Source organism: Quercus lobata, chromosome 9, assembly GCF_001633185.2.
Source record: "Quercus lobata isolate SW786 chromosome 9, ValleyOak3.0 Primary Assembly, whole genome shotgun sequence".
Classification (NCBI taxonomy): domain Eukaryota; kingdom Viridiplantae; phylum Streptophyta; class Magnoliopsida; order Fagales; family Fagaceae; genus Quercus; species Quercus lobata.
The window spans coordinates 53,450,715-53,594,893 of NC_044912.1; the positions used below are offsets into that span (position 1 = coordinate 53,450,715).

At 34.0% G+C, this 144,179-nt stretch overlaps 3 protein-coding genes, 5 long non-coding RNA genes and 2 pseudogenes across 15 annotated transcripts; 4 read left to right on the top strand and 6 right to left on the bottom strand.

The window, feature by feature from the left end:
• Window positions 1–1,481: 1,481 nt before the first annotated feature.
• Window positions 1,482–3,887, top strand: LOC115960399. The gene is made up of 4 exons (XR_004085179.1): window positions 1,482–1,708; window positions 2,445–2,579; window positions 2,937–3,032; window positions 3,476–3,887. It is a non-coding gene; the product is annotated as an uncharacterized LOC115960399 (long non-coding RNA).
• A 1,901-nt stretch (window positions 3,888–5,788) lies between these two features.
• LOC115960397 lies at window positions 5,789–6,202 on the bottom strand. Its single transcript, XR_004085177.1, has 2 exons — window positions 6,049–6,202; window positions 5,789–5,951 (listed from the first exon to the last, which is right to left on the bottom strand). It is a non-coding gene; the product is annotated as an uncharacterized LOC115960397 (long non-coding RNA).
• A 3,091-nt stretch (window positions 6,203–9,293) lies between these two features.
• Window positions 9,294–11,614, top strand: LOC115960398. The gene is made up of 3 exons (XR_004085178.1): window positions 9,294–9,332; window positions 9,477–9,533; window positions 10,876–11,614. It is a non-coding gene; the product is annotated as an uncharacterized LOC115960398 (long non-coding RNA).
• Window positions 11,615–12,450: 836 nt separating this feature from the next.
• LOC115962020 lies at window positions 12,451–13,644 on the bottom strand (annotated as a pseudogene).
• Window positions 13,645–17,503: 3,859 nt separating this feature from the next.
• LOC115960396 (xyloglucan endotransglucosylase/hydrolase protein 2-like) lies at window positions 17,504–20,733 on the bottom strand. 3 transcript variants are annotated; one of them, XM_031079280.1, is made up of 4 exons: window positions 20,636–20,732; window positions 19,153–19,253; window positions 18,589–18,782; window positions 17,504–18,131 (listed from the first exon to the last, which is right to left on the bottom strand). In XM_031079280.1, exons 2-4 carry the CDS (start codon window positions 19,198–19,200, stop codon window positions 17,882–17,884), a joined length of 492 nt encoding a protein of 163 aa, XP_030935140.1. In that variant the 5' UTR covers window positions 19,201–19,253; window positions 20,636–20,732; the 3' UTR covers window positions 17,504–17,881. The 3 variants fall into 3 exon arrangements, with proteins under 3 accessions (XP_030935140.1, XP_030935141.1, XP_030935138.1); XM_031079281.1 differs by lacking the exon at window positions 18,589–18,782 and having other exon boundaries at window positions 19,125–19,253; window positions 20,636–20,733; XM_031079278.1 differs by having other exon boundaries at window positions 19,153–20,699.
• Window positions 20,734–31,780: 11,047 nt separating this feature from the next.
• LOC115960400 lies at window positions 31,781–36,939 on the bottom strand. The gene is made up of 4 exons (XR_004085180.1): window positions 36,523–36,939; window positions 33,937–36,134; window positions 32,707–33,548; window positions 31,781–31,867 (listed from the first exon to the last, which is right to left on the bottom strand). It is a non-coding gene; the product is annotated as an uncharacterized LOC115960400 (long non-coding RNA).
• A 9,419-nt stretch (window positions 36,940–46,358) lies between these two features.
• On the bottom strand, window positions 46,359–51,972 carry LOC115962194. Of its 5 annotated transcripts, none has more exons than XR_004085364.1 (4): window positions 51,827–51,972; window positions 51,232–51,416; window positions 50,960–51,125; window positions 46,359–46,543 (listed from the first exon to the last, which is right to left on the bottom strand). It is a non-coding gene; the product is annotated as an uncharacterized LOC115962194 (long non-coding RNA). The 5 variants fall into 5 exon arrangements; XR_004085366.1 differs by lacking the exon at window positions 51,827–51,972 and adding an exon at window positions 48,259–48,603 and having other exon boundaries at window positions 51,232–51,748; XR_004085363.1 differs by lacking the exon at window positions 51,827–51,972 and having other exon boundaries at window positions 51,232–51,748.
• Window positions 51,973–53,727: 1,755 nt separating this feature from the next.
• Window positions 53,728–57,136, bottom strand: LOC115962193 (annotated as a pseudogene). Its single transcript, XR_004085362.1, has one exon. The product of XR_004085362.1 is annotated as a receptor-like protein EIX2 (transcript).
• Window positions 57,137–73,444: 16,308 nt separating this feature from the next.
• LOC115960886 (non-specific lipid-transfer protein 3-like) lies at window positions 73,445–74,170 on the top strand. The gene has a single exon (XM_031079886.1). It carries the CDS (start codon window positions 73,504–73,506, stop codon window positions 73,867–73,869), a length of 366 nt encoding a protein of 121 aa, XP_030935746.1. The 5' UTR covers window positions 73,445–73,503; the 3' UTR covers window positions 73,870–74,170.
• A 10,143-nt stretch (window positions 74,171–84,313) lies between these two features.
• LOC115962021 (actin-depolymerizing factor 7-like) lies at window positions 84,314–87,127 on the top strand. Its single transcript, XM_031080891.1, has 3 exons — window positions 84,314–84,564; window positions 84,896–85,048; window positions 86,917–87,127. Exons 1-3 carry the CDS (start codon window positions 84,323–84,325, stop codon window positions 87,125–87,127), a joined length of 606 nt encoding a protein of 201 aa, XP_030936751.1. The 5' UTR covers window positions 84,314–84,322.
• Window positions 87,128–144,179: the final 57,052 nt, after the last annotated feature.

Here is a 144,179-nt window from a genome sequence, read left to right on the forward strand (position 1 = left end):
AAATTTTTTGTAAAATTTAAGGATCAAAATAAAAGGTTCTTTTTTCATCTCTAAACTATTGAAATTTTTTTTTTTACAAAGTTTAGGGATGAAAAAAGAACTTTTTAAAATTTAGGGACTAAAAATAAATTTTTTGTAAAATTTAAGGATCAAAATAGTATTTATCCTTTTTTTTTTTTATTTGATATTTCCAACATATATCAGAAGAATGTGAAAGGTCCTCCTAACTCTGTCACCATCATTCTATATGAAGAAAAAGAAAAAGGGAATTAGGTTGCTAACAAAGTAACATGTATAATATAAAAGTTAATGGACAGTTTTAGCTAACAAAAATAAACTTCATTCAAGACTTTTCTTTCAGCGGTAACACCTAGGTTCGTACGTCAAAAAAATGAGTAAAATCTATGGTGGTCTCCCTAGAAATTTCCTCTACATATGATTTATATGCTACAATGGGTGCATTTAGCTTCACCTTAGATTAATTACAACACGTGATAGGGAGCTACGTGACCAAGGGTTTTCAAGCATTTAATTTCTATTTCAGGTTAAATTTTCATATGCATTGCATGAATTAATCATTAGTCTAAATATAATTATAAAAGTTTTTACCAAGGTTATGCATTTGATAACTTTGGATAATCCACAACATGACACGTGGCATTAGTATGGACAAACTATGCCACATGGCAGACTATCATTTGTACATGAAATTAAATTTGCCATGTGTTAATTATACATTATGTATGCCTAATAAATATACATTTTTTTATTCTATGAGAGTTTCAACCTATAACATATGCTTATAAATATTACTTTTTATCAATAGGTCAAGACACAAGTATTAACTAGTTTAATACCAAATTGCTACAACTAAATTTAATGTAGAAATACCAAAAATTCTATTAAATAAGACATTTAATTTGTTTCTTAATTTCGACATTCACTATACATCTAAAATGGTGAAATGCTCTAAATACTTTTATTTATATTTTTTGAGAATTTAATGAAGAATTTAACTATAGAATCAAATTTAAAAATATGTATTAAAATAATAATGCATAAAATTGTGAAGTTTTAAAAACTTATATGACAAAATATTATATCTTAGATTATAAATTGTAAATAATATAAATTAAAATGCTAAAATTAGTTTTGCTTTTAACCTTCCTAATAAAACTCTGATTCCGCCTAGTTATTTTGTTTTTGTTTTTGTTTGTTTGTTTTTTTGTTTTTAATAAAAAATTAATAATAATAATAATATAAGATAGTTCTGGAGAGTAGAGAACCATAGTTCTGGAGAGTAGAGAGAGACAATTCCAGAAGCCATTAGAACCATAGCACAGTAAACACTGTCACCCGATATCGTCAGACAAGACAGCTGCCGCAGAGTCTCGACAGAGAGAGAGAGAGAGAGAGAGAGGAATGAGCAATAAACAGAGAAGCGTCAAGCTGTTCTGTACCTTAGTATCAAAGGCGGTGTGGGAAGAGCAGAGACTCGACCTGGGCTCCATAACTCGGACCTTTGGGCTCGACCCATCAACTCTCAAGCTCAATGGTCACTTCATTAGTATAGGGGTTGATTTCATAGCCTCCTCAGTCACCTGGAACTCCCTTATTTCTTTCTTCTCTGTCAGAGGCTTCTCCACTGGGAAAAATCACCAAGACGCTCTTATTGTTGATGGCAAGCTTACCAAACTTGGCTCTAAGAGTAAGTTGTTCTTTTCTTTTCTCTTTACTTTTAAAGGGTTTCTCAGAGTTTATGGGAGAATGAAAGAAAAATTGGTATTTATTATATTTTGCTTGGCTTTTCTTTTAACCTGTAGGCTGGACTTGGAATATATAGTTAATGTTATATGTTTATTTAAATTTTATTGGAAATAAAGGTAATGGTTGCATTATGCTCTGTTGGGTTTCTTCAAAAAATCTGAAAAAGTGAAATAAACCTCTGTTATTTATTTTTTTTGATAGGAAAACCTCTGTTATTTGTTTTGATTTTGAGATTTTTTTTCTCTCCAAAATATATTGTTGGTCCTAAAATTTAAAACGTTTTCTTTTAGTCCCTTATATGACTTGACCAAACTAAAAACTGACCCATCATTGCCCCATTAGACACATAGGGGACTAAAAAGTTTGTCAGAAGACTAAAATCAATTCCTTTTAAATTTTTAGGGAGCAAAAGCAGTCACTTCAAACTTTCATGGTGAGACTATCTGGGAAGGGTTGAGTTGTTTGTGATATTAACTTGTAATATAATGTTGTAGCACTATTGCAAGAAGGATTGGGTCACATCACAAATGGTTTCAGAAATTTATCCAAAAAATTGAATGATGCTGTCCAATGGTGTGCACAATGCTATACAATATATAGAATGTTGTACACAGTCTTTCCCTAGTGTGATTTGATCACTCGGTTCTTTCATTAAGATATGCTTATGGTTTTTCCAGGGGTGTGTGACCCTCAAGATGCTGTTAATGGAAGTTACTATGTAGCAGCAGATGAAGTTGATGGTGATAGTACAAGGCCACAAGCTGAAGATTTCAACTTGGTGAAGAATAAAAGGTTGAAGGAAAGGGACACAGGTAAACATTTGGATGTCATTGTGATAAATTGATAATGTTTTGGAAAATTATAATTTCCTAAGCTGCTTTCATTCCATGATCATTTTTTAACTCTAGCCATACTATACCATATTTGGAATTGATGTTGCAATTTTGGGAATTTTAGTCATGTGTAGTGAAGAAACGTATATTTAAAGAAAACAATAAAAAGAATTTGTGTGCTTGTTTAACAGGTTGTGATAATTAAGGACGATTATAAGAAATGTCTTCAAGTCGTATGTCAATTTGGAATGCTCTTGATAATGAAAGATTGGCATAACATTATGGCTTAGAAAATATGCTTTCTGAAACTAACAAACCTGTGGTTGGCTCTTTCAGGAGGCGAAGCTCTCCATGGCCTGAGCTCCAAGAGAAAGCAGTTGTTGGAAGATGTAAGCCTACTCAAGAAGTTAAAGATAAATGAAACTGAGTCAGGTACATTGACTAGACATGTGACTTAAAATTCATCTGTATATATTAGTTTTATACCATTTGTTACTCTTGCTTGAAGTCATCAACTATATGTAATATTTCTCCTTTCCTCCAAAGACATGGAAGCCAGGTGGTCCCTGTTGGATTTGGGTTGAATATTTCTGCTTAGATGAAAGCATTATCTCTCCCTTGTATCTCAATGGCTACCCACATGATCTCACCTTTGCTTAATTTGGCTCATGTTGGAATTTCTTGTTTTTTGGAATAGAGCTTGGGTTTAACTAAATGGCCTATCCTCATAATACTGACCTGACTAACAATTTAATGACCAGTATCTTTCTAAATGTCCAACCAATTGTCCCCTTCCCCAGATACAAAAGATTTGTTTTGTGTTTTGTTTACCGTGCAAACTAATTGTAAATGATACTATTTGGGCCTTTTTGCAGATATTCAAGGAAGAGGAAATGACCTCCCAAAAACCTTTGTACACACCCAATTTACATGCAGTTTATATGAGTAAGAATTTGATGCGGATGCAAGGAGATGAGACAATTGAAGCTTCTCCTTGCAAGAGGATGACATGAGGCTTCTTTTTGTTTCTTTCTCTTTCGTTCTCTTCCATGGTTTCACCCCCTTATAAGTTTCTTTTTTCTTTACTTCTAGTCTCCTGATAGATTGTCAACTTGTAAATGGTTTTAGATGAGGATATAAGCGTAGTAAGTTTGTAAAATCTTGTAATTTAATTGCCTTTGATACAAATATAAGGCTTTTGCTACATATATATTGCTTGAAAGGTCTTGTAATTTAATGGCCATTGTTACAAATAAATGTTTGTGATCTACTAACAATTGATTTTCAGCAATTTAGAACATGATTTGATTTTCATTCTCTTTGCACACATGAAATCATCTTGGGATTCTAGTTTATGGGTTATTTCCTTTGGTCACTAGCAATAAATAAATTCCTATACTGGGTTGAGTTTCTCTGTGTAGTATATTTTCTTTTTTTTCTTTTTGCACATTACACAAACAGAAACATCTTTGGTATGACTCTACTTATGAAAATAATATTCATATTTTAATGTCTTTTCTGCTTGAGACTCCATGAGTTCAGCCGGGGATGTTGAAATCAGTTCAATTAGGTAAAAATTGTTTGGACAACTTGATCTTGGTGATTACCATTTGTACTGTATATGAAATTATTTGGCAATAAATAACCATACCTAAACTTGGCTTTATAAGTTGGTTAGTAATTCAGAACAAACTCGATTGAAATAAGACAGGCAGCTTGAAGAGTCATTACAACTTGTCGTGTATAAATAATCTGTGTTCCCTCAGCACTACAAATAACCAGGGGAAGTTATGCATCATCCCTTCATGGCATGAGTCACATACGATTGTGGGACTAAAACTATGAGAGTAAGGATTCATGTCGGATGTATAAGATAATTGTAAGATAAACATACATGTGAAGGCAAAATCTGTGTTTTAGTGCAAAACTTGGTAGAGTCACACATTAATGAGTATGGATGGAGAAGCGTATCAAGTAGTAGGGTAATCAATTATTCAATTTCACACTGAACCAAGTTGTGCAGCTTATAAAACGTTCAAGCCAAAGTAACCACTTGGCCGGATATTTCTGATACCTCACGCAATAGACTTGTAAGTTTTCTGGGGCTTAAAGGAATCTAAAGCATGGTTCCGATTTTAGTTGTAGTTTGTGGCGGGCTGAGACTGCCTTCTGTTTTCAAAAAGAACACTGGTATGTCCAAAGAGGGAAGAATAAGGGAAAGACAAAAAGAAAGGGAATTTCTGTATAATAAATTTTGAATCTGATAGTGCAAATAAGAATGCAGGAAAGAAGAAAAGTACACCATAGGCAAGTTTGATTGGCCTCGCCTAGTTTCCAGTTGCAAACTCAAAACTGTTGAATAGTGATTAACAGGGAAATGAAGGATGAAGGTAATTAATATTTAAAGAAGTCAGTAAATAAGTCAATTCATTTAAGATGATTCTTAGCAAAGGGTGTACCCTACACATAAAACTAGGATGTTAGTTTTGGGTTAGAGGCTCATATTGTACATACTCATTGGCACATAGTGTACATTGAAATATCTAGTTGGCTTGCTAATGTCATTCAGAGTAGTATTGCCAAAAAACAGCCACACCAGCCACTATTAAGACTTTTAGTATAAGTTTTGAACTGATGAAGGATGATGAAGTTGAGGGAGACTGAGGGGGTTCCCATTCCTTTCCTCTAAGCTTGGTAGACAACCGGGATAGCAGCTGAGGAAGCCGACCAGCTTTCTTGGAAGCTGCAAGCAGGATAATAAAAGGCAAACGTTAGAAGCAGGGAAACAGCAAGCCAGCTAAATTGCAGGATATATATCAAAGACACATGGATAGCTGTTATTATGATTGGTACTGTGTTGCTCCCTCTTTTTTTATTTATTTATTTTTTTTTTTGATGATGAGGAATCCCCCTGAAGGTATGGGCCAGTAGGACCACCCTTGAGGGGCAAACCCCGGATGCCTACACACCCCAGTAAGCAGGCATCGGGTAAATCATGAAATGCCTCAACTAGGAATCGAACCAAGTTTACACTCTCCCTTACTGTCGAGGCACCCTAGGTGAGGGTAGTACTGTGTTGCTTACTAATTATTCTACAAACTTGTTTGATCACAAATGAGTCAATGATTTAAACTGATAGACCCTTTAATAATAAACCAAGAGAGACTTAACTCTGTTTTTCAGAATTCTTTCCTCTTCGCCAACACGTCTTCGAAGTACATTGAGCAAAGATCCAAAATATAATGCAAACACCGTGCATGTAATTGTGATGACATTGTAAGGCATACTAAAATCAGGAGTTGTCAATGGTACAAGTAATACTTCTGTGTAAGACAGAACTGGGCTCTTTTCCTGCACCGCAGACTCAGATAATAGATCAGATGAATAGGCAAAATTTAAAGCATAAATACAACTAATGAACTGATGGCATGCAAGGAGTAGATAGTACCTGAAATTTAGACAACATGGGTGACTTGTTTGAAGAGTTATCTTCAAGATAATGCATGTTTGTCTGGAAATTTGGAAAGATTATTACAGCTGATGGAATGTCAAAACCCTGATTAGCATCTGGAGGATATTCATCGATGTGCAAAAATCCCTATTCAGACATAATAAAGAAGTAAGCAAGAATATCAACAAATTATAATGAGGAGCTAAATGCACACTCAAGTTTGGCATAGAGTAATCTCTCTCTTTCTCTCTCCTTCCTCTTTTTTTTTTTGTGGCCTTTTGGACCCAACCCTGGGGAGTAAACTACATATACACAACCCCACCTGCCAAGACTATGTATCAGGTAATTCAAGGGAACTCCTAGTAGGGATTGAACTCAAGATATTTGGGTTTACTGCTCATCCCAAGCCTCCAACCACTAGGCTGCACCTTGATAGATAACTTTGGCATAGAGTAATCTCAAAGTAAGAATTATAGTAAGGTAGCTCCAATAACAATGCACTAAGGTCTCGTCTAATAAATAGGCTCAAAGTAACATTGAGGCAATAAGGTTCCCCAATCTAAGTGGCCCAAATTGCAAAAGAAAGCAATGCTTCATGAAGAAAGGAACATTTCTAAAAATAAATAGAACTTAAGAAAAGAAGGTGCATTCAAAGTGAACTACATGGGTTTCCTTTTCAATTTTGTTGAAAGGCCAGCATAGTGTTCCTAAATATTATCATCTTCACCTTCATCAAAACCAGCATATGCTTGCCTTTTTATATCTATAATATACTTTTCTATATATACATAATTAATGTATGATCATTACTTTGACAAGTTAAATATTATTTAGGCCCCTCAAATTTGGAAAAATTGTTAAGTCCATATACAGTGCCAAACTTAGAACTTCTAAGACAAGATGATGCAAATTTTCATCAAGTTTCAAGTAAATAAGCACAAATTCTAGTTAAACTAATTGAAGCATTAAAAAAGGACCAAGTATGGAAGATTAGTCCTAGTCATTATAACACATGAAATGAGAGACTGCTTTTGTATGGCAATGAGATTGAATGAGTAAAAAAAATATTACCTGTTAAATTTCAATGATTGATTTCTTTAAACAGAGCCCTCTCAAGTATACTAAACAGATATTGCAGTTTGAATGCACTGTTGATATCGGTCCAATATTCAAATGAGTTGAGTAAAATTTACAGTCAGATATGTTTGAATATTGTTAATGATGTCAGATATCCACAATAGAATATTTAATTTACTTTTTGGGGAGCTGAGAGTGTAAACGAGCTGAGCAAAGAATTTAAAATTTCAGGATTGTTCATTTAGTTTTACTTCAAACATGAGCTAACTTTGAGCTAATCACCAAACTATATTATATGTTCAAGCTTGGTTCATTTAATTGTTGAACAAGCTCAAGCTTGTTTAGGAGCTACTTGATTAACTCAATTTTTTTCATATTGAGTAAACACTACAACTATAATTATTTTACCCATTCACAAATCTATGATAATAATTAATAACTAAATTATAGTGGAAATTATTTTATACATGTATTCATTATAAAGGTTGTACACAATGCACAAAACTCCCACTTATACACGTATAAATATAAATATATATCATTTATACTTAAATCCTATGATGCATTGACATGGACACGGATACGGCGATACGACAATTTTTGAAAAATAAGGACACAACACTGCGTGGACACGGCAATTAAATAATTAATTAAATTTTATTTTTAGGCATATTTTTAAATATTTTTAGACATAAAATATGTTTATGTCTAGATATAAAATATTTTTTCACAATAGTTACATCTGAAAGTAACATTCCCACCACCAACAGTTGCTTTTTCTAACTTAGTAACATATTTCCATAGAGAAGCAGCTGACTCAGTTGATTTTTCACTTTCAGTATTCATTTTAGTAAAATCACCTACAATATTTAACTTTAATAAATAAATAAAACTATAGCAGGACACACAAAAACTATAGCAATAACAACATTATATATGACAGTAACATCTAACAACATTATAATTTTTAAAAGTAACCCATTCACCCAAATGGCCAAATATCTGGAAAAAAAAATAAAAAATAAAAAAATAAAAAAAATAAAAAGAAGAAGAAGAAGAAGACAGAGAGAAGCTTAGAGTCAAAAGAGGTCGTCCTTGACCTATTGTCCACGCCGAGAGAGAGAGAGAGATCGGAAGGGACAGAGAGAAGCGTTGACGTCTATGGAGCTCGCCGATCGGCCCGATCTAGCTCCAGCGAGGGACAGAGGGCAGCGGCAAAGGTCAAAGACTCAGAGGGAGTGTGGGTTGAGAAGTGAGAATGAGATGTGGGTTTCAGTCTAATGACTTCTTAGACTCTAATGTTTTAGGGTATATCACAAAATCAATGGTATTGGTATGTCCATTTGTCAAAATCTGTGATCTTTTTTTTTTTTTTTTCCACTGCTGGCGTGTCGAACTCGTCGGAGCCGCGTCGGCACCGTGTTGGAGAAACGAAAAAAAAAGAGACACTGCTTGGACACCGAAGTCCGGCAACTCGTACCGATTTCGGTGTCCGACACATCGCCAAAAATGCCGTGTCGGTGCAACCTAGCTTAAATCAAGACTCAAACTCACAAGCTTTTAATAAAGTAACATTTTTTTCGATAGATAAAAAAAAAATAATAATAAATAAATAAAAAAATTTCAAGCTGAGCCAGAGCTGTTAGTAAATAGGTCAGTTCATTTACAGCCCTAGGTGGTTGATGAAAGTTCAAACCAGTGAATTTGACAACCTATATTTATAAATAACATTATCAACTTTGTCCATTTTTAAGCTACGAAGTCATTTCAATGAATTAGCAGGATTCACTATTAGAGTCACTATATTGACATCCTATGCAAGACATGACATAATTGGCAGTGTTTCACTCTAAGATACAAAGTTATTCATTTATGAAACCTTAGAAAATGGTGTTGTGCATCTGATCAAAGAAGATCAGTGATTCAATCAGACAATACCAGAGCTTAGATTCAGAAGAAGTTTTTTATCAAATAAATGAAATCCCAAAAAAAAAAAAAAAAAAAAAGTGAAGAATAGGTGTAGCAACTGGTATGATTTTGTCTCTTCGTGATAGGTATCATAAGATCTAGAATGATTTTTATTGTCTTTACATGCTATCAGTTGTTAGATTGCATCAAATTATGTTTAAGCCTAATATTTATTTTTCATTGGAATTTTCTTTTGCAGTCTTCAGACCTTTAAGGATAACCTTGCAACACGTCAAGTATGTATTTATATCTATCAGTAGTACTTTTGACAAAAATGTAGATTGCTTTTTATTTTTTATGACTGGGAATTCCTTTCCACAGAGTTGGCTTGCAATTGTTATTTTATTGTATAAGTAAACTAAAGAATCTTTTAAATGCAGTATTTGGAATGGAGGGAATGTGAATATGATCAAAAGACACTTGTAAACTTCTACAAGGTAAGATTTTGATGTGATTTACAACCGTTGTCTCTTGGCTAGAGTTGTCATTGTCATCTTTTCTTGTTTTCCATGCCTGTATGTTTTGTTCATTCTTGTTTTTTATTTATTTCTTATTTCCTATATGTGTGCTGTCTACACTCCAAGAAGAAGATTCCTTGCAGGCTACTTTAACAGGAGTTATAGTGTAAGTTGTCTTGTTATGTGCTTTAATTGTCATATCTTTCTTTTGTGGGAAAAAATATTAATGTATGGAATCTGCAATGGTATAATGACATCATATTTGACATCATATTTGATATAATGACATCAAATATTTATTTATTACGGTGTTAAAATGATATTAACTATTTTCATTATCATATTTGGTTATAAGTTTTTTGGTTAATTTTTTTTCTTTCTTTTTGTATCTATTGGTGTTCGAAAAAGTACCTTTTTATTTTTATTTTTTATGAACAAGAAGGGGGCAGGAGTGACCATTGTGACTCACTCCCTAGGTGTGACCATAGGGGCATCCTCCACTATAGAATATTAGATTGAGTTGTAATTACTATGGTTGGGGTGACCATAGACCTCACCCTAACCCAACGAGAGAGCTAGTAAATTAGAGGTTTGCTACAAGAGGCAACCCCACTCCCCGCTAAGGTTCGAATGTGGGACCTCAAGATAGCGATCACACACCTTGACCACTAAGTTACCCCTCTCGGTGATACCAAAAATACCTTTTTGAAATCTTGGAGAGGAATATAGTCTTATACATCATGGGTTGACATATAAATTTAAGCTTTGAGCATCTTTTGTTTTCAATATTCTCAACGTTATTTATCAAAAATAAAATATTTTTTTACATTCGTTTATATCGATTATTTTACACGAATATATAATTGATATTGAAATGTTTATATATCAGAAGTGAATGAAAAAATATATGTGAGAGAATAAATGCCTCTATATAGAACTCTCCCATTGTTGAAAGAAAAAAGTCCAACTTGATTAAAAAATAGTAATAATATATATAAACTTTCAACTTTGCTTGCCTTGTGGTTGGCTTATTGCTGCCAATGGCAAAGTAACGCACCCACTACACTAGTAGACCAGCATGAGATTGTGGCCAATTGGCCATGCATGAGATTGCTTGCCTTGTGGTTGGCTTATTACTACATTCTTTATTTGATTCTTTCTTTTTTCTTCATTTTATAATTCGAATTTCTGAAAAAGAACTTTTATTTTTGGAAAAAAAAAATTTAACATATACAAACAGTTCGTATTTTATCTTGAAGAACTAACTTAACTTATTCTTTGTTCTTTTTTTTTTTTTTTTTTTTTTGGTTGGCTTTGGAAGGGATGCAACAATCCCCCGAATTTGCTAATGAGCTATTAAGGGCACTAAGAGGAACAAAGGACTGGAGATTTTATATCACAAAATGTGAGCTTCACTATTTCTGGTGTCGCATGTACCTCAATTCTACAGACTATTTTGTTAAGTGCTTCCACCAATAAGTTGTCTTTGACTCAGGAGGAAGTAGAATGCTATGCCACTTTGATCATGGAAGTGCTTGACACTGAAAACCTCGGCTACATTGAGGTACCATTTTAACCTCACTCTTTAACTTAATAATCTAAGAGACCCTCTTAATTGATATGTTGAGCTATTCTAATAGTTGGGATAAAGATAGAATAAACAAAACACATGATATATAATTTTTGGACCCCCATGATCTGATTTCTCCTTTGTCTTGCTTTTTGTTACACCAACTCTATAACCATGCTAATTTATCATTATGGCATCTCATTGTGTCAAATAAAGGGTTGGAATGTGCTTAAATTACATTCATACATACATGTAAAACTCAAATGGCACTGTCCTCCTACAGAATGGGGTGGAGGGCATTGTGTTGGGTTTAAAACCCATAGAATGCACATGTAACTTACTAATCTCTATGCGTGCATGTGTGTGTATGAAGTTGAGTCACCATGTATTAATTTTATAATTTTATCATGTAAAAGGCACTGATACAATAATGTCCCTTGTTCCTATTACTTTTGGACAAGATGAATCCCATTTTCTTTTAACTTGTTCACAAATATGTGTCCCAAAAGTTCTCTTTTTTCATAGTTGTAATGGAACTTCCTAGTTATCAAAACTAAGACAATTACTTAGGGAAGATTCTCCTTCATGAGCTTAAAGGAGATGGCAAAAAAAATTAACCAAGATTGAGTCTTCATTGTATTGATCACATAACAATATTTTGCTTTTGCAAGTTGCAATAACCATGATCCATTTATGAGGAATATGTGGTTTTTCAAAAGATGACATAATTATACTAGGCAAGGCAAAAAACTGATAGTGTAGGTTGAGAGAACCACAAATTTTATCTAAAGTGCACTTTGAGTTAATTGCCCTCCTCTCTTGCATTTTATCTTTGCAAGATCAAAACTGTATAATGAGGGCTTGGTTTATGGTGATTGTACTCAGGTGTGGAGGTCCTTTTTAAGCCATCTGGGCTAGGAAAAAAAAGAAGAAAAATGGGCTATAGCCGCGTTTTTAAACGCGGCTATAGCTTTCACCTATAGTTGTCAACAAGGGTCCTATGGCCACACTTTTTAAACGCGGCCTAAGGTTGTGGTCTTGGGCTGCGTTTAAAACGCAGCCCAAGACCACAACCTTAGGCCGCGTTTAAAACGGGGCTATAGGACCTGGTCTTGGGCCGCGGTTAAAAAGTGTGGCCATAGGACCGTCAGTCCTATAGTCACAGGTTTTAGGCCACATAAGAAAGCGCGGCCTAAAAAAACGCGACTATAGGCTATAGCCACGTTTTTTTGACATATAGCCGCGTTTTAAAAACGTGGCCATAGAACCTTTTTTTTGTAGTGAACTCTAAAGTTAAAGCTGCTGATTTCACAGCACAAGGAAATTTTAGGACCAGGCCATCACCCCAGGCGATACCTTGTCTTCAGAAGGTGAAATATGCATCTTTTCTACAACATTAGTGATAGCCTCAGGTTGTCCATCAACAAAAACCTGTAGAGTATGATAATAGACCTTAATATACCAAGGCACAACTTGAAAAATGTCGGCTTGCAACTTACAACTTTCTTCACCAATATTAACACTCAGGAACCCTTCCTCCAAATCTGTGGATATAAAAGATATTGCAATAGTGCCCCTTTGATTCCCACTACCCATTAAGAACCCACTAGAGTGTAATGGTGCTCGTGGACATGACCAAACTACAGGAAACTTCCATGTAAGGCCTAAATCAAATGGCTCAAAGACACTGTACCTCTCAATTGAATATTCATAAAGAACAGATGAGCTCTTCCTATGCAAGCTATTTACTTCTTTAAACATCTTGTCTGGCCTAACAGACAATTCAAAACTAGGGTTATCCTCCAACCCTCCAGAGCCTACATTAACATGATCAGGCCCAGTTATCGTGTTGTCCTTCTGCAGATTCTCAAGCTCAGTGACTAAGCCTCTCTCAAGTTGAAGGTAAACATTACTAGTCTTTGCGAGAACGCATCTTCCTGTGACTTTCCTCCCAAAAATTGAACTCAAAGACCAGCTTGGTTGCAATTTTGTCTCACTCAAAAAAGTTTTACTCGTTTTGTGACTGTTAGGCTGAAGAACAACTATAAGAGCTTGTTCAAGTGCAACCGTTGAGAATGATAAAATCCTCTATATATGGAAGGTGTCCAATAAGGCAGAAAGCCCAGCTTTGTCTCGACATGGAAGTAGCTTCAACCAGGGAGTTAGGTTCTAGGTGCAAACAGCCTCACAGGGTAATGTACCATACCTCAGACCGCCTGAAGATGGGTGAAAGCCCCATTCGTGAACAGAATAAGTTGTAGAAGACACTAGGAAGTTTATGGAAGCACAAAAAAGACCTGAAAGAGTATGGGTTAAATTCTTCCAGAAAGCATCAACCTGATCCTTAGGGACATCAAAGACAGCCCACAACTCTACTCCAGGAGGCTTTGCATTGCTACTTGAGATGGGGTCAAATCCACCCCAGCGATCATAGTTCCATCGGCCTTGTGTGAAAGATAATTCCATTTCCTTAACGTGAAATTTCTGAACCTGCCCAAGCAATACTATTTCAGGAGTTATTTAGAATATTCAGCGTATTACAAAAATTCACCTTGATTTTAGGTTGAGACTTTTCTTTGGGGGCAAAGAAAAACAAAAGAGAAACCTAAGGCAGCAATTAGTATTGAGTAATCTTAGGAACACAAAATTTTCTCACAACTTTTATGGCTTGGCCTGTTGTGATTAAAGCAACATCACTCCCACTGGAGTACACCAATCAGAACATGCCATATAAGTAGTTTTGAAAAATATTGTGTCCCTAGACTTATTGATTAGTATTACCTTGTCTTTGTTTGCCAATCAAAGGCACCAGAAAGGGAAGGGGTGTGTTTTCATAAAAAAAGACAAGAACATAATGAATTCCAACCCCATTGCATTGAAGGTCTTCACTAGAGAATAAGTTAAAAATGTAAAGATGAATTTCAAAACAGCAAATGGTCACAATAATAAAGGAAAGTAGCATTTCAAGTTTTAGAAACTTGAGATCCATAATAGAACTTGAGTCCGAAAGACTCTAAAATGCCACATAGATCTCGAGTCTTTAAGACTCGAGTTTCATGTAAAAAAAATTTCACCTACAGTGATGTTTTAAAGTCCTATAGCGGCGTTTTTAAGTCTTACAGTGACGTTTTAAAGTCCTATAACGGTGTTTTCTTGCAAAAAATTTTTTAGCACCAGGTTTAGGGAGCCCTATAGTGGCGTTTTTATGCCATATAGTGACGTTTTAAACCCCTATAGCGGCATTTTTCTAATTCATGGAAATCAAGTCTTTAAAACTCGATTTTCACGTCGATTTTTTTCCACATTAGACCCATCCTCTTACAAATCGAGACTTAAAAACTCGAGTTTTATCTTAGAACTCGAGTTTTAGACACTCGAGATGCTAGTTTTCAACATTGTTTTAAAACGTAACAACTAACTAAATTTTTTTTATATTTATTGTTATTTGAAAAGGGTGTTCAAGAAAAATGTTGGCAGAATCAAAATTCAAATTACGCCGTTTTAAGTTTTGGCCTTTTGGGTGAATTGTCAATTTTTATTATTATTTAAAGTTTAACTTTTATCATTTTAATTCTTAAACAATTAAAGTTAAAATTTTATCAAATTGGTTTTTCTGACCATTTTCATCTGTAATGTTTTGTTAAGTAATAATAGAAAATTAATAAATATTTTTTTTTGTGAAAAATACTATTTTGGTCCTTACATGTTGGGGTCATTTTTAATTTGGTCATTTACGATTTGATAGCCATCAATTTAGTTCTTTTTATTTTTAATTTACAGTTAATTTGGTTTTTACAATCAACTCATTAAAGGAAATTGATTGCAAGTAGAAAATAATAAGTACCAAGATATCAAAATGTTCGAAACAAATTGACAGTGATCCTAAAATGATATTTTTCACAAAACTTTTTAAACATGATGAAACAATGTTAATTATATAAACAATAATAGATAGAATAACTAACTTGATTGAGAAATTTAAAGCTTAAGAACTAAAATGATAAATGAAAAGTATTAGGAACAAAAAAAGATAATTCATCCAAACTTAGAGCGTATAATTTGGATTTTAGCCTAAAATTGATTATTTAGGCTTCATATTAATGATTTTTTGATGTTTTATCCCATTCCTGAGAAGATCCAAGAATATTTTTATGTGTTTAGCTCGTACATAAGATGAAAAATTTTCCTCCAGCAAGATTGACAATTTTACCATATGAATGATACTAGGAATTTTGAATTTTACTTCATTTCTATGTAAGTTTGTTAAGTTATTGTAATAAAATTAATAGGCCTTTTAGCGTTTTCCTTTTCGTTTACCTATAAAAAAAGGAAAATAAAGCTCAAAAGGCAAGTACATGTATTACAATGAATCCGAGTACTGTATATATAAGGGTTATAGGAGTTAGGGTAAGTCCTACATGGGCTTATCATTAGATTTGGAGTGTCTAAAATACCAAAATTGCAATTCTAGAACACCTAATGCAAAATCCTAGCTATATCCGGTTTCTTATACTTGGAAAATTTTAGCATCATGCTACAGTAAACTCTTAGAATTTACAAAACTTTGTTTTTTTTTTTTTACTCTCTCTCTCTCTCTCTCTTTGACTCACTCTCTCCCTTTTTCGTCCCTCTCTCTCTCTCAGATCATGCGGTGGTGTGACGGTGGTGGCATGGGTTGTGCGATGGAGGCATTGTGGGTTGTGGGTTGTGGGTTGTTGGTGGGTCATGGGCTGGTAGGTTGGTGGTGGTGTGGGTTGTGTATTTTGGTGGGTCTTTCAATGGTGGTGTGGGCCTTTAAGATTGGTTTATGTGCATTTGTGGGTGGCGATGGTAGCAATTGCTAGTTTTTGTGGGTTTTTGGGTGGTTGGTTTATATTTTTTTAATGGGTGTTTATATTATTTTAATTAATAGGTTGTATGTTAAGATAGAAGATGGAATGTAGGGTGAATTGTGAAATTGAACTTTAAATATACTCTAATATTAATACACATAAACTTAATATAAAAAATATATATATTTTAACTCTCCTTGTTAAACTCAAAGTAGAAGTTTGATGATTCTTTGTGTTTGGAATATAAAGCTTGTGACATGGACCGGTTGACTAGGTTCATCCTTCAAAGATGACTTGAAGGTGACCAAATTTGATGGATGATAGATTGGGCATAATGTAGAGTGAATTTGTGAGAAAGGTGGCAAATTTCATGTATATGTTGAACCAATAAGGAGAGATGGGTAAACGTGGGTTTTTTATTTTATTTTATTAAGGGAGGCTCTTTAAATCAGCCTAAAATATAGTTTTGACATCTAGTGGAACATCCATCTAGACTAATAATTAGGGAAACAAAATTGCTGGTCTTGCAAGTGAATAACCAATAGAGTTACAATGCCTATGCTAGAGTTACATGAAAAAGTTAAAAGTTGAGTAAAAAAAGGCAAGGTATTGCACATCACCAATAGAGTTACAAGGGCCCGTTTGGTAAGAGATTTTTAGTAACGTTGTTTAAGTGTTGTGGAAATACGTGTGAGTTAAAAAGTATAGTGAAAATACGTGTTGTGGTGTTTTTTTTTTTTTTTTTTTTTTTTTGAGAATACTAAATATTTTAACACACACAAGGGAAGATAAGAGAATGTCTTAAAGAATCTAACAATGATGTATATCCAAAAGGACCTAACTCTTGGATATACAATACAAGTTTTAAACCTCTTTAACTCATACTCATTTTTCAATATGGGATTAACCCACTATTTTTTCTTTTGAGAATACTAAATATTTTAACACACAAACGGGGGTGTGTTGTGGTGTTTAAACACTGAAAACCGTTGTTTAAACAATAGTACCAAACAGGCCAACAATGTTTATGTATACTAAAAATATTAAAAGCTGAGTAAAAAGAGGCAAGGTATTGCACGTCCTTCCTAATATGACCAAACTGTGCCAGGGAGTTGCAGGTACTCCGAAGGGTAGTGGTGAGTATCTCAGTCTCCCTCCAAAAACTCCTAGTACAAGAGCAAATTTTATCATCTTTGGTTAAAAAAAAAAAGAAAAAAGAAAAAAAGCAAATTGCAAAGCTCGTCTCGCTACTGGCGCTTCAACTTCAAAAAAAAGCACCATTGAAGTTTATGGTGGCATGTGGGAACACATTTGACATTGACAAGATATTAGACTTCTTGTTGGGTTTTGGTTATGGAATTCTGTATAAACATTTGGTATGCTGGTTTGTGGAAGATAATTGATTGAGAGAGATCTTAAGATAAGGAGGTTTTTTTTTTTTGGTTTATAGATTAGTGTTATTTCTGCCATTGCAGCGTGTTTTTTGGATTTTGTGTTTGCTACATGAACTCGGCCAAGATCAAACTTTTCTCTAATACTATTTTGAATATTATAAAAAAAAAATACACATAATATTATTGGGCATCTAGAACCATTACACCTTAATACACATAAAACCAATATCGCACATATTTTTAACAACTTGTAAATGTTGGAATGTATTCTTAAAGAACAAAGTGAGGAATTGATCCAAGTTTCTCATAATTTTGGTGTCAGTGTCATTGGATCCCCTTAAAGCTCACCCTGTATTTTATTAACTTCGTTATCTATCATTCTTGTGCTCCTTATCAATTAAAGCACTCTGGTGGTGGTGTAGGGTACCTAGGCCTATCAGAACAATAGTCATAGTTCATGTACTTCTTTCTCACATTCTCATACTCTCTTTGTTGTCTATGATCCAATTTCCAATACTTTTCCAAATTCCACTAGTACTTGGAAGAATAACATTGTTGAATGTCTAATGAGTTTTGAACTGGGCAACCAGCAATGCCAAATCCTTGGTAGTGTGCATTGAATGGTGCATGAGTCCAGTTAATTTTTGTTTGGCCTCCATCAGTTGCCCAACTATCTCCATCCCACAAGCTGGCTTCTATGTGCATTGGCTGTGATGGGTAGTTAACTCCAATGTTTTTGTTGTTCTTAAACACTCTGATGGGGACATTGTCCACATAAAATCTGTAATTATACACAAGGTTGAAAAGCATCATATTAGGTATGGTAGAGAGAAGAAGAGAGAGAGAGAGATTAGGATATGGATCCACAACAAATATCTTTTTTTTTTTTTTTTTGACAGTTGAGGTGGCAAATTGTGATTAGTGAATAATGAAAAGTTTTATGTGTGAAAGTTGCATGGTTTTAAAAACTAGACCAAACCGGTCGGTTCGATCAGTTTAATTGGGAATCGAGCACCAGTCCAATCCTGTAAAAAGCAAAAACCTTCAAAATCGGTGAAAACTGGAAAAAAATTTGCCAAAACCAGTTAAAAGCCGGGTTGAACAAGAAATTGGAGGCAAAAACGGTTTTTGCCCCCATCCGATTTTTAAAACCGTGGAAAGTTGCATTAATTACAATCTAACACCTCAAATGTTGCCAAAAAAATTTGTAATTTATTATTTTATTCATTTGTTCCTTCACGATGTGATGTTCGTTCCAAAGAATTTTGTAAGTGTGAAAATCTGCTGTGGGGTCAAACCAAAGAAGAATCCTTTGCTCCCTATTTCCAAGACCATTTGCAAAGACATTTGTTTGTAATGTATATGGCTTCCCTTCCCTATTGCCCAAGAACTCAAAATCCAACTCATCATGATTATTACCATGTGAACTTAGCTGCATATATGCATATCATCACCTTGAATCAGCCTCTTCCATCTTGTGGATATTAAGGAAATAAAAATTAACTATATATAGACAAATGCACATGAATGTTACATAACAAATAAAAGTTTTTTGTGCTAATTTTAGTGTTCCATTCCAACATTGTGCTGTAATATCTTAAGCATGTGTGTATATATATAAATATATAAAAATATATATATATATATATATATATATATATAAGTTTGATAAGGAAAAAAAAGAAAAAGAGAAAAGAGGAACATGTGATATAATGCGATTGATGGGATATAAAGTGGAACACTAAAAGTGAAACATAAAATCTCTATACGTAACAATGAAAAAGAAGGGGCTTGGAATTCACATAGAATGTAGTAACTACTCCAGCAGAATCCTTGTCTGGTAGCTTCATCCTCAAATGAAAAAACCCAGAAGCATAGCCTAGCTTTGATGCAAAACCAGCCCCTACAAGATATAAAAGATTATAACATAAAGAGAATTAAAGCCACCATTTTTGCATCAATGATGTAAAAACTTTGCAAGTCTCATGAAAACTTCGTTTAGTAAATAAATTTGATTGAATATCAGATAGAGTTTTCCCAGAAAGATGTATGATTCCATGTGGAATAGCTAGTTTGTGCTTGACGTGGAAACCTTCATGACTTTGAAAACTCGGCTCATACTTAAAAACTTTTCCTTTATTACATGTTTTAGTATCTATATGTTATTTATGATATAGTAAAAATTTATTAGTAATATTATTTTTCACTTTCACAATAATTTTAAACCTTTGATGATGAATACTCTAAAAATGTGAAAGCAATCAAAAAATCTTCAGCAATTATATTTTATATTGTATAACTCTTTAAGCATGTAAGTATGTAACGCATTTGAAAGTTCTAGAAATATGTTTTACATCCATATATGGACTTGGAGAATCCAAAGGGAGGACTACCAAAACCAATTAAAACAATAGATTTTAGTTTTGTGGCTCTATCAACTCTTAATTTTAAGTAATCCATATTGTAATTGAAACCTATAATAATTTATTTGAATGGTAGGCTCTAAATCTATGACATCCGGTCTATGATAATTACTTTTTTATTAGACCAACACACCAAATAGTTTTTAGTGTAAACAATATTAGAATCCATTTCTTTATTCGATAACAGGATACTATATGAGATGAGCTAAATAGAACCCACACCTTACTCTTTAAAACCTAACGTAGAAAGAAAAACCATTATTGATATCAAAAGTACCAGTTGAGTTGCATGACTAGGGATAAAAAGGACCAATTGTCCATAAATATCCTTGACAAAACAAAAACTATAAGAGGAGATCTAACTAAATTTTGAACGTCCTAAAAATCAACTTTTTGCAAAGCTTTTGGATTTCCATCTTAATCTAGTTGACTTAAGTTTATTCATATTGAAAATTTGAATGTTAATGAATAATGATACATAGCATATAAGTAAAAAAAAAGAATTGGGAACTACAACATACAAAATATAAGATGGGCAAAATGTAATAAGACTTTTTTACAGAATGAAAATATAATAATATATAGAGGAATGAAAAAGTAAAAGAAGTATATCATAAATTGAGGGGGATATATAATCCTTTGATCTTTTAAAATGAAAGGGGGAAATTAAGAAACAAGAGGGAGAGAATAACCAGAAGAAATATCCAAAAAGAGCTGAATATCATGTCTTTGATTTAAAGAAAAGACATGATCAAAACCCTATGTAACATTATAGTTTTCATAAAAACTAATATTGACACTGCCTTCACTTGCAAACACCCAACAAAGTAGGAATAACAATAAAAAATCAAGTAGTGAAAACCTCATTTTAAGGCACTGCCTTCACTGCCCTAGTTAGTTTTTGAGCTTAGCTTTGTCTTGGTTTTGGACCTTTTGGTGAAGCTAATATATAAGGATGTCAACCCCCAAAGATTATTGGCTAAGAACCAAGAAAAAAGCATGAAGGGTGTGAGCCATCATTTCCTCTAACTTACTCACACGCTATATTGTCTTCTCCATACCATCCTTCATAACTATTACATCATTTTAGCAGTCTTTACTCTTTAGAAGCAATTGTAGGAAAATTAGTATAAAATTAGAAAGAAAATCTTGTTTCTTGAAGAGAGCACTCAATCACGACACCTACAACTTGTGTTAGCCCATAGCAGGTGCAACTACGTTTTTAAAATTTTGAAAAGATAACAAACTTCTTATTTAAACTTTTCAAAAGTCAAGTTTCAAATATTTATTTGAATCACCACTTCCTCCTTTCAAATTTGAGTCTTTTTGATTTTGTTGTACCCTTAGTTTTATTAAAAGTAGAATATCCGTCATTCGGCACAATTGCCCAAATAAACAACTAACAACAAACCTATATATGTAGCACCTTAAAAAATCTTTTATTAAAAAAAAACATTTTTTTTCTTTCTAATAGAAATTAGCTTATAATTTCATGCATATAAATGAGATATATTAACAAATAAAGATAACTAATTATGTATTAAAATTTTACCACATTTATATATATTCATTTAAATCGTTATCCATGTAATTCTCAATTTTAGTTTGTTTGACTACTGTTTGTATAATAATAATAATAATATATGAAAAATGAATCAATGGTGGTGATTTTTTAAATGTTTATTAATTTTGATTTTATGTTTTTCTCACTTAATAGCTCATTTAGCACAAGAAATTAAGAAAATTAAATTGGATTCTTTGATTTTTAGTGTAATAAATAGATGCATCAAAATTAAGAAAATAGAATAAGAAATATGATATAAAATTAGACTCCAATTTGAGATTTAATTAGATTTTTTCTCAGTTTTGACTTATATATATATACACACACACACATACTAGCTTCATCACACGCACTTTGTGCATGCAATGAGACTTTTTTGTTTTTGGTCTAGTATCATAATTTTCTTTTTCTTTTTCTTTTTCTTTTTTTAAATTTTGGATAAGTTTGTTTTGAAGATATGAATTAGTAAAAGAGTGTCCTATTTTGTAGGCATTTTAAGTAGAGTTTGAGATAGATCTTTACTGGGTTATTCCCACGTGGAGGGTTGGTGGTGGGTCCGTGTGGGGACACTCCTCCACCAACTACAACTCGCCACATGGGCAAGTTATGGCATTTGTTGTGCCACTTTACGTGGCACAAGACTTATTCTTAGATAAATGATGGTGTTGGTTGATGATACTTTGCTTTGTAGAGAGAATATGTGCAAGTTGGTGGTACAATTGCACTTCTACTTTGATCTTGTGCAATGATCTAGGCTTGCCTATTCCACTCGCCTACATCTCTCTTTCCAACAACCACCTACTAATAATATCTTTTGGTTGCTGAAATTTTTTTTTTTTTGGGAATATATTTGTATATTTTGGATTTGGATTTGGATTTGGATGGATTCACTATAAAAATAGGGATATACAATAGTATAAAAATCCAAAAATCTCAGTTACACCATTACACTCTTTCTAAGAAAATACAAGACTAGAAGCAACTATCTCTCTTTTCTATTTTCTTTGATGCCGTTGCACTGCTAGGTTTTGGAATTCTCTTGACTTTGCCGCATAGTAGAGTATATATATTATGTTAATATTAGGTTAGTTGGGGAAATCCTTCTCCACGCTATATCTGGTTAATTGACTACCATGGGCTAGGTAATTCATAGCCACACGAGCCCACATCAACATATTTGGATTTGGATCTAGTGCACCATGTAGTAACCTTAACTATTGCGTCATAATTTAATCCGAATGGTTGGGATGATGAAATGAGATGGAAGAGAGTGAGGTGGATCTTCAAGTGTATTTGTGTGAAGCAATATTTGGAGACAAAATTTAGTTAGATGCTAGAATTTGAAGAAGAAATTTACTAATTCCTTTGCTTGGTGACCTTAATTAGAGGAAATTGCATTTTTTTCACATGAAATTTTAGTTGAGATTTAAGGTCACGAATTTCATTTTCAAATTTAGTTAGATCAGGCGTTATTTTCCACATTCCTCTCTCAGGCCATCTTTCGATTTTTCCCCTTCCCCATTCCTTCTATTGCTTCCTTCAAATCTTTTTCCCCTTCCCCATTCTTTCCATTCCTTCCTTCAAAAAAAGCTTGGTGATAAAATCTTCACCAAACTTTTTTTTTGAGAATCATATTTTCACCAAGCTTAAGAAATTAAATAAACACTTGTCAAAAAATTATAGCTTAATTTAAAATCCAATTTATAAATCTAATTGAATTTTCTCTTAACTTTGACTTTAGATAATATAACAACAATAATAATAATAATAAACAATAATAACATTTGATTTTCACCGATGTACCAATCATTAATTTTACTTTGAGCATGTGTTTGATTTATGGACATGTTATAATGACTATTTTGACCCCTAGCCCAACAAACCCAAACTGAACATAAATTGTATGCATGACAGCTATGGCCCAACACAATCAAACTTGTTGGTAGGCTTCACCCCCCTTTTTTATTATTATTAGGCGAAAACACTATTTTGGTCCCTACATTTTGGTAGCAATCAATTTGGTCTCTGTTATTTTCAATCTACAGTCAATTTGGTCCCTACCATTAACTTTCTGACGGAAAATGTCTATGTGGCAAACAGATTTCCTAGTTGGCACATTAAAGCTTATGTGGCCAATAAAATATTAATAAAAAAAATTAAATTAACATTTAAAAATGCCACATAAGCATTTGTTTGATAAAAAACTTCATCGCTGACAACCACTCCACCACGAGTCAACCGAGCTACAAGTAAACCCATCAAGCCACAGTTCTCAACTCGGCCAGCAATGCCCAGATCAGTCAACCCGAGATTCAAACAGCTGTGTCACTGCCATCCACGTCTTAGCCAACCTCATCTGTCATGGTCGAGATTGCCGATCTGCCATGGACGAGTGACTCCAAGCTCCATTTCCTCTGCCCAGATCTGGGTTATCATTTCCCTTTCACCTGTTGCGATTTTCTAAATTTGCTAAGAATTCTAAGATGAATGTTTAAGGAATCAGGGGAGTAAGATGCGGGTTATCGCAAATGTTGGCTTTTTTTCTTCTTTTCTCTATTTGAATATGTATAGGCTGTACAAGTTTGAATATGTATTTAGTTGAATCATATTTGTGTGAAAGAGAAATTTTTGGTTTAACTTGATTTTATTTTTGGAATAATTTGTATAGACATTTTGTATTGAGATAGAAAATTTTGATGAAAGGGTTCAAGATTACAAATTTTGTTCTTCCTATTTGAATTTTTATATTTCGTGTTCTTCTTGTTTGAAGATTAAAGATTAAGTTAATTCATTTTAATTTTATGGTTCTTTTTTTGGCCCTTTGATGATCATGATTTTTTATTTATTTAATTTTTGTGTTTTTAAGATTTTTTTTCTTTTAGCTTTTTTTATGACGTGGAATTTTTTATCATTCAAATGCTTAAGTGGCATTTTTAAATGTTAATTTAAAAAATTTTTATTAATATTTTATTGGCCACATAAGCTTTGATGCGTCAACTATACAATCTATTTGCCACATAAACATTTTCCGTCAGTAAGTTAACGATAGGAACCAAATTGATTATGACCCTAAAATGCAGGGACCAAATTAATGTTTTCACCTTATTATTATTTATAATTATGAATAATGATATATTAAGAGGAAAGAGGGGATGGCCCAGCCCACCTCAATCTTTGGATGATTGGAACCAATCAAAGAAGAGAGGAGATGGGGATGGGACTGTTCACAAACATAACACAGCTCAACAGGCAATATTATGGAAAAGAATATTTACATCTCTAGGAACAAAATTCAAATCCCAGCAAGAGAGTGAGCTTAAGGTTAAGGCCAATTTAATATCAGATAGGAAAGGAGCAAGGAAGCATAGAAAGTTGATTGCTTGGAAAGTTGCTTGGGCTTCACCTTGAGACAAATTAGTAGATGGTGAAGAGGGCAGATTGGGCAAAAACAGCATGTCCATATTCATTTTAGCGTTTTGCGGCAGTGATGGAAGCATGGGGTCTTATGGCAACATCAAAATTAATCTTCACCCATCCCGATTATATTGCGAGGGAATCCATCTTGAACAAATAGGAGATTATAATGATGACCAAGCTGAGCAGTGAAAAAAAAATATGACTCGAAAATATTTCCAGCATCTCCCTGTGGTTTTGGAGTGTGTCCTGCAAAAATAATCTGATTTCTAATCCACCAAATTGGTAGGCTTTACCTGCTACCGATTTCAATCAGTCCCTTGACATATATAGTAACCAAAGAACACATGACATGAAAAAGGTGGCACTTTTCGCTTGTATAATGTATGTGCAACTAGGGAATATAATTATTACTTCCCAACTCAATGAAGCTTGCTTGCTGGTAGGCTTTACCTTCACCCTTGACACTGCCAAGTTCAGTCACTTGCATTCTCACAGCCTGGTGCACATACAATGTGTGTCTATCAAATGGAGCCAAGACATGAATTTCCTAAGAATTGACCAACCTTTTAATTAAGGGGAATGTTAGCTTTATACAATGGTAAGCTTTACACCCTTTCAAACCTTATGCCGGGGCTTTACTAGGTGGCCCTGCCAAATATATTTTTTTGGGGGTGGAGATGACAAAATTAAACTTCCTAGTTCTATGTAATGGTGAAGTATGACCAGGTAGTATTATGAACAACTAAAAACATGTTCACAAGAACAAAAACAATGGGCCAGTTTTCCATTAGCTTATAGTAGTTAGAGCCTCCCCTTAACCTGCCCTCTCCCAGCTGCTGCATGTAGGATAGTTGAGCCCTGAATATCTCTATAAGCCAAAATCTCAGAGCAATCAGCAAGAAGCTACTTTAAAACATTCAAATTTCCTCCTCCCAAGCCTTGTTCATCATCTCCCACTTGTAAACTGGAGGTATATCCCCAATGTGCTCCACCATATTCTCCTTCCCCCAAGACAAGTAAAACCTCAGAACTCTTACTCCTGGCTGCTGCATAAAGCATATCAGTAACACCATGTTCTCTTTTCCCCAAAGACAAGTAAAGGGTTCCTGTCAAGAAGTTCTAGAACAAAACCCATGTCTCCATTGAGGCAGCACTATACATAAGCCATCCTCCATATCCAGCTCTAATGAGAGAATTTTTCCCTCTTGGATTCACACTCAACAAGAAGTCTTCTTGCAACCTTAGATATATATTTAAATTTCCATGAAAGAACATATAATTTAATATATATATATATATATTTCTTTTTTTTTTAAAAAAATCAGTTCAAAGTAAACAATCCTGGTCAGCCACCCTCCTGACAGCAAGCCTATACAAGGTTTGACTAGAGATCAAGACCAATCATAAGGTGTCAATACTTAAATCTATAAACTAAACTAGAAATAGTTGGTATTGTTGGTTCTGCTTTTGTGCCTTCAAATGCTATCGAAAACAAAGTAAACTCTTCTTTTTTAGTGCGGCATCCAAGTGCTGCCTTACCCAATGACCAGTGGGTTCGGTCAAATAATTTACTTTACCTCAAGGACAATCACTCATCATAGAAGCAAAAAACTTTAACAACTAGAATGGTTAAAAATGATTTAAGAAATAGCAGTTTGAAAATCCATTTATGCTTAGAAAAGCATTATTTACAAGCTAGAATGGTTAAAAATGTTGTAGATGAAGGGTGCAAACAGTTCACATATCCCTGACAAGGCACTTGCTAATGCCCATGTCAGAAAGCTTTGCAAATAAAGATCTTTCCTTGATTATCAACACATTTTGGGGCTTTAAGTCCCAATGAATGATTCCCAATTTTCACAAGCCCAAAAACCACAACCCTGTTACAAATATAAGCTAGAGGGTTAGAAGGATGCTGATCAAATATAGATAATATTACATGAAAAATGCCTACTGAACAAGGGCATTTAGCCTACACTTTTGTTCACATGGTCTAGACGGGCACATAGAGCCATATTAAAGCATTGAAATTTAAATATACATATGAAGTTCATCCACTTACTCACTGAACTTATGGGCAGTTCAAAAGACTTTTTTTAACTCCAAAGAAAATTTCCAAGGTTCTATTAAAACAATCCCTGGAATAGATCTTCTATAAAATACCACTGTTACAAATATAAAAGTAAACAATTGGAACTATAGAATGCTACAATCATATCTTCCACTTCCATCCCACTTTGATAACTTACACAAGTATAGGCATTCTACTGAAACTTACAAGATTCACAACAAGCCAACAAGGGCACATTTGTGGAAAGTTCCAGCAAATCGATTCTTCAGTAACATATGATTCAAAGTTTTAATTCTCATATTATATTTGTTCCTTTTTAATTTTCCTTGAATTTTCTAGACTAAAATTGTCACTCTTTTAGAATTGCTTGGCGTTTGGGTGCTAAGAAAATGTGGGAAAATATGGTTTTTCTTTTCTTTGATCTGTTTACTTGATAAGAAATTAGAAGAAACTGAAAGCCGACTGAATTGAACCAATTGAAATGCAGTCACTTCGGTTTGGTGTTCCTTCCCTATGGTTTGGTGTCAGTGCCAAATATGGCAAAAACTGAAAACATCAATTTGATAGAAAAATTCCCTTCGTTCTGACTGAAACTGACCAATTTCACCCCCTAGTCATTAGTATTTCTAAAATTAAAAAAAAAATTCCTGTGTGCTCTTTAATCAATAAACCAATTGAAAAGAAAAGCTTTCATTTAATAACACAGAGATCACATATGCAACCATGTACAATGCCATACTAACAAAGATGTACACATATCCAAATGCAACAAATTTGAATTCTAAAATGATCAATATGGTCGCTTAAACAACTAAGTACAAAGGATTCAAAAAATCAAATCGAATCTAAACAGAAAATATACAAAAATATATTGAGAGTGCAACATCAGCATGCAGATCATCGGTGATACTTGGACTTCTTGGCGAAATTAATGTCAAAAAAGGACTTGGGGCAGTACCCCAAGTTTACACCCTCTAATACTACTATGCCATATTAGCATTTTATAAATTGATTAATGAATATAACTTGTCACACACAATAAGTCCTCCCTGATACCCAATTCCAAAAAGGTTGAAATTTGGAACCTATCTTACTAAAATCCCCCATCCTCTTTTCTACCACCACTGAACCTCTAACCCACCAGACATATTGTCGAATCTGCCTCAGAAATTTTCATACCAAGATCTCTCTTAATTACTAATATTGAATCTCAAAAATTTTGAAAAAGTACATTTTAAATTTAAAACATGATATCAAAAGCTCAATGAATATTATTTAATTAAAATTTAAATATATAAAAATGTTGCACTTAAAATTGTACCCTTAGACCGCCAAATACATTGAGCTGCCCCACCCCTCCCCTGCTGAAGAAAGCCGCACTAAGCCCATATAAAATTGTAATTTAGAACTAAAATTATCATAATTTTAAATTAATCAACAATTAACTTAATTCTTAATCTACACTATCTATAAGAGAATTCTCCTCTTTGGACTGAATTTTTATGTGATTCAAAAGTACCCCTAGACCTTACATTTAATAGGAATAAAACTTGAGGAACCTGATAAAAATACATCTCAAACTCCACGTAAAATACCTACAAAATAGGACACTCTCCTATTAATCCATATCTTCAAAAAAAATTTATCCAAAATTTAAAAAAGAAAAATTCTCAACCCACTTTGAAATTTTCCTCATGACCATGTGCACTAGACAAAAAAAAAAAAAAAAAAAAAAAGTCTATGCAAAACATGTGTGACGAGACTAGTTTAATATAATTTATTTATAGAAAGAAACACCATTTTGGAGTTATGGTTAATTTAGTCCTTATATTTTGGTAGCAGTCAATTTAGTCCTTATTATTTTCAAATTGTAGTTAAATTGGTCTCTATTGTTAACTCACAAACAGAAATGTTTATGTGACTAAGAGATTGCACAATTGGCATAATTAAACCTTATGTGGCTTATAAAATAATTCGTATTTGAAAAAGCTACTCAGCATTTTAACAAATAAAAAAAGCCACGTAAAAAAAAAACACAAACAAGTATCAAACAGATGATTTTCTAACCGGAAAAAATAAAATAAATAAATAAATAAAAACTCATTTCCCTGTTACTAGAAACCAAACCAAACCCAGAATGGTAGAATCTCATATTTGGAACCCCTTCCTTTATCACCGAAATCACAGAAGACTGAACAAAACAAAAATGACTAAACCCATTACCGAAAACACAAATCAAAATTTCTATTAAAAAAAAAAAAAAATCACTAATCCATTATTAAAAACACAAAACAAAACACAAAACACAAAACACAAAACCCATTACCGAAAACACAAATAAAAAATTTCTATAAAATAAGATCTTGCCCCATGTATGGCGATGACGACTACCTTGCTGTCTGACGTGGGCGTTATCATCGCCGACGGCGACGAGGATCTGCTTGCTGGAGAACTACTAGGAATCTCACTGAGTCTTCCACAGATCTTCAATTCAAAAGAAAATAAGATTTTTTTTTTTAATTCATTTCATTTTAGTGCTGGATTGTGTGGGTATTGCATGTATAGAAGTATTGTTGAGATTTTAATTCATTTCATTTTTAATGCGATCTTGGCAAGCCTATTTCTCTTTGTTTGTGTGCGTTTGGATAGCAAGAAAATGATAGGAAATTTTGAGTTTTTCTCTTTTGTTCATTTTATTTTTTCAACCAGATTTTTGAGTTTTTTGTGCTTTTTTTTTTTTTTTTTTTTTTTTTCCTGACTTGGTTTTTTTATTTATTAAAATGCTGAGGTGGCTTCTTAAATATCATTGTGTCAGCCATGTAAGTTTCAAGTATCAGCCATGTAAGTTTCAAGTATGTCAATTGTACAATCACTTAGCCACGTTAGCATTTTTTTTTTTTTAATGAGTTAATGGTAAGGACCAAATTAATTGTAAATTGAAAATAATAAGGATCAAATTAATTGCTACCAAAATATAGGGATCAAATTAATTGTGATCTTAAAATGTAAAGACCAAAATGGTGTTTTTACCCTATCTATATTCTTATATTTTAATCTTCTATTGAACATTAATTAGTTTTGAAAAACAGCAACCACTTTCAATAGTAGTCAAAAAGCACAATGGTCTTGAACTAGTATAATTTAGTAACCGCCTTGACGCTTACTCATTTAAGAGATGTCTCATGCAAACTCTAGCTCCTATAAATAGCCATTCTAGTTTTGTTCAAGACATTTCCGAAGTAATTTTTTCTTCCCACATCTTATACAATTCTTTTATATTGACCGCAGTTCCATTGTGTTGTGCACCAGAGCCAAAAGAAGCACCCGCAGGGGTGGCTCTAATAGAATGGAGAATATGAAGTTACTTGAGAAAGTTGTAATTGCACCCGAAAAACCTACAGAACGTAGACAAATTTTCTTATCTAAGATAGACCTTTCCCTTGTTGTGTACCAAGAATCTGTGTCCTTTTTTGACCCTCCAACAAATGAAATGACATTCTTTGAAGCTTATCATAGCTTATGCACTGCCCTTTCCAAAATGCTAGTCCCATATGATTTTTTAGCTGGTAGGCTAGTGCCATGTTTGGAAGAAGATAATTGCTTTGAAATTGATAGTAATGGTGCTGGTGTTGTGGTTGTTGCAGCGAGAACCGACACAAAGTTGAGTGAATTAGGTGACCTCTCGTCTCCCAAGCTGAAGTTCAGGCAGTTGGTTGCATTATTGGATGAAGAGGGTGATGAAGAAAGGGACTTGAAGGACAATCCCCTTTTGTCTATACAGGTTATTTTCCCTTTGGTTATTAGTATTTGGTACTATACAGTTAATTTAGTAAGTAAATTTTTTAGGACTATAAGATAAATCAGGTTGAAAGACTATAATACGGATTTTGTATAACTTATTTTTCATATGAATCAGAATATCAGATTTTTCAAAATGAAGTTATAGAGATTGAGAAAGATGTATCTTAAAAAAAATGAACTTTATAAAAAGTTGTATTTTAAAAAAGTTCTTTTGATAACCCGTTACAAAATTGGCACATACCTCTCATTACATGTGAATTAAGTAATCAATTGTTATTCTACCATATGTGTGTGTGTAAATATATATATTTATAAATATAAATGGTTTGTATAGATCATAAGGCAGAAATCATAATCCTTAGAAAATTATTTATGTACAGCTTATAACAAGTTCAGGGGCTAATGAGACCTACTACAATTCCAAACTAATCTTTGTGGCCTCTTGAAAAGCATGAACCAGAGCTACCTTCTGAAGCATGCACAACAAGGACCTGCAATCATCAATAGTATTGCCATAGGGTAAGCTTTTAGAGTGTTACATGTGCATCATAGTATAAAATTTTTTTATTTTTTTATTTTTTATTTTTTATTTTTTTGAGAATGCATCATAGTATAAAATTGAACGATACAAATGTGTGAGAAATAACTTGTTTTAGCGCTAACTCTGTTTCCTTCTAGAGCATTGTGTTATCAAATCATTTTAAATTAAATTTGCATCTGAAAACAAAACATATTTTATATGGAAACAGTCAACAAAACTAGACTAAAAATTGAAAATGTTGGCTCCATTTTAGTAGCAGCATATTTCTGAAATAAAATCCCGCTGGGTAGGAGGTTAGATATGAATCAAATCACATTTACAGTGCAGTGCCTAAAACATTAACAAGACCAAACAATTGTTAAGGACATAATATTTGCAGTATATCTCATAGAAAATGATGCCTTTTACTTACATACCAACGTGAAAAAGAACAAAGATGATGTCTTTCATAATTTGAAGTAACCAGTTCAATTTTAACATTTTAGTCACATTGATCTTTCATGTCATCGATAAACCTGAAATCATCATGCCTTGAAGTCCCTTTGAAGAAGAGAACTCCACAGATTCCCCAAGAACCAACAGAATATCCAACTCTCATATCTATTCATAGCAGGGGTTTTCAGAGTCGTCCTCATTTTTGCCAATTGCTTTAGAGAACTTTTGGGAAAGAGCTCCATTGAGTTCAAGATTGGCACTGTAGCTAAATGCATAAAAAATGTTAGGCTGGGTGCATGATGGAATTGTTCTCAAAAAATAGTTGTATGAAAGTTCATATAACCAAGAAAAGACAAATTAAATACGCCCTTGACAATTTTGCCAAAAAGATTGTTTATTGAGATATCAAAGATTTCCAACAATATCATATTCCTAGCTTTCACTGCTATCTTTCTCATCAAATAACTTTGACACAAGTTCAAGAAACGAAATCCTGTAAGACTTCAGTAGAAACTGATACAGATGAGTTACTTGAAAGGTCTATGCTCCTATCAAATGTGGAATAATAAAAGACTCTTAAAAAGTGCTAGAAAAAAGAAGAAACTGTAAGGTTCAGGTTCATTTGAACACCTTGGTAGATGTCCATTGGCAAAAATCCAATACCAAAGAAGAAGCAAGTTGCCATAATATTGGAGTACCATTTCACCCATCCAGCTTGGTACAAATCCTTGTGAATCTATTCCAAGCAAGATCAAGGAGACCACAGTGTGTGTACTTAATGAAAAGGTACAATTATGAACAAGCTATTGATGTTCAAGCACAAGGGTTCAAGCTTATATAATGGAGCCAATGAATTGTGACTTGCCTCTGAAGGGTTATTGTTCCCAGTTGAATACAGGTCAAAGATAGCTAATGCATCTGTCAATGATGAAATTCTCCTGATGGAGATTTTTTTTTTTTTTTTTTTAAACAATAAAACTTCACTGAAAGAAAATGATGAACTACAAAAAGCCAAAGCACACAGGAAGTGTGCTGAGGTAAACTAAGATGCATGAAAAGTACAACTATCAAGCAAAGTAGGTAAGAAATTAAAAGTGGAAACACCTGAAGCCGTTGTCCACCCAAGCAAAGTATGGAAAAAAGCTAGTTTCAGGTCTTGAATTGAACTTTCAGTTCCTTCAAAAATACGAGCATTCCTCTCCCGCTAGGAATAATGTTCCAAACAACCCCATTTCTATGTTTGCTGAACTTACCCGGTCAGCTAGATAAAAGCTCCATTACACCATTGGGCATAACCAAATGTACCCCAAAAAGAGTGAAAACCATGCACACAACTCTCTAGCTGCCGGGCAACATAAAAGTAAGTGATTGGTAGTCTCCCCAGCCCTCTTACACATACAGCACCAGTTAATAACAACAAGCCAACGTTTTTGCAAATTTTCATTTGTTAAAATAAGACCCAATGCCGCCGTCCAAATGAAGAAACTAATCTTTGTTGACAAGTTTGGTTTACACACCGTCTTCCAAGGAAAAGACATATGAGAAGGGGGTTGTAAGACTTTGTAGTAAGATCACACATCATAAACTCCTACAGAAGACAGTTTCCAGCATAACTTATCCACCCCGTCCCCTTTCCACACTCTAGAATAAAGTAAATCCATAAAGGAAGCAATAGACTCTAACTCCCAGTCTTGACCCAACCGAGTAAAGCTAATGTTCCAATGATAGCTATCCAAAGAGAAGGAAATTAACTCTGCCACTGACGCCTCTTTATTATGTGCCATGCCATACAACTTAGGGAAATTCCCCTTTAATCAAGCTAGAATCTGATAGAAGATCTATCCCCCACCTTCAAGCTAACAAAACGGTGAAAAGTATCCCAACCTTCCTTATACTCTTCCAAAGGCATACCCCTCAAGGCCTCTGCACAATATTCAGTATTTTTCCTGCAAACAAATCACAGCCAATAAAAGGTCAATGACATTATAGATGCTATATGAACAAAGCTTTACAATGAACTGCATACTGTGTTTATACATGGTTAAAATTCAGGGTAGGAAGACAACAGCTTGGCAATTTTGCCGATGTCTGCTTATAGATTTCTTCGGGAGACTTGACTGGACTAAATTTTTTAAAAAGGGTTATGATTTTACATAATTGCTTTCAATCCTCAATATTTACAAACATTCATGTTGGTTCATAAAACTTTTGGGGTAGTTGATCATATGACTAGATAACTTCAGAATATGTCTCACTTTTCTAGATGGCCGTGTTGATATAGCTGAAAGTTTGAATAAGAAAAATGAGTAGAGAAATGGTGGTTTGAAAATTTACCCTATCTTAGCTGTATTAGATCAAACGTGGTTTTGTTGCTTGGTAGAACATATTCTGTCTCTTTCATGCTAGCTAAGGGAACGTAAATTTCCCGGAGATGAGGCATAGAATAATGATTGCTTTAGTAATGCACATTAGTTAGGATCTTTACAGGCATTGGTCTGCAACATTGTGGCCTGTAGAAGATTGTGCTCAAATTGCTCCATAGATAATAGTGAATGACCTTCTAGAGTACAATTGTGTCAAAGTCTCTGACCATGGAGACATCAAACACTTGGTCTGCAATTTGGATTTTTGGTGCTATTCTAGTTGGTGTTCGTGACTGATTCTCTCTCTCTCTCTCTCTCTCTCTCTCTCTCAATGAAATTCTTATAATTTCATTAAACATAAACTGTAATACAACACATCATAGCAGTCCATTATGCAGAAATACACGGAGCTTTATCATGATAAATCTGTGGATCAATATAAGGTGGTGTGTCTTCAGGCCATACTTTCTCCCTATTTCCATACTGTATGTGCTTGGCTATTAGGCGTGTTGCTTGGTTAGCCTCCCTTTGTGTCAGGTTGAAAGAAAATTCCGAAAAACCTGCTGTTTTTTATTTATTTATTTTTTATGAATTCCTTGAACCAGATGGCTGTAGCTTGCTCCTACATTCCAAAATTCTTTACAGCTGAGAAAACCTCACTGTGCAAATGCAATCACCTTCCATCATGATACGACGAAAACCCATATAATAATTGAACAACATTCCTGTTTCCAATGCCTGAGCTTCAATTTCTGGTACTTGCAAAACCCCATTAATTCTATTACACATAGCTACCATGAAATCTCCTTTGGAGTCGAACAATGATACCAGTACAATACCAGAATATTGATCATGTTCATATAAAGCACCATCAATATTTACCTTTTACCAATCCAAGGGAGGGGGCTTCCAAGAACATCCCTGATTGATACTGAAAGGTTGGGCCTGCGTTAGCATAGGACATAATCCACACAATAACACTTGCGCTTCACTATGTAGCTGCTGTGGTAAACCACTTCCATCCTCATGAACTATGCTGTTCATGTTTTTCCATAGTGCCCTAGCTATACATAAGAAAGATCCCACTGCCTCTGAATTGAAGAATTTGAATTCATAATCTGCACAGCAAGGTCAGTAAAATCCTCCATCTGGCCATCCAGTAGCGACAGATTCCCTATATTCCAAACAGCTTCTGCAATTGGGCATTTTATTAATTCATGAATTACAGTCTCATTCTCTAATTAGCAGACATGGCATATTATGCATTTCTCTTATAGTGTGCTATAAGCTAAAAGTGGAAACACCTGAAGCCGTTGTCCACCCAAGCAAAGTATGGAAAAAAGCTAGTTTCAAGTCTTGAGTTGAACTTTCAGTTCCTTCAAAAATCCGAGCATTCCTCTCCCGCCAAATGCCACACATTAAACAATGAGGAATAATGTTCCAAACAACCCCATTTCTATGTTTGCTGAACTTACCCAGTCAGCTAGATAAAAGCTCCATTACACCACTGGGCATAACCAAATGTACCCCAAAAAGAGTGAACACCACGCACCACAACTCTCTAGCTGCCGGGCAACATAAAAGTAAGTGATTAGTAGTCTCCCCTGCCCTTTTACACATACAGCACCAGTTAATAACAACAAGCCAACATTTTTGCAAACTGTAATTTGTAAAAATACGACCCAATGCCGCCGTCCAAATGAAGAAACTAATCTTTGTTGGCAAGTTTGGTTTCCACACCGTCTTCCAAGGAAAAGACATATGAGAAGGGGTTTGTAAGTCTTTGTAGTAAGATCGCACATCATAAACTCCCACAGAAGACAGTTTCCAGCATAACTTATCCACCCCGTCCCCTTTCCACACTCTAGAATAAAGTAAATCCATAAAGGAAGCAATAGACTCTAACTCCCAGTCTTGACCCAACCGAGTAAAGCTAATGTTCCAATGATAGCTATCCAAAGAGAAGGAAATTAACTCTGCCACTGATGCCTCTTTATTATGTGCCATGCCATACAACTTAGGGAAATTCCCCTTTAATCAAGCTAGAATCTGATAGAAGATCTATCCCCCACCTTCAAGCTAACAAAACGGTGAAAAGTATCCCAACCTTCCTTATACTCTTCCAAAGGCATACCCCTCAAGGCCTCTGCACAATATTCAGTATTTTTCCTGGAAACAAATCACAGCCAATAAAAGGTCAATGACATTATAGATGCTATATGAACAAAGCTTTACAATGAACTGCATACTGTGTTTATACATGGTTCAAATTCAGGGTAGGAAAACAACAGCTTGGCAATTTTGCTGATGTCTGCTTATAGATTTCTTCGGGAGACTTGACTGGACTAAATTTTTTAAAAAGGGTTATGATTTTACATAATTGCTTTCAATCCTCAATATTTACAAACATTCATGTTGGTTCATAAAACTTTTGGGGTAGTTGATCATATGACTAGATAACTTCAGAATATGTCTCACTTTTCTTGATGGCTGTGCTGATATAGCTGAAAGTTAGAATAAGAAAAATGAGTAAAGAAATGGTGGTTTGAAAATTTACCCTATCTTAGCTGTATTAGATCAAATGTGGTTTTGTTGCTTGGTAGAACATATTCTATCTCTTTCATGCTAGCTAAGGGAACGTAAATTTCCCGGAGATGAGGCATAGAATAATGATTGCTTTAGTAATGCACATTAGTTAGGATCTTCACAGGTATTGGTCTGCAACATTGTGGCCTGTAGAAGATTGTGCTCAAATTGCTCTATAGATAATAGTGAATGACCTTCTAGAGTACAATTGTGTCAAAGTCTCTGACCATGGAGACATCAGACACTTGGTCTGCAATTTGGATTTTTGGTGCTATTCTAGTTGGTGTTCGTGACTGATTCTCTCTCTCTCAATGAAATTCTTATAATTTCATTAAACATAAACTGTAATACAACACATCATAGCAGTCCATTATGCAGAAATACACGGAACTTTATCATGATAAATCTGTGGATCAATATAAGGTGGTGTGTCTTCAGGCCATACTTTCTCCCTATTTCCATACTGTATGTGCTTGGCTATTAGGCGTGTTGCTTGGTTAGCCTCCCTTTGTGTCAGGTTGAAAGAAAATTCCGAAAAACCTGCTGTTTTTTATTTATTTATTTTTTATGAATTCCTTGAACCAGATGGCTGTAGCTTGCTCCTACATTCCAAAATTCTTTACAGCTGAGAAAACCTCACCGTGCAAATGCAATCACCTTCCATCATAATACGACGAAAACCCATATAATAATTGAACAACATTCCTGTTTCCAATGCCTGAGCTTCAATTTCTGGTACTTGCAAAACCCCATTAATTCTATTACACATAGCTACCATGAAATCTCCTTTGGAGTCGAACAATGATACCAGTACAATACCAGAATATTGATCATGTTCATATAAAGCACCATCAATGTTTACCTTTTACCAATCCAAGGGAGGGGGCTTCCAAGAACATCCCTGATTGATACTGAAAGGTTGGGCCTGCGTTAGCATAGGACATAATCCACACAATAACACTTGCACTTCACTATGTATCTGCTGTGGTAAACCACTTCCATCCTCATGAACTATGCTGTTCATGTTTTTCCATAGTGCCCTAGCTATACATAAGAAAGATCCCACCGCCTCTGAATTGAAGAATTTGAATTCATAATCTGCACAGCAAGGTCAGTAAAATCCTCCATCTGGCCATCCAATAGCGACAGATTCCCTATATTCCAAACAGCTTCTGCAATTGGGCATTTTATTAATTCATGAATTACAGTCTCATTCTCTAATTAGCAGACATGGCATATTATGCATTTCTCTTATAGTGTGCTATAAGCTAAAAGTGGAAACACCTGAAGCCGTTGTCCACCCAAGCAAAGTATGGAAAAAAGCTAGTTTCAGGTCTTGAGTTGAACTTTCAGTTCCTTCAAAAATCCGAGCATTCCTCTCCCGCCAAATGCCACACATTAAACAATGAGGAATAATGTTCCAAACAACCCCATTTCTATGTTTGCTGAACTTACCCGGTCAGCTAGATAAAAGCTCCATTACACCACTGGGCATAACCAAATGTACCCCAAAAAGAGTGAACACCATGCACCACAACTCTCTAGCTGCCGGGCAACATAAAAGTAAGTGATTAGTAGTCTCCCCTGCCCTCTTACACATACAGCACCAGTTAATAACAACAAGCCAACATTTTTGCAAACTGTAATTTGTTAAAATAAGACCCAATGCCGCCGTCCAAATGAAGAAACTAATCTTTGTTGGCAAGTTTGGTTTCCACACCGTCTTCCAAGGAAAAGACAAATGAGAAGGGGGTTGTAAGACTTTGTAGTAAGATCACACATCATAAACTCCTACAGAAGACAGTTTCCAGCATAACTTATCCACCCCGTCCCCTTTCCACACTCTAGAATAAAGTAAATCCATAAAGGAAGCAATAGACTCTAACTCCCAGTCTTGACCCAACCGAGTAAAGCTAATGTTCCAATGATAGCTATCCAAAGAGAAGGAAATTAACTCTGCCACTGACGCCTCTTTATTATGTGCCATGCCATACAACTTAGGGAAATTCCCCTTTAATCAAGCTAGAATCTGATAGAAGATCCATCCCCCACCTTCAAGCTAACAAAACGGTGAAAAGTATCCCAACCTTCCTTATACTCTTCCAAAGGCATACACCTCAAGGCCCCTGCACAGTATTAGAACACCAGGCCAATCTCTATTCATGTTTTAAGGGAGCAATACAATTTGCTATGCGATGTTGCCTATGAAAGTTGACTCTCTTGTTTTTCAGGTCACCTTGATACATCAAAAGTGAGAAGTAAGGTGGTCTATGCCACCTCAAAGGATAGATTCAAGAGGGACCTGGATATGGATGACACTCCAGTCATGTCACAAGCAACAAGTCCTAGTAAAATGAGCCTTGACACTGTAAAAGGGCAAGAACTTTGTCATTTCACCTTCTTGATGTTTAGCTCCTCCTAACAGTAACATTATACGAGAATTTTTTTTTTCTTTTTCTGTCCCTTGTCCTTTTTATTCTTTAGTGTTGTATGGGCCATAGAGAGAGAGAGAAATCAAATTTGATTGCCTTTGGCAAGATATAGATTACCACCTTTAACAGATGAGTGCTTGTATGAGCTGAAAATTGATTTTAAACTCTCAAATTGGATTCCCTTGGACATTTATAGGAAGAAACATTGTATTCATATATATTCTATCTGTCATCAAAGTAAATGATTTCTTTTAGAAATTAGGCAAAGCAGATCTAGAAAATAGTCCTAGGATTGTGCCACTTGTCCCAAAATCATTTCTGTTCCACGAGAACATTTTAAAGTAGAGTACAGGCCACTTGGAAAACCACCAAATCTGTGTTTTAATAGAAAGAACAAGTTACCAAGGATCCATACATTCATTGACTGGAAAAAAAAGGAAAAAAAGAAGAAGCAGCCAATATTAAGGGATAGATTAATAAATCTAGTTGTTTACAGACTTGCTTAAAACTAGAAAGATACAAACAACTAACCTAGTGTTCTATTCTTTTTAGTGCAAAGTGAAATGACATACCACTCCGTACATAAATAGTTCGTACAGATCATAGGCAGAAATCATACCACTGCGGTGCACATGAACCTGAGCTGCCTTCGGAAGCATACATACACAAGGACCTGCAATAATCAACTGTATTCCCACAGAGTATGCCTTTAGCAAGTTACATGCGCACCGTAGTACAATACTTTTATGATACAAATGTGCGAGAAATACTCGTCACAGTGCCAACTCTGTTTACTTCAGTAGCATTGTGTTCTCAAACAGTTTAAAAATGAAGTACGCATTTCAAAATGAACCATATTTCGTATGGCAATAATCAGCAAAACTATTAAAACTGAAAACATTGGCACCCACAACGTCACCATTAAACAAGACCACACAGGTATTAAGGACATAATGTTTAAAGCATATATACCTTGTACAATACATAACCAGGAATTTTCAAAGACAAACCAAATATGCCCAAAGCAATTACGCAGAAGAGAACAAATGTATTTAAAAGATTTACACAACTAGACCCATTTTAATTGTTAATTCGAAAGATTGTGTAGAAAATGAGAGAAATCAAACCTGAGCTTTTTCAATTCTCCTTCGAAGTTCGAAGGAAAAAATTGCCAAACAGACTATTTGTGGGAAAAAATTAGGCGCATGGCACGTGTTCAAAGTTATTTAGTAAGTTAGACTGTTTTTGAAAGTCGAGTTTGGCAAACTCGACTTTGGGCTGAAAAACGAACACTATAGTGGCGTTTTTGAAAAACGCCACTAAAAAAAACGTCATTATTGTGTCTGTATTCCAGCCCAAAGTCGAGTTTGCCAAACTCGACTTTCAAAAACAGTCTAACTAACTAAATAAGTTTGAACGCGTGCTGTCCGGCTAAAATTTTTCAGAATTTTCACTGTTTGGCAAATTTTGCCGAAGTTGGAATCGCTATTTGTCAAATTCGAGTGATTGAGAGAGTGAGCGTGAAAGAGAGAGACTGAGAGAGCCATAAAAAGAGAGATACGACGTCGTTCTGTGTTTTAGAAACTTATGAGGAGGTTGAATTACTCATTTGCCCTTCACTTCATGATTTTAAATAATCTTGAAAAAATGGAAATAATCCGTACTTTCTTATTTTGATTTGGATATAATTAAAACATAAACTTCCATATTTTGATTCTATTTTTTTACCATGCAATTTTTTTTTTTTTTTTTTTTTTTTTTGGGGGAAGTACATGACTATGCAGTATTAATTCCTTAAAAAAAAAAAAAAGATAAAAAATTCATGCTTTGAATATTAAAATAAAAGAGTTTCTTTGTTTTTTAACTTTTATAAAAGGACTAAGTATTTATATACTTCCATTGTATTCAAAAAATTAAATAAATAATCAAGTACTACGAAAATAATGCATATTTTCTCATTTTGGTTACCTTTTCGTTACCACTAGTGCTATGATCTATGTACAGATTGATCCATTAACAACTGTTAAAAACATGCTCCACCCATGTTTGGGCTAAAACTCTCACTTTGGTCCATCAAAAGAATTGGAAAAAAAAAAAATATACTATCCTATTTAAAAGTTTCTCTCTTTAAAACAAAACTTGTAACTTTTGCTTACATAAAAAAATATTTGTTCATTGCTCATTTTAATTTAGATTTTTTTACTTGCTCCCAAACAAAAGAGTGTATCTTTCTTAGGGCCAACTTTATCTAAACCAGATCGCTCTCTAGCTTCAACCAAAACTCTAAAAAAATAGTAATATTTTAAATTTTCCTATATCCAATGATATGATAAGCCATTAATAACAGGTATACACCGTAATGATTGTGATGTGGTGTGGCCAAGTCAAATCATAGATACCCAATTCCTACTTTGGGGGAACATATTTTGTCAACTTTGATGAGATGACTCTAACAAAGTAAGAGTGACCATAAGAATGCTAAAAAAAAGACAAATTTAAGAGATGTAATAAAATATGTTCAAATAAATAAATTATAAATAATATATACATATATATATATATATATATATATGAAAATTAAGCCCATTAAAAAAATGTTATTTAAATGGAATAATTAATGCCTAGTAGGGTACTAAGTTTGCAATCCCCAAGTATTGATGATTGAAGAGCCAAATTCGAACCCTCATTGTTCTAGTATGCTAGGCTATATTCAAAATCCATTGTGATATTATTGTATGATCGTGTCTTAGCTTCATTGGCTTTTTCCACCTAAAGTCATGTGTCCTTTTTGCTTTCAACAAATGCAATAATTTCATAATTATAAGTCTCACCAAAAAAAAAAAAAAAAAAAAAAAACAAACAAACAAACAAAAGAATATGAAATAAGATTTAATGCGTTCAGAATATAATTGTTAATTCGAAGGATTGTATAGAAAATGAGAGAAATCAAACCCGAGCTTTTTCAATTCTCCTTTGAAGCGCTATTTGTCATATTCCAGTGAGAGGGAGAGACTGAGAAAGACATAAAAAGAGAGATACGACATTGTCTTTGTATTAGAGACTTATGAGAAGCGTGAATTACTCATTTGCCCTTCACTTCATGATTTTAAACAATCTTTGTTAAAATGGAAATAATCCATACTTTCTCATTTTGATTTGGATATAATTAAAACATAAACCTCCATATTTTGATTTTTTTTTTTTACCATGCAGTTTTTTTTTGGGGTGGAAGTACTTGACTATGCAATATTAATTCTCAAAATAATAAAAAATTCATGCTTTGAAATTTAAAATGAAAGTTTTTCTTTGAATTTTAACTTTTATAAAAAGGGCTCCATATTTATATACTTCCACTGCATTCAAAAATTAAATAAATATGTTATAAAAAAATTTAATAAATAATCAAGTAATATGGAAATAATCCGTACTTTCTCATTTTGGTTACCACCAGTGCTATGATCTAGGGGCGGATTGGTCCATTAACAATAATTAGAAACATGCTTCACTCATGTTTTGGACTAAAACTCTCACTTTATACCATCAAAAGATTAGCTCATTGGACATGAAAATATATGATCCAATTTAAAAGCTTTATCTCTTTAAAACAAAATTTGTACTTTCTACTTATGCTAAACATGTTTAAGGATGCAAAGATTTAGTTTGGTACTTGGTACTTAGGCATTGTAGATTACTTAAATTTAAGGTCAGGTATGAAAGTTTATTACTGATGATGTATGAGAATCAATAGATTGAAGTGCTTCGGGCTATGATAATGGCGGAGTCTTGAAAAGAAAGAAGTGTCAAAGGTGACCGGTGTGACCCGGCCAAGAACCCTTCGACAGTTAAGTCAGTTTTCTCTCTAGGACATAGGGACAGAAAAATAGTAGATGGTTAGAACTTACCTTTGGTAGATGAGACTTGCTCTTTTTATAGAGAGTTTGACGTGGGTCTACTTGTTTGGGATTCATCACCATCATGGGCGATGTTGGTGGTTAATGAAGAAAATGGGGTATGTGGAATGAAGTGTGTGGAATTCCTTCCACGTACCAAGCAACATGTCATATTTTGCTTATATAGAACCTTTAGAGAACCCTTTGTAGAATTTACTAAGTACAATTTGATCGTCTGTGGATATGGTCGTCTACATCATGGTCGTCCATGGACGAGTTCTTTTTGGCAGATTCCATTATTCTTAATGAAGGGTCTTGTTCATGCATTCTGTCGTTCTATTGTGGTTTTCTTTAGATGTGATCAAGTCATGGACGACAACTAAGGACGGGTTATACTTAGTTGATCCCCACTAATTGCCCCCTCGTCCTTGCGTTGTCTGTCATTATTGCTTTAACACCTTTTTTTTTTATGGTGACACATGACATGATCCTGAGATTCATCCATCATGTCGTTTTGTTCTTCAAAGGAAGTGCCATATGGCTTAATCAGGCCAGTCGCATCATTCCAGTGACTAAGTCTGTCGCCTATAAATAGTAGAATTCCTCTCCTAACCCCCTCACATTTCTCAAATTTTCTTCTCTGACCTCTGTCGTCCAACGCCTCATCTAGAAGTCTTCTCCTGTCCTTAGGCCTTCTTCATTTAGAGCTAGGTATCCTCTTCCTCTCATCTTTAGGTTTTCCTTTAGTTTTTCAAAAATGTCTAAAATCGTAGTTTTTTCGTCCAGTAATAGTGATGATAGAGAGATAGATGAGTACTATGATAGCTTTAGTGGCAGTGGTTCTAGCAATAGTAGTAGTAGTAGTAGTAGAAGTAGTAGTAGCGGAAGAAACACCACGGATGAGCAATATATGTCTGGGGTTCCTAGGGTTCCATTAGAAGTCCTTCAAGAGGAGTTAAGGATGAGGATGGCCTTTAGGTTAAATGCTGGTCCCTCCACCAATGTTCCTTTGTCCACTAGCCCCTTTTAACTTTTACAAAAGGGCTCCATATTTATATACTTCCACTATGTTCAAAAATTAAATAAACAATGGGTTTCTAGTTGTTAAATAAGAGATTTGATGTTTAGTCCTTATTTAAATCAAAAACCGATTGGTGTCTTGGTCTGATGATAAAAAAACTATTATCAGGAGCGAATGTTATAGATTGAAACTCTCTAAACTACATATTTAGTCCCTAACCTTTAAATCATATTATAATTTAGTCCCTAACATTTCAATTGTGTCAATTTGGTCTCTAACCGTTCAATGTCGTGTCAATTTAGTTCTTGCTGTTATATCTTAAATAAAAATTGCTTATATGGCAAACGGCCAAAATAAAATTTATGTTTATTGTCACATCAACGGAAGCTAATTTTTTGTTTTGGCCATTAGACACATCATCAATTTTCATCCAAAAGATAATGGAAAGGACTAAATTGATATAGTATTGAAAAGTTAGGGACCAAATTGACATAATTGAAATGCTATGAGTCAAATTGGAATATAGTATATAAGATAGGGACCAAATACGTAATTTACCCTAATAATAATCAAGTACTCCATGGAAATAATCCATACTTTCTCATTTTGGTTACCCTTTAGTTCCACCAATGCTATGATCTAGGGACAGATTTGTCCATTGACAATTGTTAAACAATATGCTCCACTCATGTTTTGGACTAAAACTCTTCTCTTGGCCCATCAAAAGAAAAGCCCATTGTGCATGAAAATATACTATGGTAACTATTCTATTTAAAAGCTTCTCTCTTTAAAATAAAACTTGTACCTTTTGCCCACCCTGAAAATATTGTACATTGGTCATTTTAATTTAGATTTTTTTTACTTGCTCCCCAAAACAAAAGAGTGTATCTTTCTTGTACCTTGTCCCTTATTCGGGGGATCATATTTTGTCATCTTTAATGAGATGACTCTAAACAACGTAGGAGTAACCATAAGAATGCTAAAAAAAGACAGATTTTAGAGATAATAATAAAATATATTCAAATAAATAAATTATAAATAAGATATATATAAATTTTATTCCATATATAAAAATTATATTAAATAAGAAATATATATACTCAATGTATGCTTGGGTGGAGTGATAAAAAAATTATATATATCATCATCAGAAAATCAAACTCATAAAAAAATGTTATTTTAATGGAATAATTAATGCCTAGTAAGGTACTATTTTTTTTATTATTTATTTATAGAATTCTAAGTATATTAACACACACACACACACCAAGGGGGGGGAGGGGGAGAAGGTTTTCAAGAAACTGACAATGGTGTATATCCAAAAGGGCCTGTCTCGTAAGGTACTAAGTTTGCAATCCCCAAGTATAGATGATTGGAGAGCCAAATAGGAACCATCATTATTCTAGCATGCTTGGCTATGTTAAAAATTCATTGTAATATTATTAGCTTCATTTGGCTTTTTCCACCTAATGTCATGTGTCCCTTTTGCTTTTAACAAATTAATGCAATAATTTCATTAGTAGTCTAGCCCAAAAAAAAAAAAAATAAATAAATAAAACACCATTAGAATATAAAACAATATTTAATGCATTCAGAATTTTACGTTTGAGAAATAATTTAGTCGCTAGGCACCAATAGATGTGTGCTTCATTGATCATTGTGGAACAAAACCAATATATTCCATGTACAAGCTTGGTCGCTCAGTGATAACTGAGCTCATTTTTGTAGCCAAATCTAAGTTTAAGTTATTTGGAGAAAAATTACATCAATAGAAAATCGAGGGGTCATTAGATTGATAAATAGTACATATCATTTTCTTTCCCACCAAGTCATTACATAATTTAGTTGAGCCAGTAAAATTTCTCATAAAAAGGAACAGTCCTAAAAAAAGAACAATTTTGTAGCACTATAACTCATGTATGGTTGCCTTCTGTCCTATTGAGAATTTCCAGAAAAAAACAAGAATTTTTTTTTCATTGCATGGTAATTCTACTTTTCCTCAAATAATTTCATATGCATGCTTAAAGATTATTGTTTCTTCTTTGGTGTACATGGTAGCATGTTGAAATAAAGAATAAAAAAAGGCACCACGATTAGTACTCAAAGAAATGAGCTTTGACATTGTACAAGGGCGGGCAATTTAATTTTTTTCACCACACCCTTTGCCCTTCCTAACAATTACATTCTGTGTGCGTTGTGTTTTTGTCCCATGTACTGTTTATTCTTTATTATTGTTTGGGCTTATACTAAAGCTGTAGTGCAATGCATACTATGAACTCATCTGTCCCGATTACTACTTTTTAGGTTGTTTGCCAATTTTATGGGATAGATAAGCAAATCTAGTTCTTTCGGGGATAGTTTAAAATTGGAAAGACATTAACAACTAACCTAATGTTATTCAGCCCAAAAAAAAAAAAAAACTAACCTAATGTTCTAACCTTTTTGATTGAAAGTGAAATGGCTTACCACTGTGTATATAAATAGTTCTTACAGATCATAGGCAGAAATCATAATCTTTAGCAATTTATTCATGTAAAATTTAGAACAAATACAAGAGGTAAAGAGACCTATTACAATTTCAATCTTATCTTTGTGGCTTCTTGGAAGGCATGAACCAGAGCTTCCTTCTAAAGCATGTACAACTAGGACCTGAAATCATCAATGGAATTGGCATTGAGTAATCTTTTAGCGTGTTACATGTGCATTGTAGTACAAAACTGTACTTCACAAATGTGCGAGAAATAACTTGTTATAGTGCCTACTTTGTTTCCTTCTAAAGCAATGTGTTCTCAAATCATTTTAAAAATGAATTATGCATTACAAAATGAACCATATTTCATCTGACAACAGTCAACAAAACTAGACTACAAATTGAAAACATTGGCTCCATTTTAGTATCGACATATTTCTGAAATAAAATCCCACTGGGTAGAAGGTTAAATATGAATTAAATCACATTTGCAGTGCAGTGCGTACAACATCAACTAGACCAAACAATTGTTAAGGACAATGTTTGAAGTATATTTTATAGAATATGATGCCTTTCACTTAATACTAGCTCACTCACAATTTCAATGAACCAATTCACTTTTAACATTGTAATCACATTGATCTTTCATGTCATTGATAAACCTAAAATCATCATGCCTTGAAGTTCTTTTGAAGAAGAGAACTTTATAGACTCCTCGAGAACTAACCAAATATCCAATTCTCATACCTATACATGACTAGGAGTATTTAGAGTCATCCTCATTTTTTCAAGTTTCTTTCGGGCATTTTTGGGAAAAGGAGCTCCATTGAGTTCAATATTGGCAATGTATATAAATGTGTCAAAACTCTTAGCCAGGGTGCGTGATTGAATTGTTCTCACAAACTGTTGAATGAAAGTTCATGTATGATGTAACCAACAAAAGAAAAACCAAATATGCCACAGCTAATTTCACCAAAATGATTGTTTATTTAGATATCAAGGGATTCCAACAATATCATGTTTCTGGCCTTTTCTAGTATCTTTCCAATCAAATGACTTTATGACAAGTTTAAGAAACGAAATCCAGTAAGAGCTCAATAGAAATTGATATAGACAAGTTGCTTGAAAGGTCTAAGCTCCTTACAAATACGGAAGAATAAAAGACTTTTACAAAGTGCTAGAGAAAAGAACTATAAGTTTCATGTTCATTTGAACACCTTGATATATGTCTAGAGGCTATTATTGACAAAATATCAATACCAAAAGAGAAGCAGGTCGACAGATTTTTGGAGGAGTATAATTTCACCCGTCTGGCTTCATTCAAATCCATGTGAATCGTCTAGATCAAGGGGCCCACAATGTGTGTAGTTCTACAGCAATGGAAAAGGTACAATTTCTTTTTGGGATAACATAGAGAACCTTTCTAAAAAAGAGCCCATTGGGCTCACATCTAGCAAGTAAAACTTAGGGACAACTAACCCCACCTGCCAGTATTAGTTACCAAGTAATCCAAAGGCACTCACCCCTAATGGGATAAGCAATTTATGCTTATGCCCAAAACCAATTATGAAGAAGCAATTGTTGTTCAAGTACAAGGGTCCAAGCTTATACAAGGGAGCCAAAGAATTTTGAATTACATCTGAAGGGTTGTTGTTCCTAGTTCACTATGGGTTAAAGATAGCCCATGCATTTGCCAATGATGAAGCTTTCTTGATAGAGATTTATCTGCTATGTCAGGCCAATCTCTATTCATGTTTTTGGCTCAAAAATAAGGATATTGGTATAGAAAAATAATCAAGTGGAATATTCAAAATTGTTACATTAGGAAATAATCATGTTAGCTAACATTTGAAACAATTATAGCTAAATCAATGAGTTCAGAATTTAGCAATACCTTGGATGCATTGTTGTCAAGTTTGTTCTTAAGGAGATTGATCAATTTAAGGTACATAGCCAAAATCCAGAACCAGTCTAGAACCCTCTGAAATTGTGAGATGTCCCACTGCTTAAGATTGGTAACCATGTAGGAAATTGTGGACCAATCTGACAAGAACTCACTGTGATGGCATTGATTTTAAGAGTAGGAGCTCCATTGGAGCTTTCATTCGTGATAATAGAGTGTGAAGACAAATCGGCGAAATGCATTTAAGACACATTGCCCTCCAAGCAATTTTGTGCAATGCTCAACTCCTTCCAATTCTGTGAGTGGAACCAAGCTTTCTAGTGTGGTAACATTCAACTGATTCAATTCAAGATGTAATATCAATAAAGTTCACAATTTTCCAAGAGATTCAGGGATTGGACCATAGAAGAAGTTATCATATAGAAAATGATATGCAAGATGCGCCTAGTAAGCTGAGTGCTAGACAAAACATGTCAAGGATTCAAAGATTTATTTTGGTACTTGGTACTTGGCCTTGTAGATTACTGAAGTCTAAGAACAGGGATGAAAGTTTATTGCTGATCGTTATTGTGCCCTTGAAATGGTTCATAGAAAGATTAAGCTATTCAAGGGATACAAAAATTGACATTTTTAGGGACCAATGTGTGTCATGAAGTTGGTATTGAGATGACCATAATGCTGAAAAGGAAGGGGGTTGATTTATCATTTGAAGCATTTTTCTTTTCCCCTTGGAAGGTTCATGCCACTTGCATAAAAATATTGTAGGGGAGAGAGATAAGAAACCCTCCCTAGACCATACACCTAAAGATATTTTCCCTGCAGGTTACAAAAAAAAAAAAAAAAAAAAAGCTGTGATAGATTTCTAGACTGCTGAGGAATGAATATTCCAAATCCTGCAAATGATAAGTCAAAATGTCCTAGTCACTCCAAGTAACCAATATAGCTTGGAATACCCTTACCACTATAATAATTAAACTCAAGTAATCTAGCAGTTTTAGTTTGAGTGATGAAAGATTAATCTTGCACCCAAAGGTAACTTATATCCATCAGCATGATATGAAATTCCTAGGTGGAGCTCAACCAAATCTTACACTTGTCACATCAGACACTAGTCTATCTATAGCAATCTTCTTGAATAAACAAAAACAAGAGCCTATTTGAAGGATTTGTAAGAGCTCTGCAAGTTACATTGGAGATCCTTTTCATAAGCTAGATTTGTAGGGTAATACATAGAAAACTGAAGAAAGAGAAGCATGATACTTATGAAAGATATAGGCATGTTAAAGCAATAAATAATGAGGAATTGTGTTCAGAGGAAACTTAACACGTTCATAACAAGCTAAAACAAAAGCTTATGGTTAAATAGACTTTTAGCCAAATGGCCCAAAACCAGTCATTAATCTAGAGCTCACATATAATGTTTATGACTCTGTTCATTTCCTATAGTAATTAACCAAGGTAATCATTTATAAATCACCTTAGAAAGAAGTGGAATACTGTTTATGGTATCTTTTTTTAGACACAAGAATTTTTCATCTATGCTAGGGTCATGCTTCCCTGAAGAGTTTTAAATAGGACTTCAAAGTTTACAAACTCTAAAATTTCTGGGAGAAAGTATTCCATAGGACACTATTTAACTTGCCTTGCAAGTTGCTTTGAGACATTGTCCATCTTAATATATGGCCAATCCCAACTCAATGTCCAAATCCCCATACGGTACCTTTTCACTATTGGTCCTTTGCTAGCACAACTGCGATATTAAATGAATAACAATAATATTATTATTATGACTGATTATTATTATTATTATATATGCTTCGGTAATGGCTGATGCGCATAAAACAAGAGATTTAGCTGCTGTTTAAGGTTCATATTGTGTGGGACCCTGATTATTTAAAATCTAGCAGATAAACCAAAAGGGCAGGCATACCAAATTATGTAGACTCAAACTGAGGAAGAACTACCGGTGACTTGGCTGAAACCAAACATAACAACTCAAAGAGGAAGGAGACCTCCAAAAAGTATACCTCGAATCTTCAAGGACTTTCACTGCCAGAACTATGTTAACATTCTGCTAAGTACTTTAGCCACTAAGTTGCAGAAAAATAAACTTTACCAAAGAGTAAAAATGATCTAAATCTCATTGAATTTAAATTCCAAATGATAGATCCAATTCTTTATTCTATCCATCTCAATATAGCAAACCCTTTGTAGTTGGCATAAAGAATTATTTAAGTTTAGTTGTAAAAATGCTCTTAGCTTGGAAGTGTAGTGTAAGATGAACTGGTTCTCTATGAGCCTTACAAAGCTATGATCGTATCATTCTTTAAAAAAAAAAAAAAAAAAAAAAAATCAGAAAACACTAATTGATATTCACAAGTTCTAATAAGCACAACTAAACAGCTGATGCTACTGATGAGTAGATTGATTAAACCACAAAACACATAAAATAAAAGGATAACCCTTTTTTTATAGATAAGTAGAGGGTGGGGGGGGGGGGTGAGGAGTTAGATCTATGACAATTTTATCTTTTTTTTTTTTTTGAATAACGCAGGGAACCCTTTCTAAAGAAGAGCCCTTTCAACTTGCCTCTAGTTATAAAACCTATGGGCAACTAACTCCAGCTGCCAGGTATCCATTGACGAGCTATAACAATTTTATCTTGAAAAAAAAAAGAAAAAAGTAAAATCACCTGTTGCTTAGGTACTGAAGAATAAGGTTGATAACTCTGTCGGATAAATAGCCACCAACACGAATCACAATAAGCAAATTTATGTGACACTCCAAGATCTTTCCAGCATATTTCTAATGAAACATTTGAGCAAAAGCTGTGTTTTCTGGGTTTTGAAGGTTCAAATCTACAAACATGAGTAAAATAAGACTTTAAATGGCAATGAAAAGTCAAAATGCCTCCTGCTGCAAGCCTCATACTTATTTTAATATGTTTCAAATACAGGAACTTACCAAGTGTACAGCCTGTTTAAAATGTGAATCGTCCATTTCTTGACCTTCCACCATCCCCATGATTTCCTAAGCTCGGGATCAGCAGGCTGCCCTTCCAAGGGAACGGAACTCCCCAATATATTTAAGAAAAGAATCATCCACGCATTGAACACGTTTGGATAAAATAGCTGCTTTGGAATCTCCAACTGAAAAGAACAAACAACAAACCCAAATGATATATAAAAGTCATCTTCTAAATAAAGAAATCAGCCATTCTCAATTTGGATATGAAAAAAGGATGAAAATAAGGTAAAAACTTCCTCTTCTCCAAGACTTTTCCAAAACAAAAACAAACAAACAAACAAAAAGGTGAACCAAAGCTCTCTTCAGCTTTTTCTATTTCTCTTTTCTGTTAATTTGCTCTTACTTTGACAGTAATTTGAGCAGCAGAGGATTATTTGGAATTTTAAGTGATGTTAAGGTGTTGATTGCTCAATTTTAAACTTTCCAAGATATAGTTACTTGGACAATAGTTCAAGATAGATATTTGCATTTTATCCAAAATGAATTTAAGCATAACATGAAATGAGAACAATGATAACTATTAAAACACCACCTAGAATGAAAACCCATGTATAAAGTTAGACTGCAAATCTCTCCATCTAAGAACGAACATATATGGATGACCAAATATTTTACAAATAAGCTGGATCAAATCTGCAGCATCCAATGGCGGGTTGACAATCTCGACAAGCTTGTTATGAACAGATGAGGGAATGTCTCCTCAACAATGTGATAAACTGGTGATCTCTTCTCATCAAATTTGAAGCTACGAATATAAAAGAATAGAATACATTTCAACAAACAAAGTAAGACATCTTGCAAACAAGGGAAAAGATTCTACGTGAAAAATATTTATTATGTGATAAGAGTACCTCATCAATCAGAAATGCATCAGTAAAAAATAGCATTGCTGAAGGCATCGGTACACAAAAAAACATTGGATAAGATGGTAAAGTTATGGTTCCTTCCCAGATTTTCAAAGTTCGAGTGTACTGATCCCATGCCTCACACCACCCAAGTAGTGTCAATGCATTCACTAGTTGTTAGAGATATATTAGCCCATTAGTATAGACCCAAGCCTAATTCTACTTTGTATGCAAGTCAAGTCTCCTACTTGTATTAGAAGTCTATTAGTTTAGGGTTTAGTCTACTATATATACACATGTTATGATTCATTGGAACACAGGATTTATACTATACTATAATATATTATTGATGTAGCCCTTTAGGGTTTCCTCCGTGAATGTAGGCCATTAGGCTGAACCACGTAACTCTCGTGTGTTACTGTGTTCTATACTTTATACTTTCGCTTCCGTATCCATACTAGCATATTCAACATGGTGTATCAATGCTAATATTTAATATGGTATTAGAGCCACCTTCTTGTGGCCATGATTTTATGTCCTTACGAAATATTTAAGAGCAATCTTTGTTTTCCTCGGTGTTTTTTTTTTGCTGCGTTCATCTTCTTTGGCCTACTGTTGCTGCCAAAACTCTCCGGTATAGTCAAGCCACCGTTAGAAGTCGCATCAACACTGCAAGACTATTGCCTTCCTCAAACTACCATTATAGAGCCAAACTTCATTCAAGAGATCTTCTCAACCTTATCAAATCTCAAGATTTCATCAAACTTCCATCTTGAGTTTTAGAAGGGGTGTTAGAGATATATTAGCCTATTAGTATAGACCCAAGCCTAATTCTACTTTGTGTGCAAGTCAAGTCTCCTACTTGTACTAGAAGTCTATTAGTCTAGGGTTTAGTCTACTATATATACACATGTTATAATTCATTGTAATACAGGATTTGTACTACACTCTAATATATTATTGATGTAGCCCCCTAAGGTTTCCTTCGTGGCCCTTCGTGGATGTAGGACGTTAGGCTGAACCACGTAACCCTCATGTGTTATTGTGTTCTATACTTTATGCTTTCGCTTCCACATCTATACTAACATATTCAACATGGTGTATCAATGCTAATATTTAACACTAGTAAAAGAAGCATAGTACTAAACTTACTACTGTATCGCAATATTGTCTACATTTAATAAAAATTTATAGAAAAAATAAAAATCAGAAAAACCTTAAAATCAAGATCCAAGGTAGTTTTTATTTATTTCTTTAAAATTGTAGGAAAATTTTCTCCTATTTGGCGGGGAGGAGAAGTAGACTTTTGAGAGCCACAATTTTGTAAATTGGGCTTCCTTCGTAGAAACTGGTTGGGACGTATTCAGTTATACACAATCATGTTGAGACTTTAGACATTAGAAAGTGATTGCTAAGAGATTCTAAAGAGATCTGCTAGGATAGCCGGATGAATCTATCAACTTTTCTCTTTAGAGTAATAGAAACAGTAATAGGGCATCATTACAAGGTATAGTATACTACATTACTACTTTAACAAATTAGTTACTTTTATGAACTAAAATTTGATTTTACAATATTAATCTTCAAGGATTACATGACACTACAAATTGGATTGCCATTGATGTTCATAGGAAGAAACACCATATTCAGATATGCTAATGGAGTGAATTAACTAATAATATAAGTATTAACTAGCAAAAAGATTATTTGGAAATCATCAAAATATTAACATGATCAAGACAACATTTACTTACAATATTTAACATGATCAAAATATTTAACATTTGCACAAATTATTAAGAATCTTACAAGACAAAACTCTTAAGCTTGTACCCTATATGATCTAGGAATTGAAAGTACATCATTCTCCATTGCTTATTGAATAGTAAAGGACCACATACACCACAAAACCCAACCACCGAGCCGAGTGACATGCTCACATAGAACCAATCCACTTCAAGTCCACCAGTATCTTTACTTCTTATGTTGGGTTTTACACCATTTGTAGTACAACTATTAGTAAGTGGTGGTCCACACAGTTTGTTTCCAATAAAACTGGATGGATCAAGGCTTTGTAGTTGAGTGCTTAAAGGAATTTTCCCAGTCAAATTGTTGTTTGACAAGTTCAAATGATTTAAAAATGTCAAACTTGACATGCTTGAGGGAACTTGACCCGAAAGTTGGTTCAAAGAGAAATCAATAGATTCCAGTGATCCCATAGCACCTATATTCTCAGGAATACTTCCGATCAAGAGATTATATGACAAGTTCAAAGATTGTAATCCTTGGAGACTAGTAACTTCGATGGGGATCTTTCCTGATAGACTATTCTTGGAAAAGTCTATACTTTTTACGAATTGGAGAATGGTGCTATACTCAAAAATGTTTCCCTTTATCACAAGCAATGCACTTTCAAGTGGGAGAGTTTCACCATAATTAGTAAAAGAAGAATAAGAATTCAAGTGGTCATTTGAAATATTATTTGTGGCCATGGCGCTAAAATTTTTAACACATCTAGGTATGCTTCCAGATAGCTTATTATGTGAAAGGTCCAATACTTGGAGTGAAGCTAGAGCACAAAGTTCTTTTGGTATGTGACCATGGAAATAGTTTGCGCGAAGGTTAAGAATCATCAAGCTTGTACATCTATGCCCAATCCAAGAAGGTATGTTTCCAGCAAACCTATTTTCAGCAACATCAATAGTTACCAACTCTGTACAATTTTTCAAAGATGATGGTAACTTTCCAAAAAATTTGTTTTTGTATAAGTGCAAAGATTGAAGAGAAGCCAAAGATCCCATCGATGCTGGAATAATGCCACTGAAATTGTTGTACCCCAAATTCAAGACCACCAAGTCGTTCCAATTCATCAAACAATCAGGTATTATTCTTGATAAAAGATTTTTTCCAAGATTGAGATATCCTATGGTTTTGTGCTCATTCACTTTGAAACAAAAAAAGTGAGAAATAGATCCAGAGAATGAATTGTTAGAAAGATCTAGCACATACACATTAGAGGATATACAAGGCAATGGACCTTTGAAATGGTTTGAACTTAAATCAATCACTGAAGCAGACAAAATCACAGGAATTTCTCCATGGATTAGATTATGGGAGAGATTTAAAAGTCGAAACTGAGAAGACAAGTTCCAAAATGAAGAAGGAACCACATTTGAAATCCTTGTATCAGAGATGTCTAACGACTGTAGATGCCTTTGTGAACAAAGCCATGGGGGAAATTTTGGCCCTAAATTCCATGATTGCAAGTATAAAGACTCAAGCTGAAAAGGAGGAATCCAATTTTGACTTACTTTTAAAGTCAGTTGGTTTCCAGATGCAAAAAGTCCCCTCAAACTGGTTAAATTGGAAAAATGAACTTCAGACACGACACCTTTCAACATATTAGACTCAATATGTAAAGTCTCAAGTTTGGAAAGCTGTCCAAAATTTTGAGGGAGGGTTCCTTCCAATTGATTATTCCCAAGATCCAGGTATGTCAGAGATGAAAGATTTCCTAAAGACACCGGAAGTGGACCTGAAATTGAATTATTCCAAAACTAAAGTCTCACTAGATTTTTCAAATGTCCAAAATTTTGAGGGAGAGTTCCGTTGAATAGATTGTTTGAAAAATCCAGGTATGTTAAAGATGAAAGATTTCCTAAAGACACTGGAATTGGACCAGATATTGAATTAGACCTAGCAAAAAGTTTGACTAGATTTTTAAATACCCCAAGTTCATCCGTCAACTGACCATGAAGTTGAGAATTACTTAAGTCTAAGATCTCTAGTCCATCTGAAACACACCCTAATAAACTTTCTAAGATTTCAGATATCTCTTGACCCCATTTGTTGTTGGACAATATGATTTCCCTTAAGTTACAAAGATTACCCAATGATCTTGGCAACTTTCCTCCAAGTTCATTGAATGACAAGTCAATACTAATGGCAGAGGTTAGGTTTCCAATGGCACTGGAGATTGTTCCCTGCAAATTAGTGAATTGAAGGTTGAGAAACTCAAGACTTCTAAAACTATACAACCAATTGGGAATTGAAGAGTTGATATGGTTATTAGATAGATCGAGGTGACTAAGAGAAGTCATGTTTTGGAGATCAACAGGGATTGGACCTTGAAAGTTATTTTCAGATAGACGAAGAGAAACAAGATTACGAAGACCAAAGATCCATGATGGGATCAAAGTGTTTTCAAATTGGTTCTCTGAAAGATCGAGGGTGAGGAGAGATGAAAAGTTAACAGTGAGTGTCGGTGGAATGAAAGGAAGTTGGCAAGATGACAAGCGCAAGTCAAACAAGGAAGGGAGTGTATTTGTGACTTGTAGCCAATCAGAGGCTTTGCTAAGATCTACACCACTCATATCCAGATGTTGTAGCAAAGGAAGACCAGAAAGCCATTGAAGGTTATTCACATATAAACCAAGAAAACGAGAACTTTCGAGATTGAGATGGAGCAAATTGGAGAGATTTCCAAGTTGATGAGGTATGAGTCCCACAAATCTCGCATTAGAGAGATTAAGAGAAGTTAAACTCTTCATTGAACCTAGAAATTCAGGAATAGGAGAAGCAGAGAAATTATTGAAGCTGAGGTCAAAGTAATTCAAATGCTTCAAATCAAGCAGAGAAGGATTTAGCTTACCACCAAACATTGACCGCTCATAGGCATCAATTTGTCCCTGAGTCGTAAAAACATCCCAATCAGGAGGGAAGCTTCTGAGATGGAGTTGTTGAATGTGAGCAGTGAGGTTGTGGCAGACAACACCAACCCAGCGACAGCAATCCCCATCAAATGTCCAAGAGGAGAGCCGGTTTGAAGGATCAATAAGGTCTTGCTTGAAGGTGAGAAGGGCATGTCGCTCGCTATCGATGCAACGAACCTCAGAGTGAGTGTGTCCGGTGCAGAAAATGAAGAAATGAGGAAGAGGAATAATTAGAAAAGTGAGGAAAAGGAATCCTAAGGAACCCTCCATTATCAGATTATGAGAAGTAAGGGTTAATTGTGAAAAAGGATTCTAATTGGATGGGAATTTATAGGAGCACTTCAAATTCTAATTGGATGATTTTCTTTTGTTTTACCCTTCAAATTCTACACTCTGTCCGCATTCCGTGGTCTATGCTTCAAGCATTGACCGAAGTCTTGCAATTAGGACCCTCCCTCCATTTTGTGGGGCCTTCATCTTGACCTTGCCACATTTTTTTTTTTTTTTTGGGGGGCCGCCTGCCAAATGTGAAACGAATTTTAGACAATATTAATTAGACAATGTCCTTCGTAGTCTTTCCCACAAAAAAAAAAAAAAAAAAAAAAACTTTCGCATTCAAGGTCCAGGACCATTAGACTTTATTTAATAGATTGACATTTTTTTTTTTTTGAGAAGGACAATATTGTTTTAATTTAAATGAGTTGGGGAATCCTAAATATAAATAAAGTATACATTATGATGAAATCATGGCAAAGTGTTTAGCTCTAGAGTGAGGAAATGTTTAGGAAATTGAATAATTGATAGAAGCACAAAAGATTGTCCGCACCTGAAGTCTTTATTACTTTTACTTTCTTTTTGCTGAAATTTTCTTCATGTCAAGATGATGAACTTGAATAATTGTTCCTTTTTTTTTTTTTTTTTAGGAAAAGAACTTGAATAGTTGTAAGTTTTCATCACACGTTAAAGGGATGATCATTTTGTTTAATCTAATTAGATTTTTTTTTTTTAAATCACACAAAAGTTACATTATTTGTACCAAATTGCTTAAGAAGAATTTCATTAAAAAAAAAAAATTTAAGCAAAATATTCAGAGTAAAGGTTGATCTTTTGCGTTCTGTGTGTGATCTTTAGCCAAGTATATACTCTAGACTAGTATATGGCCAAAAGGTCTAGCCGGAAGATGTCTTGTCCTGTAAATTTAGATGTAAATGTTGTTTAAGTCAATAAAGTTGTATTTGTTCTGAAAAAAAGAAAGAAAAAAAAAAATGTCTAGTCTCTCAAGTCTTCCACTATAAAAAGTTGTGTTTATTTATTTATTTTTGTTGAAAAAAAGTTTTTATTTTGTTTTGTAAAAAAAAAAAAAAGTTTATTGTTTTGTCTAACACAACTTATGGAGAGTACGCTTGATAAAATACAAATGATGCTAGTCTGAATATCTCATTTTCAGGAAAAAAAAAAAAAAATCTCATTTTCCCTTCCTAAGGCCAAACCTTTTTTTATTTATTTATTAAAAATAAAATAAAAAACAGAAGGCTTGTCTTCCCCTATAGAAAAAGAAAAAAAAAGGTTTGTCTTATAAAAGCATTCAAAAATTTCAATCAATTCATGATCCACGTTCCTAAGGTTTAGATTAGAGACAGCAATAAGTCATTTTCTCACAACACATCAACCCATTTGCTTAGTCTTCCACTATCAAAATGCTTATTCTTTAAAAGTCTTCCACTAAAAAAAAGTCTTTCTTTTTTAAAAGATAATAATTGCATGAGTGATGTTATAAATATAACAATTTTCCCAATATTTGAAGGAAAAAATTTGACAACAAACTTAGTTATAACCTAAGACTACAATTCCACTCAATATCTTTGAATTAATGTGAATTTTGACAAATCCACCATTAGATTACATTTTCTTTTTATGTTTTCCATACTTGCAAAATTTTCAATAAAATTAAAGTTTAATAAATATATCATCAATCAAATGTTTAACAATAAAAAAACTTAAGTTCAACCTGCCAACTTTACTTAAAATGCCTACAAAACAGGATACTCTCCTACTAATCCATGATTTCACAAGAAACTTATCAATTTTTTTTCTTTTTTAAATGAAAATCATGACACTAAACCAACACAAAAAAAAAAAAAAAAAAAAAAACCTTCATCGCATGTGCAAAGCGCATGTGATGAGACTAGTAAAATCCTATTATGATTGAGTCAATTTTGACTCAAGATGTAATGCTTTTATCTTCTTCTTAATAAAATTACGATATTCTTATCAATATATATATATATATATATATAGTACGCTTGATAAAATAAGAAGAATGCTAGTTTTTTTTTTTCCACCTAAAGTGAGTCAGTTCGGTTCTAAAAGCTCTTGGGTTCTGGTTTTGTATTGTTCATATAGTTTCAATGTTGTGTGTGTGTGTGTGTGTAAAAAAGACAGTTAGTGTTATAGTAATTTGAAATGGAGTACCAAATTGGTTGTCAGAGTCTCTCTCTTCTCTTTCCCCCAATTCGGCATTATCAATGCAAAAATTCTGTAAAACTTTGCACTTAGGGTACCGAAATCTCCCCATCTTCTCAATCGCTTCAATATTTGTTTTTTTTTTGTTTTTTTTGTTTTTGACAAATACCCATAAACTCAAATTTTAATAATATTTTGTTAAAAGACTCAAAAAATTCAAAGAAAAATAACCAAAACTTTGACTTCCTTATTCAAAAACCCAAATTAGATCAAATGCCTCCAAAGTCCTAAACATAATAAAGTTGCTATGCTGCCACCATTGTGATCAAAATCAAAATACAAAATGATAATTCTAAACTCATGATTGTTCAAATAATGATAAGTCTATTTATATACCTTTTTTGTTTTAAAAATTACAAATTTATAATCCAAAGACTTTGAACTTCTAAAGTCTTAAAAGAGAGTTTGGAGATTTCGTTTTTCTTTTATGAAGTCTTTGGAGTCTCCTTTAAGCTAGGCAAAACTTTTCAATTTAGAAATTTTTTTCTTAAATTACCTAATTTTCCACACCAAACTTTTCTTTTTGATGGAATTCCACAAAAATTTTTCTTGTAGTACCTAATTTTCTACACCAAACCTTTTCTTTTTGATGGAATTCCACACTACACATTGAATACGCTCAATAACATTTTTCTCCATCTAGTTTTTCCAAGAAAGTATCGTTCATGAAAATTAAAAATTGTGGGGGCCTTAGAATCTTGACAAACAATAATTGTGCGAAGAATTTAACATTCATTTCATGGAATAGGAGATATTGAAATCTAATACCCTCTAATACCGTATCCAATGTCAAACATTTAATCTAGCTTTTAGTTACTAATTGAAAAAGTATTTGAAAAAAATAAATTTCTTTGGAGATTAAGAAAATCACTCTCAAGATATTCACCATACACATGGAGAAACTTTAGCAACCAACTCGATCTTCTATAGCCTGGGCTTCTTTCTTACATATTGGTTGCAAGTAATTCATCAAATATCCTCGGATTTTGTTACAAAGATTCATTTAGTTTGCTCAATTAAGTATAATCTTATCATCTTTTGTTTGATACTTTGCGAAGTGATCACTGCTCACTAAGAGACTCCAAATAGAGCTACCATGATTGCTAGACGAACACTAAGATCACCTATTAGAGTATAAAATAGGAATAACACTCATTGTAATCTTATCTGTGTTTGCTACAATTTCCATATATTAAAATTCCTATAGTATAAAAATTCATGCTTTGAATTGAATTTTAAAATGAAAGTGTTTATTTGAATTTTAACTTTTACAAAACAGCTCCATATTATTTTAATCTTATCAAGTACTATGGAAATAATCCATACTTTCTCATTTTGATTACCCATTAATTACCACCTGTGCTATGATCTAAGGACAAATTGGTCCATTAACAACAATTAAAAATACGAGTGTGGCTTATCTCCAGTATTTTTTTTAACTGGACATGTCCTTTTGTTTTAAATATACAATGACAAGTGGTAGTGGGTTTTAATTCCCGCATTTTATTTATTCAGTGGGTGATGTGATAGTCTCTCATTAAAACAAAAGGAGATTCTTTTTAAGAAAATATTGGAAATAAGCCAAACCCTAAAAATACACCCCACCCACGTTTTGGATTTTTCTTTTTTGGGAGGAAATTCACCTTTTGGACTAAAACTCTCACTTAGGCCATCAAAAGGAGCCCCCATTTAGACATGAAAATATAAGATCCTATTTAAAAGCTTCTCTCTTTAAAAACAAAACTTGATCCTTTTTCTCATACTAAAAAAGTAAAAATACTTGTACATTGCTCATTTTAATTTAGATTTTTAGACTTGCTCCCCAAAACAAAAGAGTGTAGCTTTTTTGGGGGCAACTTTAAACACATTCCCTAAAAAACACCTATTCTTATCTTAATCAGATTGTACTTTAGCTTTAAGCAAAACTCTAATTTCAAAACCCTAAAAAACATAATAATATTACAAATTTTTTCTCCATCCAATGATATGATAAGCCAAAAATAATAAGTATATACTGTAAGGATGGCAACATGGTGTAGCCAAGTCAAATCATAGATACCATGTCCCTGCTTCGGGAGAATGTATTTTGTCATCTTTAATGAGATGACTCTAACAAAGGAGGGGTGACTATAAGAGACCTATTTTTTTTAAAAAAAAAATACAAATATTTTAGAAATGATAATAAAATATGTACAAATAAATAAATTATAAATATAAAGGGTATATAGAAATTCTATTCCATATAATTAAAATGTTATTAAATAAGAAATATATATACTTAAGATATGTTAGGGTGGAGTGACCGAAATATATATATATATATATATATATATATATCTCTTGTTAGAAAATCAAACCCATAAAAAAAGTTATTTTTATAGAATAATTAATGTCTAGTTTGAAGTAGGGTACTATGTTTGTAATTTCCTAGTATTGATGATTGAAGAGCCATATAAGAATTAAGAAGCCTCATTAGCGGAGCCATAAATTTAGCAATTTAACACCACAAAATCTATTTTATCTATTTTACCACCTTACTTTACAAAACACCTAACATTGGTGGTGTTATTTTAGCTTTCAACATAATAAAATAATATAAACAATACAAGAAAATAATATATTTATTACAATAAACAACAACCATTGCCACCAACACAATAAAATAATATAACTTTTAATGAAATATTATTTGTTTTTTACCATCTTAGCTACAATGATGGGTGTACACTATAACTCAAAAGCTTTTTTTTTTTTTTTTTCCTCCACCATTGCAGGCTTGCAACATGCTTTTTAGTATTAGTGGTGCTAAATTGCCATAATAGCAATATGACATTTTAGCACCACCAATACTAATTGGATGGTAATTTATAGGAGCAATTCTCCATTTGATTTTGTTTTGTTTTACACTTTAAGCCTTGACTGAAGTCTTGCAAGTAGCACCCTCCCTCCATTTTGTGGGGCCTTTATCTCGATCTGGTCACATATCATTTTTTTTTTTTTTTTTGGCTGCCACATATCAATTTTCATTGGTCAATTTTCAGTGTCTTTGTAGTCTTTCCTAGAAAAAACACTTTCTCATTCGAGGGCCAGAGTCATAGACTTTAATTAATAGATTGACAATATTGTTTTAATTTAAAATGAATTGGAGAATTCTAAATATAAATAAAGTATACATTATGATGAAATTATGGCAAAGTGTTTAGCTCTGTAGTGAGGAAATGTTTAAGAAATTGAATAATTGATAGAAACACAAAAGATTGTCCGCAGCCGAAGTCTTTGTCTTTATTACTTTTACTTTCTTTTTGCTGACATTTTCTTCATGTCAAGATGATGAACTTGAATAATTGTTTTTTTTTTTTTTTTTAAGAAAAGTACTTGAATAATTGTTTTTTTTTTTTTAGGAAAAGAACTTGAATAATTGTAAGTTTTCATCACACACGTCAGGTTAAAGGGATGGTCATTTTGTTTAATCTAATTAGATTTTTTTTTTTAAATCACACAAAAGTTAAATTATTTGTATCAAATTGCTTAAGAAGAATTTCATTTAAAAAAATTAAGCAAAATATTCAGAGTAAAGGCTGATCTTTTACGTGCTGTGTGTGATCTTTTAGCCAAGTACTCTAGACTAGTACATGGCCAACAGGTCTAGCCGGAAGATGTCTCATTCTCTAAATTTAGAAGAAAATGTTGTTTAAGTCAATAAAGTTGTATTTGTTCTGGGAAAAAGAAAGGAAAAAAATAATGCTAGTCTCTCAAGTCTTCCACTATAAAAATTCTTTTGCCTCTCTTATATAAGCTGGGCAGAACTTTTGACTTAGAAAAATTGTTTCCTTTTGACTTAGAAAAATTGTTTCTCTTTCACACTAACGTTGAGCTAAAGATGAAGCTCGTGTTGGTGTGGCTGTAGAATCAATGCTTGTGAGAAGAAATCAACATTCATTTAATGGGAATAGGGGGCATTGAAATCTAATACCGTATGGGTTTCTTTACTCATGGGTGAAATTTCGGTGGGGTTCTGAAAGTCTAGATATTGATGAGTTTCCATCTTCGCTTTTGATTCACAAAAAAAAAAAAGGATATTGAGTCTCCAAGTCAAAGAAAGATAGAAAAAAAAAGGTGCGAGAGTCAATTAGTTTTTTTTTTTTTTTTTTTTTTTAAACAAATGATAAATTACAAATTATACCCTTAAAGTTTAAGGTTGTTTGGATTTTACATGTTGAAATTTTAGAATTTGAATTTTATTCTTGAAGTTTGGACGTGAATAGATTTTACATCTGACGTTTTATAATTTGAATTTTACATTCAAAGTTTGGAGGTATTTAGATTTTACATCCCAAATTCTTAAATTTCTAGGTGTAAAATCCAAACACTCTCAAACTTTGAAGAGTAAGATCCAAACACTCCTAAAATTTAGGGGGTAAAATTTAAATTTTGAAACGTCAAGATGTAAAATCTAAAAACTTCAGAGGATTAAATTCAAATTTTGAAACTTTAGGTATAAAATCCAAACACACCACAACTTTAGGTTTATAATTTGCAATTTACTCTTTAATAAATAATTCGATGGTTACAAAATTGGGGAGATGATGAAAACATATAGAGGTATTAACCAGTTGAACTATAAGACTCTTAACAATATCAATTACTTTATACAAAGAGTAGTATGGTTAATTCATTATCTAAAAAAAGAGTAGACATCGTGAATAGTATACTGGTATCTTTGATCTTTAAAACTAGTTGTTTTGGTCAATATTGATTTATATAATGTTAATTAAATTTAATGATTTTGATTGTTGTTCTCCTAATTTTTTTGAATTTTTATAAATTACGTATGGATTTGGTAGAGCTCTTCTTGTTTTAATAAACCTTAGGTAATTTGTAGGGTCTGGTTGAAGTTTTCTTAATTTTGAGACTCTTAAATGAAAAATAGCAATTAATTTAAAAAATGGGCGTTATTTCTCTAATTTACTAGGTTGAAAAATGAAATGCTTAGTTTAATGCTTTCTGAAGATGAGAATGAGCAGCATGACCAGACCTCCTAGGCATCCAGCTTAACTACAATTCAATAGTATTTTATTGACATCGAGTAAACCTTTTAGCATTATTACATGTGCACCATAGTACAAAACTATAATATACAAATGTTCAAGAAATAACACGTCATAATGCCGAACAAATCTTCAAAAAAAAAAAAAAAAATCATCATAGTGCCTGCACTGTTTCCTTCAATAATATTGTGCTCTCAAATCTTTTTAAAATGAATGCTGCATTTCAAAATGAACCATATATCATATATTCATATGGCAACAACCTACAAAACTAGACTAAAAATTGAAAACGATGGCTCCATTTTAGTATATCATATTTCTGAAACAAAATTCCACCAATGAAAAGTTAGATATGAATTAAATCACATTTGCAGTGCAGTGTTGGTTGGGTTGGGTGTATGGTAAGACACCGTGTGGGTCCAGCCCACTTGATCGGTCAAAGCTCATTTATGAGCTTGTCTTCTCAAGCCACACAAAATCAGCTTTTGGTTTAATGCAAAGCTGACTAAAAGCGTGTGAGACACGCTGAAGTTGAAAATAAAATTCCACCGATAGAAAGTTAGATATGAATTAAATCATATTTGCATTGCAGTGTCTGTTGGGTTGGGTGTACCCACTTGATGACTGATATTGGGTCAGGTCGGGTCGGGTTAGGTTTATTGTGACCCAAAACCCGACCCGATAGAAACCGGGTTTGGTTGCCTTAAACCCGAGTCAATTTGGAAAATCGGGTCTATAATCAGGTTGGTTTTCTGGGTCTCGGGTCGGGTCTCGAGTTGGACACTTTTTTTTTTTTAATCAAAGCTATTTAAAGCTGTATTGAATATGAAGAGTTATACCATCTTTGTGTTGTATTGATATATATTAAACAATTACATTGACACCAATTTCTATAACAAGTTCCAATGGAGGGAGAGCAAGAACTGATACATTGATTCTCTACAAAGGAGCATGCCATTCATGTCAATGCAATTTACTTGCATAAAATTTCAATCTAATCATCCAGAAAACACAAACTCTAAATATAACCAACCAAAATAATACCAACCAACAAAACAAATTATAATCCAAATAACAATTCAACCAACTAAAATTCAGATACTTCAACAAAAAAGAGAGAGCCTTAAACCAAATAACACAAAAAGGGCTAACCCACAAACACAAACAAAGAAGAAATTTTTAGATAACAAAAACGATGCCAAATGACAAAATGGGAAAGATCAATCCATGGATAAGTCTAAGTTGGTGTAGCTTTGACAGTTCTGAGATGGTCAGGGTCTCCTTCAAAGAGTTCATACTCAAAAAAGACTGCTGTGTGTGATCTAATTAGATTTTTTTTTTTTTTTAAATCACACAAAAGTTACATTATTTGTACCAAATTGCTTAAGAAGAATTTCATTTAAAAAAAAAATTAAGCAAAATATTCAAAGTAAAGGCTGATCTTTTACGTGCCGTGTGTGATCTTTTAGCCAAGTACTCTAGACTAGTATATGGCCAAAAGGTCTAGCCGGAAGATGTCTCGTTCTCTAAATTTAGATGCAAATGTTGTTTAAGTCAATAAAGTTGTATTTGTTCTAGGAAAAAGAAAGAAAAAAAAATGCTAGTCTCTCAAGTCTTCCACTATAAAAAGTTCTGTCTATTTATTTATTTTTGTTGAAAAAAAGTTTTTATTTTGTTTTGTAAAAAAAAAAAAAATGGTTTATTGTTTTGTCTAACACAACTTATGGAGAGTACACTTGCTAAAATACGAATGATGTTAGTCTGAATATCTCATTTTCAGGGAAAAAAAATTCTCATTTTCCCTTCCAAAGGCCAAACCTTTTTATTTTTTTTTTTACTAAAAATAAAATAAAACAGAAGGCTTGTCTTCCCCTATAAAAAAGAAAAAAAAAAAAAGGTTTGTCTTATAAAAGCATTCAAAAATTTCAATCAATTCATGATCCACGTTCCTAAGGTTTAGATTAGAGACAACAATAAGTCATTTTGTCACAACACATCAACCCATTTGCTTAGTCTTCCACTATCAAAATGCTTATACTTTAAAAGTCTTCCACTAAAAAAAAAAGTCTTTCTTTTTTAAAAGATAATAATTGCATGAGTAATGTTATAAATATAACAATTTTCACAATATTTGAAGGACAAAATTTGGTAACAAACTTAGTTATAACCTAAAACTACAATTGCACTCAATATCTTTGAATTAATATGAATTTTGACAAATCCACCATTAGATTACATTTTCTTTTTATATTTTCCATACTTGCAAAATTTTCAATAAAATTAAAGTTTAATAAATATGTCATCAATCAAATGTTTAACAATAAAAAAACTTAAGTTCAACCTGGTAAAAATATATCTCAAATATTACTTAAAATGCCTACAAAACAGGATACTCTCCTACTAATCCATGATTTCACAACAAACTTATCCAATTTTTTTTTTTAAATGAAAATCATGACACTAGACCAACAAAAAAAAAAACTTTATCGCACGTGCAAAGCGCATGTGATGAGACTAGTAAAATTCTATTATGATTGAGTCAATTTTGACTCAAAATGTAATGCTTTTATCTTCTTCTTAATAAAATTACGATATTCTTATCAATATATATATCTAGTATGCTTGATAAAATAAGAAGAATGCTATTTTTTTTTATCCACCTAATGTCAGTCAATTCGATTCCAAAAGCTCTTGGGTTCTGGTTTTGTATTGTTCATATAGTTTATATATGGTAATATTGCTTATTTGAGTATTGTTGGTGGAAGTTTCAATGTTGTGTGTGTGTGTAAAAAAGATGGTTAGTGTTATAATAATTTGAAATGGAGTACCAAATTGGTTGTCAGAGTCTTTCTCTTCTCTTTCCCCTAATTCGGCATTGTCAATGCCAAAATTCTGTAAAACTTAGCACTTAGGGTACCGAAATCTCCCCATAAAACTTAGCACTTATGTGACAAAACTTTGAAGTTTTGTCACATAAAATAATATTATTTTTTCAAAAATCTCTAGATTTTACTGTAAAAGTGTTGCAAAAAAAAAAAAAGGGGAGTATAAAAGGTTTAACAATATTGTATCTGTATGCAAAATATTACTTATTGGTGTATTCTCAAAATGTATAGTTATATTATGCAAAGTTCAAGCATAATGAACTTAGCTCGAATGGAAAGGGCACAATAAAAATTTTATTATTGAGAAAACCAACAGAATAATTATGAATGTGCAAGTGTTTAAATCTTAAAATTTTTGGGACGTTAATTTCTGATGATGCATAAAAAATAGAAATATTCCTTACCAATTTCCATCTCCAATGTTTTTGAAATCTTTCCCTAGACAAAAGTTTCTTAGAAATGTAGTTTCTTACTCGTACCAAATATATTCCCATTAATGCTTTATTATAAATGTTATTATTATTATTATTGATATAAGGGTAAAAGACTTTAATTATTTTAATTAAAATTGAATCGATGAATTTTTAAATATAAATACAGTATACATTGTGAATTTCAGTTAGCTCCATTGATAAAATTTCTTGTTATTGAATAAAAGATTTGGGATTTAAATTCCACCTATACCAAAAACCAATGGGTATCTTGGCCTATTGATAAAGAATAATAATTATCATAGAATGGATACTATAGGTTGAAATTCAATTGCATGTGTGTGTCTAAATATATATATATATATATATATATATATTATGATGAAGCCACGACAAAGTGACCCTCTCTAGAGTGAGGAATTGTAAATGTCAAGGAAATTTACAATTGATAATATATATAAAACTGAAGTTGTTTGACTTTTGGCTAACCATATAAGATCATGCTATATATGCTTTTGAGAATTCAATTTATAATATAGATAATTATCATGAAGCATATACTATAGATTTTCAATTTACTTCCTTCTAGATGCCTAGAAATTTTATATTGCTCTAATTAATCTGAATTATTTCAAATGCCATTTTTTGGAACTTTATAGTTGATTGATGACATGTTTTCTATATTTCCAACTCAATGCTTTCTGGGAAATGTTCTTCATAAAGAATTGGACGAAGAGTTGAGCTTGATGGTTTAGGACAAGTATATATTTAAAATCATTTAAAATCCAAGCGATATGAAAGGGAGTCCTCCAACTTGCAAAACGTAATAGAGACAATTGGTCTTATAGTAATTACAAAATTATGACTACTTTTATGTGCAAAAGAAAAGATAAAATAGAGATTAAACAAAATATCCAAAACTTTGAGTGTCCATTTGAAAACGCAAATCAGACTGGCTCCTAACCATGATGGGGCTACTACGCTACCACCATTGTGACCAAGATCAAAATACAAAATGATAATTTTGAATTTGTGATTATTCAAATAATGATAAATTCATTTTAATACTTTTTTTATTTTAGGAAATTATAAATTTATAATTCAAGGCTTTGAACCTCTAAAGTCTTGAAAAGAGAGTTTTGGAGACTTTGTTTTTATTGTCCAGAGTCTTTGGATTCAGATCCATACGCTGGGCAGAACTTTTCATTTTAGAATTTTTTTTTTTTTTAATTACAATACCTCTTTTTTTGTCAATGATAATTCAATTTAATAACTCTTGTCCCAAAAAAATACAAATTCATAATCCAAAGACTTTGAACTTCTAAAGTCTTAAAAGAGAGTTTCGGAAAGTTCATTTTTTCTTGTCTAGAGACTTTAGACTTTAGAGTCTCTCTTATATACACTAGGCACAAGCACAACTTTCCCATTTAAAAAATTTGTTTGTTAGTATCAGATTACTATAAGTGGCAGGTTGTTACTAGTTGTTATTGTTGGAGTAAAAAAATAATTTTAGTATTAGGTTCAAATTTGAACTAGTAACAAATAACCAACTATGATTTGTTGAGAAAATATTGTAAAAATGTTATGGACGTAGTACTTCTCTTATTATTATGTAAATAGTAAGGGTTTTACTAATGAAAATGATACTAATTGGATGATAATTTATAGGAGAGTTTTGTGCTTGATCAGTTTCTTAAATCTGAATGCTTTTTGTCTTACGCTTAAGATTCTACAACACATTATCTTCATTTTGTAGGCCTTTATATAACACTTTAAAGGAAAATTTCATTGGTCATTAGGGGTCATTTTTCTTTTATAAATAAAGAATATAATATACAGGCAAAAAAAATTCAGGGATCATAAGAATGAGATAAATGCCATTATGGGCGTTGTTTTGGCGGTTATTTAGTATGTGAACTTTTTGTTGGTGGGAGCAATGGATTTTAATTTATTTATATTAGAAAATACATTGAGAAACCTATATTAACATAGCATGTTAAATTCCTATTAAAAAAAGCATTTTAAGTTTCTTATTAATAATAATAGAGTGAATTTTAATTAGATTTTTGAAAAGAAATAAAGATGATAATGGTTCTAATGATATTTTATTTTTATGCAAATAATCAATTGGTCCATTTTTGTATTCTTAGCAAATAAAAGCTTGTCTTGTAGCATATAAAAATTGTCAAGTGAAAAACATTCAAATATTGCAATCTTGTTCCATGTTCGTAGATTATAGTTCATAAGTCATAACATGCAATAAATATTTTCTCCCAACACATCATTCTAAGAGTAAGGCTGATCTTTTGTGTGCTGCGTGCCCTTCACGGTTCTCACACACCTGCCGTGAAGAGACTAGAGTATAGACTTACGAGTCAATGAAGTTGTATTTGTTCTGGAAAAAAATGAAAAAAGAAAAAAAAAAAAAAAAAAGCTAGTCTCCCAAGTCTTCCACTATAAAAAGTTGTGTTTATTTATTTATTGTTGAAAAAAATGTTTGTTAATTTTTTATTGTCAAAAATACAAAAAAAAAATGTTTATTAATAACAAAAAGCTTGAACTTTAAAAGTCTTCCACCATAAAAAGCAAGTCTTTCTTTTTTAAAGATAATAATTGCATGAGTAATGTTATAAACATAGTAACTTTCACAACAATTAAATTGTTAAGTTTTTTTTTTTTTTTAAATTTTTTATTTATCAATTTTTATCTAAACCTACCACTAATATCACATTTTTTATCTGTCAAATTATTAATAACAATTTTTCTTCTCGATAGTTGTAATTTTGTGTGTGTGTGTGTGGCTCTAGACTTATTTTAAATTTTTAATTGTATTCTTCTTGAGTAACACAAGTGATTGAGGACAACGCTTCATAAAACCAAAATCATTAGTTTGAACCTCTCATTTTTCCTCTCCTTAAACCAAGTAAATAGTAAACCAAAGCTTTACTTCCATTTAAAAAAATTATTATAAACTCATTATTTTATATTGGAAATTCTTTTACTAAACTGCTATTTAGCTTTTCTCTTCTAATTAATGAGTTTTCCATGTAAGAAAATCAGCACCTTACTTATGGATTTTTGCTGATATCTCTTCTAATTTATGTTTGTTATTGTACTCATCAAATTCAATTGAAGTGCTCATTAAATTTGCACAACTAGGAAAAAAAGTGAGGCTAATAGTTGGTCATCGATGACTTGTTTTCTATATTTCCATCTCAATTCTTTAAGAGAAATGTCCTTAAATATAATTGGACAAAGAGTTTGAGGTTTTGAGCATTCTTTAATTGATGATTTATTTATTTATTTTGAATGGATTAATGGATGGTTTAGGAGTTAGGACTCACATATATTTCATTTATAATTATTGTTATGATTAATCAAAATTATTCCAAATGCCATTATTTGGAACCTTGCAGTTGTTTGATGACTTGTTTTTTTATTGATTTTTATTTGATCTTACGTACCACTAATATTACATTTTCATCTATCGAATTATTAATAACAATTTATTCCCCGATAGTGGCATATTTTTTTTTCCTATGGATTTGGACTTATTTTAATTGTATTCTTTTTTAGTAACACAAGTGATTAAGGAGAAAACTTCATAAACCAAAATCATTAGTTTGAACTTTGAATCTCTCTTTTTTCCTACCCTTAAACCAAAACACATTAAATAGTCAACCAAAGCTTTCCTTCCATTACAAAAAATTATTATAAGCTCATTATATTATACTAGAAGTTTTTTATTAAACGGTTATGTAGCCTTTGTCTTCTCATTAATGAGTTTTCCATGTAAGAAAAAAAACATCTTACTTATGGATTGTCTTAGATATCTTCTAATTGATGTTTGTTTGTACTCATAAAATTTAATTGAAGGGTTCATTAAATTTGCACAGCGAAGAAATAAAAAATAAAAATTGAGGCTTACAGTTGGTTGACGACTTGTTTTTTTATATTTCCATCTCCATGCTTTTTGGAAATGTCTTTAAAAAAATTTGGACAAAGATTTTGAGAATTTGAGCATTCTTTAACTGATGGATTTTTTTAATGGATTAATAGATGGTTTAGGACTTGTATATATTTAATCGGGCAAAACTTAAGTACAGTATTTAGGTGCTGTTCCTTAAGTTCCCCTTTTAAGATTCTGCCATATAGATTTTTTCTCATGGGAAGAAAATGTATTTTTTAGTTAAGTAACCATATGGCTGAATCTTAAGAGGGAAACCTAAAGAACAGCATCTAAGGTGCTGTACCTAAGTTTTGTCCTATTTAATATATAATTATTATTATGATTACTCAAAATTATTCCAAATGTCATTATTTGGAACCTTATAGTTGATTGATGACTTGTTTTTATATTTCCATCTCCATGCTTCATGGGAAATATCCTTAAAAATAATTGAACAAAGAGTTTGAGGCTTTGAGCATTCTTTAATTGATGGTTTATTTATTTAATTGTTGAACAAGTTCATTGATGATTTAGGACGTATGTATCTATATATATATATATATATATATATGTGTGTGTGTGTATGTAAAAAAGACGGTTGGTGTTATAGTAATTTGAAATGGAGTACCAAATTGGTTTCCACAAAATTTTTTCTTATAGTACCTAATATTCTACACCGAACTTTTTCTTTTTGATGGAATTCCACACCACACATTGAATACACTCATTAACATTTTTCTCCATCTAGTTTTTCCAACAAACTATCGTTCAAGAAAATTAAAAATCGTGGGGGCCTTAGAATCTTGACAAACAATAATTGTGCGAAGAATTCAACATTCATTTCATGGAAAAGGAGATAACACGGCGATCGATTTCCTTTTCGATAACACATCGCCGTGTTATCTTGTGGTTGCATATCTCTTTCCTTACTCTTGTATTTTACTTTTATTGTTTGTTGTTCATATTTATGCACTAGAGTAGTTATCGGTTTATTGCGCTTTATTTACTTTTGTTCCGCACTTTGATTAAGTAAGAGTGAAATTAACTGTGTCATAATTTTAATTTGAGGGTCCAAACAAGGTCTTGTGTTTTTAACACAAATCCGAGCTTTTACTTACAAATTACTCAAAAAATAATTTCAAATACTTATTTATTATCTTGTTGAACTAGTACCAATCATATTCATTATCACATCTATTAATAAAAATTTTTAATAAAATTTGTATTACTTTTAATATTTTTTTAATAAATAAATATATTATAGTTCAATTAAGTATCTCCATATTACAAAGTGACATTATTGTTCAATTTTAATAAATTATAATATTGAGTGAGTGCATTTTGTATTAGATTCCGTCTGCAAGTGGCCCATACCTTCCATGTTTTTTCCTAGCATTTTCCATTTTCCGTTTTCCTTTTGTTTTTTAGTTTTTGAATAGCTTCCAATTATTTTCCGGTGCATGCGGAGGTTTGTGCAGATGAGCCCACGTCCACGTGAAAAAAAAAAAACAAAAACAAAAACAAAAGTTGATTTTGACAATAAATATTAGATAAAGAAGAGAGCGTTTATGCGACAACATATAGTGGGATGCCGTGCCCACTTGTACCGGTTAATCCGGCGAATCCGGCGTTTACGTTTTACGTTTATGTTTGTTGTTGGGACCCATGCGCAGGCTGAAGCTGAGAAAAGGCGAGCTTGAAACGCAAGTTTTCTCTATAAATATTAAATTGTGACGTGACAACTTATAGTGGGATGCCCTGGCAAACAACTTTAATAAAATAATAGGTATATTGTTCTTTGTTCCAATTGGGTATTATGGCTAGCTCTGTTGTGTTTAAGCTGGCATGCTTTGTGTTTGCGTGCATTGTGGTAAGTAGTGCACCAAAGGCCGAAGCAGCAATACAATGTGGCCAAGTGGTGAGGTACTTAACCCCATGCATTTCTTATGTGGCCAATGGTGGCACTGTACCAGCTGAATGCTGCAGTGGGATCAAGTCTCTCTACAGCTTGGCTCATACCACAGCAGACCGCCAAAGCGTTTGCAAGTGTCTAAAGCAAGCTGTGAGTGGGGTTCCATACACTGCTTTCAATCTTGGTCTTGCAGCTGGACTTCCTAACAAATGTGGAGTTAACATTCCTTACAAGATCAGCCCCTCTACTAACTGCAGCAACGTGAAGTGAGGATGATCAAGGAAGACTAATTTGCCTATGCAGGATCTAGTAGCGTGAGAATAAATGGGTGCTCTAGCTAGTCCCTCCTGGTGCTCTACTGGACTGTGTTTTGTGCTGCTTATAATGTCTTTTTCTACTATTTCTATGTCATCAAGTTATAATGCCTTAGTCAGTCTTGCTTTTAGCTTCTAGCTGCTTGGCTGAGAGCATCTCCAATAAATGCTCTATCTCTACTTTTTCTCCAAAAAAACTCACTGTTTACGTTCCATCAGGTTCTCTAAACACACTACTTTTTCAATTTATTTTTGAAGTTGCTATAGTGGTTCTCTTACTTTAGAGAACACTTTAGCAATTCTATACCCTTATTTTATCTTAAAAAAATATTCTTTCTCTTCCCTCCTCTCTTCTTTGTTCATTTGTCTCTCTCTCAAACGGTAACACAATCAAAACACAAACACAATCTAAAATCAGAATAGAAATAACAGATTAAGAACAGAGAAAAATAAAAATTTAATTAGAACAACAAATCTAAAATTAAAAAAAAAAAACAACAGATCAAGAACATGAAAGCCTAACTAAGCTCCATTGTAACAACAAAGTGAATCAAAACAAGAAAAAAAAAAAAAGAAAGAAAGAAAGAAAAAGGGGGATAGACAATGGCCAATCTCTCTGCCGGCTGTGTGTGTGAGTGAAGTGAGATGAAGAGGAGGAGAAAGAGAGAGGGAGGTTCTGGAATCAAGTGGAGATAAAAAAAAAAAAAAAAGGAGAGGATGGAGATATATGGTATATGTGTGTGGTGGAGAAAAAACAAGACAAAAAAAAAAAAAAAAAGACAAAAAATGCAAAATTGACTCTTTAACTTTCACATTTTTTTTTCTTTCACTTCTCTAACTTTTAATTTTTGTCAATATAGGGCTTCATTGACAGAAAGTTACATTTCTGTTAGTGGCTGCCGTTAGACTCACTGGGAAAAAAGAAAAGAAAAGAAAAGTAAAGGTAGAGCAAAACTTGACTGAATCAAAAACAAAAACAGAAAAATGCCATGTTTTTGCACATGGTATTCGGTGGAGGCTAGACACATTCCCAGATGGTAGCAAAAAGTAAATGCACGAACTCACTGTGAGTTCCACCTTGTCTGAAATCATTATAAGAACACAAAATTTATATAGAAAACAACAAGATTCATCATCATCATCACATATAAATATAGGTTCTTTTATCGTAACTTACACTGAGGGGGAAGCTGAGACTTGGAGAGAACGATAGAGTTATCTCTGAAAGTTTCAGAGTAAAACCCACCTTTTGGGTGGGTAGCTAGATTCAACTTGGCTACAATCTCTGATACTGAACCCATGTTTGTTTTCCTTTGTTTTGCTTTAATCACACTCTTAATTTGATTAAATCAAATCACAATTCAAATCAACCTAACCTCATAAAATATAAACTTTAATGGCTCTTGGTCTCAATTCTATCAAATTTCAAGTGCTTCAAATTCGTGGTTGGCCTCAAGTGCTTCAGATTAGGCTGCCAGCATAAACTTCAAGTGCTTCAGATTCGCCGTTCCCTTTAATGTGTGTGTGTGTGTGTGTGTGTGTGTGTTTTTTTTTTTTTTTTTTTTTTTTTTCTTTTTCTTCAGATTTTTCTTATTTTCTTCTAATTCCGAATTTAAAAAAAATGCAAAACAACGTCGTTGTAGTGGGTCTAAGTGTAGTCACTAACAGAAATGTAACGGCGTCCTATATTGACAAAAATTGAAAGTTAGAGGACTGAATTGACAAAACTGAAAATTAGATGATTGAAATGAAAAAAAGATAAAAGTTAGAGGGTCAATTTTGTATTTTTACCAAAAAAAAAAAGAAGAGAAGGAAACATATGGACGAAAGAAAGGAAAAGAATAAGAAATGACCATTTAAAAATATTACCACAATATTTTCAAAATAAATTTTAAGTAATTAACTAATATTGGTAAGTAAAAAAATAATTTCAACGATGGGTTCAAATTAGAACTAGTAACAACTTTCCACATAAGATTTTGATGTGATTCTTGTGAAAGTATTGCGAAAAATGTTGTGAATATAACACTTTTCATTGAAAAATATAATTGTTAGAAATGAATATAAAAAGAATAAATGATGATAAAAAAAGAATAAAGAATGAATGAATTAAGAAATAATATTTAAATGAGATAAAGAATGTGATAGAAAATTTCTTATAAAGTGTATTTGAAAAAGTGGATAGTTAAAAGGTAAAAGTGAGTGTATGTATTTAATGTCAGTTCTATATTCTATCTAAAGACCCACCCCCACTTTATCCCAAAAAAAAAAAAAAAAAAAAAAAAAAAAAACAAACGACTCTAATAAAAAAATTAATTGATGGGTCCTAGAAAATGAACTATTGACCCATCTGCTCTTTCTTTTTCTTTTTTCTTTTTTTTTGGTTAAAAGGAAATATTATTAAAAGAACTAACCGGGTACAGTGACCAACATTGGGCTTATCAACCTACAAAAAGACACACCATACATATCCGTGTACAGTAAAAGAAGCAAATCAACAGATGAGGGTTGATTGCTCATTCTTATTACAACTTAACAACCACGTACTTCCCTATGTGCTAATTTAATAAAGAGATTTTAAACTAAGTACAATGTTTAAGGTGTCGTTTGGAAGATTGACAATTGTGGAATTTCACCCTTTGCTGTATTCTATATTGTGTATTTGTACACAAATTGGTCTTCCATTTAACGTCATGGTATTGCTTGGTCTGTTTACAGATTCAGTACACCAGATAATATCTGAAACACATGAACTTAAAGGTTCTACAGTTGCTATGTAATCAATGACTCCAAAGATTTTTTTTTTTTTTTAGTTCTCAAGTAAGAGCTGTTTGGCTTCTCTAGTGGCAGTTATGCTTCTCTTCCGTGTAGTATATGGTTTCCCTCTTTTTGAGAAGGAAGGTGGGTTCCCAAGTATATTTGTCTGCTTGGAGATTTGTTTGTTTCAAATTGTGTCAATTTGTATTTTGTAGACTTGTTTTTGTTTCAAGTCGTGTAAGTTAGTATTTGTTCTTTTGCCTGCTTTACTTGTTTTAATGGAGGAATTATCAACTTGTTGGAAGAAGTTATCATTGTCAGAGTCTGAAGAAAATCGGATTGCATTGAAGATTGATAGTAAGAAGAGGGATTTTATACTTGCAAGGAAATTTTTCACTTGTAGATCACTAAATGTTGAGGCTGTTGCAAAAACTTTCAGACTTTTATGGCGCACAAGAGGAGGGTTCAATGTCACAGTGGGGGGGTGAAAACATTCTGCTGTTTGCTTTTGAATTGGAAGTTGATGTGGAAAGAGTTATTCAAGGTGAACCGTGGGCTTTTGACAAACATCTTTTTGTCTTTGAAAAATTTGAGGGTTATGCTCCTATTCACACGTTGGGATTTAAAACAACAGCCTTTTGGGTGCAAATTCATAATTTACCTTTTCCCCTCTAAATTGTTGAGATGGCTTTCAGTATTGGAGAGACTATTGGACCTGTAATTAAACCAAAAGATTTGGGAGAAATGTTGGAGCCGAATTTCATGAGTGAGAGTGGTTGTTGATGTCTCAAAGCCTTTATATAGGGGAAGGAAGATTTATTAGGATAAGGATGATGAAAGTTGGGTTGCTTTTATGTATGAAAGGTTGCCAAATATTTGTTACTGGTGTGGGTCTGTTTCTTATGATGATAAAGACTGTTCTATTTGGCTACGAAGTAAGGATACTCTGTCAGTAGAAGAACAGCAATTTGGTCCGTGGATCAGGGCTCTTCTCTTCAATCTGGCAAAAAAGTCTTTTGTTGAAGTTAAAGGATATGAAGATGTGATCCGTGGTGTTGCTGGTGTGATGGTCTCTTCAGATGCTTGGGCTTCTCATGGTTTTCCAGGACTGCATCAAGGCTTTGACAACACAATCACTTATTCTGATTCTCATGCTACTAATGAGAATAGCTTGGTGCCTCGGTGTGAGGATGGGATTATGGATGATGAGGAATACGTTTCTTCCTCGATGAAGCTATTAGAGACGCTACAGGCAGTGAAGGATGATGCAAGGGTGGTTCCGAAATTTGAGGAGCAATTACAAGTTTTAGATCATGCGATTAACTCCTCTCCGGTGCTTTCAAACTTGAAAACCAAAACCTGGTGTTGTTTCAACCACTGCTTTTATTTTCAGTATCTATGCTTTGTTGCTCTCTTCGCATCATGTTTATGTGTTGGATATGCATTGATCCTTATGATATTGTGATTTATTGGTTGCATGTTCGAATGATCATTTGTTTTGCTATATGATCATTGTAGTCATTTCCATATGACTGTTTTGGTATATGACCAAGTTGCTCACATGTTTCACATCATGTTTACTTAATCGCAATTTACTTGTTACATTATACTTGTTCTTTTATTACTTGCTTTACCTTGAGGGTCTAATGTGTTTTGTGCAATGTTTCAGGTTATAGGTATACATGTTTCAGGTTCATCACAGCTTCTAGATTTAGGTGTTAGTGAGTTTTGCCATTGTTTCCAAACTCATGTTTAAGTCTAGAGTTTGTTATAGGGTGTTTTGTCACAGAATAGCCAAATGAAGAGATTGTAAAGTTGTGATTTACAACTATGTTTTATGTTGGTTTTATTCCATGACAAAAAATATTGTAATTGCTTTATTTTATTTCCTTGTATTTTATGGGATTTTATTGTTTTGGGTTTAGTATTAAGTTTGTGAAGAATCGAGCATGAATTGAAGAATTAGTGGATTTCGCGAGTGTCTCGCTAGAAGTTAACCTACGAAAAAGCCACGTGAGAAGTATATGCTGGAAGCTGAAAAGTCATGTCAGCCTAGAGGATTTCGCGAGTGTCTCGCAGGTAAAGCCTTTACTCGAGATAGTCGCGAAACATTCTGCCTGGAGGATTTTTATTGTGACTTTCTTACCCTTCACCCATGCTATATATACCCTCATTACCCACAAATTGTCAGGAGGCCATTTCAGAAAGAAAACCCTAGATGGGTTTTCTACAACACACACATCCATCTTTTTGAGAGAAAGCTACTCATCCTTAGAGAGAAATCCTTCTAGCTTCTTTTCCTTCCCTCTCCCATTGTCATACCTTGAGAGGAGATTTGTACCTGAACACAACCCACATATTTTCAAAGTGTAGAGAGTGTTTTAGAGTTTTGGAAGATTTGGGGATTTTCCAAAAGAACTCGGTGAGGCTTGGTGGTTGCAATCGGGCGTATTGCAGGATCCAGAAAGTTAGACAAAACACGATTCTGAGAAGCCTTGTTGGAGTAGGAGCTTGGAGGGCTTAGGCGCATCGGGTAGATTAGGCTTGGAGGGTCTCTTACTAACCCATGTATCCCAACTGATTGTCTAGTGGATCGATTACCACTTGGAGGGTGATAGAGAGGTTTTTCGCCGAGTTCTTCGGTTTCCTCTTCGATAACACATCAGCGTGTTATCTTGTGTTTGCATTCTTCTTCCCTACTCTTTTAGTTTTCATATTACTGTTGTGTTATATTGAATATGACTTAGAGTAGTTATATTGTTTATCCGCTCATATTTACTCTATTCCGCACTTAGTATACGTTAGAGTAAAATCAATCGAACCGTAATTTGTTATTTGGGAGTCTAAACAACTCTTGTGTTTTTAACACATTTTTGAGCTTTCAGAGTGAGTGCATTTTGTATTAGATTCCTTGTGCAAGTTTCCCTTACCTTCCAGGTGCTTTCCTAGCTTTTTCCGTTTTCCTTTTTTTTTTTTTTGGGGATAGCTTCCAGGTATTTTCTTGTGCATATGGAGGTTTGCGCAGGTGGATCCCAAGTCCATGTGAAAAAAGCAAAAGTTCGTTTGACAATAAACAAAGAAGAAAAGACTTTATGCGACAAAGAAAACAAAAGAAGAAGAAGAAAGATAGAAAAGGAAAAAACAGTGAAGCATAAGAAGATATAGAAATACTACGTCAATGAATATGTAAAATTCTACTTAATTACTATAATCCTATTTGTTTTCTTTTCTACGAGGTATTATCTTATTATGATCACCTTACTTATTGGCATAATAGCATAACTGCATTATTGTATTGGAGAAATTATAGCTACAGAGTGGATGGCTACTTGATTAAGAGAGAAGTCATCTTTATAGTTTTGTCTTGCTAACCATTTCCAATTTATTTTAGAATAAAGTTTGCCAAAGGCTCTAACCCCACTAATTATTCTTTTATTAGATGTGAATTTTGAATAATGTGTGGTTGGATTACATTTTTTTTCTTGTATGCTTCATGTTTGCAAAATTTTCAGAAGAATAAAAATCAATAGTTATATCATCAATCAAATGTTTAAATTTCAAATTTTTATAATATAAAATTATGCATTAAAAATAAATTTATAGATCAAATAATAAATAACATCTAATTGACATGAAATTTAATAAGTATATTAAGAACATGAAGAACAGACACTTAAACAGTTAAAATTCTAAAATATATAAACATGTTAATTTTTTCAGTAGAAGCTGTAGCCAATGGTTACAAACAATCTTTGTCCTTTAGTATTTTTTTAAATAATATTATTTAGCAAAAATAACCTAGAGAGAGACTGGTATTCACAAGTAATCCATTCAAATAAACACAAGTATAAATTCAATTTTATACTCAATTTTACAATATATTTAATCTCTGTGATTGATAAATACCTTTCTTTCATTCCAAAAATAAAACCTTTGGGTTAGGCAAATGTGGCATCTGGGATGGCTGTGTGTGTTGAATATAAACTGAAATTCGTGGAACTAAAAGCGATGAGGAACTTGGAAGCCCAGATGAAACCTGAGGACTTTGCTGAATCTCTGCCTTGCAATGGGTGCTGCTTGTAAAACTAACCAATGCAGATCATTCAACACACAATGGGATTCCAGTCAGTGCCTACACAAGATTCAAACCAAAACACTTTCACTTCTAAAGCAATCCAAAACAAAATGGCATGCAATATAAGAACAAAGCCTAAAGCTACATGTAGTTTATCTTCTATTAGTGGCACCATCAGTTAGAGTGGAAATGCAAATGTCAGTTATCTATTGGTAGTTTGGAAAGTTTGTTATGCTTAAATCTTGGCGGCATTTCTAGTAGAGTTTGTTAGTTCATGTTCAGAGTTTATAATAGGAATAACACTCATTGTAATCTTATCCGAGTTTAATATGATTTCCATATAGAAATTCATGCTTTGAATTAAACTTTAAAATGAAAGTGTTACTTTGAATTTTTAAGTTTAGAAAAGGGCTCCATATCTGTATTAAAAAATTAAATAAATAATCAAGTACTGTGGAAATAATTCATACTTTCTCGTTTTGAATCTCTTATTTTCATTCCCCTTGAAACCAAAACTCATTTATATTCAAACAAAGAAAAGAAGCTTGTCCTCCACTATAGTGTGGAATTGTCATGTTGAGGTTCTATTCATTTTAATGGGGCCGGTTTAAAAATCTAGTGGGCTTTATTTTCTTATTGGGCTGAATTACTAAGGATTTGATTTTGGGTTTACTTCATTGAGCCATTTATTTAAGGCTTGATATTTTTAGATTTGAGCCTTCTTTTAAATGAAGCCCAGATGAAACCTAGCATGCTTGCTAATGATGACCCCAAGAAAAGTATGAATCTAATATAAACATTGCTTCATACAATCTAATTATTTTAAAATATATTGAAAATCCAATAATACTGCTGATTAAACTCCCGCCAAAATACATACAACATAACATCAAACATTTGCTCATCTTTTCCTTTTCTCATTTTTCTTGGCAACCTAACATAAGGTTTGTATATCCTACACTATCGGGTTCAATTCAACTGGGTTAAATTTTCACTGGAACAAGAAAATATTCTAAATATATATGAATATATATGAATTAAGATTAAAAAAAGAAAAGAATCCTATAGACTATATTGGCTATGTTTGTTCCAAAGTTTTCTAGGAAACCAAACAAGGCATAGGCTGACCTTTTTAGAAGAAGATTTTTAAGGGAGAGAGTTAACCTGTGGAAAAAAAAGAAAAAAAGAAAGAAAAGAGATAGAGATGTGCCCCATGTAGTCTTCTTCTTCTTCTGTTTCATCAGCTCCATTGGTTTCGGCTTGGTTCAAATCCTCCTATGGTTGATAGCTTGGTTACGGTGAGGCTTTTGAGTTTGAGGGCTCAATGAATGGACCAATAGTGGGCTTCAAAAAAAAAAGCCATGAAGCCCAAATAGACTCATGCTTTTAAGTAGACCAATTTGGTAAGCCCAATAAGGAATGCATGGGCATGTGTGTTGTCCATTTCGAAACGACAAATAAAATTTGCTAACGTTGATGCCAACTAGGACTGTCCACCCAACCCGTATACCCAACCAACCCGCCAGAGCTCGAATCGAAAACCGCCCAAACCGACACTCCAACGGTTGGTGGCGGGTCACCACCCACGAAACTCGACGCCTTCGGGTCAGTTGGCGGTTTTCCTCTCCCAAAATCCGAGCAACACGACCCGATCATAAACCCAGAAACTTCCGGCGATATTCGAAGGTTCTTCGACGAAAACATACAAAATCCAACGATATTGGAAGCTATCCAACGAAAATTTACTTGAAACCCATTAGATTGGACGACATTCGGCGAAATCTCGTCGAGATCTAGTCTAGATCCGACGAGATGCGGCGAGATCTTGTTGAGATTCAGCGAGATCTTGTTGTGATCTGGCCAGATCTCAACGGATCCGGCCAAATATCGGCTAGATCTCGATGGATCCAGCCAAAATAACGACATCAGAGTTAAAAACTGAAACCGACCGATGAACCCGAAAACCTGACGCGACCTAAACCGGCTGATCCGACTAGCATTTCGGGTCGGTTTCGGTTTATATTTTGACTCACCCAAAAGTTTCAAGTCGGGTCCGGATTAGGCACAAATCCGACCCGTGGACACCCCTTATGCCAACTTATAAAGAAGTGGCGGTGGAGAAACTTAGAAGCCCAAATGAAACCTATGAAGACATTACTAATTACTAGTAAATAAATTGAGAACTTCTGGATGAAATTCAATGGCCTTTCTATAATATGTGAAAATAAAATTAGAGAGAATTTAAACTATTGAAGGAAAAGCAAGAATGGTAGAACAATTTTTTAAACATTTGTTTACATAAGAATGGTTGCATTTCATTTTATTGATAGTAAAGACACCTTGAAATTTTGAATCAGATTGTAAATTTTTTCCACTGTCATGTCTTTATAAATTGTCCTTTTCTTTTGCAGTTCCCCCCCCCCCCCCCCCAATAATATTGTATTGCTTACAACTTAGTTATGGTTTCAAATAGCTGAATAATTTTTGTCTTTTTCTATATGTTAAAGATAGATATTAGGTTTACATTATTTTATTTTCTATTTTTATTTAATTTCAACACTATTATTTTTTCTTCTTTAATATATGCAACAGCAACAGGGTTTTAATCCAAAAACTTTGGAATCAGTATAAATTCTCATTTATTGGGTTACATGTATTTTTTCCTGTAATTTATCAAATCCAAAAATACTCTCTCTATTATCATTTGTGTATACATGCCTGCCATCATTGTAGCGACTACTTTTAGAAATTAGGCAAAGCAGATCTAGAAACCAGTCCTAGGAATGTGCCACTTGTGCCAATATGTTTAGCACATTATTTATTATTATTGTAATGTACTCTAATTCAGTAATTCTCCTAAATAAACATTTGCTTCCAGTTATTTTAATTTTGGGAATATTCTAGACATTTACAGTGTACTGATCGCATCCTTCACAAACAGCATGAGAGAATAAAAATTATCTGTATTCCATGATGCAAACATTTCTACAAAATGGATAGCAGGTAGCTATTTCCCTCACCTCTTATACTTAATGCCACAATAAAAACAAATCCACTTGTTTGTGAAGCAATCTAATAATGATAATGTGTTTAGCACACTATTTATTATTATTGTAATGTACTCTAATTCAGTAATTCTCCTAAATAAACATCTGCTTCCAGTTATTTTAATTTTGGGAATATTCTAGACATTTACAGTGTACTGATCACATCCTTCACAAACAACATGAGAGAATAAAAATTATATGTATTCCATGATGCAAACATTTTTACAAAATGGACAGCAGGTAGCTATTTCCCTCATCTCTTATACTTAATGCCACAATAAAAACAAATCCACTTGTTTGTGAAGCAATCTAATAATGATAATATGCTTTGTCCAATAACTATGACATAAGTATACTAAACGAAGTGCTGTTATGCATTTCTTGATATTATTTTCCTCTAAAACAACTAAATACTATTATCCTTATTGTATATGCATGATGATTTTTGTTAGGCCTTCTTTCATTGATACATATCTTTCTTTCCTTCTTCCAAAATAAAATCTTTGGGTTAGACGAATGCGGTATCTGGAATGACTGGGCATGATGAATGTAAACTGAAGTTTGTGGAGTTAAAAGCGAAGAGGAATTACCGGTTCATTATTTTCAAGATTGAGGATCAAGAAGTGGTGGTGGAGAAACTTGGAAGCCCATATGAAACCTATGAGGACTTTACTGAGTCTCTGCCTGCCAATGAGTGCCGCTATGTTGTCTATGATTTTGATTTCATCACTGATGAGAATTGCCAAAAAAGCAAGATTTTTTTCATTGCATGGTAATTCTACTTTTCCTCAAATAAGTCTATATGCATAAAGATTATTGTTTCTCCTTTGGTGTACATAGTAGGGTGTTGAAATAAAGAATAAAGGTACCATGTGTATTAAATCTTGATTAGCACTCAAAGAACACTCCAGGCAAATTTGCTTCCCATGTAATAATGAATGTACTCAAAATTCTAATGACACAATGAAACTAGAAACTGGATTCCAATTTATATTTGGCTTGAGGCCATATCTTTGGAGGCATGTGATTATATTGAAGGCCAAAACAATAAACAATTTAGCATGTAATGGTGCCTAAGAAAGTTCACTTCTCTTGTTTTTCAAGTCACCTGATACATCAAAGGTGAGAAGTAAGATGGTCTATGCTAGCTCCAAGGATAGATTCAAGAGGGAACTGGATGGCATTCAAGTCGAGTTGCAAGCAACAGATCCTAGTGAAATGAGCCTTGACATTATAAAAGAGCGAGCACTTAAATTGTTTGTCATTTCACCCTTTTAATGTTTAGCCCTTCCTATCAACTACAAAAAACAATTACATTCTGTGAGCATTGTTTTTGTCCCTTGAACTGTTTATTCTGTAGCATTGTATGGGGTTATACCAAACTTGTAGTATGATGTCACACTATGTATTCACCTATACTAATTAGTACTTTTTAGGTTGTTTGTCAAAAAAGTCATGTTTGCTAGCACATCAAAAACTTCACACCCCCCACCCCCCTTACCAGGGATTTAGCCATCCCTTGACTAGAAAAAAAAAGGGAAAAAAGTAGCAGCCCATTTTGAGGAATAGACAAGTAAATCTAGTTGTTTCTAGACTTGATTAAAACTGATAAGATATAAACAAATAACCTAATGTTTTACTCTTTTTGGTGCAAAGTGAAGTGACTTTCCACTACGTATATAAATAGTTTGTACAAATCATATGCAAAAATCATAATCCTTAGCAATTTATTCATGCACAGTTTAGAACAAATTCAGGAGGTGATGAGACCTACTACAATTTTAAACTAGCTTGTTACATGTGCGTTATAGTACAAAATTTTACGATACAAATGTGAGGAATAACTCATTATAGTGCCTAGCTAGTCTGTTTCCTTCTAGAGCATAGTGTTCTCAAATCATTTTTAAATGAAGATTGCATTTCAAAATGAACCATATTTCATATGGCAACGGTCAACAAAACTAGACTGAAAATTGAAAACGTTTCCCCCATTTTAGTTTCAGCATATATCTTAAATAAAAACCCACTAAGTAGAAAGTTAGATATGAATTCAATCACATTTTCAGTGCAGTGCCAACAACATCAACAACACCAGAAAATTGTTAAGGACATAATGTTTGGGAATATATCTCATAGAAGATCTACTATCATTGAGGACATATCTTTGAAGTCTAGAGTGTAGAAGATGATGACTTCCACTTAAACACCAACTCACTCAAAATTTCAAGGATCCAATTCACTTTTAATCAGGGAATTCCAACAATATCATGTTCTCAACTTTTTCTGGTATCTTTCCCATCAAATGACTTTGAGATGATTTCAAGAAACAAAATCCAGTAGGACCTCAGTAGAAACTAACATAGTAGTTACTTGAAAGGTATACCATATATGCTCCTTACAAACGTGGAATAATAAAAGACTCTTAAAAAGAAGTAAATGTAAGGTTCAAGTTCATTGGAACACCTTGGTAAATATCCTGAGGCTATAATTGGCAAAAATCCAATACCAAAAGAGAAGCTAGTCGTCATATTTTTGGACAACTATCATTTCAACCATCAAGCATGGTATAATTCCTTGTTAACCTATTTCAGTCTAGATCGAGGAGCCCACAATTTGTATTGCAATAAAAAAGGTAAAATTATGAAGAAGCTATTGTTGTTCAAGCACAAGGGTTCAAGCTTATATAAGGGAGCCAATGATTCATGATTGTGAATCACACCTAAAAGGTTGTTCCCAGTTTAATCGGGTCAAAAATAGCCAATGCATTTGGCAATGATGAAGTTCTCTTGATAGAGATTTATCTGATATGTCAAGAATTAGCAGGCAAATTTCTAATAATGTTTTGGGACAAAATGAGGATCTTGGTCTAGAAAAGAAATATTCAAATCTGTAACATTTGGTGATGATTGTTGTAGCTGACTTTTGAAACATTTGGAACTCAATCAACAAGTTCAGAATTTAGCAATACCTTGGATACATTACCAATTTGCCATCAACTTTGTTCTCAGGGAGATTGACCAATTTAATGTATATAGCCAAATTCCAAAACCAGTTTAGAACTGTCTGAAATTCCTATTTGTGAGATGTCTAACTGCATAAGGTTTTTGTGTTGGTAATCATGCAGGAAGTGTGGACTCACTATGATGGAATTGAGTTCAAAAGTAGGAGCCCCATTAGGGCTTACATTCATGACAATAGAGTGTGAAGATGTAATTTCCACAAGGTTAACAATTTTCCAAGATATTCAAGAAGGGACCATAGAAGAACTTATCATATATAGAAAGAAAGATATGCAAGATGCCAAAAATGGCCTAAGGAATCTGGGATTTTCTTAGACAGCTGATTGTTGGACAAAAACATGTTTAAGGTTGCAAAGATTTAGTTTGGTACTCAATACTTGGCATTGTAGAATACTGGAGTCTAAGGACATGTATGAAAGTTTATTACTAATTGCTATTGTGCCACTGAAATGATTGGCCAAGAGTTTTGTAACTTAATTGATATCTCATGATGTTTCCAATGGAAACATCTAGGGTTCAAATCCCCCTCTCCCATTGTCATAACTATTACGAAAAAAAAAAAAAAGATTCATAGAAAGATTAAGCTTTTCAAGGGATAGAAAATTGAAATTTTCAGGGACCAATGCATGTTAGGAAGTTGGCATTGAGATGAACATAATATTAAAATAAAAGGGAGCTAATTTACCTAAAGCTTTTTTCTTTTTCCCTTTTAAAGTTGACACCACTTGCATAAAAAAATTGCAGGGAAGAAAGACGAGAAACCAAAACTAGACTATCATTTTCCTGTAGATTAATAAAGTAAAGCTGTGATAGATTTCTAAACTCCAAGTAACCAAAATAGCTTGGAATGCACTCACCAGTAGAATAATTAACTCAATTTATTTAGCAATTCTAGCTCCTGTAGAAAGAGGATAAATCTTGCCACCCAATGGCAATCTATATTCATCAGCAGAATATTAATTCCTAGGTGGAGTTCAACCCAATTTCCACCAATGTTGTCAAGTCAGATTCCAATCCATCTTTAGTAATCTTGAATATACAAAGACAAGAGCCTACTTGAAGGACATGTAATAGCTTTGAAACTTAGATGGGCTTGTTTTTCTTTCTCATTGCAAGTTAGATTGGAGCTCCTTTGCATAGGCTTGAATTGTAGGGTATTACAGAGAAAACTATAGCAAGAGAAGCACAACAATTATGAAAGACACAGATCTAATGAAGCAATAATTAGGGAAGAATTGAATTCAAAAGAACCTTTACATGTTTAATATCTGGCAACAACACAAGCGTGTGTTTAAATAGGTTTTTAGCCAAAACTAGCCATTGATGGTTAGCACACAAATGATGTTTATGACTTTATTCATTTTGTTTAGTAATTAACCAAAGTGATCATTTAAATATCACCTTAGAAAGAAGTGGACTACTATTTATGGTTTGATTTTCTCGACACATGAGAATTTTCATGTATGATACATTCTTGCAAGTGGGAGAAAGGATTCCACTGGACACTATTGAGCTTGACTTGCAAGTTGCAAGTTTCATGTTCATCTTCAATATGATGGTTGAGGAAATTTCCACCTAAATAGGGAACCAAAAATGTGTAAAACTTTCATATGGCCAATCCCAATTAAGTTTTCAAATCACCCTACAGTGCCTTTCAATATTGATCCTTTGCAGGCATAATCATGACTCTTAAAAAATGAACCATACAGTTTTAAATATCCTAAAACTCAAGGAAAGCATTGCTAAGAGACTTCTTGTTGTTTAGGAGAAAGGTATAGTAAATTAACTATCATTCGGGAGACCTGAGTAAATAGAAGCATAGCACTAGACTTACTACTTTATCAAAATATTGTGTACATTTAATTAACATTTCAAGAAAAACAAAAAAGCTAAAAAACCTTAAAATTTAGATTCAAGGTGGTTTTTTTCTATTTCTTTGAGATTATCAGAAAGAAACTCCTCTGACATCAAAGGCTAGATTTGGCAGGGGAATGGTAGACTTTACAGAGCCACTATTTTGTAGCCTAGGATTCCTTCTCAAAAACTGTTTGGAAGGGATCAAACCGATACCCTTAGATTTTTTTATAAACATGATTAGGTTGTCCAGTTATGCACAATCTTGTTGAGACTTTACAAAGTGATTATTAGGAAATTCTAAAGAGAGTTACCAGGATAGCCGTGTGAACACTTAGCTAGTAAGATATCAAAATTCCCCTTTAAAGTAATAGAAATAGTCCTCACCCAAATAAAAAAGAGAGTAACAATAAGACAAACAGGGCATCGTTTCAAGATATAGTATACTACAATGCTTTTATGGACTAAAATTTGATTTTACAAATTGGATTCCTTTGACATTCATAGGAAGAAATACTATATTCATATATGCTAATGAAGTGAATTAACTAATAAAAGTACTAACCAGCACAAAGATGATCTAGAAATCATCAAATATTTTTTATAAGTAGAAATCATTAAAATATTGATAAACATGACATTTGCACTAAATATTAAGAAACTTACAACATTTACTTACAACAAAACAAGACTCTTAAGCTTGTACCCCGTGTGATCCAGGAATTGAAAATACATAATTTTCCATTGCTTGTTCAATAGTAAAAAAGGGCCACATACACCCCAAAACCCAACCACAAAGCCGAGTGCCATGCTTACAAAGAACCAATCTACTTCAAGTCCGCCATTATGTTTACTCCCTTTGTTTTCTTTGTCAGGGTTTACATCATTTATAGTACAATTATTAGAAAGTGGTAGGCCACAAAGTTTGTTTCCAATAAAACCGAATGCATTGAAGCTTTGTAGTTGAGTGCTTAAAGGGATTTTCCTAGTCAAATTATTATTTGATAAGTTCAAATGACTTAAAAATGTCAAACTTGACATGCTTGAAGGAATTTGACCAGAAAGTTGGTTCATGGAGAAATCAATTGATTCCAATGATCCCATAGCACCTATATTCTCAGGAATACTTCCAATAAAAAAAATTATATGATAGATTCAATGATTGTAATCCTTGAAGACTGGTCACTTCTTTAGGGATCTCACCTGATAAACTGTTATTGGAAAAGTCTATACATTTTACAAGGTGGAGAATAGTGCTATACTCTAGAGCTTTGCCCTTTATCACAAGCAATTCGCTTTAAAGAGGGAGAGTTTCACCGACATAATAATTTGAGTGATTAAAACTCATGTCAGGATTTGAATTATTTTTTGTGGCCATGGCACTAAAATCTTTTACACATCCAAGAATACCTCTAGATAGCTTATTATGAGAAAGGTCCAAGATCTGGAGTGAGGTAAGAGCACAAAGTTCTTTTGGTATGTGACCATGGAAATTATTTGAGTGAAGGTTGAGAATCATCAAGCTTGAAAATCGAAGGTGCTGTGTCCAAATCCCATTTTTCCAATTTAACAAGATTGACAACATTTTTTGCATTTGGAAACCGGCTGACTTTAAATGTAAGTCACGATTGGATTCCTCCCTTTCAACTGGCGATTTTAAGCTTGCGATCATGGAAATTAGGGCCAGAATTTCCTCCGTGGCTTTGTTCACAAAGGTATCTTTTGTATTTGGACATATCCAACACACAGATTTCAGATGTGATTCCTCCTTCAATTTGGAACTTGTCTTCTCTATTCATATATCTAAATCTTTCCCACAATCAAATCAATGGTGAGATTCCAAACAATCCTTCAATTTTGTCTACTTCTTCAGTAATTGATTTAAGTTCAAACCATTTCAAAGGTTCATTGCCTTATATATCCTCTAGTGTGATTGTACTAGATCTTTCTGACAATTCATTCTCCAAGTCAATTTCATCATTTTTGTGTTTCAAGATGAATGACTCCAAAAGCATAGGATATCTCAATCTTGAAAAAAATAATTTATCAGGAAAAATACCTGATTGTTGGATGAAGTGGAATAGCTTGGTGGTCCTAAATTTGGCAAACAACAATTTTAGTGGCAGTTTTCCAACATCAATTGGATCTTTGACACTTCTTAAGTCTTTGCACCTATACAACAACAAATTCTTTGGAAACTTACCATCATCTCTGAGAAATTGTGAAAAACTGGTGATTATTGATGTTGCTGAAAATGAGTTTGTTGGAAGCATACCTTCATGGATAGGACATAGATCACTACACAAAAATAAGTCTATTACATCAAGTGTTAATACAACAAAATTAGAATAGTGGTATTAGACATAATATCACATTTAAAAATTAAAAGTCGTTGCAATAGTAACTTAAAAATAGTAAATTATTACATTAATAATAATTAGTTATAATAATTTATAATTTTCAGTTGCAATAGAGATTTTAATACTAAATTGAATTTAGAAAATTTTTTGCAATAACTTAAATTAAAGAAATCAATTTTTTTTAATAACTTAAATTGAAGAAACCATTGTAATAACTTAATACCAATTATATATTTTGTGATATATTATAATAAATCGAAATTTCAAAGAGCTGGCTTATTGCAACAAATTTAACATTGCAATAACTTAAATTGAAGAAATCAATTTTTTTTAATAACTTAAATTGAAGAAACCATTGTAATAACTTGATACCAATTATATATTTTGCGATATATTATAATAAAACGAAATTTCAAAGAGATGGCTTATTGCAACAAATTTAACATTGCAATAACTAAAATATCAATTATTTTACAATCTATTGCAATGACAAACATGAAGCTGCAATGAATATATTATTACAATGATCTAATTCCAATTATTTTACAATCTATTGTAAAAAAAAAATATGAAAAATTTAACTATTACAATAAATATACCGTTGCAATAATTTGAACCCAAATTATTTTTGTCAATTCTTTACAATCTATTGTAATAAAATTCATGAAATAATAACCTATTGCTACAAGATATTCGAAGTAATAAATTGTTTATTGCAATAGCAAATATATTATTACATCAAAATTTTCATTAAAATATTTAAGGTTTATTGCAACAAAATTTTTTTGTAGTACAAACTTATTACCTCAAATTTTATTGTAACCCTTCGCATAAACTATTGCAATGACTTCGATGTTATTGCAATGATTTTTTTTGTTGTAATAAACATTTTTTGTTGTAGTGACGGAAGACGCTCAAATGGAAGAAGCTTGAGTCCTTCCTCTCTCTCTCTTCTCTTCTCTTTCTTTTTCTTTTTCATTTTTCTTTTCCTTTTCCTTTTTCCTTTACTTTTTCCTTTTTCCAATTGTAGTATGAAAGCCTTTTCTCTTATTTTTTCCATTTGCATTAAGTTAAAATGGTGTCTGATCACTGATGGGTTGAAGAGGTGGATGTGTTTTAGTTGAAAAGTTGAGTCCCCACTCCATAGAGTGTGAGTGAGATACTAAGATTTCAGTTGCATGCAACTATATATGGTTCAGCGCCAAAAAAAAAAAAAAAAATCGATTTTTCCATGCAGCTGTTGTTTTTGTATTTTTTTTTTCTTTTTTTACTAACTTTGACTATCATTATGTTTTGGCCTAGACACAAATATTTTCATAACTTTATTATAACATTGTTACATTATAACTTAAAATTATTATGAATAAAATAATAGATCCACATTTATGATTTATCTACTCCTCACAAATACGAAAGATGAAATTATAAAAAAAAATTTGTAATACTAGACATACTCATATATAAAAAAAATTCAACTTATTACGTTTTCTTCCATTGTACGGACTAAAGTTGAGACTGGCACGGCTACAAATGCAAGTCTAAGCGTAAGTAGGGATTCCAAAGTTGAAGTGCAAAAAGGCTACTCAAGGTTCATGCCACAGCCTTAGAATTTTTTTTTTTTTTTTTGGAAAGCTGGCCACAGCCTTAGCTAGATTAGATTTTTTTTTTTTTTTTTTTTGATAAAAAGTCCAACCTCAACTATTTTGTCCTTTGCATGCATCATCAAAACAATAAAATACTCCATGTGTGTCCACGTGTTCCCTAGTCTAAGAGGTGAAGCTAAATATATCAATAATTTTTAAACCTATAAAATAACACACACATAAATAAATATGTATAAATATATATATATTATTCACTCATATATTAGAACATTTCATGAATTTAGCTTTATATAATTCTTTTTTTAGTAGAGTTTTATATAATTCTAGACTAATATTTTTTTTTCATTAATTCAAGACAAAAATATATGCTTTATGTATCCCTAGCTCTCTAAATAGTAAATACCCTTTTTAAAAAAACAATTTTAAATACAAAATAAAAGAAAAATCATTTTTATTAAATGTATTTATATATTTATGAAAAAAATATATAAGTACAATTATATATATAATCTTATTTTTTCATGAAAATAAATATCATTTTTATACATAATTTTTATGGGTAAAGAAAGTATTATTGAGAACTTCTCATCCCACAAATGGTGTAAATTTATTATACCGAAAATTACGAAGATGGCGTGTATCATTTCAAGAGAGTGACTTAGTCCGAGCCTCAACTCTGCCACCTAAAAAATTATTGGAATTGACGATAATTTTGTTTATCATGTTATGAGATGATTTAGAAGCACTAATGTGGTAACATCTCTTAGCTTGTTTTCTAATTTTGTGGTAAATTTTAATTTATGTGAAGTATTATTATTTATATGATAATTTGAAGATTTTGAAATTCAATTTATTTATTTACGTTCTTAGGAACAACACTAAGTATTAAGCATTTTTATTTCTCTAGAAGGTTGAAAATAGCTATCTGATTAAGCTCAACATATGGCAAGGAGCATGATTACTATAGGTGCTTATATATTTATTCTTTTGATTAAAAAAAAAAAAAAAAGGTCCAATCTCAGCTATTTTGTCTTTTGCATGCATAATCAAAACAATAATACTCCATGCGTGCCTTACTCCCACAAGTAGAAATTCAAACCCATATATATATCTTGCTTGCTGATACTCTGCCTGGCCACTTCCCTTCCACTTTGAACATACATCACTGATTAGCTGGGCCGAATTAAATTGAAGCATTCAATTGATTAATAAATGGCACACGTTTTATGTTTACTCATCCTAAATAAATAAATAAAAATAAAATGGTATGAAATCATCTAATAAAGGCTTAACCCGGTCCAACAGGTCTCAGCCACCATGGCCGAAGCCTCATCACCGCCACCACTGGCGGTAGCTCCGTTTCTCTCTGGCTTTGCTTAAACCTTTAAGCTCTCTCTCTCTCTCTCTCTCTCCTTAAATTTTCAAACCCTAAAAAAGTAATATATAAATTCATCCAAAAAAGTACCTTGTAAATACAGGAAAAAAAAAAACAGCTTAAGGATATAAACGAAATGATAAGCCAAAATCCAAGTAGATCTATACCTCACACATTACACAAAGCCAAAGCAATAAGAGAAAGAAGAAAGAAGCTCAAAATACCTAGCTAGCTGGCTGAACTTGAGGGCGTTTTGTTAGCCGGCGGGGCCAGAGGGCGGCGATCTACGGTGGTGATACCTCCTCTACTGAGGGTGTACAAATTCAATGTAAAGCGGGGATGGGAGAGGACAGGGAGAAGAAGTCATTGACCTTACCCAAAGTCACCCACTTTGATACCAATCAAACTTTCATTAAGAGAAGCTAATCTACTTGCATGCTGCTTGAAAGCTGTTACCTGGAAACACAAAAAAGAGACTACGCTAGCACATCCTTCTCCAAATGAAGTATTAATTTAACTACTTAATGACTTCTTTCAGTCACCACTAAATGGGTCATGACCTTGTTCTGTTCACCTAAGTGGGAACCTGAGAGTGGTAGCTTGAATACTTAATCAAATAAATAATAATAATATATGTACGTAGAAGCTATTACTATTATTATGAAAAAGAGAAATTCCCATGCTCTTGAAATGCAGATAAATCAGAAGCATAATCTTAGGAAAAAGATATGGAAAAGCGACTATTCCCATCATAATGATAGATTCCCACTTAATTGAAATTTAAAATAAATCCCAAGTGTAATTCTTTGATACCTTGTTATGACAATGAAGAGAAGCTTCAAACTTTTCTCTAGTGTGATCATTGGAAATTCAATTTGCCAACCTATTTAATTTGTATATCTGATTAATCCAATTTATTTCGGTCTTTTAAGTTTGTTCCACCTAAGTAAGATGTTTGTGCTTGTCATGTGCAGTAGTATTCCGTTAAACATAACAACAAAAGTAACACCGGGGTGCAAAGTGTGATAAGTTTAAGGTGTAAAGTGTAACTTAGTACATAGTTTAAGTAGTAAAATGTAATTTACCATATATATATATATATATATATATATATATATCTCAAGGAAAATAAAGTAAATATAAATATGAATTTTTATCAATATTTGTGTCCTCCTGCCTCTTATTTGTTATATATATAAATAAATTGAATTAATTTATTGTCCTTGAATACTGCTTTAAATTCGTAATTACTTTTGGTTTAGTTAAAAATAAAGATTGCAATTGCGTTAGTGAAATTTACTGGAAATTTTAAAATCTAGACAAAAGTGAGATTAAAAATTCAAGGCCTATTATGGAAAATGTCCGCCCCACAGTTTTGAGTTTTCTTTCTCCGAATTCTCTTCTTTCCTTTTTCGCTTTTTCTTTTTCTTTGTCTTTATTCACAGTCAAAAAAGCAGTCATTGAAGGTGATTGGGCTCAAAGGAAAAGGAATTGGGGGACAACACATGCATACGCATCAACATAACTTATTATTATGGGGTATTACAAAACTAAACGCGTGAAGATAGATTGTTTGTGAATTCAATTGGTATTAAGCTGGCAAACAAAAAATATATCAGCTTGTAAGCCGAAATCTGCAAGTTCATTGCCAAAATATCTGTGCTACAAAAAATATATCACCAAAAGACAAAAAGATCCTATACATCACAAAAAGATCCTATACTATTGCAAGCCCAAATCTGCAGCACTGATTCTTGAACTTGTTCAGCTGCAACATGAAAAATAAACACATCAAACTCAATCCTATTTTTGTTATGCTCCAAAACAAAACATGTGAAGAAACACTAATTCAAGATTTCTAATGGCTTACCAGTACTCTCCACAGCATCATTTTATAAAGCCCCAATTGAAAATACAATGGCTGGTTGCTAAAGCAGTCACCAAAAGGCCAAGCACAAGAAATGGCTGGGCGCTTGCCTGAAACATACACAGGATAAACATATGCTGATCAGAATTAGACATGGAAGATTATCCAAAAAGAATCAGACATGGAAGTTCACCTATAAAGCACCATTATGACATACTAAACCGCAAAGTTATCCAATTGTGCTGTAATTCAATAAATGAAAATACCTGGTACTTCACGTCATACTTAACAGGGTCTTTGAGGAAATACTGAAACTGCAGTGCACAAGAATTAGTATTAGCAGAGTACTTTTTAAAAAAAGAAAAAAAAAAAAAAAAAAAAATTGGCAAAGCATAATCTAATTGAGTTAATAATCAAACTTATCAGCTCTTTAGGTAGGTAAATGCTTCTCTTTCTAATGTCTCAGAAAAAAGTTTTGTTTTCTCAATTTCATAATTGAAAAGAGATAGATAATGTTATTACTGGAAAAAACAATGCCTAGTACTAAAGACAGCTATAAAATGTATCTTCAAATGTCAGTTGACTGTTTAAACAGGAAATAAAGGTTGAAGAGAAAATTGAGCATGAAACCAGATAAAATAATTGACTCAAACACAGCTACCACACACACACACATATATATATATATATATGAATAATTTTATTGAAATGAGACAAGGCATTACAAACAGAAGCACACCACAATAATCAGCAGACATAAATCACCAAAAAAAAAAATTTGGGTGCTTTGGAGTTCGACCCGTTATTCTGAATTATAGAAGAATGCAATTGTGTCTTACATACTACAGTGTGACTTCCAACTAAACAAATAACTGTCAAGATGTCTTCTACATCAAATTATATGCATGGCCGGGGCAACATAAAAAATAAAAAAATAAAAAGTAAAAAAGGCAATTTATAGATTCAAGGAGCTAAAGGCATTAAAGAGAGGCCTAAATATAATATCGGTCTAAAAAGAAAGAAAAGCATAATCATAAAAAATATAACAAAATATGGCTCTAAATAGGGCTGATTGGAGAAGAAGGATTTATGTAGCCAACCAAAAATAAAAGCACCATACATTGTCCAAAGAGTATTTAGTGTACACTGACTCAAACATACTAGTCGAATTATGAACACTTCCTACAAAAATCTAATATTATACAATGTAGATTCTATATGATACTAAAGACATCTATGAATACTGTCTTCTTCTTCTTTTCTCTTTTTTTGATAGTTATGAATACTATCTATATAGATATGTAAACTAAATGACACTTTTTTTTTTTGACAAGTAAGACTTTACTGAAGAATACAAATTTTAGATGCAAAGTTCCCTTGTTAAATGTATAGCCAAATAATAAGAAAAGAAAGTGCATAACTTTTGTCCATGAGTAGTTAATTTGCAAAAAGTACCTAATATTTGCTAGATTCCAAGCTTCCAGCCTCAGTTCTGGAGGTGTTTTGAGGATGGCAAGGTAGTTAGATATGAATTTATGAGGATGTTCAACATGACAAACAAATCCCATCTCTTTGAATATATGTCTTTCTGTTCTGCTCAAGTCCGTCTTGAGGTCAGGATATTTCTGTTAGAAAAGTAATAGGATAAACAAGGAAACCATGAGAATTTATTGCATTTTTAGAGAAAAATAGGAGGACTATATAAGTGCAAAGACACCTAAAGTGCTAAAATTAACCACCTATTCAGACAAAGCCATTATAATCGGTGGTTGCCAAAAAGAAAAAAAGAAGAAAGATTAAATTCTTGTGCCAATGAAGAAAATGATAAGCAGGTAATTCCATGGAAAAGAAGGTGGGTGCATAACCTGTGAACGAATCTCCAAATGCTCTAACAGACACAAGTTCAGACCTATGGTGAAGCAAATAAATCCAAGTATATCGAGAAAAATCATCCACAAATATGACAAAATATCTAGATCCCCCCTCAGTTGGAATGGGTGCAGAACCCTAAATATCAGAATGTATAAGATCAAAAGGTGCAGAAAAAAAGGAGTCATTATTATTAAAAGGCAATTTTGTTTGTTTGCCAAAATAACAGGAAGTACAATCAAATTTTTGAAACTGAACTGAACCTAAATGATCTTGAGAAGCTAATAACTGAAGACGAGATAAAGATGGATGACTAAGATGAGCATGCCATAGATCACGTGAGGGGGTGGCAGTGGTAGCAGCTACAGAAACAACTTGTGAAGAAATCTTCAAGTCATGAATCTCAAACATGCAACCAACCTTAGGGCCTGTCCCAAGCACTTGACCTGTTCGAGGATCTTGCACATCCACACCATGATTAGTAAATAGAATATCTACGCTTAATTCACAAAGTTAACCAATAGAAAGTAAATTGAGGGATAACTTTGGGATATGAAAAGTGTCACTAAGAGATAAACAAGGAGAAGAGATTGTTCATTTATGACTAACAGGCATAGGAGTTCCATCAGCAGTGTAAATGGTGATTAGATGTTCTAAGGGCGCCTTATCGGAAAATTGGGATTCATCAGGAGTCATATGGTTACAACTGTTGGAAAAATACATGTTTGTATCGCATACAAAACATACGCAGTGGAAAAATTGACGAATCTACTTCATTCACAATTGATAACATGTACTATGTAAGTTTCAGAATTTAAGAAAAAAAAAAGCGTACCTTGGTGCGGTGAAATTCAAAACCAAAATATTAGAAGTACTTGGGAACACTTTTAATCTTCACTTCAATTCCACTAACGCCCAAGATGTGCGGTCTCTCAATCAGTTTCCAAGGAGAGAATAAAGAATTTCCAACACTCACATACCAACCATTTCATTCCTTATGAGAACTCTTATGAAAGACTTCTTGAAAACCCTTATGAAAGTCTCTTAAAAACCTTATGAAATTCTATATGTTTCTCTTCTTATATACAACTGATTATCTAATTAGGCTAACCTTTGGGGTCATTCCAATTGGGCTCTAGTATGTGGCTTGGAGTAGGACCAAAAGGGACCAATAAGACACTAGCTCCAATGGGCCTTGGGCTTTTCTGTTAACTTTTGACAAGTCCAAAGTTACCATTAACTATATTTAATACCACTATATAAATATAGTTGCACTCTAGGCCTTATCTATAAATTATATCCCAAGACTTTATTATACATGCAACCCCTTCATTAAAATATTCGTAGTAATACAAAGTCATGAATATAGACTGCCACTTTGAAGATTACTACATCTTAATCCTTGAGTACCCAGTTTAATCCTTTATGTTATTCAATATATATTTATGAAATCCAATTCCATAAATATATATACTTTAGTAACTACTTACTAAAGTGGTTGGGCCCAACACTCTGAATAACAAAACCTATTAAACTTATCTCAAGGGAATATTTTATATCTCCGTTAAGAGACTATAAATTCCATCTTGAGAATATATGTTCCATCAACATTAAATGCGACTACCCAACATACTAAGATTTTGACCGTAACTTATAGATCTCACTCCTGATATATCAAAGTAACTTACATCTCATGATTAGGTCCATTATTCCCTCAGGATTTAGAGTTCATGTAAATAGAAGTCGTGAGATTTATTATTCATTTGACAGTCTTTAGGAGAATGATAAATCTCACAACGGTTCAGTTCAATATGTCTTAACTCTTAAAACATATCGATATATCTACTAGAAATCTCCACTTCCATGATCAAGACAAATCATCGTAGTTGATATGTTATAGTCTTTGCAAATGAAACACCCAATTTCATCACTGACTACGAACTAAAATTCTGAGTTTACAAAGAATTTGTGATTTATATCTTTCTGTGACTTTTCACATAAATCACATACTATGCATTTCATGGACTAAGATAATGTCCCATTAGTTCATTTATAAATAGTCTCATATAATTAAATAATTTAATTATTTATGACATGTCAATAAATTAGATTTTAGGGCATAAACCCCAACAACAACATGCAGTATCAAAAACCCAAAGTTGTTTACCTGAGGTAACAGAAAGGGCAATGGAAGTGCGAGATAAAACCTGTTGAACTATTGCCTCAATATCAACCGTAGTAAGTGAGGAAGCCAAAGATAGACCTGTAGGAACCGATGAATCTGAAAGATATACAGCAGCTGCCTGAGGAAGAGAAGCTTTATTTTGCTCTTGCATAAATTTCTGCAGTTTGCGACAAACTGAGATGTCATGGCCTTTGGCACGGCAAATCTCACAGCGAGTACCTTTGGAAGACTGAGAGGTAAGATGCCTAGAGTTTATTCGTGGAGGAGCAGTGAATGCAGCAATGGGAGGCTGTGGAGATGGTGTAGCTAATACATGATCAGATGATGACATGTGATAAGTAGGCCCACGGTTCTCCTCAGAAATGAGCTCCTTGACTGCAGCATCAAGAGAAGGAGTAAAAGATCGGCTAAGCAGAGAGGCCTTAGTAAGCTCAAAATCCTCACATAAACCCATCATGAAGTGCATAAATTTATGGCGATCCCGGTATTTGACAAAAAGCTCAATGTCCTTAAAACACATTAGTGGAGGATCTGCAGCAGAGAGTTGTTCCCACATAGTAGAAGTCTGAGAATAAAAATCAGAACTAGACTGACCTGTCTCTTAGCGCATTTGATAAAGCTTTGATTCAATGTGGAACTTCAGGCTTGAATCATTAGTACAATTATAGCGATCGGCCAGAAATTTCCAAGCAGCCTCAGCAGTCTCAAGACGAGGAAGAAGATTATGAATGGAGGGAATAGAGGTATTAATAAACCAAGACAAGATCTTACTCTGAATACTCTCCCATTCCTCTTAGCGTTCTTCATAATCATCCTTTGTAACAGCAGTCTTGGAGGCATCTTTAGCAGCTGTGGCTTTGGAATTAGGGTTTGGTACTGGCTTAGGAATTGAACTAGTCACATATCTCCACAGTTTACGACCTTTGAGAAAGACAGTTATATTCTGAGACCACGCATGATAGCTAGTAGGACCATCCAACATAATGGTGATAGGACAAATGATATCTCGTTCATTTTGTTGAGCCATAATGAAGAAAATGACCAAAAAGTGGGATTTAGAGACCTCAAATGAAGAAACAGAGCCCAAAATCGGAATCTAAGCAAAAAACTGAGCAAGACAGGCCCCTTTGAAAAATTTTGACCTCGGTCAACGGCGGCGGTCAAAGTCAACGGATGTTGATGTCACTAGGGCTGACGTCACAGGGATGACGTGTGCTGACGTCACTAGGGCTGACGTGGTGAAGCGGCACTGAATGGCGCATGTGGTGCGTGGGGTGCGTGAAGGCACGTGAGATTAAGCGGTGGCGCGTGGGGCGCGTAAGAGCGCTTGAAGGCGTGTGAGATTAGGCGATGGCGCGTGTGGGCGCGTGTGGGCGTGTGTTACGACAGGCAGAAACTTGGGGCGGCGCGTGAGGGCGCATGGGAGCTCTTTTGGGACTGTTTCTGGCTAGGTTTTGATCGGAGAAGTCTGATTTATCACATTGTAGCTGTGGTTCGATGATTTGATTGATGAATAGACTAGATCTGAGAGGTAGTGGTTGGGTGTGACGGCGGTGACTCGCTTCTGACGGTGACTACCAATGAAGGCGAGGGCTGCAGAAGAACACTGGAAAATACCACTAGGTCAGAGCAATGGCTCTGATACCATGTTAATAATATAAGGTGAGAGAAAGAAAGACTGAATAGTCTGTATATTGTGTGTCTATAATAATGTACAATAGAGAGCCTTATATAGGCTAGGTATGTGTGCAGTACAAGTAATATGAGTAAACTTCAAGTACAGTATGTTGGGCTAAGCCTAATGGGCTAATCTAATTTTTGCTATACACTAATAGGCCCACCGAATTAACTTCTCCACTTCGTCATCTTCATCTTCTTCTTCTTCTTCTTCTTCATCATATAATATATTGTTGTTGGGACCCATACCAACACCAACACCAATAGCTGCAGAAGATGAAGAAGAAGAGCCCTTAGCTTTAAGAGCAACGAATCTGGCAGAGAGATCGGAGTTGTTGCCGTTGTCATCGGTCGATTTGTAAGATTGAGATTGAGATTAAGGAACAACGGATGAGGATGAGGAGGAAGGTTGAGATTTTTTGAGTGCTTGGAAGCGACGGTTAAGATCGGAGTCGATGTAGTTGGGAGAGACTTGGGAGATGTGGGAATCAAGGGAAAGCTTGAGAAGCAATTCGTCCTGGGCTGCTTGAAGAAGCTCTTCCACCTCCTTCGCCTCACTCTGCTGCTGATGAGGATGAGGATGAGGAGGAAGGTCGAAATTTTTTGAGTGCTTGGAAGCAACGGTCGAGATCGGAGTCGATGTAGTCGAGAAAGACTCGGGAGATGTGGGAATTGAGGGAAAGCTTGAGAAGCAATTTGTCTTGAGCTGCTTGAAGAAGCTCTTCCACCTCCTTTGCCTCACTTTGCTACTTCTTCATCTCAAAACCATGTTTCTTTCTTTTCCCCTTGCCAGCTACATAAATTTTTCTTTTTAAGTGAAAAAAATAATAATAAATAAGATTTATAAGTGTTAGTTTCAAACATTTTTTAAAATGTTACGACTATTTTGTATTTTTTTAGGAAACGTAATGCATTTTATATTCAATTATTATATTATATAACACAAATTATTTTGTAAATAATATAATGTGTAGTTGAAATTTGTTTTTAGAACTCTTTACGTCTCTGTATGTCTTGAATAGCCTAAGGCCTCGTTTGGGAAGAGAGAATGGAAATGAATGAAAATAATAATTTTAAGAATGTTCTTCCCTTCTCTTGTTTGAGAATTTTAATAGAGGTAAAGGAAAGCACATTCCCTTATTTGGGAGTTTAAGTGGAAGGGAATGAAATGGGTAAGAGGAAACACTTATTCCTCTCTATTCCCTTAAAATCTCAAATTTTCATTCCCCCGAAATTAGGAGGAAAATAGGGAATGAAATTAGATTTAATGATTTTTTTACTAAAATTCCCAAAATACCTCTATATATTCAACCATTTATTTTAAAATAGGGGTCTAATAGTAATATTGTCATAAAATGATTTCATTCCATTCCCTCCATGTTACTCCCAAACAAGATTACTTACACTCCATTCATTTTCATTCCTTTATTTTAAAACATCCAATCAAGGTTACTTAATTCCATTTCATTCTATTCTTTTCCATTCATTTCTCTTACTTAAATACATTTCATTCAATTCCATTCCCTTATGAACTCCCAAACGAAGCCTAAAGAAAAAACATATATAAGTAAGTTCATCATTTATATTATTATTATTATTATTATATATACAAGATTTTAATAAGTAATAACATAAAAAAAAAAATGTAATTTTATAAAAAACTTATCAATATTATGCTAAGAAAGTGACATAATCGTCACTGAAACAACTTTTTTTATACAAATTTCTTCTCCTAAAAAATTATTGAAATGAGTCGAAGTTGATTGAACTAAACCAAAATGAACCAAATTGAACCAAAGTAAATTGAAATGCTACGCTAATACGAGCATAGCAACTATTAATGTTATATTTTAGCCTTCAAGTATTATATAGATTTTCGGTATTCTAAAATCATGAGCTAACCTTTGTTGACATCTCTAAAGTCTAAACGCAACACGTGTTCAAGCTTTTTTTTTTGGCCGATAATTGTCCACTTTCATAAATTCGGCATTGTACTACTAAAGTTGGAATATTTATGGCTATGATTTCGGGTTTTGGACTAGCCTACAAATGTGCAGTATCTTGATTTTTCTTTTTTTCTTTTTCTTTTCTTTTTTTCTGCTGGGTAGGTGTTTATGTAAGGGATAGAACCCTTGAGTTGAAAGTCACTAGCATGACTAGGTACCACTTGGGCCAGCAGGCCCGGTGGTATCTTGATTTTTCTTTTAGGCAACACTGCCTTGTAACATTTTTATTCGCATGAATTGCAATTCTTGTCCACATTGACGGTGAATATTTTTCTCATCAGTAACCAGTCACACTCTTTGCTTTAAACTAGCAAGTACTTTTTACCCACTTTTCTCATCACGCTTTTAAACCTGAATGTGAAGCAGAACATAATCTATATATATATATATATATATATATATATATAAAACCGAAACTTTTGAAACTTTCACAATTTTCCACGTCAGCACAATATTTTAAAAAATAAAACATAAGCCAAAAAAATAAAACTTTTCTAAAACTAAAAATAAAAAAAAAATAAAAAAAAACATAAACATTAACGCAATAGCTTTTCTAAAACCCTAACCCGTTATATACTCTGCCTTCTCTTTCTCCAAAATTTCCTTCTACCAGCTCCCTCAACCTAAAGCTCCTCCTCTACCAGCTCACCCAAAGTTCAGACCCACGGCAAAGACACCATACCCACAAACCAACAGAGATCTCCTTCCTCAGAATAGAGATTTCCTTCCTCAGACCCACGGCAAAGACCACTTCTCCTTACTCCAAAATGCAGACCACCAACCACCGCAGAGATCTCCTTCCTCAGACCCACAACAGAGCATCCAAAGAATCAAAACCTACCATACCCACCATTCCCACAAACCAACATATATCTACCGAAGAGGTATAACTCTGTAAATTTCTGTCTCTGTGTATGAGTTAGGGTTTTGTTTGGTTTGGGTTTTTGAATTTTTTAACCATATTTGTTGAGGTAAAAATTCCGATTTGCTCTTCAATTGAAAATCTATCTGCCCAGTTATTACTTCCTATATACTGTTCTCTCTCCACTTCAATTGTTCATGGATTTTTTTTTGTGGTTGTGGGTGATCTGCTTTGGCGTTTTGGGTTGCTGTGGCTGAATGGTTGGCCTTTGGTTTGTCGGCATTAAAAGGTTTTATTTTTTTTATTTTTTAGGTTCTGGCGATTTAAGGTGGAAAATTTATTTTAGGTTTTGAACCAAAATTGGGGTTTGGATAGTTTGGGTTGTTGTCTTTACCAATATAAACTATGCAAATATGCAATAAATTTAGTCTGATGCGGCTTCAAATATTTTTTGGTTTAATTCAATCTTTATCGGGTAAATAACTACTTGAGTAAAAATCCAAGGGTTTGCTGGTGATTAGATTAGATGAGCTTTAACATGTGATTTTAATTAAACCGCAAACTCATTCCTATACAGACTATCAATTTCGTTCCTTTGTCTTGGGATCTTTATTGAAATTTCTTACATGTGTGTAATCCAAGTAATAGGGTAGTATATGTATATGCTAAATTGCTAAATTTCTTCTAAATGCACAGCAAATATATGGTTGCTGTTTTAAATCTTCTTTTATGGGACGGAGTTTAATATCATTGAACAATTTCTTATTCTTTGACATAGTTGATGTTAAGCTCCTTTGGAAAGTAAAAAAATCAAAATTTGATGATTTTTGATGCATTCATTCATCTTATGCATTTAATTGTAGGAAAAGGAAATTGGGTAGCTGATTATTTCAAGAAACAACAAAGGATCCTTGAAGGTTGTTTGGGTATGCTCTCTTCTAAACACACAGCAAATATATGGTTGCTGTTTTAAATCAATATTCTATTTTTTATAGTTTGATTGAAGGAACATGAGAGAGTTTGAATGTTAATGTTGATTATAATTTCTCTGTGCTGATTCTGATGTTGGGTTTCTCCCAATTATGAATATTCATTGGTTAGAAAAGTAAGTGAACATAAGCGGAAACACATCTGGCATATATCAGTAAATCAGTTATATTAGTTTTGCAAATGGAGAATCTTGATCCATTTAATGTAGTGCACAGTAGCTCAAAAAGCAATTTATAAATGGAGGATCTCGATTTATTTCATTTTAGGTTCCTTACATCAAACCGAAAAGCTATGAATGTTTTTTTGCAGAAAAAATACAGCTTCATGGTTTATGTTTTGACTATTTTAAGTTCAGACTTAGAATAGTTTGGATTTCTTAGGTTTCTTTTAGTTTGGATTTTTAAACATGGATTGAGGTTGCAAATTCTTTTTAGTTTGATTACTTTATGGTAATTACCTCTTACTAAAACACTTCTCTCTAATAAAGAATAAGATATTAGGGGTGAGAAAATTGAATGGGGTAGATATTTTGTAGGCCATGTGACCCAAGTTTTTGGAGATTGTAGAAGAGTGTTTAAATTGATTGGGAGACCATATGCAATTAAGAGCACAATTTATACCAATAGGCTACCTATTTAGATAATCTTAATTTTTTGGCGAGTTTTTTAATTCTTGGTAATTCATGTTGGCAATGACACTGATTTTGGGTTGCATATGGTTTCTTCTATTACAACTAAAACCCAAAAACCCATGTTGACAATGACACTGATTTTGGGTTGCATATGGTCTCTTCTATTACAACTAATTCTTGGTATTTCATGTTTTACACTGATTTTGGGTTACCTATTTACAACTAAAATCTGCTCTGAACTGTACTGTTTCACAAAAATCTACACTGGACTATTTCATTAAAATCTGCATTACACTGCACTATTTCAAACTTTCTGCACTGAACTATTTCTCTTCTATTAATGTTTCTTGAACGTCGGTTGAAAATTGGATTTTTACTATTTTGCAGGCAGGGATTTGGCATTTTGTTATCTGGGTTATTTGGTAATACAACATCAAGATGAGAACAGTCATGAATTTACCAGTCTTTCCTTTATTTTGTACTGTTTATTGCATATTTATTGGTAATATGTTTCTAGAAAGAATTTGAAATTGGAATATGGTTGCATATTTAAGTTTCTTGGTTATCTCAAACTTGGTTTTATGTTTGGTTTAATTGTTTCATCTCAAGATTTCCATTGTTTTAATTGCTTCTATGTACAATTTGTATTTTATCAAATAATCATGTTTTTATGTTTTTTTTTTTTTTTAAATTCTAAAGTTAGTATGTGAATGCTATATTTTTCTTCAATTTTTTTCCCCTTTCTATAACATAGAACTGTTAATTTGTAATATATGTTTTTGCAATATAGTTATACTTATGAATTAAAATTTTGTGAATGCTTTGCTTTTAGTTTATTCCCCAAGTGTGAGAGATTTGCCAAGCCCACTTGGTTTATTATAATTTTGTATAGATTATAAACCACTAGCTTCATGCTTTAACTTCCTTATTATCTGAATTAGATCAGGTATTTTAAATTGCGTCTTTAATAGCTCTGGACTCTTACTGTGTTAATCTTGACAATTTCATTTAACTTGAATTGCTTTAAATACAAATTTTGTATTTGTAGAACCAATTTTGTAGTCAACATATGATCCCTGAGTTAATTACAGTTTAATTGGGTTGTAGTGAAAATTGGAGTTCTTATAAAATAAAAGGAATAGAAGAAGAAAAACATTTTGAATTGGACTATGCTGAAAAAATTTGTTAGAAATGAGAGATGGACTAGGGATGCAAGGTGGTTTGAAGTTGAAAATAGGATTTTAATATAGTGACCAGTTTTGCTATTATGATTATCGTTTTTTATGTAGTTGAATAATTGAGTGGCAAAAAGATCACACTCCTCTTGAAATTCAAATAAGGGTAAGGGTATGTTATGGAAATATTCTTAGATAAGCACATATTTCTATGATTACACTATACGGCAGATACATTACAAGGCTTTTGTTTTTAAACTATTGATCACTGTGTGTGATAGATCTCTCCATTGAATTAGCTTTTACATGTAATTTCTTCCTTCTAATTTGATATACAATTTAAAGAATCTATGCGCAAAAAGTGCTTGAGACCATCTCAAGTTACATATTAGATGAAAAGGATGAATAGTTTCATTTTTATTGTTTGCTTTATTATTATTATTATTAGTTCCTCTCAATGCAAAGTTAGCATTGAATTTTGTGGTTGGGAGAGTGGAAAAGAAGACTAGCTAATTGGAAGCATGGTAGTACTGAATGAGTATATTCCATCTCATTCTTTATTGTGATGTCTTTGTGATCTCTTTCAAAGCAAAGTTGGTAATATCATATTAAATTTGGTACTTTTCTGTAGAGTTTTCTGATTGGTTAGATAGAGAGGTTTTTGTGTGCTTTTGTTGTTGATATTCTGGATTTTAAGTTTCAGTCTTGAAATTCAATCTCAAAGTAAGCAAAAATACAAATACATGTTTGATCTGATTCTCTCTCTTATCATCAACAAGTGGAACAAGAGTTTGTTGTTCCATAGAAGTATATATTCTTTAATATAGCAAAATTACAAATATGATATTTAAGATGTATATGTTGTAATACATTCCTCAACCTGTTCTTTTGCCAGGCTTACATTAGTGATACTTCAAATGAATGTAGCATCAACTTATCAACTAAAGAAGATGGTGATTGTACAAAATTTCAAAAAGTTAATGTTCAAAGCAATGTGCAACTCACACCAACATCTATACTCAAGAAAAACAAAAGGACATATTCAGGGACTACTACGAAGCAACAAGGGAAGAAGATACAAAAAACACTTTAAAGTTGTCTTTCAATCTCTAAGATTTTCTATGCACAGTTTGGTTTTAATGGATTTGTGATTTTGAGACATATTGGAACAAAGGAAATTTTTCTGCTTTTATGCACAATTTGGTTTTAAATTGGAACAGAGAGGAATTAAACTCTTCTATTTAGTTATTTGAGGATACAACTCTACTTCAAAGGTTTTTTTACAAAGTTCCGACCTTTCTCGCATGCTAGGAATTTTAGTATTTGAACATATATTGAAGACTGATGGTACCCTTGGCCTCTATAGAGGTTTTGGCACTTCCTGTTGGATCATTGCCTGGTAGAGTCCTGCCTTTGACATCACTTGAAATATCAAAAGATATGATGTTAAAATATATTGAAGGTTTAGACATAGCTGAATCATCATTAATTATTTTATTGTCATGTGAATTACATGTGACCGTTAATTTTAATCATCATTCAAAATATGGGGTGCAATTTCCAAGTTTAGGTGCAATTGGGATGGTAATGGAAAGTTATTTATATTTTGGAGTGCAAAGTGAAAGTATTCCTTTGTTTATGATGGATTTCTACAATTAACCCTATTTGTTTGTTTGTTTGAATATAAAAATATTTAATGGCCAACTATGTGCCTTTGGATGTGGTAGGTGAACTTATTCTTTCCATTATATACACTCCTTTTGTGTCATTTTTTATATCCAGAAATATGGGAATGATATTTGGAAGGAGAAAAATGGCTAGGAACACCCATAATGTATATTTTGTTATTACCTGATGGCTGTTACAATTCTAATGTCACATCATTTGGAGGTTTATCTTAATGTTCCAGTGATCTATTTTTTTTTTTCCTTCACAGTTAAAATGTGGACTAATGTGTTCTCCTCTTTAACATTTCTTATCACTTTAGGAGCTTGAGCTCCAGGGATGATATGGACAAAAAACCATCTCATATATTTAGTTTAATAGTTTTGAGTAAGTAGTTTTGCATAAAAAATAAAAAAATATAAAAAAAGAAAGAAAAGAAAAGTGATGGCTGGAATGAATAATACGAGTTAATGTTTCTACTATAGTTGATGCTTATCTTTCGGGACAGTAATGATACTTCATATCCTTTTATTATGGATATAATTTTTATCTATTTTTAATTTTAAAAATTTGTAGCATTCCCCTACATCGCACGGGTTAGCGACTAGTAATTACTATGGCCATTCACTTGCAACCCACCTTGTGATAAATTCAGTCTATAAATTATACTCTAACTAACATTATCTTCCTAGATTCTCAAAAAAAAAAAAAAAAAAAAAAAAAAAAAAAAAAAAAAAACTAATATTATCTTCCAGAGACCCACTTCATTTATTGTTTATAAATTATAACTTCCAAAAAATAATAATGCATATTTCACATGAAATATTAGTGAGTCAATTCAATCCAATGCTTGACTTGTCACTTGTCCCAAGAACGGCAGGACTTGTAAATTTCTTTCTGTAAGAGCATTCATATCAACTAAGGGCGTCAATGTTCAACCCAACCCGCGAACACGACACGAACTCAACACGAATTTTTGCAGGTTAGGGTTGGGCCTTAATGAGTTTGGGTCATAAACAAGTCGACCCGAAAGCAACACGATAAGAAACGTGGCATAAGTGGGTCAACCCGCATAACTCGCAATAGACATATTTGATACGCCAATTTATTTGTGTCAACCCAAAATGACCCATTTAACATAACCCGTTTAACTTGTATAACAAATAAATATTTATTTTATTTTAGAATTGTCAAATACTTTTTATATCCAACATATATTTTAAATTTAAAAAGAAAAGTGAGTAATTACAAAATGTTACAAGGGATATAATTGGAAATTAAAACTTTACAAACCCTGGATCTCTAAACCCTATAAACCCTAAATCTCTAAACCTTTTTATAAATATTTAATTTTTTTTTATTATTTTTTTATTTCAGTCATACTACTCACTCTACTATCCTATAGTCTCACGTCCAATTCTCAAATTCACACTCTCTCTCTCTCTCTCTCTCTCTCTCTCTCTCTCTCTCTCTCTCTCTCTCTCTCTCTCTCTCTCTCTCATGTGTTTAGTGAGTTTTATAATTAAAGAAAACTATTTTCTTGGTGTTTCAAAATTCTGTAGTAATTTTTTCTGCATAATGTTTTTGTTCTATAAACTTTGAACCCATGTGTCGTTATTAATATTTGAGATATCCATTGTTCAACAAAAAATCTATGGATGATAATCGTAGTCATAGTCAGGATTAGTTTACTATTTGTTCAAATTCTTCCAATATTGATGCTTAGCATTTGGCGAGTTCCAAGAATATTATTATATTTTTGTTGAATTGTGTTATTTTATTTTTGTTAAACTATGTTATTTTGAATTTGGGTTAAAGTGTATGCACTTCTTTTGAAGTGTAAAGAACTTATTTCTAGATCAATGTTATATTTTTATTAAACTATATTATTTTGAATGTGAGTTGAAGACTTGAAGTGTATGCACTGCTTCTGGGATGTAAAATAAATTATTTCTAAATGGATGTTATATTTAATATTATGCAGGTTGAAATGGGTTGTGTTACATTCATGTCAACCCAAAATGACTCGTTTATTAAACGTGTCAAATGGGTTGGGTCAGGTCAACTCGCCTTATTAACAAGTCGGGTTAGGGTTGAAGGATCATGACACGATTATTAAATGGGTCGAGTTAGGGTTGAGCCATTTAGTCGAATACTCTTACCTTAACATGACACAAACCCGACACGCTAACCCGATTTGACACCCTATTATCAGGAAATTTTATCATATTCTATTTTACCATTGCAAAAACCTACTTTATTAATTATACAATACCATTTTACAATACACCCAGCATCCTAACTTTTATTTTTACCTACAATATATTAAAATAATATATATTACAGAATAAAATAATATAAAAAATCTCTCTCTCTTCTCTCTTCATCTCTGTTCTTCATCTTTGTGTTTCTCTCTCTTTCTCATCCACCCACCACCAACCCAAACCCATGAACATCACCCGCGACCAAAACACAACTCAATCACACCCATGAATATCACCCATGGCCACCAAAAATCACCACCAGCACCACCACATCAGTCACAAACCCACCACCACCAAGAAAAAACACAGCCAAAACACAACTTAACCACACCCATGAACATCACCCACGGCCACCAAAAATCACCACCACCATGGCAACCCTTACCACCACCATCACCACCACCACCACATCAGTCAAAAATCCATCACCACCAAGGAAAAAAGAAAAAAGAAAAAAAAAAGCCATGGTCATACCCATACCTATGGCCAAAACCCATACCCACGGCCAAAACTCATACCCACCGACCAAACCCACGGCCAAAACCCACGCTGATCGCTGATCCACCTCAACCGCCACCAACCCGCAAAAACCACAACCACCGAACCAAGGAATGATGAAACACAGCCACCCACACCACCAAAAATGAAACCCATCCATTGATCCATGAAACCCATACCACCAAAAATGAAACCCAGCCACCGAAAATGAAACCCACACCACGGAAGATGAAACCCAACCACTGATCCATGAGTCCCACGCCACCTCTCCACCATGGAGGCTTGATTCAAGGGAAGAGAGAGAGGAAAAAAAGAAGAAAAAAAAGGGTTACAATTGTGATTCCGATTTGGAAGACGAAGAGGGAGACGAAGTGGGAAGAGGGAGTCTGAAGTGTAGAGGAGATGAGACAATGAAGAGAGAAGGATGCAGATATTTATTCAGTAGGAAATAAAAAAAAGATTATTTAGGTATACAATTGTGCTATAGTACCGTCTTACATTTAGGACGGTACTGTAGCGCAATTGCAAAATTGTTTACAATTGCACCTTTTTGCAAGACTGGATGGAGGAGGTTTTTAGAGACAAATGCTAAATAAAGGCAACATATGGCATTTAGCATTCATTGTGAATGCTAAATGCTCTAAGCTTATGCTTGCTTGATCTATGGCTACTATAGGGTAAGAATTCGAGATGAAATCTTAGCCCACCTAGGAGGCTAGGGCACTATATGGATCTAGGCCAGAATTTCATGGACCCCAAGCCCATTCAAGTAATCATATATCCAAGTCCAATCCATTCCCTATTTCTCCGTACTAAAATTTATCTCCATGGATACCTTCACATCCTACAAGTCTAAAGTTTTTACTACATTGGACTGGTTTGTCTTCGACTCAATGGTAGACAGCTACCAATTTATGAAGACGTTTTTAATTTAACTACAATGGGGTATGGAGGGGTGATTATAGACACCGACACCGCGGTGACTAGGTTTCCAAAGTTGGCTTATGATTTATGAAGCATTACATGATGCTTTTATTGCTCAACACGCAATCCTTCATTAGGCCTTGGAGTAGCCATTTTTGACTTATGTTACGATTTATCTAAGTTTGGAACGATTAAGATTAGTGATGGAGTTGAGATTTCAGTTCAGTCCCTAGTTAGGATTAAGAGTTGTCACAAACTATTTCATTCTAGCTGTGATTGGTCACCAAATGTCTAATTTATTTTAATTACCTAAATAACTAAGAGCTCCTAAGCTAATAAGGTAGAAAAAAGTTTTGAACCAAAGTTTTGAATACGTGTGAGAAATGTGTTTGTCTATTGAAACAGAATATTTTAATATCAGTTTATTTTAGAGTACCCTTTTAAGGTAATGCTATTTTATTTTATTTATATAAATATACTTCTTTATATATTGTTGGTCAAAACCCATATAATTTATTAAAGGTCCAAAAATTATAAGTTTATATTTAAACCAATATATTAATATAATATATTATGTGTAAATATCAACTTGATAATTATAATAATAAGTTAAAAGGAGTAGGAGGAGAAAAGTCAAAATCAAATAATAAAAGGAGCATCTTCGTAAGAAAAAAAATGATAATAATAATAAAAGGAGCAAAGACAAAACGGAGAAGAAGAGGGGCGACCTCTCCGTTGTCTGCGATGGGCTGGGTTTGTTTTTCTGGTGACGGTGCAAAGTGGCAACCAACTATACTGGGTTCTTTAGTTGTTCTTCAAGTCTTCAGCTTGAAAAAAAGGTAAAATGTTGTGTTTATGACATTACCAACCGAAATTCACCAAAACATGCCGAAATGGCCTAAATGAATGGGAATTTAGGCCAAAATGGAACATGAGGGGTGATTACTAGTCAAGTGACTGGTACAAAAATTTATGGCTGTTCCGACAGGAACAAAATGGAATTCATAACATTCAGGGAACCCATATTGCCTATCCCAAAGAATTCTACCTTATTTTGAAATTTATTCCCAAGGTTGAACATTAAAAAAAAAAAAAAAACTAAAGAATTTAGCATTTAGCTTATTATAAAAGCGTGTGTATATGTATGATCTATATTAGGTGGTGATTTGTGACATGCATGGACATGTGGGAGCGCATGTGAGCACATAAATATATCCTAAGAGGCGATATGTGAAATGCATGTGTATGTGAACATATTCAATTTATCCTAAGAAATGGCATGTGAGATACATGGACATACAGAAGTGAAAATATATGCAAAATGCATGGACATGTGAGCAATTTATTTTAGAAACAAAATTAGAGAGTATGGTTAAACATGTGAATGCATGGTATCGGCTACAAAAGTAAATTGCATGGCAAACTTAATAAGGGTTACCTCATTCCATAGCATGGCATACCGAGCCCAATTTGCAACTTGTCGTCGTCTCCAAGCATTCCAAGAATTTTGTTCATGCAAAAAGACACCCAAAAAAGACAGCAAAGATCGCAACGGATAAAAAAATGTACCTTGGAAAAGATTTTGGTTCAAAAATATAATTTGAAAATTTTTTTGTAGTTCTAGTGTAAAACTGGAAAGGAAGGCTGGTTTGTGGGTTTTTTAATTTGATTTGGGTTGGTGTGAATCGGATTGGGCTTTGGTTTGGAGTTGGGAATTTTGTTAAAGTGAGTGAAAGTTTAATTTCATATTGGGCTCAATTACATTTTCGGACCTGGGCTTTAAGTGAGGTTTGAGGACTATTGTTAGGAGTTAATTTCAAGTTGGCTTTTGAATAGAGTTGTAGTGTGTCTTTGTGTTAAAACCAATTTTCCTCTCCCTTGTGTATGTGTGTGTTACATTTTCGGACCTGGGCTTTAAGTGAGGTTTGAGGACTATTGTTAGGAGTTAATTTCAAGTTGGCTTTTGAATGGAGTTGTGGTGTGTCTTTGTGTTAAAACTCATTTTCCTCTCCCTTGTGTATGTGTGTGTGTGTTTGTTTCTCAAAAAAAATTTCAGGTTGAGCTAGGTTTGAGTTTAAGTGTTTGGGCTAGATTAGTGGGTAATTGATCAGGTCACATGGGTTGGGTTGGGTCGATCTTGTCCTACTCTATCTTTGTGGAATCCTCTCTTATCCAGAGGAAACCCCTAACAGCAAATAAGAAGTTTACATCTCACCTCCTATTATCTTTTTTTTTTTTTTTGGTTTTTTTATTATTAATGATGTGCAACGAAAATTCGCTAAGTCATCTCCCATCCATATGCATCGTCCAAAGGATAGACAAGAGGTAAATCTTTGTCAACTCGTCCGTCTGTCCTTAAGGACAGACGAGCTCACTGTCGTCCATCTGTCCTTGAGGATAGACAGGCTTTCTACCGTTCGTTCGTCCGTAAAGGACGGACGAGCTTGCTACCATCTCCTCGTCCATAAAGGACAAGGGAGGTTACTACATCTCCGCCAAGTGGAAGAACGTACCGTCACCAGTCAAGCCCAACCGTTGTGAAATGCAAACTTCTACGTCAGTTACGGAAGTTACTTCCGAGCCTGTTGGATTCCTTAACTCTAGGAACGGTTACCAAATGAGTAACCGCTTCCCGCATACTATATAAGCACACGCCAATGAAAGAGTAAGGCATTCTGTTCTTGGGAAACTGAGTTTACATTTTTCAGTCAGATACTAACTTCACCATCGGAGGGTTCTTGGCCGGCATCCACCGGTCTCCTCTGAGTTTTTGCTTGTTTTCTCAGGATCCAGCCGCAAGTTTACCAAGGCCCGGCATTTTCAGTCCACTGATATCCCAGAGTTCATCAATTAATAACTTAAATTTTACTTATAACCTAAAATTTGACAATTTTACATATAACCTAAATCTAGACAAATAAAAAATAAATGCGATTTTGCTTTCTCTCTCTTGAAGTATTTTATTTTATGCAAAAGACAAAAAAATAACAAGAAAATGGTAAATTCCTATAAAGTTTAATAAAAATTTCATTTGATAAATTTATTACTTTTAAAAGAAATAATTTATTTTGGCACCAAATGGTAAATTCCAAGAAAATGCTTTTTTTTTTTTAATAAAAATTTATGTGACCTAGAGGGTCTTTGTGAAATTAATGAAGTTTAAAGGGTGCATTTTTTAATTTGGGAAATTTTTGGGGTTGAAGTGTAATTTTAGAAAGTTTTGATGTGAAAAATAAAATTTGGAAAAGATTCGTGGTTGAAATGAAATTTGACAAAAGTCAAAGGGTTTGAGCATAGCTTCAGAGTTCAGACAAGTCTTGTGGCTGATGGGCTTTATTTTAAATGTGAGTTTGAGCCATTGGGTCACACCGGTTGGGCTTGAAAGTGTTTGAGTGGTTTGTTATTGGGCTTTTTATTATTATTTAAGTGTGGGTTGAGGTGTTAAAAAGGACTGGTGTTGATTTGAAATTAGTGTGGGCTTAACAGAATCTCATGTCTGGGTTCACGTGTTGGACCAGGCTTGACCTGGTCCACCCTTATCCTAATAAAATCACTTCCCATCGGGACTTACGACACCTCTAGCACATCAATCAAATTTTGACACCTCACCACCTTATCCCATCTCCTTATTTTCTTTTAATTCCTTTTTCTTTTTGTAATTAAGATAATGAGGAGCTTTGAAAAAAAAAATTTGTTTTCAAAATTTTATTTAAAGAATAAAGAATGTCAAGAAAGATGATATGCAAACTCATTAACAATTGGTACCTATATATATACATATCTATAAAGCCATATTGTCATACTATAAACTTCATGATCTGCTATTCTAATTAATAAACCAGAACAACAAAATTGAAGCCATAATATAAATATATATATATATATATATATATATATATATATTGTATAGCTCTAAAATGACACCAAAATCAACTGTACAGGCCAATATTCATGGTGCCTTGCCTTGTTTGGCCAAGTCATAAAACCTTAAGAGTCTGTTTGGAAGTTTATAAGGGAATAGAATGGAATGGAATGATTATTAAAAGAATGGAATGGATTTAGTAGGGAAATAAATGGAATGGAATGGAATTTAAAATCTTGTTTGGATGTTATAAAATAAAGAAATGAAAATGAATGGAATAGAATAGAATGTAAGTAACATTGTTTGAAAGTGACATTAAAAGGAATGGAATAAAATTATTTTGTAATAACATTACTATTATACCCCTCATTTAAAAGAACATTAAAAATAATCAATGAGAACTTATAATTGCTTTGAAATGTGCAGTATTTAGTGGATGATGTGAAACCAATTAGCTACAATTGGGTCTGTGTTAGATTATTAAATTACAATATGGTTTTGTCAAGGTGAATAGATTACATCATGCTAATCAATAATTTAACAGATGAAGATAATGGCATGACAAATTGACAATAGCACAAGTTCTTTATTTCAATTTGCAAATTTTTTTAGAGGCTGCTAGTTTTAGATTGGATCTTTTTTTACTGGTGAGCTTTACAATGGATTTGATAAATTAATACATCTCCATCTCCCACTTTCTTATACTGAGCAACATCCCTCTAAGACCAGAGGTGATAGAACTATTAACATATCAATTTCTTGATATAAAACTAAAATATTTCTAGTTTATGGAAAAAGAAAATTTTATTGTAGCTAAAAAACAAGTTATGTATATTTCTATGTTGTAAAGCAATTCATGCATCACATATTTATTTTCAACAAAATAAATATTGTCCAAAAATGCAAACAAATATCTTTTAAAAAAAAAAACTCCTATAATGAGTCTTGCCAAAACAAAACAAAATAGCATAATCCATTCCAAAACTAAAGTTGGCCAAGAAATCCCACACTTTTTTAATTTTTAGGCCTAGACATTACTGTTAATAGGACGCATTTGCGCTCATGATTTGGGAAACCAAAGAACATCTCCTTATATGTGGGATTTTCTATCAAAAATATGTAGGCCTCAGTCTTTGATATTGGATCCAAGTCCAATACGCCTAAAGCTGCGTGAACTTCTACTCCATATGACTTTGAAAAACACTTTGCCATAACCTTAGTCGTCCTATCAATTGTCATTGATACATTATCAAATGACTAGGAAATTACATTCTCAAGTTCATCATCTTCTGTCAGTCGTCTTTTCTTGATTTTAGAAGACATTGCATCTTGTAATGACACTTGAGAGCATGCAACATTAATTTCTGGGGACCTCTGATCATCTTACACTTCAAAGTTCTCTAAAGAAACTTCATTTTGAGATATCAAATTATGAATCTCATAAATAGTGGTTGATGCAGCATACTTAGCACGTTTCTCCCTTGCAATTTTAGCATGATCACCTTTTGCTTTATCTTTAGCACAAAGTTGTGCGATGTTAGAGTAGTTGAGCATAGGTGTTGTCATCCACTTCTTGGCCTCAAGTTTAGACTGTTACAAACCAAAAAAAATGGTTTTACAACAAATATAATTATGTAATACAAAATAAAACTCACAAAAAATGGTAAATTACCGTTGTGAATGGCTCCCAAACTTCTAGTTCAGCTGTCCATATATTTAAAAAATCATTCCATCCAAAACCACTCAATCCATCTTTAAATATGTCATAGCATTCATGAAAATTCTTCTTCTGTGTCTTTTGTCAATTTTTCACCTTATCCTTGTTAATCTCTATGTGAAATTTTTCAACTAACTCTTTCACTATGTCATCATATGCCTTAGAGGTAAAAGTTCTATTAACTCTACCACCTATGATCACTTAATGTAAAAAAGCATCCACTAAAGCATCATTCATAACACTACTCCATTGTTCTTCTTTGCTTGGATCTCCACCATTCTTCTTTGAAATCTTACCCATGCTATAATTAATAGGACAAAAAACACATATAAAATATTTTGTAAATATTAATATTAATTATCAAAAGATAGGGAGCAACATCAAAATAAAAAGAGAAATTTGCATAACATTTAGGTCTAAGTAATTGAAACATAACATAGTCTTAAACGACATGACAACAATAAATCCAAAAGCTATCACATTTGGACATAGTTTTGCCACATGACTAATGCTATAGAATCTCTTATACTATCTCCTTGCCATTACAAGAAATCTGTACTATTGCGGCGGGTGCAAAAACTGCCGCTATATGTCACCTATTGCAGCGGTTTTTTGGGACCGCCACTGTACATAGGGTCCATTACTGCATTTTTTGGGACTGCCGCTATAGGTATAGTATTTTGTGGCATCCTACAGCGGCGGGACATAAAACCACCATAATATATATGTTTTAGCGGCGGTAACTTAGATATAGCAGCACTCCAAAAACCCACCGCAATAAATACATCATTTTGGGCAGATACTATAGCAACGGTAGAGAAAAACGCCGCAATATGCGAGCTGTAGCAGCGTTTGTATGACCGCCGCAATAGGGACTCCTTTTTGCAGCGGTTTTTCTTAGTTATAGCGGCGGGTTGGATCGCCACTATAGACCTTCTAACTCCCCACCTCTCCCCAAATCTTCCCTCTGTTTTTTTTTTTTTTTTTTTTTTTGGCTATTCATTTTAGCGCCTTTTTATTTTTGCCAAAAACATTGTATCTCTCTATCTCATTCACTGTATCTCTCTCTAAGTCTTCAGAGACCCAAAATCCTAGCTCTCTCTCTCTCTAGCTCTCACTCTCCCTCGTAGACCCAAAATCTCACCCAAACACTATATATCTTTTAAACTCTATCTCTCTCTCTTTCTCTCACTCTCCCTCGCAGACCCAAAATCCCACCACCACCGCCGCCTTCACAACAACCCCACCACCACCACCACCAAACCATGTCGTCGGCGCCACCTAGCAACCCCAATCCACCTCGTCGCCGCCACCTCATTTCAATCCACCTCGTGAGTTTTTTTTTTTTTCTTATTTTTTATTTATCTGATGTGTTATGTTCAATGTGTTATCTGTTTTTATTTATTTATTTGTTTGGTAATATATTAGGATGTTTTCTAGTCAAAAAACAAATTATTCCTCTGAATTCTTTGATTCTTTAATTTTTGAAATGGGTTATTGATGTTGGGCTTGTTCATCGGGTTGATTGTGTGAAGAAAAGGAAATGCAATTTGAGCCAAAGCTGTTTAATTTCTCTCTCTCTCTCTCTGGGGAAATTGTGAGATTATCATAATGTTTAGACTATATTGAATTAGTCACGTAATTTGAGATGAATGGGGAGTGAATGTGCTTATAATCAATGTTATGAATACCGTTTCGGAGACCATTTCGATTTGTCAACTGGAATGAAATATTTCGGTACCAGCTTATTTCGGCGTATCGTTTTGAAGTGTTTCGGGTTGTCTATTTTATATATATACATACACTTTTTTATATAAAAAAAATCACAAATAAAGTAAGCAGATGATTTTCCCTATAAAATAAAGTAAGTAGATTATTCTAATTGTTATTAAAATATAATTAGTAATGGTCTTTTTGTAAATAAAAGAAACAAGTTGGGCAATTAGAAGGAACTTCCAAGAAGTTTCCTTCCACTAACTTTTCCCATTTCCCAACCCACTCACATGGCCTACACTATTTACTTGTCTCACCTAACCACTCTTTCTTCTTCTTCTCATTTCCAAAGTTCCCACTTCCCACATCTCTTCAATCTTCAATGGCTCAGGTGCTCTCCAGTCTCTTTTCTCCTCTTTTTCCTCTTCTTCTTCTTTTGTATTTTCTTTGTCACACCGGCTCTGCTTCATGCCTTCATCTCGTTCTCTTTTTTCTTTACTTTTTTTTCTTTTCTTTTTCATCTCCTCTATAGAAGATCCAGCGGCAGTGATTTTTCTTTTTATTTTTTAAGAGGGAAAGAAGCCCAAAATGCATGCCGTTCGAATCTTTGATTTCAACCGGAATTTACCGAAACGCCCGAAACACACCGGAATAGGCCGAAATTTTCTCCAAGGTGAAACAAGAGGGTATCTCATTCCGGTTTGTAGACTGGTACAAAATTTTCCATCCGTTCCGGCCGGAATGGAACGGAATTAATAACAATGCTTATAATCTTCTCAAACTGATATGCCATTCAAAAGGTGGAAGCACTCTCCTTCAACTTAGAGCATTATAGCACATTTATCATCAAATTATAGGGGTTTCTTTAGCTGCAAATTCTATTATAGGTCACTTGTTACTGCTCTGTAGTATTCTACAATCTCTCTTAGGCATTGTGTTTTAAATTTATTGGAGAGATTTATGCCATTAACAGATTCACCATTAGTTGTCTATTTTCATAGAGATGGCTATGCAATTAGCAGAAAACATGGTCCCTAAATATTTAAGCTATTCCTAAAAGGAAAACAAATTGATTCATTAATTGTAGCAAACATTGATAACAATGGTCCTAGCACTCTGTTGGTGTAAGCATGTTTAAACCTTTTTCTGAAATGTAGAAGCAGCGTAAGAAGCAGATTGAAGTTGAAAGTATTTTTGGGTTTTCTTTTAAACAAATCTTTGGAGGACAGAATTTGCAATTTTTTAAAGCAAGAAAAGTTCTTTAAATAAAGTTGTTAACAGGATAGTACCCTATGTTAAGTGGTGCGAGTTGTAAGGAATTCAAATTGTTTTCAAAAAGGATAATGGTTCTTCTGTCTCCTTTTTTGAAAGATTTGAGTGCTTGGATTAGGGGTGTATATCTTTTTGGAAAAGAATTTTTTCAGTAAAATCATCACTTATTGGAAAAGGATTGTTTCAACTCTGCACTTCTAACTATCCATCCATTTTATAATATTCTGTTGGAGATATCATGTTCACTGTTGGCAATTCTTAAGCATCTTCATAATATATATTTTATCAAGGATACTTTATTTCTATTAATCTGTCTATATCACCAAAATTTTCACCCTCATTTCTTTGCATTTCCTTTTCTTCACTTTCTTTAGCTTCAACCAGGTAGCCAATTCCTCACAGTTGCTTGACTTACCCCCACCATTGCCATGAAGTGATTTTGTAGGGTCCTTCCCAGTTAGGACCGAGCTTTCCTTGGGTGGGATCTCTAGTGGTGCCCGTCACCTTCCTCAAGATGAGGTCTCCAACCTTGAAGTCTCTATGTCTGACTTTGGAGTTGTAGTACTTGGCCATGAGGTCCTGGTATCGTGCGAGTCTTTATTCAGCTATTGCCCTGACTTCGTCCATTAGATCGAGCTGTAGACGCATGGCCTCGTCATTCCTCCTTTCATCATGATTGTCCACCCTGTAGCTTGTGAGTCCGACCTCAGCTGGGATAATTGTCTCGCTTCTGTATGCTAGTCGAAACGGTGTCTCCCCCGTAGATGTTCTGGCTGTCGTTCTATATACCCATAGTATGCTTGGCAGCTCTTCTGATCATATACCCTTTGCTCCCTCGAGCCAAGTCTTGATGATTTTAAGCAAGGATCGGTTTGTGACCTCAACCTGTCCGTTGGCTTGAAGGTGGGCGGGAGAGGAGTAGTAGTCCTTAATTCCCAACTGTGAGCAAAAATACTTGGAGAAGTCGTTGTCAAATTGTTTCCTGTTATTTGAGACTAAGACTCTAGGAATCCCATACCTGCAGACAATGTTCCTCTAGGCGAAGCTTCTCACGTTCTTCTCTGTGATGGCAGCCAAGGCTTCAGTTTCTACCCATTTAGTGAAATAGTCTATGCCGACTATATGGAACTTCAATTGTCGTATTGCTATTGGGAATTGGCCCATGATGTCCAATCTCCATTAAGCGAATGGCCACGGAGCTGTCATTGGGGTGAGTTCTTCCGTCGGCTATCTGATGACGTTGCTGAACCTTTGACATTTGTCGCAGGTTTTGACATAAGCCTGGGCATCCTTCTGCATAGTAGACTAGTAGTATCCAGCTCGAATTCGTTTGTGTACCAACGACTACGACCCTGAATGGTTCTCGCAGATCCCTTCATGGACTTCTCTCATGATGTAGTCCGCTTCTTCGAGGCTTAAGCACCTTAGGTACTAGTGGGAGAAGCCTCTCTTATACAAGACGTCCTTTATCCGAACGAATCATGCTACTTGGACCTTCAACTTCCTTGCGACTTCCTTACCGTCTGGTAATGTGTCGTTTCTTAAGTAAGAGACTAATAATGTGGTCCAGTTGCTTCCAGAACCTATCTCCTGTACATCGATGGGATCTATTAATGGTGAAAACTGAACAAAAGAAAGATGGTTGGCTTGCTCGTTCTCTCCCCTGGGGATTTGAATAATCTTGGCCTGTAGGTCATCCACCCTTCTCTTTACTCGCTCTAGGTACTTCTTTATCCTCTCGCCCTTACATTCGTACTCACCGTTCACTTGGTTTGTGACGACCTGGGAGTCGCAATGAATAACCACACTCGTGGCCCCTGCCGCTTTAGCAAGATCTAGTCCTGCTACTAGAGCTTAGTACTCCGCCTCATTGTTGGTCGTAGGGAAGTCGAGATGAACCATGCATTTAATCTCGTCCCCTTCTAGAGAACAAAGTACAATACTCGCTCCACCAGCTTGTTTGTTGGACGATCCGTCTGTATGTACACTCCACTGAGGATACTCTTCGACCCCTGGCCTTCCATGTTAGTGAACTCCGCAATGAAGTCAACGACCACCTGCCCCTTGATGGCAATACGCGGGTGGCACTGTATGTTGAACTCGCTCAACTCTATTGCCTATAGTGCCATTCGTCTAGCGGCTTCAGGATTGCTCATTGCTCGCCGTAAGGGCTTGTCAGTCAGGACGATCACCATGTGGGCCTGGAAGTATGGCTTGAGCTTGCGGGCCATTGTATCCAAAGCGAAGGTGAGCTTCTCCATCGGTGGGTACCTCTCCTCTGCACCATGGAGTGTCTGGTTGGTGTAGTACATAGGCTTCTACACCTTGTCTTCTTCTCTGACCAAGGCCGCACTAACAGCAGCTAGGGATACGGCCAGGTAGAGGAACAATTCTTCCCCTAGTTTGGAGGGACTTAGCAACTGTGGGGAAGAAAGGTAGGCCTTCAGATCCTCGAATACTTGTTGACACTCAGTCATCCACTCAAAAGACTTCTTTAGCATGCAGAAGAAAGGTAGGCACTTGTCCGTCGCCTTCGACTCGAACCTATTAAGTGCAGCTACCTTGCCGTTGAGGCTTTGGACTTCTTTCACGTTCCTTGGCGATGCCATCTCTATTATGGCCCGGATCTTATCTAGGTTGATTTCAATACCTCTCTAAGACACCATGAACTCTAGGAATTTTCCAGCCATCACCTTGAACATGCACTTGCTCGGATTAAGCTTCATGTTGTAAGATCGGGGGGTGTCAAAGGTTTCCCTGAGATCTTCCAAATGGTCATCCTCCCTTCGGCTTTTCATTAGCATGTCGTCGACGTAGACCTGGACATTTCTTCTGATTTAATGTGCAGACATCTTATTCATAAGCCTCTATTATGTTGCACCCGCGTTCTTGAGTCCAAATGGCATTACTTTGTAGCAAAAGAGGCCTTAGCTAGTGACGAATGAAATCTTCTCTTAGTCGACTTCGTCCAGTTTTATCTGGTTGTAACTAGAAAAAACATCCATGAAACTCAGCAACTGGTGTCGGGCTGTAGAGTCTACTAAGTTGTCAACCCGTGGGAGAGGGTAGCTATCTTTGGGGCATGCCTTGTTCAGGTCTGTGAAGTCTACGCACATTCTCCACTTCCCGCTGACTTTCTTGACCATCACCACGTTGGCCAGCCAGTCGGGGTGGTAAACTTCTCTAATGAAGTCTACCTCTTGCAACTTGCAGTCTTCTTCCGCTATAGCTCGGTCTCGTTCTTGGGCGAACACCCGCTTCTTCTAACATATAGGTGGAAAAGTAGGTGAAACATTTATGATTTAACCTATGGACCATGACTGAAGGATCTATCCCGGGCATGTCTTCATGGCTCCAGGCGAAGATGTCCTTGTTCTCTTTGAGAAAAGTTGTGAGTGCCTGGCGGATCAGCGAACTAGCGAAGGTGCCGATCCTAGTCGTTTGATCTGGTCTGAAGGTGTAGAGAGGTATCTCTTCAAGTCCTTCAACGAGCTTTGCCATCATTCGCTGTTCTTTTATGTTCATGGTCTATAAGTGATCGTCCATTTCCAACATTGCTATGTAGCATTTGCAAGCAACCACTTGGTCTCTACGTACTTCTCCTACTCTGTACTCGGTGGAGAATTTGATCATTAGGTGGTAGATCGAAGTTATGGCCTTTCATGAGTTGAGGGTAGGTCGTCCGAGGATGGCATTGTAGGCAGACGAACAGTCGACAACAAGGAATGTTACATCCTTAGTGATATGCTGAGGATAATCACCAACCGTTACGGGCAACGTGACTGTGCCGAGTGGGTATACTTTTGTCCCTCCAAACCCAACGAGTGAGGCATTGGTCGGGACTAGCCGTTCTCTATCAATCCTCATTTGCTAGAATGCCGGGTAGTAAAGGATGTCAGCATAGCTTCCATTGTCAACCAGGACCCGGTGTGTGTTGTAGTCTCCTACCCATATGCTAACAACGAGTGCATCGTCATGCGGGTGGTGGAGACGTCGAGCATCTTTCTCTGAGAATTCAATGATGAGGTTGTCGATCCACGCCATCTTTGAGACGAGGCCCGTCAGTTGGACATTCTGAACCATCCTAAGGTAAGTTTTACAGGCCTTTTTGGATGAGCCAGAAGCCGTAGTGCCTGCCACAATCATTCTTATATCTCCTATGGGCGGCCTGGAACGCTTGTTCTCCCGTCTTGGAACTTGCTCTTGTAGTGGGTCCGCTTTTTCCTTGCTGACAAACCTTTGCAACTTTCCTTATTTGATAAGAGCTTCTATTTGTTGCTTCAAGTCGTAGCAATCAGATGTATCATGACCATGGTCACAGTGGAAGCGGCAGTACTTGTCTCTAGTCTCTTATTGGGATCTCCCTTCAGCTTGCCGGGAAATGTCAAGGCTCCTTCGTCTTTGATCTGCATCAGGACTTGGTCGATCGGGGCAGTCAGCGGGGTGAAGTTTGTGAACCTCCCTGTGGGGGGCTTGGAGCGCCTTTCCTCCCGCCGTTCTCCGGTCCTAGCCATCTTCCGCCCTTTATCCTACCGCATGTCCTCTTGTTTTTCCCTCTTCTTGGGCTTCTCTTCTCGGGCCAACAGTGCGTCTTCCACGTTCATGTACTTAGTAGCCCTGTAAAGCACATCCTACATGGTTTTTGGGTCATTCTTATATAAAGAAAATAGGAACTTACCCTTCCGCAGCCTATTTGTGAATGTAGCCACGAGTATCTTATCATCAGCTTCATCAATTAAGAGGGCCTCTTTGTTAAAGCGAGTTATGTAAAACCTTAGTGTCTCATCCTCTCGTTGCTTAATGTTCATCAGGCATGCAATGGACTTCTTATACTTGTGTCCCCCGATAAAGTGTGAGGCAAACTGGGCGCTTAACTCCTTAAAGGTACAAATGGAGTTGGGCGTCAACCTGCTGAACCAAATCCTTGCGGGGCCCTTCAGTGTAATGGGGAAGGCCCTGCACATGATTTCGTCCGCCACTCCTTGCAGGTGCATCAGGGTCTTGAAAGACTCCAGGTGATCTAGGGGATCTTTAGATCCGTCGTAGGTCTCCACCTGCGACATACGGAACTTCGATGGAAGGGGGAACGAAGTGACGAATGCAGTGAATGGTGAATCAGTTCGATGGACCAAGTCATCGAGGTCACTAGACACTCTTTTTCTAAGGGCGTTCATCATGAAGTCCGTCTGTTCCTTCATCATTTGCATCTCTGCAACTATGTAAGGTGGAGTCGTATCTACGGTGGATGGACGGCTCGTGTCCTATCACTCTGGTCTGTTTAGGGCGTTGCTACCTTCCGGCCCCTCTTGGTCCTTTCTTTCAGCGCTGGTACCTTCTTGGACCTCCTCCTGAGTGTTAAGCCCCGCGTTCTTTCGACGCAACTGCTCCTCTAGATCATGGTTTTGCTTGGTGAAGCGTTCTACGGCAGCGGCGAGAGTTTGAACCTATCTCTCGAGGGTGGTGGTGTGTGGTTCGTCTCCTTGAACATTGTTGGTGGTCGTCATCGAGCGAGTAAGCACCATGTAACTCTTTGTCTGGGAAGCGATAGTATGGCTTACAAGTCGTGTCTTTCCCACAGACGGCGCCAACTGATGATGCCAAAAATCGTCAGTAAGTCACACAGTCCTCATGTGCTCGAGACAACACGTGCGCAACACAGAAAACGAAGACCTTAAGAAAGTACTGGTGTGGTACCGGTCGAATACCTTCCGAAGGTCAAGTTAGAGAATTTTCAGAACTCTAGTATGCCAGAGCTAGGGAAATTATCCGTACCTTGATTAGCGAGGGTTTTAGGGTTTTTATAGTAGCATAGGGTTGACATCTGTTTCTTGGTATAGAGGACCTTTCCTTGTAAGGAAGATCTTCATTAATACGTGTATCTCGTGGGATCCTTTCCTTGTAGGAATCCCTTTGATATGGGGTTAATCGTGGAGCACAAGATGTTTCCTTATATGCTCATGCGTGGAGGCCAAGCAAGGCCATGTCAGACCAGTCAAAGGTTTACTTATCCCCTTTAGCTTCTTCCCGTCAGCTCCTATCTTGTCTATGCATCCTGGTCATCTTATGGAGGTGTTGTTGGTTCCAAGGCGCAGCCGTCAGCCTTGAGGTAGATCCGTCATTTATGTTTATGAATGCACAAGTAATGCCGACGAGTTCATCAAGACCGTCAGTTTTGCCTTATGTGAACGATTTTACCAAACTTTTTGAATTACCCTTATCAATATGTGAAGGGGTTCTAGAGTTAGGCAGCAAGAACAAGTTCGGAATTTCCATTTTCACCTATATGCTTATAAAATACTAGTATATACACTACAAAATTATTATAGTAGTTTAGTCGTTATGAAGTGCATGATTTTTTAAAATTTTAATTTGGAATCATGAGTGTTCACTTTCATTTATAAAACCAAGTTAAACACATCATAAATTTCTTTCTCAATCTTTCTATCTCTTTGACAATTGTGTTTGGATTGATAGGCTTGAGAATGTTCTCATGAAGAGGAAGAATGTTCTTAAGTCAAAGTTTCACCATTTTAAGAAACATACTTTTAGATCTTGATTTTTATGTTTTTTTTTTTTTTTTTTTTTTTTTTTTTTTGTGTTTTTAACGGTGAAAATACAAAGGTGGGTTACGGAAGCCTAACAAAGCGAACCTTAGGTAGGTAAAGTGCCAACTTTTAAACCACAAGTAGACAACTTAAATTTCGGCTAAACCACATATGGGTAAGTTGTAATTTACCCTTATTTATATATATATATATATATATATGGGGGCTGGGTGCAGGGGAAAATGTTAACCCCCCATCCTCGCCCCATTTGTTATGTGAGCGGGTAAAATCCGTTTGTTAAGGACGGGTGAGGCGTGTACTCATCCCGAAGGCTTTTAGGTAGGTTGAATGGAAGCTCGAGTTGGGTTTAGGCCAAATGTTCGAGTCTCGGGTCGAACCTGACCCACCTGATTAAGAAAAAAATAAGGAAAAGAAGAAGAAGAAGAGAAAACAAAAAAAACCAACCTAGCATGGATATGTTAAGCAAATTTAAGAGCTTGAATACTAACTAATAAGTGTTTGGGTTAGAGTTAACTCTGAGAGAGAGAGAGAGAGAGAGAGAGAGAGAGAGAGAGAGAGAGAGAGAGAGAGAGAGAGAGAGAGAGAGAGAGAGAGAGAGTTGTTAAGGAAAAAAAGCACAAAGTGGAACGAAAAGAGTCCTTGTTGTTCGTCTCCTTCTTCCTTCTCCAATTCCTATGTTTTGCTTTGCTTTCTCATGAAAGTTTGATTGAGTAAAACAAATGGATCTTAAAAATGAGTGGGAGATGAAGAGGTAGAATCTTGGTATGTAAATGTCATGCAATAAATTTAATTATGACTATAAAACTCTTAAAATTCCTAAATGAACAATAAAAAGAAAGTAATTTGATATAGGAATGAGTGAAATTTAAAAAGTCATTAATTTTTAAATGCTCATAATTATTGGATTTAGTTTCTCTCATTAATGTCAATCACTAAATTAGTAAAATAGCCAAAAAAAAAAATTGCTTAATCACATTCAATCATTAACTTGATAAAGAAAAAAGACATTAATATTTGTTACCATAAAGGGTGGAGATCCTTCCAAAGTATGGAAATTTGATAATAATGACATCTGTTAAAGGGGAAGTTTGAAAACAGAGACCTGAATATATATATATATATATATATATATGGAGAGAGAGAGAGAGAGAGAGAGACTTAGGTACAGTACTTAGGTGCTGTTACTTAGGTTCCCCTTTTAAAATTCTGCCATGTGGATTTTTTCGCATGGGATGGAAGTATATTTTTAAGTTAAATAGTCACATGGCTGAATCTTAAGAGAAAAACCTAAGGAATAGTATCTAAGGTACTATACCTAAGTTTTGTATATATATATACACACACACACACACTTTAAAAAAGATTCTTTCATATTCTATTCTCTATTTCAAAGCCCCAAACAAGTTGTAAAAGGCATCATTACTTTTTTTGATACAAGATAGAAATTCTTCTCTAATTTAATCTAAGTATATATGTGTGTGAAACTCCCTTTTGGAGACTTGAACTCTGGCCCTTACCCCCCACATCCCGCAAGCATTACTATTATAACTCTTCACAATCTTTCATATAATCTAGATCAAGTAATGCTACAGTCACAAATTATTTTATAATATTTTTACAAATTGTTGATGTGTCTAACTTTTTATTAGTTTTCATCTAGGCTCACCATTAGCATCACTTTTTCATTTACTAATAACCACTCACCACATCAGCAATTTGTAAAAGTTTTTTGTAAAAAAGTTTGTATCTCTAGCATTACTTAATCTAGATTGTCTTTATATAGGCTTGATATAGACTTACAACTCATGCATAGGCATCTACATAACTTAAATCCACACAAAAATTCATTTAATCTGGGGTATTACTTACAAAACTAAGGGTCTGTTTGGGATCCGCTTATTTTGCTGAAACTGAAAACTTTTTGCTAAAAATATTATAAATAAAGGTAAAAGTTAGCTAAAATAGTACAGTAGGACCCATGAATAGTACCAAAAGTATAGTAGGACTCATAAATAATAGCAAAAATAAGCTGAATAATAAAATAAACCGGCAAAAAATAAGCTATCTAAACGAACACCGAACGTGTGAAGATATTATTAAGAGAAATGTGTTTGTTAATTGGTATTAAAATGACATGGTACACTTAAACCTTAAATACCGTAAGAAAAAGAAATTCAAATTTGCTCTAATATGCGGAGAAATTCATGAGGATAGTCAAAAGTCAATGCATTAGCTGGGCAGAACTAAAGCCTAGCTTTTATCCTTGAGACTAGTTTACGGCCATATATGATCACACCAACATAATTGTGCCCAGTCATCCAATTTGGCTCCCCTAAGTACGGTAGCAGCCACTTCCTTTATTGGACTAAACCTGGTAAATACATTGGCAAGAAGAACCTATAAAAGAAAAAAAGAAACTCATTGCAAGTAACAATTTAATTTGAATTAGACTTTCATTATGTACTTAGTCCCAATTAAATTATGGTTAGTCATTTTCGTGAGTTGTCTTTTGATTACCTTATGGTCCGTTTGGATTGAAGGGGGAGGGAGGGAGGGGGAGTAGAATAATTTTGACTCAAAATTAGCCTATTTTCAGCAAACTCTACTCAACTCCCCTCTTTCCTCCCTCAATCCAAACGAGCTCCTAGAGTCTTAAACTATCCTGTTAAAGGACTTGAAGTGTTAACTATGTTTATCTTGCTATTAATCTTTGATCATCTTGAAATTAGGCAAGCATAGAGAATAAATATTTCAAAATTCGCATCCATTTAAAAATAAGAAAAATTATACTTTAATACCCTAAACTAATTAATATGCAAAGAGTACTTATATATAATGCCATGCATTATAGATGTATTCAGTCGGCGTGGGTTAGTGGTTTTGGTCGGGCCTTGATCAATGAGGCCATTCTGTGGAACCAAAGACTCCTTTAGTATTGAGGCCCAAATTGAAACCCGAAATAGGCCTTGATAAGGAAAATCATGATTGGGCTTTTAAGGGCCTTATAGATTTGCCTTTTTTTTTTTTCTTTTTTTCTTTTTTTTTTTAAGTCCTTTCTTAGGTTTATTCCTCACATTGGATGTCCCAAAAGGGGCAGCTGACTTTATTACAAATGAAGGCTGATGATCCTTTATGAAGCCATCACACTCTTCCTTCAAAGTGCATAATTATTGATCCAATAACTCCTAGCCCATATTATTATTATTATTTTTCATGAAAGGCATGAGAGATGTAGATTGCCTTAAAAGAGAGGATCAGGAATCAGGATGGCCCTGTTTGAGTTGACCATTTTTAATTACAAACCAAAGCACTCCTCCCACCAATCTCTAATGTTCACTAGCAAAGTCAAGTAGAACATTATCTTTTTTTTTTTTAGCATGATTTTGAACCTAAAACTTATCCCAACACCATCTCATTTCTTGTCACTTTTGCCAATAATAAATCTCATCTTAAGCCTTGATTCATTATAATGTTTAATGTTCAAATAAACTCATCTAAATTAAAATTATTGATAACTCTTTTTTCAATTAAATCATTTTATTAATAATTGACTACATAGCCAAGAAAGATTATTGCCTATCACCTTCACAATGAAGTGGAAATATCCAGCACTAAACCCACAAAAACATTTACCCCCACTACAATTCTAGAATCTGCATCCTTGACGACAATTGTGGAGTCTTTTGGGGGTGGCTCACATTCGTATCGGCCTTCAACTCTACAAACGCCATAATCACCGGGGTTACAATTTGTACAGTCTCCATTAGAATTTACATGAAATAGTTTGCTCCTTTGACAAAGACAGACCTGCATTCAAAATCATTTCATAATTTTCATTAGCTACTTCCATGTGGCATAAAAAAATTCTCCCTTTGTATCCATGAGAGGGAAAGGAGGTAACAAGAAGCAATGACCAATAGGATCAAGATAGCCACCTTTGAAGATGCACGCTCCATTTCTTCTATGACTTCTCTTGGGTTTGCTTTGCTCTATACTCTATAGTCTAGGAGCCCCCATTGGCAATATTTATTTGGGAGGGCACATCTCATTTAGGAACAAAGATCCTCTATACTTGGAAAGAAATTGGTAGTTTTAGGTAATTTGAAAAATAGTTTAAATAATTTACACCATCAGAGGCAGATAAATTTAAGGACACTGATTTCTTTCCAAGGATAGAGGATCTTTGTTCCTAAATGAGATGTGCCCTCCCAAATAAATATTGCCAATGGGGCTCCTAGACTATTGCAGCAGTTGCTGCAAACATGTTTGGAGGAAATCCATGTCCTTATTTCTATTTCTATTTCTATTAACTATATAAAAAGAGTGAATGAGCTTCTCTACCGTAATTTTTTGGTTTAGTCAAGCTTCGTTTTCTTGTGAAGCTAAAACGGTGTGTTTGAAGAGAACAACAATTCAGTCAAAATTTAAAGATAAACTCAAACAACAGTGAGTCGCCGTTTACTGCCTCTTATCTTCTTCTTCTTCTTCTTCTTCTCTCTACACGAATTTTTTTCTTCTTTCTTTTCCTCCCAAACCACCGATCTGTACTGTGATTCAACTCCTTCACAACCTAGCCTCAGCATCGATCTCTTTCTACTAATCCAGATCAACAAAAAAATTTGAAACCCAAGAACATTTGCAGCCGATCTACATGAGAGAAGAACTAGAAAAAAAAAAATGGAGAGGGCTTTTCAACTATTATATAAATCAAAGGTCTGGTTTGTGGCTTTGGTTTTTCTCTTAACTCATACCACAAGTGTTTACATTCTCTAAATTTATCTTCTTTATGATTTCCTTGATTTCTTCTTTTCATTTGCTAATATGGGTATTTTGGGTTTCTTTTCTTCTAAACTTTTAGCTGTTGGGTTTGGAGTTGTGTGTGTGTGGGTTTCTCCTTTCTAAGGTGCGAAGATATTGAAAGAGGGAGAGAGAAACATATCATAAAGAAAGGGGATTTGGTTCCATTTTTGGTATTTTCGGCTAGCACACTATAGGTAAGTGCTCTCTCTCTCTCTCTCTCTCTCTAATATTTCCACTTTGAAGTTTCACTAATCATAATTTGGTTCCATTTTTGCCTAATCCCATTTCATTCTCTCTACTTTTTAACAACGGGAAAAACTGGATTGATGCTGGTCGCCGCGCGACCCAGGTCGCGCCTTGCCAAAAAGAAAAGCTACCTACTCCATTCAATTGTAAAGTTGCTGTTTTTCCATCAATTTCATAGCAAAATTTGTGCTTTATGTTTCTCTCTATACACATAAATGAATGATCCTACCAGTAGAAAGAATAAAAAGAATCATACAAATTATAATGTTCTAGAAGAATATATCAATTGTTGCTATTTTTGTTTCCGGTAATGGTGGTGGTGATGTGATTGGTCATGGGGTTTGTAATCTTCCTCTTTTTTATTTTTTTGGTTTAAAGAAATTTTTTTGAAGTGCTAATTTGTTATATTCAATTTGCAGCCACCAAACTGAGCTATTTGATACAAAAGTAGGGACTAATCTTTTGGATATCATCTCACAAAGGTAAGGTATGCTTTGTGTTTTTGGTAAAAATGTTAGGTCTTTGAATATATATATATATATATATATATATTTATTTATTTATTTATTTATATTTATATATATATTTGTAAATATTTGATATATTGATTCTAGGCATAACATGATCAGTGATCTGTAATCAAATTAATTGTCACTCAAATTAATCTCTTTTCTTCTTGTTTAATTCATTTTCATCATAGGTTTTGGATTTCATCTCATCTTTTTTCTTTCTAAAAATGCGTTTCTGTCACTCTCTCTTATTTAACTCTATATTTCTGTTATTCTAGAATGTTAGTTTCATAGTTCTTGGAGTTTTGGGAGAATGATCAATTTTGTTCTTTTATTATTTATTTTAAGTTTATTTTGGCTGTTGATCTAATCTTTATATATATATATATATATATATATATATCTTATATTTTAAATCTGTTATATTTTAAATAGGAAATCTTACACTATGTGATCTGAACTTCTGAAGCATATTTGATATTTGTATATTAAATCGGTGTGTATGACTAAATTTTTTACCTCATCTATGAATATTAATTTTGAACAACATCATTAGAATTATGTTAAGATGTTTCATCCCTAATTTCTTTGCCTTTTCATTTGTGAGATTTTTGAGTTGCTAATCCCAATTCCTATCCTAGGTCTTTTTTACAAATTTGGCTTGGAAAATTATTTGCATTAAATCAAGTTAGCATAACTAAAAAGAGCTTGACCAAACCGAAGTGCCAATTTATACAAATTATCAAGGATCGGATTCTATTAATCTAGGCAAACCCTAACCATGGCAGAATAGGTTTAATCATATCTCATCTCTCTTTCCCCCTAATGTATATTCTAATTCCAAGGCTATTTTTTGTGTTTATGCTTCTAAAATCACCATTTATGTACATTGCAGATGGAGAAGGTCTGAAGGTGTTCTTGATTCTGCCCAAAGTTTTCGTCATGTAAGATTTCACATTTTCGTTCGAATATAGCTATATCCATGCTTCTTTTCTTTGCTTTGAAAATGTTGCATGTGTGTCTTTTGAGATGAGAATGGTTAAGAGCAAGATTTGGATTTGTTTTCTTTTAATATTCTGGCATTGTCTAATTTAGCCAATTGAAGTTTGTGTAATCAATTGGAAGGCTGTTGGTTACTGAAATTGGATAAGAAGAAAAGTATAGAGATCTAAATTTCGAAATTCTTAGGTCTTTTGGGTTGTGTGTGTGCGTGTGTGTGTTTATGTGTGTGTCTGTTCAGATATGGGGATGGTGAAGGGTGAGTATTAAAATTTAAATTTGATTTCTTTTGTTTTCTGACATTTTCTTATGTAAGCAAATGAAGTTTGTAAAATGAATTGGAAGTCTATTTGGTAACTCAGAAAGGATAAGAATAAAAGTATTAGTGATTTGAATTTTACAATTCTTAGATATTTTGGGTTATAAAGTTTTTTTGGAGTTCAAATATTATCTTTCCCCTTTTTTGTTTCTATTTGCCTTATCATTTTTCACTTATTTATTTATTTATTTTTATACTTTTTGTAATTTGTAATTAAATTTTTGTTTAATATAAGAATATCACATAAATATGTTTTTGTTAATAGTTGTGCAAATGTGTGGTTTTTCCTCATTCGTTACATTTTATAGGAAACTACATAATACTTGCTTGTGGTTTAAGCCTATTTTGGCTTTGGAATATTGCAATTTCATGGTTCACAATTGTCATTAAGACAAATGATATGGTAGATGTTTAAATGAGATTTCTCTTTGCAATTTAAACTCAGTTCAACCATAATTTTGACTCTCTTTTTATTTCTTGCCACCTAGATAAATAGAGAAACGAAATTTAACTTACATGGTTTGTTGAAATTATGCCTTCTTTGTTAAAGCAAGAAATTATGTGAATGTGACTTCTTTAGAAAAATGTGCTTCTTGGAGTTAAAGCTCCTTTCTTGCTTGTCAACCCACAAGAATTGTAAACAGTAATTAGGAAGCCAAAGGAATGGACAATTTTGATTTATGGCACATCACATAATGATATATAAGGTTGCATTTGTTTCCTTTGGCCAAATATCATTTTTTTTTCTAATATTTGTTTCATGGTCTTTTATATATCACATCTATATGTGTGTGTGTTTTACTGTAATTTTGGCTTTTTAGGAAATAAAAAATAGAAAAGAAAGTGAGCTTTTTACTTGTCATGTTGAAGCTATTAGCTTGTGTAAGAATTAAATTATAATAAATCTAGAAGGTGACAAAAGTATAAATTAATGAAGTGGTACAAGTTTTGTTATTTAAGGATGTCTTTTGGTAAGAGAAAAATGGAAAAGAAAGTGAGCTTATTACTTCTCTTGTTGAAGCTATAAGCTTAGTTGAGCTGATGTGAGTTCAATTATGAGAAACTTAAGAGGGGTGAAAAAAGAAAAGAAAAAAATGATAGTCCAAATTGTGTCATTTTGGATTTTGGGTCTTTTAGTAAGAGAAAATACGGAAAAGAAGTTGACTTATTACTTGTCTTGTCAAAGCTATGAATTTAGGAAGCTGAGGTTAGAGTTAAAATATGAAAATCCCAATAGAAGAAAAAAGAATGAATTGCTCAAAATTTTGCTTTCTTTCCTATTCTTAAGTAAACAAATGGAGAGCTTAAAAATTTTGCCTCTCTTAGGAGAGGTTGTTCGAATTTTAAGCAATAAAATTAAGTGAATGCCTTTTTTTTTTCTTTTTTTCTTTTTTTAATTCGTCAATAAGAATCAAACTTGATGCATAATTAGGCAATGAGGTTATTAGAACTTGTGAATAAGTAGCTTACACTCTTGTCTCTTAGCTTGAGCTTTTAGAGTAATTGGTAAATTCTTTTGGAAATCAGAAGTTGTATTTGAATTGAACCAAAAGTATTATATTGTTTATGTTAAATCTCTCAATGCTGACATTCAGACAGTTTTCAGCCTCATTTAAATTAAGAAGCTCTAAGAAGATTGAAACAAATGCACTTGGAGAAATTAGCCCTATCACTTGGTGATATTTTTCAACTCTATGATGGAATTTAACTTTGAGAATTAAAAAAATTAAATTGATATCTTTGTTCTCTCTAGAGAGAGAGAGAGAGAGAGTTTTGTGAATCAATGAGCTCCATTCCTTTTTGGATGTTTTGATTTTGTCTCTTACATGTTGTTCAGTTTAGTTTAGTTTAGTTCAATTTAATATTACAAATGGTTATAGAATTATGAAATTGAAACTGGTTGATTGAATATAACCTTTTAAAAAAATATATACATAATTTGATAGTTGTGGGAGAGGCAATTTGAAGTTTGAACCCTTAATGTCTTGGATGAAAACACTAGGAGGTGCCAACCAATTGAGTTATAGGGCTCTTGGCTAATTGAATATAGTTTTAGTTTAGTTTGGTTATACCATTACAATGCATATTAGGCATCCTTTCCAAATATGTGAGGAGAAATGTTTTTAATATATTTATCGGTTTTGTTTTGTTTGTATACACATATTAGGCATTCTTTTCAAATATGTAAGGAGAAATGTTTTAATATATTTTTTTATTCTGTTTTGTTTGTATTGTATGTAGGGTGTAGTAAACAACATTCATTCCTTTAACAGGTGGTCACCTAATGTGCTACGGTGGAGGTGCCAATTCATGAAGGTTTTATGGCTTAACACTACAGATACTTGAGAGCCTAAATCTTTGACAGAGTAGAAAGTGTGGATCAACAAATGAGATTAAGAGTATAAAAAGTCGAGAGAAAGATCACTGTTTATAAATTCTTTATGATGTTTTGAATTTTGATGATGTTCAATGTTTTGATGGCATCGAAAAGTACATTGTTTCATTACATAGAATATATGTGTCTTCTTTAATTAGGATTTGATTGTAGAAGTGGATTTGATCTAAATTGGAATTTAAATTATAGAGACAAGCTAATAATAGGTTCTATATTTGACTTTATGTGACTATTAAGTATAACGACAAGCACGTGCTGCCCCAAACTAGTGTTCTTCAAAATCGCCAATTTGTTTTGGTCATGAACCATATCCATCGAATGATTGAATCAATTCGACTGAAGAGTTTGTTATTGTTTCTTTAATTTATCATTTTATTTTGTTAATCTTACATTTTCTTTAATTAACTAACTAATAGGGGCTGCTAGCCTATATCTGTACTTGGGGAAAGGAGCACTACTTGACCACAAAGGCCTGTAGTGGAACTATATATCACTAATTTGATACTAATGCCCTAGTACAAGGCACCAAACTACTAAGGAAAATGTCCATTTCTATAAGGGTCTTATTAATAAGTACCCAAGGACACAAGTTAAAAAGTAAGGATTGGGATTGTGTTCGGTTGCACTAAATATATTAGGATATGGACATGTGTCCTATTTTGGACACACGTCCAGTGGACATAAGCCATATCCAAAAACTTTTTTTTTTTTATACAAGATAGAATTTCTACTCTAGCCTAATCTAAGTGTATATATATGTGAAGCTCCCTCCTGGAGACTTGAACCTCGGCCCTTGCCCCCCACACTCCTATAAGCACACTTATACTTGTGGAGTGACCACCGCACCAAGGATGCGTGGTGATCATATCCAAAACCTAAAGAGTGCACATTTTTCAAAGAAGAAAATACATTTATTAAATTAGTAAACACTAACTTATGAGTGCACATTTAATGATTTATAGGGTTGCAAGCAAAAAATTATTGTAGTAATGTGTGCTACGCCCTTTCTACTAGTAGTAGTAGTACTCCCTCTCTCTCTCCAAATTCCAAAACCCATTACAACATTACTTTCTCTATTGCCTCTAACCTTTCTCTCTGTCCAAACACTTTCAAATTTCCTGCCACATTTTCCTCTTCCCAAACACCAAACTGCAACAAAGGAAAAAGAGAACAAGAACGAAGAGGAATTAATTAAAAGTAAGGGATAAAACCCTTTTTCGTCCCTACATTTTCACACGATTCCCATTTTGGTCCCTAAATTTTTTTTTCACCGCTTTTAATCCCTATCCTGAAAAACACATCTCGTTTTTGTCCTGCCGTTACATCAAAGACAAAAATTGCACAGGTGGCAAACGGCAAAGTTAAGATCATTAAAATAATAATAAAATTTTTTATTTTAACATTAAAAAATGCCACCTCAGCATTTAAATAAAAAAATTAATTTATTAATTTTAACTAAATAAAAAAATTAAAAACAGAAATAAAAACAAAAAATTACATTAATTGAGATCTGAGGGTGGCTTGGACAAGAACAATAAGAACATAAACCCAGATCTAAGAACACAAAATTAAAATCTAAAAATCACAAACCCAGAAACACAAACACAAAAACAAAAACAACAGATCTTCCTTGTCAACCAAACACAAAAGCAACAAACACAAAACACAAACCCAGCAACTGATTTTTCTAGTCAACCAAACACAAAAACAACAAACACAAACCCAAAAAACACTAAGAATACAAACACAAACCCAGCAATCCCGCCGATTCATCTTTACCCTAGAAGATAAATTGGTCTCAACACCCACATCCCTATATCCGTCAAACAAGCTTTCTAGGATAGGGGTCAAGCTCTGAGGCACTAAGTAATCCCTCACATCAGGGAGATCTTTCATGAAATTAGGGAGCTGAATCGGCAGTGAAGTCGACAGGGGCTTAGGCTCATCGTCGGCCCATCGCGACTTCCTCTTCCGCGACCCGCTGCCCGATTCGCCACTGTCGTTGCCATTCTGGTTGCTGCTATCGACACCGTAGACAACGATGTTGTTATTGTTGTTAGAATCAGCTGCGGCGGCGACTACGTCGGCTAGTGGTTTCCTTTTCGTCACCGGAACAATCTTTGTCGGTGGTACCCGTGCCTCTGTGGGTGTTGTTGGTGGTTTCGATTTGCGCTTAGTTGATGTTTGCTGCTGCTGCTTCCATGATTTGTGTTTGAGCTGGCCAAGCAGATTAACGAGCAGCCTCAGGTGGTTCAGGAGTGTTTTGTGTTTGTGTTTTGTGCCGAACCAGGCTGGGTTTGTGTTTTGTGTTTGTTGCTTTTGTGTTCAGGTTTAATAGGAAGATCTGTTGTTTTTGTTTTTGTGCTTGTGTTTTTGGGTTTGTGATTTTTGGATTTTAATTTTGTGTTCTTAAATCTGGGTTTATGTTCTTATTGTTCTTGTTCAAGCCACCCTCAGATCTTAATTAATGTAATTTTTTGTTTTTATTTCTGTTTTTAATTTTTTTATTTAGTTAAAATTAATAAATTAATTTTTTTTATTTAAATGCTGAGGTGGCATTTTTTAATGTTAAAATAAAAAATTTTATTATTATTTTAATGATCTTAACTTTGTCGTTTACAACCTGTGCAATTTCTGTCTCTGATGTAATGGCAGGGACAAAAATGAGACGCGTTTTTCAGGATAGGGACTAAAAGCGATGAAAAAAAAAGTTAGGGACCAAAATGGGAATCGCGCGAAAATGTAGGGACGAAAAAGGGTTTTATCCCAAGTAATATATCTATCTGGGCGAGTTATTAACTAAAAGTGATATTATTATCCTTTGTCCACAATTTGAGATCTTGAATGGTTATCTTGGAAGTTTTCGATGGTAATTTGTTGATTTAGGTCTCAAGTTGGGCTCTTGCTACTCTATCCACATAAAATGCAATGGGAGTATGAGTTCATGCATAGAAGATGACCAAACAAAAAACGAATAAAAAGAGAGAGAAAGAGGCTGCAGACTTGCAACTGTAATTCGTTTTATGTATTGATGTGAACTTGGCCAATGGTTTGCTAACTTTCTGCCAACAACAATGTAGCTCAACTAGTTGATACATTTTAACGTTTTCAACAGAAACATCTAAGATCTAAATCTCTCATCTCCCATTGTAACTATTGAATTTAAAAACTAAATAAATTAACAACTTTCAAGGCTTATACCCAAAAACAGAGTTGAGCTAAAAAAAATCCTTATTCAATTTCCACGCCTTATTCTAAAGCATGGCTTTTAAATTATATCTTGTAATTGCTATGGACTTGTATTGCAGATTTTGGCATCTTCCCTAATTATGAAACTGAATATAATCAATTCACTAAATCCTGAATATTAAAATATTAATAATTCCAGACATATCATTTGGAATCAGTTGTTAGCATGTGTTTAATATACAAGATTCTCTATCCGATCCTATCAGTTGTTAGCGTGACTCTCTCGAGTGGGTGTGATTCCTGCGTCGTCGTGACTCCTGAGAATGGGAACGGTTCCTGCGCCGATGTGATTCTTGGGAAAGTGAACGATCTCGGCTTGGACGGGAGCCGGACTGGTTGGATCCTTCCCTCCGTTGATTTCTTACATTGCCATCCGTCCTTTGTCGGTCGTCCCGATCCCTTTTGCGGCGCCTATCTCTTGCCTCTAACTTCAAATCTCTCACTAGTCTGCGCAGCCACTCCAGCTCCTAATCTCGCTCGTCTAGTTGCTCATGTTCGGAGGCAGTTGACATTGTTCAGTGTGTCTGATACGACCCTTCTCCGAGACTAGATTGTTCCTCTTCTCACTCAAGCTCCCTATCCCCACATCTTTTCTGTCTTCTCTCTTGTCATGTGGATCCCCGAGAGGACCCCACGGACCCGCTTTCAGCATGGCCTCCCGAACGCCCTTCAAATATTTTCCCGTGCATAAGTTTCAGCCGAACAACAGCTTTGTAGGAGATCCTTACATACAACACCAATTGTGCGCTCCTAGAACGAGCTTAACGGGCTACTCTCGCTTTTGGGCTCACAAAATACTTGTAATGTAGGCTTTGGATTTCCTACTCTGGGTGATTCTGGCTTAGAGACCCAACAACGTTTCTATAACCACTAGATTGCTTACCTCTCACTCATTAATCTCTCTTTCAGGCTCTCCTTTCGGACCTTCAACAACCCTTTCTCTTCCTTGGCCTCCTCTATTTATAGTTCAAAATAAGTGGAAAATCATGATTACCTTCAAGGCTAGTGGAAATGGAGGTCCAATATTGTTATCGCTAAGTGGATGTTTAGTTGGAGGTGAGATGTGAGTGACATTGGAACTAGTTCCCACTCTCAGGAGGGGATGATATTCGGTGGCGGGATTCGCCAAGGAGTCGTTGAGCATATAGGGTATGGCCTTCCCAAGCACTCATGTGCATAGGAGATGGATGCGCCGGGCAACTTCCCAGCAACAGAATGATAAGTACTTATTTCAAAGACCGGTCCAACAGGCTTTGGGCCTGACATGACATTGCAAGATTTGCTCCCGCGGCCCAAGTGGATCTTAAACCCAGTTTCTCTGACATAAGCATCAAGAATTGTGGGATATATTACTCAACTTGGGCCTAAGGCCCAAATGGCTCTGGGGGCTCGGTGCCGTACAAAACTCATATATTATCTCTTTCCTTTTCTATGTGGGATTCAGGATTTTTACCACTTTTAATAACATCTTCAAGTGAACATAGAAAACATCAATTTCTTATTCACTCTATGCTATTTTTCCAACAATCCCCCACATGAATAGAAACTGATAAACACAATGCAAATGATGATGCAGACACAGAGAGAGTAAAAGAAAAGTTACTATATCGGGAGATGTAGCTTTTGGCTTTGAACCTTCCTTTATGAAAGACTATCGAATATACTAGCTAATCAGTAAACACGATGTTTTTGAACTGTCAGCCGTTTGTGTATATCAAGACAATAGAATTCACACAGCTCATTTTCGAACATATTTCGTTCTTATAGTTGTGTTCATTTCGGCTCTGAACATATCCTAGTAAATTCATGAAGTGCTTTAGAGAATTCAGCCTTGAAAGTCTCATGGAAGCAGCCCACTTCACACTCATATAGGTGACTCTTATTAAGAGTATCCTGCTATACCCCACTTGGAATTCCAAGATATAAGAATCATTAAAAGCAAAGCTTACCCTGAATATCGCTTACAGGCATCACTATTTCATCATAGGAATTGGTGGGAGATTTTATCTCCATAGTGATAAAAATTAGTCTCCACGATTCGATTGTCCCTTTGAACCTAGATCTTGGGATCTCCAATCAGCTAGGTTGGGTTGCCATCTCGGAGACTTTTAGGTTATAGGATTTAACCCAATTCCGCTCAGTGAGCAGTTTACTTGCTCTCCACTCAAACAACTAATTATGAATCCGTTTTATAATTTGGAATCACTTCCATTTGGGAGTAACTGCCTCATGGTATTATGTCTCCAACAAATATGTTGAGATCTACCATAACTCTGTGCCCTACCAATATACACAAATAGGAGGCACAAGTATCCAACAATGCATGTTTGTTTAGATTTATAAAGACTTCCAATGAAAATACATATGCTCTTAATATAAGGTGTTCTCACTAGACTATCTTCACATCTCTCATGTGATTAAGATAAGAAAAGTCCATCAGATGTATTAGAAAATTTAATTACTTGAATCACATCTACAACACTTACATGCGCATATCCGACAACGACATAGCCCCTTGTGATATATTTCACATTACACACTAGCCGCATTAAATCTACACTCATTTGACATCATCTCATTGTCAAATTTTTCATGTCATTGCATTGAAACTTGCTTCAATCCATACAAAGATTTAACATGCCTACACACTTTGTTTCCTTATAGAAGAACCATAAACCCCTTTGGTTTATTGTGTATCAAGAAAACTAATATCTTCCTTATCTTTATAGCCTTCTACAACAAGTCTTTCCTTGTAATAGTCAATAATTTCATCAACTCTCAAACTCTTAAGTGGTAGATCCACCGATTACTATGCATAGATTTCAAAGATGGATTTATTGCACTATTGACAATCTCTTTTCCAAGAAGGCACTTTAGGATTTTGCTTCTTTGAAGCTTTAAGTTCATCTTCTAATATATAAATTAGAAATTTTGGACCAAACAACCATGACGTTTGTCCTTTTACTACGCTTAGGCTCAACTTCTCTTCCATCAACTCTTGATCATGAGAGATACTAAACGTAGACTCAAACTTTCTTTAAGAAAGTTTAACACTTGAAATATATTCTAATTAATTGTCATGCATATAAAAATAATAGATTCATAAATTAGAAAGCACTATGCACTACTATTATGACCATAACCAATGAAAACACAATCACTGGTTCTTTATCCTTTAGGAATAGGAACCACCACCTTCATCAAAAACCCCCACATTTGAAGAATTTATAGAAAGGCGATCACTCTTTCCATAATTCACAAGGTGTCTTAGTGGATTTCTTTTAAGGAATTTCAATGAAAAAATAAAGTGGAAATAATAGCTTCCCCCCACAAGTTCTATGGTAATCAAGAACTTATTGTATTCATTGAATTATTTCTCAACTTCATTCTTATAATGAATGGACATCTCTAATGTCTCATCCTTACTTACTTAATAAACACCCATAACAAATTCTTGTGCATTTCAAATTTTTGACAATTCAAGTATGTCAACTAAGGCGTGTAAATTTAAATTGATTAGTCTATGTAAAGAATGATAATTAACATGACCCAATCTACCATGCCATACATTAGATGACTCAAGCATGTAAACAGAAGATGTACCCTTATTATTATCAATAGTAGGAAAAGCAGTCATTACATTCATCTTAAACAAGTCATTGCTCAAATATCCTTTACCCACATACATTCCACTCTTAAAGAGTGAAAAATTATCAGATTCAAAGACCAACTTGAAACAATTCTTGCTCAACAATGAGCCAGATTCAAGGTTCTTTTGAATTTCTAGTACATGGAGTACATCTTTCAAAGTAAGAAACCTGCCTGTAGTCATTTTGAGCACAACATTTCCAATTCCTTCAATCTAGAGGTTGAGGAATTTCCCATGAAAATTTTTCCTCCATTACCCACAAGAT

What these genes read in the sequence shown, in the direction of transcription:
- LOC115960396 (XM_031079280.1), bottom strand. Translation starts at nt 19,200, where the DNA reads ATGAAGCTACCAGACAAGGATTCTGCTGGAGTAGTTACTACATTCTAT. An exon ending in GAGTAGTTACTACATTCTAT is followed by an intron (nt 18,783 to 19,152) that starts GTGAATTCCAAG and finishes GCATATATGCAG; the next exon opens with CTAAGTTCACATGGTAATAA. An exon ending in TGGAACGAACATCACATCGT is followed by an intron (nt 18,132 to 18,588) that starts GAAGGAACAAAT and finishes GTATAATTACAG; the next exon opens with ATTTTATGTGGACAATGTCC.
- LOC115960886 (XM_031079886.1), top strand. Translation starts at nt 73,504, where the DNA reads ATGGCTAGCTCTGTTGTGTTTAAGCTGGCATGCTTTGTGTTTGCGTGC.
- LOC115962021 (XM_031080891.1), top strand. Translation starts at nt 84,323, where the DNA reads ATGACTGGGCATGATGAATGTAAACTGAAGTTTGTGGAGTTAAAAGCG. An exon ending in AAGATTTTTTTCATTGCATG is followed by an intron (nt 84,565 to 84,895) that starts GTAATTCTACTT and finishes CTTGTTTTTCAA; the next exon opens with GTCACCTGATACATCAAAGG. An exon ending in AAAGAGCGAGCACTTAAATT is followed by an intron (nt 85,049 to 86,916) that starts GTTTGTCATTTC and finishes GTAATCATGCAG; the next exon opens with GAAGTGTGGACTCACTATGA.